Source organism: Schistocerca nitens, chromosome 6 (genome assembly GCF_023898315.1).
Source record: "Schistocerca nitens isolate TAMUIC-IGC-003100 chromosome 6, iqSchNite1.1, whole genome shotgun sequence".
NCBI lineage: Eukaryota > Metazoa > Arthropoda > Insecta > Orthoptera > Acrididae > Schistocerca > Schistocerca nitens.
This window is the reverse complement of record NC_064619.1, coordinates 575,089,367-575,212,823: the sequence shown is the minus strand read 5'-3', so window position 1 is coordinate 575,212,823 and position 123,457 is coordinate 575,089,367. Positions and strand designations below refer to the sequence as shown.

The 123,457-nt window shown below is 39.7% G+C and overlaps 1 protein-coding gene across 1 annotated transcript; it reads right to left on the bottom strand.

Annotated features, from left to right (window-relative positions):
• Positions 1-17,633: 17,633 nt before the first annotated feature.
• LOC126262798 (leukotriene A-4 hydrolase) lies at positions 17,634-122,364 on the bottom strand. Its single transcript, XM_049959623.1, has 13 exons — positions 121,982-122,364; positions 119,024-119,139; positions 114,011-114,150; positions 92,845-92,956; positions 91,508-91,576; positions 90,588-90,815; positions 80,787-80,927; positions 68,174-68,380; positions 58,302-58,446; positions 42,715-42,886; positions 42,356-42,589; positions 32,458-32,562; positions 17,634-17,878 (listed from the first exon to the last, which is right to left on the bottom strand). Exons 1-13 carry the CDS (start codon positions 122,031-122,033, stop codon positions 17,761-17,763), a joined length of 1,839 nt encoding a protein of 612 aa, XP_049815580.1. The 5' UTR covers positions 122,034-122,364; the 3' UTR covers positions 17,634-17,760.
• Positions 122,365-123,457: the final 1,093 nt, after the last annotated feature.

Here is a 123,457-nt window from a genome sequence, read left to right as displayed (position 1 = left end):
CGAGAGGCAACTGGAACATCCAGTTGCTGAACATGCTGCCCAACACAGAATGTTTCACTTCGATGACTGCTTCACAGCCTGCACCATCTATATTCTTCCCACCAACACCAGCATTTTTGAATTGGGCATGTGGAAACTCTCCCTGCAATCCATTCTAAAGTTCCCATATTCCCCCTGGTCTCAACCTTTGCTAGTCCCTGTCTTTCACCCCTTCCCTGCCATCACTCCAGCACTACACAGCGTTCTATTGCACCAATGCACTTCACTCCCTGCTCCTCATCCCCAAAACCTCCCGACTGCACCTAGCAGTCCTGCTACCCTGCCCCCACCACATCCCTGCACACTCCTGCAAGCCGCACTAATTTCTGTTCCATAAGTTGAAAATGCTGTGTACTTCACTGAACCGTTCTGACATGTGCTGTGCTCTGAGGTTCACCAGTAGAGTTTTAGCTGAAATGTGTGCCATGAGATAAAGACGTGTGACTGCATCTGATACTTCACAACATTGTTTCCATATGAGATCCACACAAGCAGTAAATATATTCACAGCTGTTCTCTGTAGATTATGTTATGTATTATTATTATTATTATTATTATTATTATTAAACCAAGTCATGTCTGTGCACGGTAGGGATGTCGTCTTGTAGCAACCTCCATTCATTGTTACTACATCATCGCACATTTCCGAATTTACAAAGTGCTGTGTCCACTGTTAGCTGTGGTACACAGTTAGCCACATGCCAGGCAATTTCTGTGGCCAGGGGAGATGCAATAATTTATCCTCATGCTCACAAGGCCAGTCCTGGATGATGGGAGCTGTGTGAACACAGCATTACCGTTGGGGAACAAATATTGTACCATAGGATGGAGCTGATCAGCCAGAGTTACCTAATCCTTGACATTAACATGATATTGCAGGGTAATCATTGAGCCCATAGAATACCATGATGTAGCTGCCCAAAACAGCATCAAACCATACCATGTTTCACTACTGGGGTTGTAAAATTGGCCTCAGGGTCGAAACAATGCAAAACAAGACTCATCCGACAAAATCACATTTTTCCATCACTCCATAGTCCATGTTTTGTAGCTTCGGCACCATGTTTTCTTGTTACAGGCATTTTGCATCACTGATGAGTGGTTTTGGAATTGCAGCTTGCCCTGTAATTCCCTGCTTATGGATCTCCCTCTGTGTTGTTTTGATGCTGACAGGGTTTGCGATTGCAACATTCAGTTCTGCAGTGACTTTTGCGCCTGCTGTCTTCTTTTTTTTGCCACTGCCCTCTTCAGTGACCGTCTTTTACGATCACTAAACACACACTTTTGTCCGCATTGTGACATAGTGGATGGTGGTTTGCTGCTTTCCCTGTCTGTGGTATGAATCTTTGTTACAGTGCTTTTGGAAATACCGAACTCTTCAGCTATTTTGGTTATGGAAGCACCCACCATACAAGCACCAACAATTTGCCCGTGTTTGAATTCACTTAGCTTCGACGTAATGCTCTCACAACTACACAGAATACTATTTTGCCAATGACTTGGCACTTCCAACATATTGAGAACATTTGGGCTTGGCTAGCATCTGTATTTATGTTCAAGCATGCATTTCTCGTGTTTCTCGTGGTGTTTCTGTTTTTTTGTCCAACCTCTGTGCGTATGATATGTTTCCACCACATAACTTACAAACAGTCCATTACAATTGCCAGTAGCTACATTTGCTGCCACAAAGGGCACTGACACGAGGATCAATTTCCTGTATTCAAGAATAGACAATGAACATTCTTCCGTCATTCATGGATAAAAGCAGCCGCACAGCTTCACTTGACCCACTGTCGCAGACACCAGTTCCAGTTACCTACAGTTATAGCAACAGCTATCAACAGGTGATCACAGGAAAGTACACGTTGAGTGTCAAACTGTTTATCATCATTCAAGCCTGATTGATTAGTTAGCCAACATTCACCAAGTTTGGTTTTACCACAGCACAACAACTGTTAATCAGTGTAAAGTGAGTATTTTGTACCTTCTTCCAATAAATGATTGTTCTTTGTTACTTATGCTATTGCTCACATTGTTTGTTTTTAGTTTGCTATCACAGTGTGATAAGTCTAGTTGAAAGTGTGCAAACAAGCCACGTAACTACAGCAACTATTTTTCTGCGGTAGGAGTTCACCTCCAGCAACGTTTTAAGTTAGCACCAAACTTATTTGGTGGACACAACATAAAGCAATGTAATGAACTAACTATTTTGGAGTATTTGTGTGTTTCAAAGTTATTAGTTGTTATTGTTGTTCTACATATTACAAATTACGCCTGCATCAGTTCTTCTTGTTGAAATTGAGCATTCTTCTTGATGGAATTGAGCATTCGCCATGAGACTCTGACTGCACTGTTAAAGATGTTGAAGTGCTTTTAGCTGTCATAGCCAGATGAATAATTGAAGAAACAAGTTCTGTTCCTCAAGATAGTGATTCTGTGGATGGAATGAGAGGTTGTTTTAGAATGTACAAGATACTCTCATTGAATTGTTCGTAGAAATGATGCAAGACAATTCTTTACATCCTACACAATGGGAAGTACAAGCCTAATCATTCTAGAACTGGAAAATTCTCTGACATAAACATGGTAATAACCACATATACTACTCTCATACCTGATCATATTGGTCATCAGATGAAGGACTTACAATGAATTACATCGCAAATGTAATATTGTTTTTAACAATATTGTGTTGGAAAATGAGAACTGTTCATCATTTCTGCAAAATTCACTCATTCTTACACGTCTTGTATGCCATTCCAGGGCCACAGCAGCATAAAACAATATTTCTTTCCTTTCTCACTGGCGAATCAAAGCTTGGACTCAGGCTGCAAGTGGTTATATGCACAGGTTTGAAATAGATCAGAGTGCAAATTGTGGTAGACAACAAAGGTTTTGGAGCATCTGCTGACATGGTGCTTTGGCTTTGTGTTGTCATCAAGCACAATGATCACACAGTATTCCTTGATAAAATCGTAGGGGACTTACGACCACAGCAGTTGAGTCCCATAGTGCTCAGAGCCATTTGAACCATTTGATAAAATCGTACCTGTGTTCCACTGCTCACAGAACTCGAGAAAAGAAGAAATTTACAGATCAGAGATATGCAGAGTTAATTGCCTTAGAGGTGCTCAGCTGTTACTTTCTTTAGATAAGGATATTAGAACAGTGGAAGCCCCACTTGACGAAAAAATTACCATCATCAATGAACACACTCTCATTACCAGGTGTCAAGTTGTGTGCTGAAGCAAGGACAAGAAAGTTAGCAATGTACTACAGCCTTTTTCTGACTTTTACTACAATAGATCCATGTTAAGTGTTTAGATTATGGATCAGAGCCTGGCTCTATAATCCCATTGGAGCTATAACATGATGTGGTATTGTGCATTTTATTGTTGACACTGTTGTGAACTGTCGGCATCTGTATTGTCTGGGAAAGATAATTGTCTGCTAGACTATGGCTTCAGTTGCTAGAAGCCTTATACATATATGGAGGCATGAACTGATAAGACTCACTGTCTACACCACTGTGGAAGAAAAAGACTCCCTGTTTCCAAAGCATTACTGTGTGTTGGGAACAACTGGCCAAAAATTTTAGAGATGCAAGAAACAAATACATGCCATGAAACATGTGAAAGATTGAACTAAATGCACTTGCACAAAATGCAAGGAGCCTCTATGCTCCAACTCATTTGCAAGTTTCTCGCCAAATGATTTACCCAAGCAAACTGGTGATGGGAAATGCGATGTCCATATCTGTGAATTTTTTGTAAATTAAAAAAATAGAAGTAAGTGCACTTTTGTGTAATAGTAACTGTTTTGTTGTGTAAAATTAATTTCAATCACTTTTACTCATTATAATTCAGGGAGAAGGAAAATTCACATGAGAAAACTATAAAGTTATGAGACAGAATGGCTGGTCAGAGCTTATCTTCAGGAAGCAAAATTCTCGATATTACCAACAGACACGCACACAAAAGTACAAGGTTGTAGCCTAGCTTTTAGAACTATTAGGTCCTTCCTAGGGGAGGGAAGAGGGATAGGTTGTGGGATGTTAGAAAAAGAGGGCATCCCACTCAGAATCCTGGATAAGATGGAGGGACCCACCTGTTCACCTGTTGCAAGGACGAGGGGAGACAAAGATGGGGGAGGCATTACAGAGAGAAGAAAAAAAAATATATATATATATATAGGAGATGGTCAAAGATAATACACTGGTAAGCACTGTGCTAGCTTCAGTTACAAGATGAAGACAGAGTGAGAAGTAAAGATGGAGTAAGAGGAACTGTGTTTGCACACAATAATTTGTTTAATCATGTTTTTACAGTCCTTACAAGATATTACATAGAGGGCTGTAGTATATTCTTAGTGTTTTAGTATAAGAGTACTGTGTCAAGAGCCATAGTCTTTGACTTAGCATGTACTAACAGTTGAGCCTGATCTTCCAGTATTTTTTGTTGTTACACAAATTTGCTGGTGGCCAGGGCATCATCGTGTCATGCCAACAATGCTTGCACTAATGAGTGAGCAATCATTAGTGGCCTTGGAGTGACTGAATTAACTTTTTGGGGAAAGTGTCTTGGAAGACAGACACATCAAATTAAAGTGGGAAGTATTTAAGCAGTTGTATTGAGGGGTACATTTATTTAATATACACAAAGATTAATGAGGAAATGTTAATTTGGCTGTGTTTTGTGTTGAGCAGAAGTGGCTATCAACTTAAGTGATTCATGTGAATACCCATTGTTGGCACAGACACCGGCACATGGAATAATTTATAGGCGAGGTTACTGTACTTTAAGTATATTTGTACTAAACCATCATGAATGGACTATGGCTTCTCTGGAATAAATGGACCTTGATTTGTGAATTGTATCAGTGTGTTTGAGGAGGACATAGGTGTGTTCGCTTGTTTGAAGTTTAATAAACTAAGTAAATTGACCCAGTCTTTTGTTGCAGAGGATTCTTGTCATCACTGATTATTAATTTTGTGTGACAGTTGATTACAGATATGTCACGAACAATTAGGTACATGGTTTATCATCAGTTACTGGGCTTCATTGCTTGTAAGTTGTCTTCCTTAAATGTCTATTTGTAAATACTAGATACAAAGTAACTTAAGTAGAATTCTTGAGGGAGAGCTTACATTAGCTTAATATTAGTACTTTGCACTTTGTAAGTAGGCTTCAGCAGAGTAGTTGGTGTTTATCTTCAAGGACGTGGCACTTTAACATTTCCATGGTTCTCCCTTCTCTTGTAAGTCAAACAAACCTATGACCTCAATAGGAAACATTCTTCACAAGCAACACAGATGTTTATAACTGAAGACAGCAATGCATGGATGAATCTCCATGTCATTTATACAGCAGTGATTGTCAAATGGCTGATAATGAAAATCTGGAGAGCACAATTTTGGACCCCCAAAATATTAGCACATATGTTATCAGGAGATAAAAGTATGTGAGGTAACAAGTTTTAATTTATAACTGGTGTTCTAATTGTAAATATAGTTTCTGTAGGAAGCTGTGACTGTGTGCCTTCCACACTGTCTGCCCTTAGTGCCAGAAATCTGGCACATCTGCTGCAATGCGCGTGGCTGGCATGTCCTTTCAGTGAAGTTTCATGTGAACAGAAAATTCTGTTGGGTAACATATCATGACTAATAACTGTAAACATGCTTTTGAGTTTTGGAAGGGAGGAGTGTAGCTTTGAAAAGTCTTCACTTGTTTTATATTCAGAAGCCTACATAATCTTCATCCAGGGCCCTCACCTTGGCAGAGGAAGTCCCAAGCAAAGAAATGGAACTAAGACTGCCAGGTCATAAAATAGTATAATGCATACTGTATCGGAAGATGAACTGGTTTTGAACCTTTCTGTACATTCACCTCCTTCGGGGTGCCTTGCCATGATTTGTGCTGAAACATGGCAAGTCCTCTCCTCAGATTGGGCCATTGTTATATTTCTTTGACAGTGCACTTTAGGGTTTGATTGCCGTGTGCAGCAATAGTCTGCAAAGTTTGACAATGTCAAAGGTCTCTCTCTCTCTCTCTCTCTCTCTCTCTCTCTCTCTCTCTCTCTATCTCTCGTACTTGCACCATGTACGCAGATCCCTCTCCCTATCCAGGAGATCTATTGAGTGCACTCTCTCTCTTTCACTGTGTTTGTGTGTACTATGAATTTCATTATTTTACCAAAAGAACATGCAGGTGCCGACTAAGCACATCTCCTACCCCTAAATATTCTATAAAAGAGGAAACACTCCACACTGTATGTCAAGAAGGAATTTAGGTATATGGTTTCAATAGCCAACAGTGAAAATGTAACTGGGATGAAATAAATGTTTGTTAACTATGTCGACCACACTGATAACAAAAACGACAATGAGAAACTCGAATCATCTCGTTTCCAAGTTAAAGGGGTGGGGGGTGCATTTAATTATAATTTATTAGCATTCATTGTCATATAGGCTTTGAAATCCCGCTAATGGTAGACAGAGTGATGAAGTATGTGTATTTTGTCACTATTTGTAGCCTGGGCTCGTAGCAACAAGGGGAAGAGGAAGTGAGGAGCAGAGCATATTTCATTTAAGTGTAGTTCCAGTCTGTTACAAGCTGTGTTGCATTTGTGGGCTGGAAGAAAATTGTATTGTATATTTATTAGTCCTATGAATCATACACTGTACAGGGGTACATAATGATATAGGAATAGTAAAATAATTTGCAATAAAGTTTAACAGAAAAAACTGTTGTATGGTTTTCAGTATATAGCAATATACTGAAGTGTAGGTAGTGCGTGTGGTCATTGTAATTCCTGTGCTTCAATATTCCTCATAAATGCATTAAGAGTGCTGACAATTTTTGCTAAATTTGTGAGCAGTCTACATTGAAATTGGAAAGAAGGCCAATAATACCATATACTAAGAAGGCATACAGACTGTACTTTGGTTGTGAAATTGGGGACCAATACAAGCCTTGGGCTCCTTATGTATTAGATTAGATTTATTTTCATTCCAATTGATCCGTAGTGAGGAGGTCCTCCAGGATGTAGAACATGTCAGAAAAACATTAATATATGACAAATATTTACAACTCAAACAAATAAGGTAATGTACTATTCCACATGTCCCAAGTGGAATGATTGTCTTTTTTTAATGAATACTATATAAAAGAATCATTTTACAAACACTAATGCACTAAATTTAAAATAAAGAGTTTTTTTATTTATAAGGTAATAAACATGTAATAGAACTACTAAATCCTTATTTACAATGAACACATTACTGCACTGAAATGGTGCGCGCGCGCACACACACACACACACACACACACACACACACACACACACACAAAAAAAAAAATCAGTTGGGTCTACTGAGAAATTCATCAATGGAGTAGGAGTTGGCCACCAATAAATCCTTTAGGCTTCTCTTAAACTGAATTTCATTTGTTGTTAAGCTTTTTATGGCTGCTGGCAAGTTATTGAAAGTGTGTGTTCCTGAATAATGAACACCTTTTTGTACAAGAGTAAATGACTTTAAATCCTACAGGGCTTATCTTTAGATGACAAGAAAATGGAGGGATGGCATGTAACAGACTAGTTGAAGATTGTTGGAAACAGAATACCAGGCTTTTTGCTTAACAAAAGGAAATGTTGGTGCTGAATTCTTTCTGGGGCATCTCACACAGGAAGTTCAGGATCTGACAGCAAAAAACACCACAAACCTGGTTACAGTTCTTGTCGGCATGACCTCACAACTTCAAGTAATGTTACGAATAAATCTTTTAAAGCTCATCAATGACAGCTTAACAGTGCGAGTCTTCTTGGAAAAGGCCATGCCTATTCTCCAGGAGAAAGGGGGGGGGGGGGGGGGAGAGGGAGGAGGGGGGAGTTACAGAATAGTCAGCAAGTCAGCATCCCAGCTTGGCCAGTGGATTCGTACTAACTGGGACAGAATCTCAAGTGAATCTGCCGGGTGGTAATAAAGACGAGCTACTCATGAAGGTCCAGTATGGGCTATAATTCTCATGTTGTTGTGGTCTTCAGTCCAGAGACTGGTTTGATGCAGCTCTCCATGCTACTCTCATCCTGTGCAAGCTACTTCATCTCCAAGTAACTACTGCACCCTGCATCCTTCTTAATCTGCTTAGTGTATTCATCTCTTGGTCTCCCTCTATGATTTTTACCCTCCACGCTGCCCTCCAATACTAACTTGGTGATCCCTTGATGCCTCAGAACATGCCATACCAACCGATCACTTCTTCTAGTCAAGTTGTGCCACAAATTCCTCTTCTCCCCAATTCTCTTGATTAAGTTCTCATTAGTCTACCCATCTAATTTTCAGCATGTTTCTCTAGCACCACATTTTGAAAGCTTCTATTATCTTCTTGTCTAAACTACTTATTGTCCATGTTTCACATCCATACATGGCTACACTCCATGCAAATACTTTTGTAAAAGATTTCCTGACTCTTAAATCTATACTCGATGTTAATAAATTTCTCTTCTTCAGAAACGCTTTTCTTGCCCATTGCCAGTCTACATTTTATATCCTCTGTACATCGACCATCATCAGTTATTTTGCCCCCTAAATAGCAAAACTCACCTACTACTTTAAGTGCCTCATTTAATAATCTAATTCCCTCAGCATCACCTGATTTAATTCGACTACATTCCATTATCCTCGTTTTGCTTTTGTTGATGTTCATCTTATATCCTCCTTTGAAGACACTGTCCATTCCGTTAACTGCTCCAGGTCCTTTGCTGTCTCTTGAGAGAATTAAAATGTCGTCAGCAAAGCTCAAAGATTTTATTTGTTCTCCATGGATTTTAATTCCTACTCCAAATTTTTCTTTTGCTTCCTTTACTGCTTGCTCAATATATAGATTGAATAACATTGGGGATAGGGTTGTAGCCTGTCTCGCTCCCTTCCCAACCACTGCTTCCCTTTCATGCCCCTCAACTCTTATAACTGCCATCTGGTTTCTGTACAAGCTGTAAATAGCCTTTCGATCCCTGTATTTTATCCCTGCCGCCCTCAGAATTTGAAAGAGAGTATTCCAGTCAACATTGTCAAAAGCTTTCTCTAAGTCTACTCAATACTGCTCATGTGTTCAAACATTTCTACGGAATCCAAACTGATCTTCCCCAAGGTCGGCTTCTACCAGTTTTTCCATTCGTCTGTAAAGAATTTGTGTCAGTATATTGCAGCCATGAAACTTGATAGCTCAGTAATTTTCACACTTATCAACACCTGATTTCTTTGGGATTGGAATTATTATATTCTTCTTGAAGTCTAAGGGTATTTCGCCTGTCTCATACATCTTGCTCACCAGATGGTAGAGTTTTGTCAGGGCTGGCTCTCCCAAGGCTATCAGTAGTTCTAATGGAATGTTGTCTACTCCCGGGGCCTTGTTTTGACTTAGGTCTTGTCAAATTCTTCATGCAGTATCATATCTCCCATTTCATCTTCACCTACGTCCTCTTCCATGTCTAGAATATTGCCCTTGAGTACATCGCCCTTGTGCAGGCCCTCCATATACTCCTTCCACCTTTCTGCTTTCTCTTCTTTGCTTAGAACTGGTTTTCCATCTGTGCTCTTGATATTCATACAAGTGGTACTCTTTTCTCCAAAGATCTCTTTAATTTTCCTGTAGGCAGTACCTATCTTGCCCCTAGTGATATATGCCTCTACATCCTTATATTCGTCCTCTAGCCATCCTTGCGTAGCCATTTTGCACTTCGTGTCAATGCCTGCTTCATTCACTGCATTTTTATATTTTCTCCTTTCATCAATTAAATTCATTACCTCTTCTGTTACCCAAGGAATTCTACTAGCCCTAGTTTTTTTACCTTCTTGAACCTCTGTTGCCTTCACTATTTCATTTCTCAATGCTACCCATTCTTCTTCTACTGTATTTCTTTCCCCCGTTCCCTACTGCTCTCCCTGAAACTCTCTACAACCTGTGGTTCTTTCAGTTTATCCCAATCCCATCTTCTTAAATTCACACTTTTTTGCAGTTTTTCAGTTTTAATCTACAGTTCGTAACCAATAGATTGTGGTCAGAATCCACATCTGACACTGGAAATTTCTTACAATTTAAAACCTAGTTCCTAAATCTCTGCCTTACCATTATATAATCTATCTTAAACCTTCCAGTGTCTCCAGGCCTCGTCCATATATATATCATAAGGCAGCGAATCTTGTTAGATATGCTAATGCATTAATGTCGAATTTGTTTATGCTGGAAAAAAAAAATTAGTTCCAATTTTGGCCACCAGATGCAAATGTGGCACTGTGAATGCAACAAAGGCATACAGAAATGTTTCTAGCATAGTGAGTTAGGAACAGGACTTGGGCAGAAAAGATCAAACAAGTAAGAAAGGCATAATGTTGATTTTATTATTAGCTACTGTTTACATGATTTGTTGAAAATGAATGCTGAAGACATTGACAACATGCTGCAATCTTGAAACAATGATCAACAATTGCTCGCCACAGTTCTGGTGGAACCTGAGTAACCTGTTTATGTATATTGGCCTTCAAATATGGTAGAGACCGAATGCGTCCTCAGTAAATGCATTCTTTTAGATACCACCAGAGTCAAGAGTCACTTGGATTCAGATCAGGTGATCTTGCAGGCGATGCATCTGGAAAACCTATAGAGAGAACACGTTCATGGAAGGGTGCATTAAGCAGATCTTTCCCTGGGCAAGCGGCATGAGTTGTTGCCCCATCTTTCATGAAAACAGTGGTTTTCCACATAGTTCGACTCTTTCAAAGCAGATATCACATGCCTTACAAGGAGGTCTCAATAAGATGCAGACGTCATGGTACACCCGACTTGCCCTACGGGTCTGTGCCAGAAACCGAAGAGCAAATTCAGAAAGTTGCTGCAGATCGTGAGGTTTCAATTGCTGCACTGTCTGGATCTTCTATGTGTACCAGTGTAAAACAGACTCCAAAAGTTTCCATACCATGGGAAGACAATTCTCGTGACACTGCAAGAGCACTAGCATTACTTGGTGCATATGCCGCATGATCAGTTACAGGAACAGCAACCTCGTCAATAACTACAACTGGTATAGGACACCTTCCTCTTCCAGGTGCCATATCAAGCTCATTGGTGTTTTTGAATTTCATTATTATCTTCTTTAAACCATTTAATGACATTGGGTCTCTCCTCAGACTTTTCAGTCTGCAATACTCTTTTATTGGAGCACTTTAATTGCTGCCGTTCATATAAATCAGTTTCACTAAGAGCGCACGGTCTCTCCTCTTGATAGCCATACTGTTCACTCACGTCACGGCTTGTAAAATGACAGCGTGGGTGCCATACTGTCATAGAAACAGTGTACAGCGACAAAACTGAAACTAATTTGTTTCTGGCGTAAATTGGTTCCACATTAACACATTAGCATATCTACCAAGTTTCACTGCCATACGATAATTACATCCCACATTGGACCTCAATGAGTGGCTGCGCTTTAATTATAACCACCCAGTATTATGAAAGGATTCAAAGAGTGCTGCTTATCCCTCGGGAGATACATCCTGTCGGAGGAGAGTCAGGAAGGAAGAAATGCCAGTAGGCTTACAAATGAAATAATGATACCGATGATGATGATGATGATGATGATGATGATGATAGTGATAGTGATACCATAGATGATTGGCTTAGATAGTATGCAAGGATGAAAACTGAGGTAAACTATTTCTTTTTGTTTATTTTATTCATTCCTGTATTACCAAAAAGTAGACAATGGCATAAATTCGGAATACGAGGTGCATTTAAGTTCTAAGGCCTCCAATTTTTTTTTCTCCGGACTGGAAAGAGATAGAAACATGCGCATTGTTTTAAAATGAGGCTGCGTTCATTGTCAATAAGTCCCAGAGATGGCAGCACCGTACGGCAGATGGAATTTTACCGCCAGCGGCGAGAATGAGAACTGTTTTAAATATTTAAAATGGCGACGTTTTCCTTACTTGAACAGCGTGCAATCATTCGTTTTCTGAATTTGCGTGTTGTGAAACCAATTGAAATTCATCGACAGTTGAAGGAGACATGTGGTGATGGAGTTACGGATGTGTTGAAAGTGCTTTCGTGGGTGCGACAGTTTAATGAAGGCAGAACATCGTGTGACAACAAACTGAAACAACCTTGGGCTCGCACAAGCCGGTCTGACGACACGATTGAGAAAGTGTAGAGAATTGTTTTGGGGGATCGCCGAATGACTGTTGAAAAGATCGCCTCCAGAGTTGGCATTTGTGTGGGTTCTGTGCACACAATCCTTCATGACGACCTGAAAATGCGAAAAGTGTCATCCAGGTGGGTGCCACGAATGCTGACGGACGACCACATGGCTGCCCGTGTGGCATGTTGCCAAGCAATATTGACGCGCAACGACAGCATGAATGGGACTTTCTTTTCGTCGGTTGTGACAATGGGTGAGACGTGGATGCCATTTTTCAATCCAGAAACAAAGCACCAGTCAGCTCAATGGAAGCACACAGATTCACCGCCACCAAAAAAATTTCGGGTAACCACCAGTGCTGAAAAAATGATGGTGTCCATGTTCTGGGACAGCGAGGGCGTAATCCTTATCCATTGCGTTCCAAAGGGCACTACGGTAACAGGTGCATCCTACGAAAATGTTTTGAAGAACAAATTCCTTCCTGCACTGCAACAAAAACGTCCGGGAAGGGCTGCGCGTGTGCTGTTTCACCATGACAACGCACCCGCACATCAAGCTAATGTTACGCAACAGTTTCTTCGTGATAACAACTTTGAAGTGATTCCTCATGCTCCCTACTCACCTGACCTGGCTCCTAGTGACTTTTGGGTTTTTCCAACAATGAAAGACACTCTCCGTGGCCCCACATTCACCAGCCATGCTGCTATTGCCTCAGCGATTTTCCAGTGGTCAAAACAGACTCCTAAAGAAGCCTTCGCCGCTGCCATGGAATCATGGCGTCAGCGTTGTGAAAAATGTGTACGTCTGCAGGGCAATTACATTGAGAAGTAACGCCAGTTTCATCGATTTCGGGTGAGTAGTTAATTAGAAAAAATATCGGAGGCCTTAGAACTTGAATGCACCTCGTAAGTATAATTAACTTTTTCTAAGCAGACACTTTATACCAATAAAAAAAATTTGTAATTTTGACTGCCCAGAATATGTTAAAAATAAAAGTTTTACATGGAAAAAGCGGATTGACTTGTATTCAGAATCATCTTACACTTGGTTGAATTGGTATATCTGTCATTGTAGTGCAAAGCTCGTGATGAGAGTTGGTCCTCTGAACTGATTAAAACTCTGTTCCGGGAATAAAATACTTTGATCTTAGCCACCATTCCCATTTGCTATTGCATTATGTTGCCAAACTCTTATTGGGAACATTACCAAGGGGAACAAATGAAATACTTATATCAGTAACTTTAGGTATCCTTCATAGTACTATCCAAAACTAGCTACATACAATTACTTCACTGTTACTTCAACTACTATTACTCCTGATTATTTGTGCATCTAAAAAACAAGATGTGCAATAGTTTTCTCTGGCAAACAGCACTAAACAACCCACCACGTGACAATAACTGCCATTTCCATTGTTTACACGACAGCCACATAATGACAGAGCACCATTTCCATTGTTATCAGCCAGCCTGTTCTGTGTAAATCGAAAACATGCTCAGTTTTCTGATGTTAATTGGAGTGTGTCAACAAAGCAATTTAAAAGAAACACGTGTTGACATTAAAAATTGCAATTATTTGAAATGTCTGAGAACGGGAAAACTACTGCAAAACTAAGTGCTGGTTTTGGTACAGGAATGCAGACTATTTGGGGCACTAAAAGTATAAGAAGAAAATACAGGATTTTGTTAGGAAATGCAATTCTAGTTCTGGACCACCAGCATAAAAAAGCATGAAGAGATCAACATTTGATGAATTAGATGCTGTTCTCTGCAATGGCTTCAGCAAAAATAAGCAGAAGGTGTCACTGATTCAGGCGCAATGTTTGCCAAAAAAGTTAATTTTTTTTTCATGCCATTCCAGGGTTAGAAGGAGAATTTAATACCTCATCTGGATGGCTAATCAGATTCGCAAACTTACTGTGCAAGGACAGCAGCTTAGTTCAAATGTTGTGGCAGTTGATTCTGGAAAGAGTTCCACAAATTTCTAGAAGAAAATTCCACAGCAGACCAAATTTATAACAGAGACAAAAGTTGTCTGTATTGGAAACGTGTACCAACCAGAACACTTGCTTGCAAGAGCGAAGTTCTTGCTCCTGGATATAAGTCATTTAAAGAAAGCATTACAATTTTGTGCACCACTAATGCTACTGGGAACCACAAAGTGAAACTACTAGTGATTGGAGAGTCAAGAAAACCAAGAGCATTCAAGGATATTATAGCTAAGAATCTCCCTGCGTATTACTACAACCAAAAAAGGAGCAGAAATGGATAGTGAAATTTTAAAAACTGGTTCCACTCACATTTTGTATCACAAGTTCAGTGGTTTCCAGAAGAGAAAGGATTGCCACAGAATGCTGTTCTATTGTTGATAATATCCCTTCACATCCCATTGAGAAGATTCTCGTCTCTGATAATGGTCTCATCATAACTAAGTTGTTACCTCCTAATGTGATTGCCATTATACAGCCAATGGAACAAAGCACAATTGCATCACTAAAACACCACTGCCAGGCTGATTTACAGATAATGCTGGCTAATGAGGATGATTTGGTGGTATTCTGGAAAAAGTTGAGTTCTAGATGTCATATTCAAGATTTCTGATGCCTGGCATGAAGTCAACACTCGTTCAATCATGTAGAAAATTCTTCCAGCTATAGAAGAAAGTGATTTTCCAGGTTTCAGTGATGAAGAAATAATAGCTGCACGAACTATTAATCTGGCAATGATTTCGAAGGTGTCAATGAAGAAAACTTGAATGAGTGGCTGAAGATAGACACGTGAACCTTCCTAGTACATGAGTGATGCCAAAATTGTGACTGCTGCTTCTTGACAAAACAAATAAGAAGAGTGACCTTGTCAGTCACTAAACTGCATTGCAATGTGTTGACACACTTATAGATTATAAGACCCAGAGGGAGTTTCAGAACAGTGACATTATTGCTGCAAGCAAAATTAATGCTGTGCAAAATAAATGTTAACTTCTCTGAGAAGCAGACCAGCATCACAGACTATCTTAAGAAATAAGCCAGTCTGCAGTACCTATGTGCAAAACTTCATAAACTTTTGAACAAAGAATACATGTAAGAAAATATCTTGACGATTTATGCTTATCAATTATTTGTGCATCTTCTGCCCTACATTCCCTGAATAATTGGTAGTATACTGTAAATCTTAATAATATTATATCAAATCACCTGACTAGGTTTAAAACAATTCTTACTGGAAGTCTGTACACTTCTATCATGTATGTTTCAAAGCTCATTACTGAAGTACAACACTTAAAGAATTGTTCAGTGCATTATGGTACTCTTTTCGATTTAGGGTATACTAACTTGTATCCTTCTAGGTGAATCAGTGTAATTTCTGTGACTTCCAAATAATGTTCTATGATGGAATGATCATCCATAGAAAAACCTTTATATTTTTCAGTTTCCTGTAATAATATCAGAAGCTTATCCTCCTTATTTAATAGGTTTCTTATGTTTTAAGTCCAAATGCATCACAATTGTTACCTTTGTGCATTCCAAGCTGTTGTTTCTTTGTTTCTCCACTGAGTTTCTTCCATTGCATTATTGCTATGCAAAATCTCTCTTTTTCTTAAGCTGTTAGGCTCATGAAGGCTTGGAATTATTAGAAATGGCAGGAATTAAACACCTAGTGCTCTTATTACATGGAAATTATTTGTGCAAAAACCACTTACTGCAAACACTGAGATGCAGGTCTTGCCGTATGTGGTACGGTAACTCTTGAAGCTCTAGATTTACACGTTCAACAGAACACTTCATTTTAGGCTTGTCTTATTGTCCTAAGAGTGATACAATTTCTTCACATACCAAGCAAGGTAGCACAGGAGTTAGCACACTGACCTCGAATTTGGGAGGACGATGGTTAAACCCATGTCCAGCCATCCAGATTTAGGTTTTCCATAATTTCCCTAAATTGCTCTAGGCAAATGCCAGAATGGCTCCTTTGAAATGGCATGACCCAATTCATTCCCCATTCTTGACACAATCCGAGCTTGTGCTCCATTTCTAATGACCTCAATGGAGACGGGATGTTAAACCCAGTCTTCCTTTCCTTTAATTTCTTCTCATTACTGTGAATAGCAATTCACAGTGATGTTCATACAATGAGGGCTTTCACGACTGGATGTCATGGTTCTGTTGAGTCTTCTGGGTTATACGGCTGTGGTTGAAAAAACTTTATGGTTCTTGATGTTTTGTCCATAGCTGCACTGGACATCTTTGAAAGTGCTCCCTGTGACAATGAGTCTTGGTGACTGATTAAAAAAGCACCTCTTAGTGATGTGCCTCATGTCATACTCAGTTGTAAAATTGAGGTTACAGTGCAAACTATTACTGTACTGCCTCGGCTGCTGCCTCCCCCCTCCCCCTCCTTTCCCTTTTCCTTTTTCCTCTACACATTACTACATGATATTCTTAACTGAGGTCTTTTCCCAGAGAATCTAAATCATAGGAGACATTGCTGAGCCCTGCACTTCACTTAAGCATATGTGGTACTTCTTTACTAGTTCTGACATACCCGTCTCTCGGCTACTTGCTAGCAAGAAGACCTTCATTATCTTTTTAATGTTCTGACTACTATTAGCCTTAACTTGCACTTTTTTTGTTTTGTTTCCTGAACTCCTTGTTGCCTACATACTTTTGCCAATACTCTCCAGAGCACTGCTGCTGCTGCTGCTGCTGAAGACAACTACACTAAAGCTACCAAAGTTGGCAGTATCTCTAAACATCTTTCTGGATTTGACAGTCTTGACCCACAGTTCAGTCATCTACCCTGTTCCTAAACTTACTGCCACATCTTGGTTGTTTTAATTCTTTCTGTGCTGCTGCCAGATTAGCTTTGAGTTTCAGGAAGGACAATAGGAAACTGTGCTGGCTCATTTCTGATTATTATAAGTTATGTGCACATTTTCGCTGAAAAAAGCTTTCTGAAATGGCATGTAATGATTATAAAGAATTTGAGCACAAAATTATATTTATAGGTGGCCTATATCAAATATGTGAAACATTATAATGAAGAATCAGTATTCACTTGACTTACATTTATTAGAGATATATTCTTGCTCTGGGATGCTTGTAAATGCAAAATGTGGCTGCAGCTTTAAATGTAAGGGCCCAAAACATTCAGTGCATTTTCTTCTGTCACATAAAAATATCTTCACAGATTAACGCTCTTCTCCTTTTCATACTGTCAGAATACTGATTAGTTTCATTCTTTTCCAAAACTCGCCTTCAAAATTATTTTATTGGTCTCAGATGCTGTGTCTGATGAATCAGGTGCACCAGCTACTTTAGATCATCATGATTTTTAAAAATAAATTTATATCTCTTTAAGTGACAAGCAACCTTACTTTACTTTATAATGTGGACATGAAAGATTTTTTGTTGTTACTTTTTTTTATTTATTATATGTAGTCAAATCCACTGTCAGAGTGGTTTACAGATTTTAATATACTGAACAGGTATTAAAATGCTCCAAAGTAGTACCCAAACATTTTGTTATTAGTTCAGTTGAGATGGAGATCTTTGCCAACTGTATAAGCAGAGACATACATCATGCTGGAAGCATGTGCTTTATATGATGAGATGGCTGCTTCCCTGGCTTCATCCCATGCATATAACTCCCTGAAACAAATTTTTTCCATTAGTCACTAAAAATTGCTGTTGAATAAGGAAAATATTACTACTTGCAATGTCATTCAACCAGTGGTGGATACAGAAAAATCTCAAGGAATGGGCACTCAAGATATCTTGAGCTACCTTTACCTTTACTCTAATAAAAAATAATCAAGTCACATGCAAAGTTTAAGAAAATTTTATTTAAAGTTACTATATACATATACAAGACAATGCCATCTTATGATATAAAAAGGTTGCAGTTGTGGTTCTCTTCCTTAAATGATGAGTTCTATGCACCTGTTCTTCAGTCTTAATATTTCTGCTTCTGAATGTAAACTAGCTTCCTATTCGGCGAATAGTCCGTATTTATAATGCTGCGTATCGAAGGTTTTCTGTACAAGAAAACGATAGAATATTCGTGACTTTTCTCGAACAAATTCCACACAGAATAACGTATCGAGATCACTAGAATGGCTGTGACTTTTCTCGTAGATATGTGTTAGCTGTCTATGTGCCAGACAGAAACATGTAAAATACAATGACGCAGACACACATTGCTACATAGGAAAGTACAACTACTCGATAACTCGATTCAGTCAAGTCAACTGACAAAAGAAACAAACAAATAGCATGCGGGTGGCACGGATGGCAATGTGGACTGCCCTGTAAGGAGGGGGCTAATTATTCACAGGAATATGCCATATGCTACATCTTTCTATACATGATTAAATTTCTCCCACAGTAGACTTGACAGCTCATTGTGGAGGCGATAAACTTGAGTAACAAACTATCACAGCCCCCCCTCCCTGAGCTGACAATTTCTCATAAAGTATGATCCTAAGCAGAATCAAATTTTCTGTTATGTGAATATAATTCTTGGTTTTAGCTAAACTCCTTGTTGAAGAGAGATTGCAACAAGGCTTACCACTGGCAGGTAAACAAAGTTGTTTGATTTCAATCCTTGAAGTGTTTGAATGTCCCAAACCGAGAAAACAGATCCCACAGAGAGCTCTTGGGCACATTCACTTTTCTCCATATCTTATTGCTCACCAAAGTTCCTTCAACTGTCATTCTGATTTTGCTGTATTTGTGAAACCCCAAATTTTTCAAACAGACTTGAAGACTAGCAATCTCACAACTGACATGACCAGACTTCATAAAGTCACTGAGAAATCACTAAATGGCAAAGCAACAAATTTAGTTGTGGGACAGCAACGAATTAAACATTTCAAGGCCAAAACAAAATGCATGACTTCCACAAGTTTTCCCATCCTGATATACCGCCAGATGATGAACTAACCCCTAACATGTGTCACTGATGACCTCTTCGAGACCTGATTTAGTACCTTGAGGTCACTGTAAAAAGCACTTCTGAGCCCACTAAAGTAATACATCAGCTGTGAAAGTATCCTAGACTTGGAAAAAAACACACAATATGTTTGGCAACTCTGTGACTGTCTATTTACTTTCTTGATGGCACAGGATTGATTTGAAATTTTCTTGTCATTTTCACTGAATAATCATAGTGATTTGCACTTAAGTTGGATATCTGGTTATCAAAAAATGGTTTAGAGTCCAGGAAGGTTGTTCTATGCAGAAACTACAGCTAATCTCATCTTTTACAGTGCAAATTATGTCTTAGCTGATACTGGGGCAATGAGGGGGAGACAAATGCCCTGGTTGTTTGGTATCTGTATGATACTCTGGTTGCATTGTAAAGCAAAGGGTGCATCAATTTTTGCTTCCAATCTCAATGGAGAGAAGCTTTTTACTACTTCTGTGACAGATCTCTAGGCAGCCAGTTTGAAAATCAATAAGGAAATGTTAAGAAAACTCTGTAATTAAGCTTCTCACCACCTTCACTACCCAATTAGGGGCTAAGAGTAAAATGTACTGAATGCTTGACAATTTCTACTTTTTCTGCTTCTGCTGGGATAATTTTAATGTTTTGTGAAAACTAAATTGTGGCACAATCATTAGTTAACTGGGTTTCTTTACCCATCCAACTGCCACATTTCCATACTACTTGAGTAGCACACAGACATACAGCATTTTGAAGTCCAGAGAGTGTAATGTCTTAATAATTTGTGAAGATTTAGGCACACGTGCCTTACAGATACTCTGTGTTACATTAAAATAGACTTCCATTTTAAAGCCATCATGGAAAGTTGTAATTCAGTTATATTAATGCAGAATATATTTTTATAGGCATTTTCCATTATTTTATTGAACACATCAGTAAACATAGGTGAGAAATTAATCATCAAAAATATATTCCCTCACATACTTGACAATGCCTAGGCAGTTTATCAGTTACACAATTGTAGAAAGCGACTGGTTTGGAGTTAACAACGTTGTCAAGCCAGGTCTAAAGTGCATTTTCGTTCAACAAGAAATTTGATAAGAAGCGATAAAGATAAATATTTGGGGCCACCAGATCAGAAAAATAAGTGCAAGGAGGGATGACTTCCCAAACAAGTTCCTGCACAGCTTCTTTTGTCAAATCAGTAGAGCGAGAGGCGTGATATCGTGCAGCAGCAACAGTTGATGCAATTTTCTTGGTAGTTTTTCTTAGACCACGACTGAAAGGCATCTCAGTTACTGGCAACAAATGCCAACTGCAATGAATAGCAATTCAGAGTACACAATATCCTTTTTGTGCCACTAGATGCAGCATATTTTCTGTTCGTACTGCCCTAAGCTTGAGGCGAGATCTTTTGTTAGGGCTCTGCTGTTAATTTCTCCTAATGAAGTTAACATAAAGGCATCACAATTTATCATCAGCATCTGTTGCTATGAATTATACTATGCAGCACTCCCGCACCCAACTTCTGAATCTTGTCCAATGAATAAAAATGTTGCACAAAGGTTAAATGAGAACACTCCTCCTTGAAATGAGAAAATGATTTTCTGATGTGACATCTGTGATAACGATCAACCCAACTATGGCACACATTTTTAACTACCGCTGCTGCCTTTATCCCTATATTACATCCAAAGTGCACACTGCGTAATAAATTTTAGCCCTCTTCCACTTGAGACTCTATTTTATGATGCTTAAACAACATTCATAAGATTCAAATATGCAAAATTCAATATGTAACTGCAAGACAAGTACTAGACCTTCAAGTAAGAAATGACAATTTATAAATACACTCACAGTGAGCTATGAACCAACAAGCCAAAAATAAAAATCACGAACTTATACATCAACCCAATTCTGTTTCAGGTAACTTTCAACGGTGATGGTAGTTAACAGACTTAAGTATTCTTCATAACATATGCTACATGAGCAAACTCCACACCGATGTGCTGCTGCACGGTGTTCACTCTGGTATATCAAAGTTACTTTGTGCAGAAAATCAAATCGCAATAATAAAAAAATTTAGTGCCCAAAGTGTGATGTGTTGTGATCATCTGGGTGGATGCTGGCTGGAGTCTGGTGGTCATTGGGCAGTGGTCTGTGATTGCTGCATTAAAAGGAAGGCCTATTCAGTTCTGATCTCAAACTCTTTTGCAGAAATGTTTCTGGAAGCTTTTGCTATGCTGGTGGGTTAAAAAGTGAAGCAAATTATGTTTGAGGTCCCATCGTCTAACAGACAACGAGTTAATGCAGTTTAAAAAACAAAGGATGAAGTGGACTCAAACTTGCAACTTTGCATAGTCTGTCAGTAAACTCTTGAGCGAGAAGTGCTCTTGGTCAGGGAAGTGGCTTTCCTGGAAGAACCCTGCAAATGCGCTACAGACACACCCAAAATCAGTTGCTCATCTCCTGGCCAGAAGAGTAGTGCAGCTTGTGGTCATTTATGTTGTTCTGTTATCAGTGTTAATTCAGTTTGTATATTTTGTGATATACTTATTCAGAAATGATAGATAAGCATACTACATCATACGAAAATGGGCACAATACAAAGAAGAGGTCTTTTCAGAGTAAAAAGCTTTCACTTGTCTCTGTAATAAGAGCTTGTGCTAAAGAGTTAACACAAAAAGAACTATTGGCTAATATTAACAATCCCAGTCAGAAGGCTGCAATTCATACAAAAGTCAGTCTTGCCAAGAACAAGCACTAAGAATTTTGGAATTTTATAGTCACCTTAAGTGAATGACTCAGCCTCATCTCTGTGGTAGCTTGTCAGTAAGCTATGAATCAAAAACTGTCCTTTCCTAATACATGTTCCTTCAACAGCTAACCCACCATACGAAAAAGGTTTTGAGTTATTCAGAATGCTATGAAGTTATATACATAACAGCAATACTAACTTAACAATGCTCAGGACAAGGCACTAATTACTTTTGAGACAAAGCATTGAGTATGAAAGGTATGTAAATTATATATAACTATTTGCTTATATTATCAAACTGTGGCCTCTGAGACTAGGTGGTCACACTCCTCTTGGCCACAGATTGGTAGTGATACTGCAAAATGCAGCAACTAAATATTATACTGGTGTCCCTTCTAATGTAAATAACAAGTAAAGTCCTGGAGGAATGATTGGAGGGATGGACATCCTTGAGCAGTTAATAAGCATAACAGACAAAAAATTAGTCATTCTCAGGAAACATCATGCTAATACCACATAACACTGCCTTAGTTCAGCAAAGAAGATTGTCTACAAGTTTCTTCAGTTACACAGTATCCAGCTGAAGACACTGGTGATTAGATCCCACAGAGGTACTAAATTGTGAGGATGACTACTGTGTTCCACCTGCTATTCCAAATAGTCCCACACCTTTCTATGCGATTAAGAGCAGGTGATTAAATAGGCCACTCAAGCTCTGTTAGGCTGCCTGAGTGTCTGTCAAAGCAGAAATATATGAGTGTGGCCCTGTGAACATGGCTGTTGTCATCTTTGAATATGATAGTGTCCACAGCATACTCATCGTGGAGATGTAGAAGAAAATGCAACACCTGATCACCAAGAATGTTGTAATAAGCAATCTGGTTCATGTTCACTTGAATGAGTCAAGCCAAGTCATAATACGAACAACAAATTCAAAACATCACATCACCACCTCTGGCCTAAACTACATGCTTCACACACTGCAAGTTAAATACCTCGTAGGGCCTTTGGTGCACTCATCCTTTCATGAGGCACTCGATTCCAAATGTCAACTGCATGCAGCTCCCTTTTCAATGTTCCCTTGGACATTGATCGAGATGAACTTGTGTTTGCTAAGAACAGTACTTCCTGTCGGGTTTGAAACTGATTGTCATTTAAGAGCGATGGCATTCATCTTCAACCATGTTGGTTAGGATCATAGTACAATCACTGTTGCCGTGCCACATTCCATTGCTGAGTTGTACAACATACATCGTAGGCACATAGGACATCCTGTGTTGATACACCAACAAATTGGGCATCTTCATTCTCAATGTGGTATGGGAGGTCCAAAGGCAATAGCACTTCTCTGTCATTCTGGGGTGCCTCCATGTCAGCCTAATTTGCTGTGCTGATTCTACACATCAGCTGGGACAAACACACTACTTCACTGCCATGACTTACATCAAAGGTGGAAGTCATGTGATTGCCCAACATATGATGACACATGCCTCGGTTTCCGCACATGCACAGTCTTACACATACCCACAATTTTAGAATTCTACACCTGGCATAATCAGGTGATCACTAAGGTCTTTAATCCACTCAAGATACAGTTAGCTGTGGATTTTCATGCTGACACGTGACATGCACCCACCCCAAGTACTCGATTTTGACCAGAAAGTTTTGCATATAATACAGTATAAAGCCATGAAGGGTTGTCGGTATAGGAAGTGCCTGCTGAATTGTTGCACATCACACCAATTTCATTCAAGCATTCTAGCAATATCATGAGATGAAAAACATTGAATATCTTCCTCATAGTGGTCACCCCTAGCAAACAACAACAACAACAACAACAATAACAACAACAACAATCAATGACTGCTACATACAAATTAGTCTTCATATATATGCAGAGAATCCACCAGAACTGTGTGCTGTTGATGCTGACAGGATATGCACACGTCTCCACTTTGTCAACACAAAGAGTACGGCAGAAGTGAATCGACGATAGTTGTTCTGCGTGCATTTTGAACCAAGTACAGAGTTCAACCTCCCGATAAGTGGTGTATCACACATTAGTAGGATGTGAATAAGGGCACAAAGGAACATCTCAAATGGAACCTGGGTCAATGGCAATGGGTTCTCTTCATTGAAGAGTACAGGATTTGTATGACACCCGACAATCATTATAGAAGATTGTGGAGGCAGCAGTGTATCAGTTCACATCTCAGGCATGCAATCCTGTGGATCCAGCAGAGGGAAGGGTGAATCACCATCTTTTAAGACAATAATGCACAGTCCCACCAAGTGCACCTTCTGAACACCTTCCTTCAGGAGCCAAGAATCAACTAAATGGAAAAGCCTGTGCAGTGTCTACTGAGGTGAACCTGATTGAGCTTACTTGGTACCAAATGAAACTTGCTATTGCATTGTCACAGGAACTTTCCCCACACACTGGCTGGCCACGGGGGACTTCCGTAGAAGAGTGGAATAGGGCTGAGCAGCATCTTAACCACCTTTTGGACAGTAAGCCATGAAGGATGCTTGAGGTAGAAAAACACTGTACTGAATGTTACCCATCAGCAGATTTTGATTTCAGTCATTTGCATTTTCTACATGACTGGATTTATTTTGGTTATTGTTTTGCTTTATTTCATAGTAAAATTATTGTTTGTTTCATTCTATTCCCTTTGAATCTATGGCCAGGTGTCTTTGCAGATATGCAAGTTGCACAAAATTAATCGAACAACTGTGGATACCTTAACCTATTTATGCGAAATGTATTACATTTATTTACGTTCAAGGTCATCTGCCAATACCTGTTGCAGTCATCAACAGTCTTCAAGTCTTCCCGCAATTCACTAGATTCTTCTGGTGTTTCTTCTTTCCTACAGTCAAATGCATTGTCTGTGAACAGCCTCACAGAGTTTTTGATGTGATCCACTAGATCATATATACAGGGTGATTCAAAAAGAATACCACAACTTTGAAAATCGGAAAAGGAGAGCTACGCTCTTTCTGCTGTCGATTGAAGGAAGCTCTGAAGTTTCATTTGGTCACTAGGAGCACTGTTGGCCGCATAACTTTAATATCTTTTGTCAGCACAAAGAGTACGGCAGAAGTGAATCGACGATAGTTGTTCTGTGTGCATTTCGAACCAAGTACAGAGTTCAACCTCCCGATAAGTGGTGTATCACACATTAGTATAAACAATTCACAAAGAAAGGATGTTTGTGCAAAGGGAAAAGTTCCAGACGGCCATGCAAGAGTGAAGAAAAGTTTGGCCGCATTCAGGAAGCATTTGTTTGCAGTCCAGGAAAATCAACCTGCTCAGCCAGCAGAGAGCTGCAAATTCTGCAACCGACCTTTTGGAGAGTCCTAAGGAAAAGGTTGGTAATGAAACCTTATCTACAATTGGTTCAAGCCCTTTCCAAAGCTGATAAGGTGAAAAGAATTGAGTTCTGCAAATTTGTCCTTGAGCAAATGCAAACAGGTGACCAGTTTATTTCAAAGCTAGTGTTTAGCTATGAAGCAACATTTCACACAACAGAGAACGTCAATGGGCACAGTGTCTGTATATGTGGCACTGGCCATTTCAGCCAATAAAGCTTTTGGTCCTTTCTTCTTCGAAGGTGCATCTGTAATTGGGCAAACCTATCTGGAAATGTTGCAGAACTGGCTGTTCCCTCAACTCGAAGAAGAAGCACGTCAATTAGTATTCCAGCAGGATGAGGCACCAACCCACTGGCACTTATCAGCCCATGCCTGTCTGAATGAAAGGTACCCACAGCCATGGATCAGCCACCAGGCAGCTTGTGACAGAACATTCATCACTGGCCTCTAAGAAACCCTGACCTCATCCCCTATAACTTTTTTATATGGGGGGTACGTTAAAGATATGATGTTTCAACCATCTCTTCCAGTTAACATTAAGAAACAGAAACAAGGAATAACTGCAGCTATCCAAACTGTTATGCCGGGGTACAGAATGTGTGGAATGAGTTCGGGTATCGGGCTGATGTCACTAGAGTGTCTTGAGAGGGCCATACTGAACATTTATGAACTTGTTTTCTACTGAAAGAAACTCTGTTAAGTACTCATCATATTGGTTAATTAGCCAAGGTTTCATCATGTTTCTTTGATTAAATGCAGATTTTCAAAGTTGTGGTATTCTTTTTCTACAATAATAACACTGTAACAACCCCTCAGGTTACTTCTGAAATTACCTTTATATTTGCTGACTGTCTTGTTAAGAGTGTGTACAGTTCCACCTGCTAGGAAGGCAAAAATCCAGTCACAAATCTGATCTGATAGTTGGTAAGCCCTTATTTTGTTCACTAAACAACAGTGTGGAAGTGCGTAAAATGCTTCCCATGAACCATGGACCTTGCCGTTGGTGGGGAGGCTTGCGTGCCTCAGCGATACACATGGCCGTACCGTAGGTGCAACCACAAGGGATGGGTATCTGTTGAGAAGCCAGACAAACATGTGGTTCCTGAAGAGGGGCAGCAGCCTTTTCAGTAGTTGCAGGGGCAACAGTCTGGATGATTGACTGATCTGGCCTAGTAACACTAACCAAAATGGCCTTGCTGTGCTGGTACTGCGAACGGCTGAAAGCAAGGGGAAACTACAGCCGTAATTTTCCCCGAGGGCGTGCAACTTTACTGTATGGTTAAATGATGGTGGCGTCCTCTTGGGTAAAATATTCCAGAGGTAAAATAGTCCCCCATTCAGATCTCCGGGCGGGGACTACTCAGGAGGACGTCATTATCAGGAGAAAGAAAACTAGCGTTCTACGGATCGGAGCGCGGAATGTCAGATCCCTTAATCGGGTAGGTAGGTTAGAAAATTTAAAAAGGGAAATGGATAGGTTAAAGTTAGATATAATGGGAATTAGTGAAGTTCAGTGGCAGGAGGAACAAGACTTTTGGTCAGATGAATACAGGGTTATAAATACAAAATCAAATAGGGATAATGCAGGAGTAGGTTAAATAATGAATAAAAAAATAGGAGTGCGGGTAAGCTACTACAAACAGCATAGTGAAAGCATTATTGTGGCCAAGATAGACACGAAGCCTGCAGCTACTATAGTAGTACAAGTTTATATGCCAACTAGCTCTGCAGATGCCGAAGAAATTGATGAAATGTATGATGAGATAAAAGAAATTATTCAGGTAGTGAAGGGAGACGAAAATTTAATAGTCATGGGTGACTGGAATTTGAGAGTAGGAAAAGGGAGAGAAGAAACATAGTAGGTGAATATGGATTGGGAGTAAAAAATGAAGGAGGAAGCCATCTGGTAGAATTTTGCACAGAGCATAAATTAATCATAGCTAACACTTGGTTCAAGAATCATGAAAGAAGGTTGTATACATGGAAGAACCCTGGTGATACTAAAAGGTATCAGACAGATTATATAATGGTAAGACAGAGATTTAGGAACCAGGTTTTAAATTGTAAGACATTTCCAGGGGCAGATGTGGACTCTGACCTTAATTTATTAGTTATGAACTGTAGACTAAAACTGAAGAAACTGCAAAAAGGTGGGAAATTAAGGAGATGGGACCTGGATAAACTAAAAGAACCAGAGGTTGTACAGAGTTTCAGGGAGAGTATAAGGGAACAATTGACAGGAATGGGGGAAAGAAATACAGTGGAAGAAGAATGGGTAGCTCTGAGGGATGAAGTAGTGAAGGCAGCAGAGGATCAAGTAGGTAAAAGGTGAGGGCTAGTAGAAATCCTTGGGGTAAGATAGATACTACCTACAGGAAAATTAAAGAGACCTTTGGAGAAAAGAGAACCACTTGTATGAATATCAAGAGCTCAGATGGAAACCCAGTTCTAAGCAAAGAAGGGAAAGCAGAAAGGTGGAAGGAGTCTATAGAGGGTCTAGACAAGGACAATGTACTTGAGGACAATAGTGTGGAAATGGAAGAGGATGTAGATGAAGATGAAATGGGAGGTACAATACTGCGTGAAGAGTTCGACAGAGCACTGAAAGACCTGAGTCGAAACAAGGCCCCAGAACATTCCATTAGAACTACTGACGGCCTTGGGAGAGCCAGTCATGACAAAACTCTACCATCTGGTGAGCAAGATGTATGAGACAGGCGAAATACCCTCAGACTTCAAGAATAATATAATAATTCCAATCCCAAAGAAGGCAGGTGTTGACAGATGTGAAAATTACCAAATTATCAGTTTAATAAGTCACAGCTGCAAAACACTAACGCGAATTCTTTACAGACGAATGGAAAAATTTGTAGAAGCCAACCTCGGGGAAGATCAGTTTGGATTCCGTAGAAATGTTGGAACACGTGAGGCAATACTGACCTTACGCCTTGTTGTTGTTGTTGTTGTTGTTGTGGTCTTCAGTCCTGAGACTGGTTTGATGCAGCTCTCCATGCTACTCTATCCTGTGCAAGCTTCTTCATCTTCCAGTACTTACTGCAACCTACATCCTTCTGAGTCTGCTTAGTGTATTCATCTCTTGGTCTCCCTCTACGATTTTTACCCTCCACGCTGCCCTCCAATGCTAAATTTGTGATCCCTTGACGCCTCAGAACATGCCCTACCAACCGGTCCCTTCTTCTTGTCAAGGTGTGCCACAAACTCCTCTTCTCCCCTGTTCTATTCAATACCCCCCTCATTAGTTACATGATCTACCCATCTAATCTTCAGCATTCTTCTGTAGCATCAAATTTCGAAAGCTTCTATTCTCTTCTTGTCCAAACTATTTATCGTCCATGTTTCACTTCCATACATGGCTACACTCCGTACAAATACTTTCAGAAACGACTTCCTGACACATAAATCTATACTCGATGTTAACAAATTTCTCTTCTTCAGCAACGCTTTCCTTGTCATTGCCAGTCTACATTTTGTAGCCTCTCTACTTCGACCATCATCAGTTATTTTGCTCCCCAAATAGCAAAGCTCCTTTACTACTTTAAATGTCTCATTTCCTAATCTAATTCCCTCAGCATCACCTGACTTAATTCGACTACATTCCATTATCCTTGTTTTGCTTTTGTTGATGTTCATCTTATATCCTCCTTTCAAGACACTGTCCATTCCGTTCAACTGCTCTTCCAAGTCCTTTGCTGTCTCTGACAGACTTACAATGTCATCAGCGAACCTCAGGGTTTTTATTTCTTCTCCATGGATTTTAATACCTACTCTGAATTTTTCTTTTGTTTCCTTTACTGCTTGCTCAATATACAGACTGAATAACATCGGGGAGAGGCTACAACCCTGTCTTACTCCCTTCCCAACCACTGCTTCCCTTACATGTCCCTCGACTCTTATAACTGCCATCTGGTTTCTGTACAAATTGTAAATAGCCTTTCGCTCCCTGTATTTTACCCCTGCCACCTTTAGAATTTGAAAGAGAGTATTCCAGTTAACATTGACAAAAGCTTTCTCTAAGTCTACAAATGCTAGAAACGTAGGTTTGCCTTTCCTTAATCTTTCTTCTAAGATAAGTCGTAAGGTCAGTATTGCCTCACGTGTTCCATTGTTTCTACGGAATCCAAACTGATCTTCCCCGAGGTCGGCTTCTACTAGTTTTTCCATTCGTCTGTAAAGAATTCGTGTTAGTATTTTGCAGCTGTGGCTTATTAAACTGATTGTTCAGTAATTCTCACATCTGTCAACACCTGCTTTCTTTGGGATTGGAATTATTATATTCTTCTTGAAGTCTGAGGGTATTTCGCCTGTTTCATACATCTTGCTCACCAGATGGTAGAGTTTTGTCAGGACTGGCTCTCCCAAGGCCGTCAGTAGTTCCAATGGAATGTTGTCTACTCCGGGGGCCTTGTTTCGACTCAGGTCTTTCAGTGCTCTGTCAAACTCTTCACGCTGTATCGTATCTCCCATTTAATCTTCATCTACATCCTCTTCCATTTCCATAATATTGTCCTCAAGTACATCGCCCTTGTATAGACCCTCTATATACTCCTTCCACCTTTCTGCTTTCCCTTCTTTGCTTAGAACTGGGTTTCCATCTGAGCTCTTGATGTTCATACAAGTGGTTCTCTTATCTCCAAAGGTCTCTTTAATTTTCCTGTAGGCAGTATCTATCTTACCCCTAGTGAGATAAGCCTCTACATCCTTACATTTGTCCTCTAGCCATCCCTGCTTAGCCATTTTGCACTTCCTGTCGATCTCATTTTTGAGACGTTTGTATTCCTTTTTGCCTGCTTCATTTACTGCATTTTTATATTTTCTCCTTTCATCAATTAAATTCAATATTTCTTCTGTTACCCAAGGATTTCTACTAGCCCTCGTCTTTTTACCTACTTTACGCCTTATCTTAGAAGAAAGATTAAGGAAAGGCAAACCTACATTTCTAGCATTTGTAGACATAGAGAAAGCTTTTGACAATGTTGACTGGAATGCTCTCTTTCAAATTCTATAGGTGGCAGGGATAAAATACAGGGAGTGAAATGCTATTTACAACTTGTACAGAAACCAGATGGCAGTTATATGAGCTGAGGGACATGAAAGGGAAGCAGTGGTTGGGAAGGGAGTGAGACAGGGTTGTAGCCTCTCCCCGATGTCATACAATCTGTATATTGAGCAAGCAGTAAAGGAAACAAAAGAAAAATTCGGAGTAGGTATTAAAATCCATGGAGAAGAAATAAAAACCCTGAGGTTCGCTGATGACATTGTAAGTCTGTCAGAGACAGCAAAGGACTTGGAAGAGCAGTTGAACGGAATGGACAGTGTCTTGAAAGGAGGATATAAGATGAACATCAACAAAAGCAAAACAAGGATAATGGAATGTAGTCGAATTAAGTCAGGTGATGCTGAGGGAATTAGATTAGGAAATGAGACATTTAAAGTAGTGAAGGAGCTTTGCTATTTGGGGAGCAAAATAACTGATGATGGTCGAAGTAGAGAAGCTACAAAATGTAGACTGGCAATGACAAGGAAAGCGTTTCTGAAGAAGAGGAATTTGTTAAGATCGAGTATAGATTTAAGCGTCAGGAAGTCGTTTCTGAAAGTATTTGTATGGAGTGTAGCCATGTATGGAAGTGAAACATGGACGATAAATAGTTTGGACAAGAAGAGAATAGAAGCTTTCGAAATGTGATGCTACAGAAGAATGCTGAAGATTAGATGGGTGGATCACGTAACTAATGAGGAGGTATTGAATAGAACAGGGGAGAAGAGGAGTTTGTGGCACACCTTGACAAGAAGAAGGGACCGGTTGGTAGGGCATGTTCTGAGGCGTCAAGGGATCACAAATTTAGCATTGGAGGGCAGCGTGGAGGGTAAAAATCGTAGAGGGAGACCAAGAGATGAATACACTAAGCAGACTCAGAAGGATGTAGGTTGCAGTAAGAACTGGAAGATGAAGAAGCTTGCACAGGATAGAGTAGCATGGAGAGCTGCATCAAACCAGTCTCAGGACTGAAGACAACAACAACAACAACAACAACAACAACAACAACAACAAGTGAAGAAACATGACATCCACATGGGAGCTCTTGTCTACTCACTTGGGATTTCACGGATGAATTGAGTGAGCTGTGTACCACAAGATCTCTGTTTACAGCACCCATGTTGAGTTTCATAGAGCAGCTTCCTGTTCTTAAAAAATATCATACTGCAAGAGTTAAACGTGTTCCATAACTCCTTGGAAACAACAATGACCAGCACTTTTTCCAATTGCTTGGTATCCTTCTTTGCTATGACAACAAGCTGTTAGAAGGGGAGCAATGTCTTCCATGCCATCTCTGTAAAATCTCGCAGGTATCTCATCCAGTCCAGATGCCTTTTCACTATTGAGCAAATTTAATTGATTTTCTATTCCGCAATCATTTGCCTCAATATCTGCCACTTCGGCATTTGTAGGATGAGTGAGGGGTGAAATCATATTACTATCTTCAGAAGTGAAATAATTTTGGAAGTCTGAATTCAGTATTTTGGTCTTTTCTCTGTCATCTTCTGTTTTGGTACCTGTACGGTCACTGAGCAACAGAATCGATTTCAAACAGGTACTGACTTTACGTGCAAAGAAATCTTAGGATATTTAGTTATACTGCTTTTAAAAAGTTTGCTTTCAAAGTCACCAAATGCTTCACACATATCTTCATCATGTTTGATTGTGGCTATTTAGACACTCTGCAGTTTGTTTCCTGTCACTCTTGCTAAACAAGCTTTTGATAAAACAGTACAAGGTGTTCAATTTCAAAGGGCATGATGGGTCAGTTGAAGGTAAGAAGTGTTGAGAGCCCCTTGAGTACACACTTCAGCCAAGATAACTTTCTAATGGCTGTGTACTGACTACAGTATATGCTTTCAGCTAGAAACAGTTTTTAGTACTGCCAGGGTCCATTCTTTTAATTTAACAAATACAGTTTTTATCCTAAAATTGCCACATTTTTCTGTGTATCGACACTGTTGGAACCACAAAAATGTTAATCTGTTCATTAATGACAACAATAATTATATTATTTTCCCCGCAAATAATAAGATATGTAGGTTGTTTGGGAAACATGACTAACACGAGAGGAGAATAAGAGCACATACCTGTAAATTGGTCGCACAAATTTCATACGTCCTTGTTCTGTCACGAAGTCCAAGGCATGCTGAATTTGTTCCTTCCACTTTCCTCTAATGCACAAACGTAGCCATCTTTAAAACAAGAACACATGCAGATCAGATGCAATCTCTCTTTCCTAATGACTTGCTGTTACAGAATACTGTACATTTAGCAAATACGACTGATCCTCAAAGTGTACTAAGCATGCAGAATATATCATTTATGAATCTGTGTGTATTTTATTATGACAATGGAAATTATAGAATGGAAAAAAAACTTACAAAAATGTTGCAAACAGTCACATAGTTCAGATGAATTACAAGTAGCACAAGGGTACAAAGAAGAATCAGCAGACAGGTGTGTGTGTGTGTGTGTGTGTGTGTGTGTGTGTGTGTGTGTGTGTTTGTTTTTGATATTTATATTAAAAGAAAGAATACATAGTCACAATATCGAAATCAAATATCATGACATTTGTTTGTCTTTAAGTGATGTCTGCTATTAGATGTCAATGGATGTACAGCATCACTTTGCAATGGTTAGAATGTGGCATAACAGAGTCAAAATAAAAAAGACCTTTTGGTTTTCTGATAGTTTTTCATAGAGTATTGCCTCAGTGGCTAGCAGTAGCAGCAGTGAAGAATTGGTCAAACAGAGTTACATTAGCAACTATCATCACTAAGGAACTCTATGTATGCTCAATAGAGGAAACTCTAATATGGCATTAAAAAGGGGTAGGAGAGTGAGAGTGAGAGTGAGTGGGAGTGGGGTGAAGATGTTGGGAGGAGGGAGACAAAGGTGACATCATTATAGACGGAACTTGAGCTTTGGTTGAGGAAGGAAATGAGCCTATGTTACTTACAAAGGAACCATCCTACCATTTAGTTTAAACTTTAAGCACTTCAGGCAAACCACCAAAAACTTAAATCTGGATAGATGGACTGGGCTTTGATTTGCCGTCATGGTGAATGTGAGTCCAATGTCTTATCATTGTGCTACCCCTACTGTCCTACTCTCTTCTCCTCATCCTCCTGTGAAAACTAAGAGCAAAGGAAAGCAATACCGTATTTACTCGAATCTAAGCCGCACCTGAAAAATGAGACTCGAAATCAAGGGAAAACAAATTTCCCGAATCTAAGCCGCACCTGAAATTTGAGACTTGAAATTCAAGGGGAGAGAAAAGTTGTAGGCCGCACCTCCAAATCAAAACATAGTTGGTCCACTGTAATATGAGAAACAATTTAGGTCAAATGAATGACGATACAGCTACAGTAGTTTGGTTTGAGTCGTAAGCTTAGCAGTTAAGCTTTACCAGGTAGCCACTGCTATGCATCAGGCGCTCCGTCTGTATTTATAGAGGTACCCTTCCTTTTTCATGTGTTTCGTCTGGTTTGAATTGATTGCTTATTTTTCTTTGATCTGATAAGTGCCGTTCTCTTTGTTATAGGTGTTTACGTCACTCTAAGCTGAAAATGCATTACTGTACTGTGTCATCCATTGTTTGTCGCGTTCTGATATTGAGTGTTCACGACCTGTCGCCGCTCGTGGCATGACTTGCTTTTGTGCATGCTACTGCCGTTTACAATTAAAAAAAGAGAGGAATTCTCTCATTAGCAAAACAAATGGCAAGAGACTGCCATTTGTTGTTACTTACACTGGTGCTTTCTTTGATAATGATCAACAAGAACCAAATAATAGACTGCGTATGATAGAAGATGTTTTGAACGAGAGTATAGCGAAAATTTTTCTCCATTTGAAAATCTTTGCAGACGCCTCTTTAGTACATTACATTCTGCACAGAAATTAGAGTCATCTTAGATTTAAAAATCTAGTCAATTGTCGTGCTTCATTTCTGACTATATCACTATTAGGCATAAGAATAATACGAATATAAACATGACATAATATGTATATTCTTCTGCGTTTGCTGTTGTCTCACTCTAGTTTCGTAGTTTATTACGCAGACAGGATTTAAATGAGATAGCAGCAAACACAAAGGAATACATGGCAAAATGTTTATATTCGTATTATTCTTATGGTAAAGAGAATACTGCATGTGATTCACTATTCATAAAAGTTCCTATTAGCAACCATCTCTTCTCACAGGTGGGAAAAAATTCAGAACATAGAGTTGGCCTTATTGACAATTCCCAAACAGTCTTGCCAGTCGGATTTTCGTAGTACATTGAAATGCTGCTACATTCGAAGATGAACAATACGGAATTTGCATTTACTTCGTTGGATAATGTATGAAAATGCAGTGGTCGAAACTCGGGGCGGAGGAAAAAAGCTTGTCTTCCACCTTTTTTTAAATTTATTTACTGACGCAGAGTTTTTGGCGCCAGTATTTATTTTTGTGCCTGCAAAGCATGCCTGTGTAGCGCTACATATATTCGACGGCAGAAGTTAGTTGTGGCGGCACCTACCAACATTTTTCAGAACTTCCGCTTACTTTGCACTCGATTCTAAGCCACAGGCGGTTTTTTGGATTACAAAAACCGTAAAAAAAAGTGCGGCTTAGATTCGAGTAAATAAGGTATATGTTAAGAGGAAATAAACTGTTAACAACAAGGAAGATACAAATTTCCAGCTAGGAGTATGGATTGGGTTGCCCCTTAGTTATCAACTACAAAATATTTGAATGCAGAAACCCCAATTTTTTTGCCTATTAATTTAACACTGACATACAAAAACCTGTTGGAGATCTGAGCAGGGACATGTTCAAATTTGTTGAATGTACTCCACTCAGACCTGACACTGATAGCTGTTACAGGGCAGTATATTCTTTTTGCTTGGAAATCATTATAGTGAATCATGTCACATGACTGATAGAATGCCAAGAAAAGCGCTCTTAATAGGGATTATGGAATGCCAAATATCTTGTCACAATTTGTCATAAATTCAAAAAGTTCTTGTTGTTTTGTTTTAGAAAATAATGGAAGTGAAACTATCAATGAAGGTGTGAATCATTACATTAAATTTTTTAAGGAGGAGCAAGCAAAATTTACAAAATTATCGCTTGCTTTCTGTAAAACAAACTTACTGACTTGGATTTAGAATGGAAGCAATCAAAGAACAATGTTCTTGCATGATATGAGAAGGAGCTGACAAACAAATTGAATAATTTATTTCAAATCATATAAGCCAATGCTCTACAAACTATCAAACATATGGGACAGTCTTCTTACTGTGACAAAGAATATCAGGAAGAATAGGCTTTATTTTCCATATAGATAGAAGACTCAGCAAAAATAAGAATATAAAAGAAGAGAGAAGATATGAGAAATAATAAATGCGAGCATCTAGTTCAACTGCATCACATAATTCAAGTTGGTATCTAACAATCCAGAAACAAGACTTTTCACTTCAGATGAATGCAGTAGGACAGAACTTTTGTCTAAATTTGCTGCTTCATGTCAGAAAGCTGGGAAACAAGGTATTGAAGATTTTATTACTGCAGAACTAATATCTATGTTAGAGAGATAGCTGATTTTCAATCGGCTCTATTTATATCCTTTAGGCTGGGCAGAAGTGCTTGGTTACAAATTTGATCATCTCCTTTCAATAATTTCATCATCAGATTTGAAAGAAGACATGAAATGAGCATGCTGAAGCTATTAAATCAACTTTTAAAAACAATACTCTTACAATTCTGACCATTCATTGTTACAATTAATCATTGCATTACACATTAGGAAATCAAGGGAAAAAGTCTTTCTAGTAATTGTTTCATTCAGAGAGAGAAAGCAGCTCACTGATACTCAAAAATTTGCTTTTGTAAACAGCAAGCACAAGTTGTCTGGATTGCATTTACAAGGTACGGAAAGTAGAAAAAGGTAAAGAATTAATGAACACAGGTAGAAAGTATAAGCATTCTTAAATAGCATGAAAAATCAGTTCTGAAGCAAAGAAATACCCCTACAAAGTGAAAGGGCGATACACCAAACACATTGCATTGCAATATTGATGTATGAAGTATGAAGCAGAGAAGTGAGAAATGAAGAAAGGACAACAGTAAAATATAAGTGAGTTAAATGAAATTTCTAAGAAACAGCATAGCAACCCAAACAGTGCAATTAGAAACACACAAATCAAAGAAACATTAAACCCTTGCTGTAAAGGTTTAGAAAGCAATACTGACATGGGACAGGAATGTTTAGACAATGGGCACACAAAGGCTGCAGAACATAACATGTGAATTGACAATATAAGGCAGAAAGCTTGAAGAAAGATAAAAAAAATAAGGTGCTGAAGGAGGAAAGATTAGGGGTTAACAGCCTGCTGATGACTATGTTATTAGAGAGGATTACAGGCTCAAAATTTGGAGAAGGATAGCAGATGTTCCATTTCCAAGTTTGCCTTAAGGGATTTCAGGAAATTACAGTATACCTAAATCTGGATGATCAGACAGCAATTTGAGTTGCCGTTCTCTTGAATATACGTCCAGTTTTTCATCATTTACAAATTAGATTGACAAAGTGTATTTGAAAGCAAAATATTCCAGATCATTAATAGCCCTCATATGCCCCTTTTCAAACAGCTGAAAGAAATGCAGAAAACAGTGCTAATGTTGTTCATCATAGAAGGAAGCATTATAATGCTTCTGAAATTGAAAACATGCTTGAATTTTATTTTAATGAACTACGAAAATAACTTTCATGAAGTGATGACCATGAAATCACACAGCTCCGTCTGTTATATTTCTTGGACCAAAGATGAGAAAAAGTTAAAAATCACATCTTGGTGCAAAGTATCAGAGAAAGCTAATGGCAAGAGCAACTTACTGCCTAAAAATAGTCTCTATAATGGATCCTTTATGAAAATAGGAATGGCTGAACCAATTTCAAAGCAGGATTCACATTTCATTACAATGACAGGTATTAAATACGGGGCAAATGTTGCCAACAAAAAATGTACACAACAGGCTATGATAAAAGTCAATCTGTTACCACAATCTTTATTTCATATGCACACCCATTGGCTCACAACCACACTGTCACCTTGTGCTAAGTCTGTCCCCAAAAACAAACATTTTAGTGTGGCAGGGGATTGGGTGGCAGGGTGGGGAAGATGAGAACATTAAGAAACAAGAGCTCTTGGGTAATGCAGCTATCGAAGCATGTAATCAGGATCTGATGTTTTTGAAATTTTTGTTATTGTATGAAGTGAAAGATGTAGCATTGTGTACAACACTAGATTTGAATAACAAAATACACCATAAAGGAGCAAAAATAAGTAACACTTTAATGACATTAACAGCAACCTCGTACTTTAAAAACTTCAGTTTTACAGGAGAGTGAGAAAAAAATCGTCTTTATCTTGATATAGATGATGAAATTATTGTCTTCGTACACTTCATTAATAACATATTAGATGAAACAATGCGAAAATTAATTTCAAGCCATATATTAAATAAAAATTGACATACGATGTTGGTGTATGAACAAACTGACATACAAGGTTGCAGTTCAGACCACTGACTTAATATTTAAATGCTACACTGATGATCACAGATCAGTGTTATCCAAACAGGATGAATTTTCATTTCAGAGTATTTATGACTTAACACCTTTATTCTGTTCACTTTGCACATATATTCCAAATTTACAATACTGCAAGCACAGTCGTTTGTAATTTATGCAAAATGTAGGACAGGCAGCTTCCTGGGTACGGTGGGAATCTCTTGCAATGTTCAGCAGCCAACAAGCAGTTGGTGCCCTGTGTGTTTTGTTATGTACTGTGTTGTGGTTATGCTTTAAGATGACTTATGTGCAAATGATGTCTGTTGACTCCAATGAAAGTACATTGAAATGTATAGATGATTACAGACAAAGAGGGGCACATGCCTCGCAGTCCCCTCCTCCCCCTTGAATCTGAAGTACAGTGTTTTCATTAATATATTGAGTGGATAGCCCTCAGTTCTCTGGTATATAATAAGTTTTTTTGTGTTAACTACAAAATTTAGTTCTTGCACTGTAAGATTTCTTGAGACTGACCAACTCGTTTACATAAAAAATGGGGATTTTAAAATCTTGCAGTGCAGCCTCCTGGAAAAAAATTCTGTGCACCCCCACAGGAGGCAGCATCCACTTGTTTGCAATGTCCGGTTTCACTCGATTCACCCTTTTCCTGAGCTTTTCAAGGACAGGACATCTTTGTAAAACACTTGGTTGACAGTTTGTCCTGGAGGAACAAATTTTTTATGTGCAATACCCCTACTGTCAAAAAAGGAAATTGGCTTTGTTTTGACCTTTGATTTGCTCACTTGAGCTTTTTTCGGTTGAGGAGATGTCTCAGTGTGCCACTCCTCACTTTGCCACTTTGTCTCAGGATCATATTCAAAAATCCAGGGCTCATCACCAGTGATCACACAGTTGAACCATTTGTGGTTACTGGCAGTCTTCTCAAGAAGATCAACACACATTTCTTCAACTGTCTTTCTGCTCAGTTGTGAGGTTTTTCTGCATTATTTTGGCACAAACCTTTCTCAGGTGCAAAACTTCAGTCATAATTTGGTGTACGGTGAAAGTATTTATGTTTAACAGGTTACCTGCCATCCTTATTGTTAAATTTTGGTCTGATCTCATAAGACCATGCACGTGTTCGACACTTTCATTGGTTTTTTAAGTCGACTGCCTCCATGATCAAGGTTCATCTTCAATGCATTCTCAGCCTTCCAAACATGATTTGTGCCAGAAAAAACTTGTGCCCTTGATAAGGAATTCTTCCCATTGGGCTGTTTCTACTTTTCGAAAATCACACTCGTGGATTCCCCAAGTTTAGCACAAAATCTGGTGGCATAATGTTGCTCTAAATCCCACTATTCCAGTTCTGTACCACACAACAAAAACACAACTTCATTAATGGCACTCTCAAAAATCAAGTGATGGCTATACAGAGCTGACTCGGACTGAGTGTCTGGAAGGCATAAACACACGGGTCTACACCAGTAGAACAACACAGCGTTGCCCAGCTGCTCACAGTACTGTCAGGCTCATTACTTTTCTGTCGTACCCTGTATTGCCTAGAGGTAAAAACTCAAAAGTTTCTCAAGCAGAAATGCAAAATCTTCCTATGATGTCCTTCTGAAATTTGCAAACAAAGTGCTCCTACCACTTTGTATTTGTAACATATAATACCTTTGTCAGGTGAGACTTGTAGACTCTGAGGAAGAGCAGCCACAAAATATTATATAATAAATTATGTTTATCAGTAATGGATTACAGAATTTAAATTAAATACTTTGCAGCAGATTTAAATGATGGCAGTCATCATTTTTGGAACTGTTGATTGCACCTTGAAATACCACTTATAGTCGAGATAGTTTAAGAGGATCCCTAACAGCTCACAACACTGTTGCCAGCTTTCAGCTGTGAAGCAGTAATGGCTGCAGGCAGAAACAGTAGCCATCTATAGAGCTGTGACAACAGAGAGAATACCATAGAGATGTTTACAAAATTACATTACTCTATTGCTTGAGGTGGGCCTGCAAAGCTGCCACTCCCTGCCCATTGCTGCTGTCAGAGATCAATGTACGTCGACTCAACTACAGCTCCACATAGCGGACATTAGGATCGTGGCTTCTGCGGGGTACAGAGCTCTTATGGTTCTCCAGTAGGCAGTTCATTCAGCCTAAGGGTGCCTAACCAACCTTTCACATTTTGTTGTTTACAATGAAATGGAATCCACAGAGTGAGTGAACCTCAGTTATCTAATCCCTCGGTATCTCTATTATGCTTTCATGCATCACTGACCAATGTTTAATATAATAATTTAGATTGTTTGAAGATAGTTTTTCATTTCCAGCATTGGCAACTCTATCCACTTTAGGAATCGAATGCTAAGTTTGTAATTGTCTCGCTAGAGTGACTAGAACACAGTAACATAAGTGGGACTGTCTAGCAAGAGTTTCACAGCTGATTAGAGGAAATGAGCATGTGAAACATGTCCCATTACCTTTAGATGCTAATAATTTCCTTGGTTGTTGACAACATTTGAGGGATAAAGTGTTTTATTTTTCCTCGTTTGTTGACAAGGTTTGAGAGATAAAGTGTGTTATTAGCAAGGTTCTTTTTATGAGCGTATTGTGCCTGAGTTCTTGCGTGTTGTATTTTATTTTCTTACAAATACCTGTAGCACTCCACAAGTCTGGAAACAACACAATGCTAATTCAGAGTGCAATTTATTAGGCAAAAATTCGGAACATGAACTTACGGTGGAAGCGAAGGAACTTGGTGCACCCTGACCTGATCTGAACATCAAATGGTTGAAATGGCTCTGAGCACTATGGGACTTAACATCTATGGTCATCAGTCCCCTAGAACTTAGAACTACTTAAACCTATCTAACCTAAGGACATCACACAACACCCAGTCATCACGAGGCAGAGAAAATCCCTGACCCCGGCGGGAATCGAACCCGGGCGTGGGATCTGAACATCAATCAAGAACAGATACAGGGAAGAATAAGTACATAATTTCAACAGAGCAATGTACTTGCATGATAACACATTTAGGCATAGTTATCATGCTTCCTGACATTTTAATGCAACAAACCGTAATAAAAATGACTAGCTTGACGAGATCTTTAATGCAGTGTAGCACTTGAGGTACCTAATTACATAATGTACAAGTATGAATAAACAAAAAAACATGGTAGGTTAGCTTTGTAAATGTTTAAAACAGTTTGTCGGCTTCTGGGCTTGCTTCTGTCAGCCAATTAGAAAATCACTATCTCATTGCACAAACTAATAAATGCTATGGATTGAACTCTCACAAAAAATATTAAATGTCTCAAGCACAGGATCAAAAACATGAAAAACATTAAGCTAATATACTACAGTAAAGATGGCTCCAAAATGCATAATTTTTTAGTACAGTTTGTTGTGATAAAGTGTTGGGAAATGTGACGTTGGCAGCTAAATATGTCATGTACAGATCTTCCTTGGAGATCACTTTTGGTGTTATTTGTAGCTGATTATGAAAAGGAAATGAGATACAGACTGTAAAATTTTTAGAGAGTCCTGGCACCATACTTCCAATCGAAAAATGGTACAGCCTTCTCCAGTACAGAAACTACAAGTTGCACCTGGCCTCTGTTACTTAAATACTGTTTTACTTGTAGTAGCCTTTGTTTTTTTCTAATTGTCACCTTTCATCACACTAAACACAGCACAAATTGTCAAACAAAGAAGTGGATCCATAGCAGACTGCTTGTAGAATGAGGCAATTGGTGTACACATGAGTGAGTATAAGTACAGTACATTCTTGGCCCAACATTTGTACACGCACTTATATTCCTGAGCACCTATGCTGGATACAAGGAAAGAGGCATCATGTGGACATACATAGATTTCATGGCTATGTAGTGTATTCTGTCACTGACATGTTGTCTTCTTTTCTACATACTGCTGTTCTATTCCATGAATGAAATGTAATGCTTCCGATTTAATTTCAGTGTGCATAAGAGTATTTCATTAAAAATGTAAAACTACATTTAGAAGAAGTTGTTCTTAGTGTTGACAGATCCACAGAACACCATTTTGCAAACTGCTCATGTCTGATGTCAATAGCATATAAGATGTCCAGATACAATACATTATCTAAGCCCTGAAAACTGATGAGAAACTGAAAAGCAGTCAACTGAGTAACGAGTTGAATAGATAAGACTAAATCGCAACTTGAAGTGTCATCCCTTTTCTCACACCTCACACTGGACAAGGAATCTTGTAAATTGCAGATAGAGAGAAGAAAAACATGAAAGTGGGGAATTAATGTAATGACTACAGCAACAGTAGCAACAAAACCCAATATATGAAGAAAAATCAAATGAAAACAGAAAAGTGTGGTTCAAACCAATTTGTATGTGTGCATCTTTACTGAAACTTACCTAAATCGAATCTCTGAATTTTTTACCGAATTAAGCTTATAAATTTTTTCCATAGTCTTGAGTTTTTCAAGAGATAATGGTTTCTCTTCTAACAGCTGAGCCAGAAATTCTTTCACTTGCAAGGAACTCAGATTTTTAAGGTCTGTAGCAGAGAATGGACAAGATTCAGTTTCTGACCACTTCACCCATTTCTTGCAAAGGTCAGTACATGTTTCCTCCAGTGAAGTTTTGTAACTGCAAAAACAGAAACACCAGGGTTGTAACTGGACTTAACATACCACCAGCTCATGTAAAAAATAAACACCATTTATAAATAGAAAGTATATACATATTTTGTTTGGTAATTTTTCTGTACTTACTCGGGTATGACTGGTGGCATTCCTGGCTTCTTTAACCATGTGTCCCAATCAACTTTCTTCAGATCCTCATTTTGAGCAAAGTATTCATACAAAAATTCCTTGAAATCATCTGTTCCAATTGACTTGTATTTGAATTTCTCAAGGTATGCTCTTAGAAATGGATCAAATTTCTCTGAAACATGCAGTTGTTTGAAGATACTAATAGTACCCAATAAATCCACCATAACAGAAACATAAATATTGCAAGTTGCTGGCTTCTCAATATTTATATGCCAAAGGCCTCATTCTCAGGAAACAGAGGAAGAGAAAGGACTACTATTGCAAAACTCTGGATCGAGACAGCCCCAGTTCTTGATCCCACTTGTTATGACCATAACTTGAGTTCTTTGGTTGCTCTGGGAGATGGTTAATTGGAACTACAACATATGAGATATTAGTTTACTTTATTACATGAATGATAAAAAGATTTACTTAACTTGATACAATCCTTCCCCTCACTTGACACATACAATTACAACTCTTCTCTTTAGTACAATGTTCATCATTTTACAAAATTACATTTCCGTCTGAGACTAGACTAACTCTTTAGTCTTTCTTGATAATGTTGACTGCTTCAGCTGAGGTAATGAAGTGGGGGAGAGTGCTTCCCAGCTTGGCTCTTTATTGACCTCGAGGCATGGTGCCTTATATTGCTCCTGTCTAGAGCCTGTGTATTGGGAGAATGACTCATATGTGCAGAGTGACAAGTGGTGTGAAGTGGGTTCAGTCAAGTACGTAGTTCTAATATTCATCTGCTAGAGGTCAGCAGTGGTAAGGACTAAACAGAAAAAAACCAATGTATATGTAGTTAAGAATTTTGACCACCAGAGTCCAGGAGTGCACAGAGACCTAAAGAAACAGGTCAAGAGAATGTTTTTGTGAATTGTTCTGTTTATTTCTTGAAGGCTTATTTATTTATTTATGTTTGTACACTTTTGTGTGTGCTTTAGTAGTGTGAACGATGTGTGGTCTACAGTAAATATGTATATCATTGTTCTACTGATGAACACTGTATGAACTAGTGTGAGAAAGTTTTAAGATAGTGTGAATGCAGACGACGGGGAATTTTTTATTATAGTATGCTAAGTAAGTCTATGGTAAAAGGAAAGGTTATTCGAGTGCAAATGAAAATAGTTAATAATGTAACAAAATATCAGAATGAAACTTCCTGGCAGATTAAAACTGTGTGCCCGACCGAGACTCGAACTCTGGACCTTTGCCTTTCGCGGGCAAGTGCTCTACAATCTGAGCTACCGAAGCACGACTCACGCCCGGTTCTCACAGCTTTACTTCTGCCAGTATCTCATCTCCTACCTTCCAAACTTTACAGAAGCTCTTCTGCGAACCTTGCAGAACTAGCACTCCTGAAAGAAAGGATACTGCGGAGACATGGCTTAGCCACAGCCTGGGGGATGTTTCCAGAATGAGATTTTTCACTCTGCAGCGGTGTGTGCGCTGATATGAAACTTCCTGGCAGATTAAAACTGTGTGCCCGACTGAGGAGACGAGATACTGGCAGAAGTAAAGCTGTGAGGACCGGGTGTGAGTCGTGCTTCGGTAGCTCAGATGGTAGAGCACTTGCCCACGAAAGGCAAAGGTCCCGAGTTCGAGTCTCGGTCGGGCACACAGTTTTAATCTGCCAGGAAGTTTCATATCAGCGCACACACCGCTGCAGAGTGAAAAATCTCATTCTGGAAACATCCCCCAGGCTGTGGCTAAGCCATGTCTCCGCAGTATCCTTTCTTTCAGGAGTGCTAGTTCTGCAAGGTTCGCAGAAGAGCTTCTGTAAAGTTTGGAAGGTAGGAGACGAGATACTGGCAGAAGTAAAGCTGTGAGGACCGGGCGTGAGTCGTGCTTCGGTAGCTCAGATGGTAGAGCACTTGCCCGCGAAAGGCAAAGGTCCCGAGTTCGAGTCTTGGTCGGGCACACAGTTTTAATCCGCCAGGAAGTTTCATATCAGCGCACACTCCGCTGCAGAGTGAAAATCTCATTCTGAAAATATCAGAATGTTAAATATTTATTTCGGTAAAAAGTACAGTTCAAAACTGTGTTATTTGTTGATTCATTAGGCATGAAAAGCATGTACAAACACTGGAAAATAATGTTTTACTATTGGCCATAAAGAATACTGACCAAGAACAGAGTATTCTTTGTGCATCTTTTCTCTTGGAGAAAGAGAATGCTTACAGCAGTCTAAGGGGGTTGGAGCCCAGCCTTTCAATGGTATGGTTGTATGTAGTATGATCTCCAAATGAAGTTACAATTTGCCAGTCTTAGTTGTGCTACATGTTTCAAAAGTGTTTTAAAGTGAAGGAATATTTATTTCAGTGTGTTTTCTAGAAAGTATGGATAATTTTAAATAATTTTGTGTATGAGAAAAGATAGTAATTCCACTTGGCATATAGAGCTGATTGGTGACTACAAAATTGAGTGCGTTAGAAACCAATGAACATAATAGTATGGCAAGCATTTTCATTTGAGAACAATCTGTGCTTAGTAGCTGTTCAGATTTTGGAAAATACGTTACCATAGACTTGCTAACATGAACGAAAGGGTTTGTGCATGACTGTGTTAAGATCAGCACAGGCTTGGCAATGAATGTGTACATCTCTAGGTTCAGAATATACCAAAGTTTTGCTAGTATTTCCACCTTTCATTCAAAATTAAGACCTCTGCCCTATTCATAGAATAGTTATGTTGTATGCAGCCTGGTGTGAGCTGCAGTATGGTAGGTTTCTGCTCAGCTTTCCTACCAGCGATCTGCTGCAAAGAGTACACAGGTAGGTGCAGGTAATGGACGAACGAAACCGCACCGCTGCAACCTTCACACGAGGGTGCTGCTGCACTGAGAGAGAGAATAGCCTCTCCCATTTGTCACTGTGGATTGCAGTGAGATATTGCTCAAATCTGTGGCATCAATGTGTTTTGCTTACTGTGGTGTGGCACCGCAATTTTTGGATGATACCACAATTACAGCCACTAGCATAATTGTTGTGATTTCTTTTTATGTTATGCTTTGTTCGTCTGTACTGATATTTTATTTTTTGTTTTCCTCAACTGAGTATTTGATGCTAACAGTGGAAGTGAGCAATAAAGTGATCAAGCCATTACAATCTTGCAAAGCAAAATATGCACTGCATTTTAATTGAAAAAGTGTGAACATGTTCAATACTGGATTGCACATCTGTCTGCATTGTAGCCATATTGCTTGTAGGGGTAATGCTGAACCAACCTAATTACCATTTTCCAAACCTAGTTGACAATCACTTTGTTTATTCTGAACCAGGTATAAGAAACTGAATTAGCATTATAGAGAGGGGTGAGGTTTTGTAAGGCAGGTGGAAACTGTACACCAATTGCATGAATTGTAGCAGAATCTCTGTCTGCTAAAACATTGCCCGCAAAAGGCAAGACCTAGTTATATATTTGAGTCCCACTTCAGAACACAGTTTTAACTTGTCAAAAGAGTTAATATTTTCCATATAGAAAGAGTCTCACATGGGAAATGCATGCATTATGCATTTTGCAAATTGATGCATACACTTACAAAAGGAACAGGTCAGGACAAATTGTAATTTGAGAACTGAAATCTGCAAGAAACTTCATGTAGAAACTAAGAAAAATTGACTGGCAGTCAATAGTGACTGGATAAAAAGCTGGTTAAGATATCAGATTATGACTATGCCAAACTCTTCATCTCCGTAAAATTTTACAAGTACTTAGTACACTAACAGTCTATTATCCAACAATGGTTATTACTTCAGAGAGAGGACAGTCAACTGTTTAAAGAAACATTCTTTTTAGTGGGTATTTACTTAAGTGAATATAGGTGGAGCAACAGGAAAATAATGCAAGTAATTCTTAAAAGGATAAGTAGGGAGTACATAATGCCAATATAATACAAAAGTGTGATTTTTAAAAAATCTAGAAAGTGCAGGAAAAGGGAAACTGTGCTTGAACTGGTGAAAAATGAGGAAAATAGACATTACCGAAAGGATGATCAAATATAAAGATGGTTAGTGTCACCAGAAGGGAAGCTGGCATCTACAGTTATGTTCAGTATAAGGAATAAAGGAAGACTGGTGAACATTGCAGAGTTCAGAACTATTCAAAATCACATAATTAGCAAAAATGGATATAGATTGCTGTCACACACAAAATATGGCATCTCATCCTCAGTCCATTCATTCTTATTCAGCTCTACACAATAGTTACACAAATGTAAGATATTTAACTACTTCTACGTACTGACCAGTACCTAAGTTCATTAATTTCCAGAGGCCACTTCACATGTGTATTACCTGTAGCACGATCAAACTGGATGTATGGGGCAGATTTTGTATCGAATATAAAGTACAATACGGATGTGATGACTACTGATTGAAAGGGTGAGAGGAGCAGTTATTAATTATATGTTACTGAAGATTAAAGAAACCAAGCAGGGTAGATAACAATCTCCAATCCAGATTTACCCCATGCAGATGTTAGTAACCATAAGGCAATAATCTTGGTGCATTACTTTAGGAGGAATAAATATGGCCAGGTTGCTCACCAACCCATACTGTAGACAATGTAATGAGTCAAATTATATCAGCTTCTGGATTAAATATATTACAGGGACACAAATAGTTCCCCCTAAATAACAGTAGTTACTGAAGACTTGTAATCTTTCTTGGCATGTGAACAGCATGCAAGCTGGTTATGTTGTTTCCAGGCTGTTACATCCAGACTTAGGCTGGGACTGCAATGAGTGCAATTCTGTCAAGGTTTGGTGTTCCAATGTTGAGTTTTACCACTGATAACATATTTCAGCAAATTCTCTGGGCTCTGACAGGCAAGCATACCAGAAACCCTGCTTCCATGTGCAAGTTCCTGGTATAGTGGCCTAGATGAAAGGATATTGGGAGTAACATACTGAAGAAGCTCTGGTGATGTCTTATGGCCATGGGTACACAAGTTGCTACACAAAGTTTTGTTAAGTAGACAGTAGCATGAACCTTAGAAACACCACACCTTTTGACAGTTCTGTGTTTAACTACAAGTGCAGAACTTTAGAATATGAAGCTATATTACTGGAGTGTGGAGGAGTTAAATGATAACAAATAGAATATAATAAGGTTTCCAGAAATGTACAGAAAAAGGTGAAGAAAAATAGTATTTAAAATCAGACATGACAAAGAAACAGAGCTGGGAGGAAATTTCAGTGCAACCATTGTTGGAAATGAGAATATTAAAAACAGCTTTGAAGAAATCTCAGGCAGAATAGCGATACTTCTTGTAAAAATATCCAAAGCAATTTCCATGGGAATAATTCAAGTCTATGCACTCATATGCTGATGAGGAGTTAAAAGACTGCTCTCAAGAGCTATAGAGACTGATAAACGACAAAAAAATCTCACTACAAAACTTAAAAACACATCAACAACAACATAGGAACTGGAGTTGGAAAAACCAAGTGAAATTAAAATGAGGTATTCTATCAAATAAACTGTTCCAGATGTGACAATCTTGAACCAATTTTAAATTGCAATTGATCAGAGACTCATAAGACGCAGAGTGAAAATGAATAAAAAGCTAGAAATAAACAGACTCACCACGCAGGAAGTCAGATAATGTATTTAAGAATAGGGGGTTATGCTAGATCAAATTAAGAAATAGATTCATCATTGTAGAAACTGGACGTTACACAAACATTCATGAAATAGGGAATGATTTAACAAAGGCACTTAGCAAAACTGACAAAGATGTTGCAGATATATGAAGAAAGGAAAGGAAGAAAAACAAGCAAAATAACATTTCAAATGGAACACAGGAACTATCAAAGAGAAGGTGAGAATTTGAAGCAGTCAATAATGGTAACACAACAGAATATTCTGAATCAAACAGAACTATTCAGATACATGTTAGACAGGATACGAAAATAAATGATGAAAACCTAATTATAAAAACAACTTTAAAGCAATAACATTATGAAGGATACAAAACAGAAACTTATGCTAGGCTGACATGCCATTTCAACAGCTAAGACAGCACAAGAACTATCAACACAGAGAATATCGTACAGACACTAAATGATCTCTTTAAATGTTTTTGTAATTCAAAAGACGAGTCAGAAATACAAGCAGTTACTAATAAAAATGATCACTGCCCAGAAGTACTGCAAGATTACGTTCACCAGTATGTAGCCTTTCAAGATATGAAGAAAGGAATGACACTTGGAGATCGTCTTTCTGTAGAAATGATTACAGCATGTTGAAAAGCAACACAAAAGAAACTTGCAAAACTGTTTGGAGAATGCCAGAGGAGGAAGACAGTTCACCATAACTGGAACAGTCCTGTAATTATTCTTCCTCACAAGACAAGCAACATACAAGACATATACAACTACAGACCTTTTCAATTCCTACCCTGTTCACCTTTCATGTCAGCTGCCTGCCCTATCAGCAAGTTGTACACATTTTTCTGGCTGCTCAGTTTTTGCTCTGTTGTATTAGTGTGTGTCTTACTACATTTCACCATGCCTGAGGTACAACAGGATGATCGGACTATAGGACACAATCAGAGGCAAACTTCGCCACCTACAAAATAACAGCTATAGAGCGTAATGCATACTTTTTATCCACCATGGTTTTTGACATGTATTACCTCTATGTCAAATTATGTGCCAAAATTGTTCCCGAGGAAGTCAAATACAGGGCGACAATTATTGAACTACATGAAAAAAATGTTAATTATTTACACACTAAAGTGTGTACACACTTTATTCAACATGTAAATATCACTACAGATATTCAGACATATTACATGTTTGACATGGCTCCCATCATTGGCAATGATGTGGCATAGATGAATAGTGAAATTCTGCAGGACCCACCGAAGCACCGGAACATCGATGCCATAGATGAGCTCCTGAATGGCTGTTTTCAGCCCAGCAATGGTCTTGGAGTTATTGCTGTACACCTTGTCTTTAATACAGCCCCTCAAAAAGGAGTCACATGTGTTCAGATCCAGAGAATATCGCGGCCAATTGGGACCTATACCAGTGGCCTCTGGGTACTCCAGAGTCAGAATGCATCCCCAAAGGGCTCCTCCAGGACATCAAACAATCTCCCACCTCGATCGGGTTGAGGTCCATCCTGCATGAAACACATCTTGTCGAACTCAGGGTCACTTTGGAAAATGAGGATGAAAGCATCTTCCAAAATTTTCACGTACCATTTGGTAGTCACTATGGCATCACAGAATATCGCATCAATTATTCCGCGACTGGACATTGCACACCATAGTCACCCGTTGAGGGTGAAGGGACTTCTCGAACACAAAATGCAGATTCTCAGTCCTCCAAATGCTCCCATTTTGCTTATTGACGAAACCATCGAAATGAAAGTGGGCTTTATTGCTAAACCAAACAATGCATGTGCATACCAATCCCATCATGCCCCACAGCCAGCCGTGCAGTTTGAACATCCTAACACAAACTGTCCAGAAGATTTGATGATTTTATTTCATATAATTCAATAATTGTCACCTTGTGAAACTGTTGGACGATCATTTTTATAGTCAAATCCATGTAGCAGCTGAATGGTTTAAATTCTTTTGTCTGGAGTAGCATCCTCTTCAGTCAGTCAGTGGATAGCAGAACTGAGCAGTCTCAACAGGTATTGTAAGTTTCAGTGTTCATTTGGAATTAACTACAATGAAGTCATGTTGCATGATGTTATCACTCAAAATGTATCAGATACACGCATTCGTACAGCAATTCTAATATGGTCTGACCCTGATTTAAACGAAGTTCTGTATATAGCAGAGTTTCAGACAGCTGTGGACTCGACAGAGGTTGATTTTGAGTCTCCATGTGTTTCTTTTGTTCGTAGTGCACCAGACACTCAGTATCGTGTACAGAATACCATTCAAATAATTAAGAATAGAGCTCAGACAAATAATAATAACAGCAGACATAAAAACATTCAGTCTCATGGCACACAGTGTGTGTTACAACACTCTGAGGCCTGATCGGAAAGATTGTCCTTGTTGTAAAGGTAACTGCTTTCAATGTTGATGTGAAGGTCACATTCAGTCATCATGCTTACGCAGCAAGCAAGGGCAGGGCGATAGCCACTGTTGTGCTAGTGCATGGCGACAGCAACTACACTGTTAAGAAGTGTACACAGTATGGGCCACCCCACTCACTCAGGTGCGAGCCAAACCAAGTACTTCCACTTTGCGGAAATCTTCCATTGTGATACCCCAACAGTCGAATAAACTTTTTGTTCATTTAACAGTGGAACAAAAGAAAATTAACTTACAGCTGGACTCTGGTGCTTCTGTTTCCATGATAAATAAAGACACTTATGACAGAATCATCAGCCCATCGCTACAGCAGCCTACTTCAGTCCTTGGCATGTGGAGTTTGCCGGCAACTTTTCAAGGTGTGACAAAGTGTTATCATTTCCTGCACTCAATTCTAAAAGCAAGCAAACATTTTTGCATCAGATTTATTTGATTTATTCAATTTGTGCATTCAAAACAACGTGTTTACAACTAAAGCACATGTAACTGTGAAGGACAACCCACAGCCGCGATTTTTTCGTGCATGACAGCCCCAATGAATTATGTGTGCAAGTTGCTCAGGAATTGTGAAGATGGCAAGATATCAATGTTATCCAACCCATTTCTACAAGCCAATGGGCATCACCCTTGGTCATTCTGAAGAAGCCTTCAGCTCTTTACGTTTGTGTGTTGACTTGAAGGCACCAGTAAAGCCACGAAGAGTAATGGATTCTTTTCCTCTTTTACGTCCAGAGGAATTGATGGACAGACTGGGACAGGGCACATACTTTTCGGAAATAGAATTGCAAGAGGCATATGTACAATTACCACTGCATGAGCAGTCTACGCAATATATTGCGATAAACATTCACTTATGTTTGTTCCAGTATTAAAGACTACCGTTTGGAAGTCTTCACCTCCTGCAACTTTTCAAAGCTTCCTACAACAGTTAATGTAGTAACACGATTCATGTTTTCCGTCGCACTTCGCCTAGTGTAGACCGGGAACTGTCTGCTAGCATGCCCAATGTGAACTGGCTGGGCACGGCCCATGCTGCCTGAGTTGTTGTTCCACCGGCATAGGGCGCGGCCAAATTCTCGCATGCCGAATACCGAAGTGCCTACAAAAAGCCTGAAGGTCTGTGAAATAAACTGAGGTCCATTGTCCAATACCAGGGTGACTGGCAGACCTTCCACAGAAAAGATTTTTGCTAGTGCCTGGATTGCAACTTCTGAAGTGGTTGAGGAGCAGTGAGCCACATATGGGAATCGGGAATAAGCATCAATGACAATGAGCCAAAAGCCATTGAGAAACGGGCCCACAAAATCTATGTGAACACGTTCCCATGCCTGGGTTGCCGGCGGCCATGAAGAGAACGCCGACCTGGGAGACGCCTGTTGGCTCGCACACTGGGAGGAGGCGGCCACTAAGTTCTCAGTACACATGTCTGTGATCCAAGGTTTTAGTACGGGAAACACCCCAGTGCTCCTCATGTAGTAACGTGAGGACCTCCTTTCGCAAACTTGCAGGAACAACCACGCGAGGAGCTGTATCATCGGTAGCCAGAAGGAGAACTCCTTCCAAGACCGAGAGGTGGTCTCGTAGAACAAAATAACTATGAAGAGGATCCAAGGCCCGACCTGGAGGTCGGGACGACCACCCCATTGAATGAGGCGAACTACTTGCCGGAGAACCGGGTCAGCTGCCGTTTCCCTCGCGACTCGAGAACTAGTGATTGGGAAGCCATCAACCGCTTGGTGGGACGCCACATCCAAATGAAAACATATAATCTCCTCCCGATCGAACTTAGGATCTGGGCCCAACGCAGGCCCACGGACCTGAATTTTAGAAAGAGGGTTCGAATGTTGTGCAAGTGGTCCTCCATGCTGCCACCTGTAACAATTATGTCGTCCAGATAATTAATACAATGAGGGATTGTCGACGTGACGAGCTCAAGATAACGCTGAAATATCGCCGGGGCACTGGATATTCCAAAGGCCAACTGCTGGTATTGGTAAAGGCCAAAAGGGGTGTTGACAACCGCCAGCCGTTTGGAGTCCTCATCAAGTGGTATCTGATTATAAGCCTCCAAAAGATCGATTTTCGAAAAATATTGGCCTCCCGCCACGGCGGAGAACAATTCATCAGAATGAAGCAAGGGATAGGTGTCCACCACCAATTGCGAATTAATGGTGGCCTTGAAATCGCCACAAAGGCATAATTTTCCCGAGGGTTTCATGACAATCATGAGGGGAGAAGCCCACTCACTAGAAGAAATGGGAAGAACGACCCCAAGGGCTGTCAGCCGGTCTAGCTCTGCTTTTACCTGAGGGCAGAGAGCCAAGGAGATCTGCCTCGCGCGTAGAAAACGCGGGCGAGCCGACGCCTTCAACGTTAAGTGAGCTTCAAAGTCCGAAACACGCCCCAGACCCTCCTCAAAGATATCCTGAAAGTCAGAGATCAAAGATTCCAATGATTGATAGGGAACGTCTTTGGAGACCAACTGTATGGTGTCTAAGATAGAAAAACCGAAAGCTTGAAAGGCATCCAATCCAAAAAGGTTAGCGGAGCTCACATCATTGACAACAATAAAAGTAAGAGGCCAAGTGACTGATATGTAAGTAACGTCGGTAGTGAATTGACCCAGTAGGGGAATGAACTGTTTACCATAACAAAGTAGACGCTGGTAAACTGGCGCCAATGGGGGTGACCCAAGGTTGGAGTAAATTTGTGCATTCAAGAAGGAGACCGCTGCGCCCGTATCTACTTGCAGTTGTAATCGGCGCGACCGAACCGACACCTCAATAGAGTTTGTGTGCTAATGCGTCAGGAGCCTGACCCGATGAAACTTCCTGAATGTCAACATCAATGTCCTCCGTACCTGCTTCCTTCGATTCATTTGAGGCTGAGCGGCAAACTTTAACAATGTGTCCTTTTTTATTACATTTGCGACAAACGGCCCAACACTGGGGGCACTCTGACCGATCATGATGTATATAGCACAACGCACAGGACAGTAACAGGGGCCGGCGGCTGTAACTCTGTTTACGCGCCGTGCGGGAGCGGCTGTAACGGCCAGATTGTACCGTCGTTCACCCGGACCCAGTGGACGCAGCCGCGCCGCCCTGAACCACCGCGACGTCGCACCACGCTTCCAACTGTTGACCTGTGGCGTGAGAGACTTCATACGATTGAGCAATGGATAGGACTTCCTCAAGGGAAGGGTCTTCCAACTGCAGGGCCCATTGCTGGAACTCCCTATCAGGGGCCGAAACGAACAATGACGTCGCGCACCATAACGTGGGCATACGACTCACACGACTGCTCCGTGACAAAATGATACTTGCGACAGACTGTGCAGCGTAGCGGCCCACGCCTGGTAAGACTGATGGGGCTGTTTCTTGCATTGATAGAACTCGACCCTAGCCGCCACAACATGCGTGCGGCGGCGATAATATGAAAACAGCAATGAACACAATGCGTCAAAAGACAAGGACGAGGGTTCCAGCAATGGCGCTAGCTGCCGCAAAAGTTGATACAGCAAGGGAGATATCCAAGACAAGAAAAGAGCACAACATATCTCTGCATCGGCAACATGAAACGCCTGGAAGTGCTGCCGAAGGTGATGTTCATATGTGTCCCAATCCTCCGCCATCTCGTCATACGGGGGAAAGGGAGGAGGGAACGGCGCTGCAGCAGACTGCGTGGAGAGCAATGCCGGAAGCACTTGTTTCATGGTTGCCATGAGCTTCATCTGCTGCTCAACCAAAACCCGCACTAAATCCTCCATGCTGCGAAACCGGAACAACGACGCAACACGCAAAAGAACGCCCCTATTCATCGCCAATTGTGTAGTAACACGATTCACGTTTCCGCCGCACTTCACCTAGTGTAGACCGGGAACTGTCTGCTAGCATGCCCGATGTGAATTGGCTGGGCATGGCCTGTGCTGCCTGAAATGTTGTTCCGCCGGCAGAGGGCGCGGCCGAATTCTCACGTGCCCTCTGGTTGCGGGACTTTACTTGCGGCAACTACTGTCCATGACGCGCCGTGCCGATGTGCGCCTCCTGCGATCTTTCTAGTGGCTACTGCAGTTAACACCAATCATTCGTTCTTGTGCAAACTATTTAGACAATATTATCATCGCAGGTCATGCACATGCTGAACATTTAGCAAATTTAGACAGCCTGTTTCACGTCCTTTCTGATGCTTAAATGCAACACAGTGTCCTCTTCCAGGAAAAATGGAACCCACTTATGTATTACGTAATAAATGCACAGGGTACATATCCTACTACTTTGCATTTGACTGTAATTAGAGATCTTCTGGCATCCCGTAACACTAGGGAGTTCCAATCAGTCATGGGGAAGCCTACCTATTATATCAAATTTATTCCAAATGCCACACAAATTGCTGTTCCGCGTAACCAAATACGCAGGAAAAACGTTTCTTTTTGTGGTCCAAAGAACACCAGTACGAATTTCAGCAACTGAATGATGCCTTGTTAATTCATTGATGTTTGACTGATTTTGACACAGCTGTTGCTGCTGTGTTAGCTGTGGATGCATCTTCTTATAGGATCAGGGCTGTGCTCTCCTATAGGATTGGTTCTTCTGAGAGACCTATTGCTTTTGCCTTGAAAGCTCTTAACAAAGCACAATGTAACTACAGTCACCTTGAAAAAGAGGCTTTCAACATTATCTAAGATGTTATCAAATTCTACCAGTATTTTCTGACAGATCACTGGCCTATGACAGCCTTGTTCAACACTGCCATCCTGTCCCACATCGGGCAGTGCAAAAATTGCAACCTTGGGCTCTGGTATTGTCTGATTATTGGTATGAGTTGTTGTACAAGCCCATTGTCCTACATTTGAACAATGACATGTTGTCTCGGTTGCAAGTCCATCCCAACACATTATTTGACTGATATAAGGAATCATGTTTTCAAATCGATTGGATTTTGAATGTCTTCAAAAATTTTCTCTCGATTTTCAGTGTGCTGCCGCAGCAACTTCTGACAGCTTTTCAGGGTTTTTGTAATATGAGGGCTGTGGGTGGCCACACAGTTTGAAAGAATTTCCCACCCAGTAGCACAGCACTAGTTTTCGCATTGTCATGCACTTTCTGCATGATCAGGTGTTCTGGTGTTGCACACAGAGAACGATGATGCACATGTTGTGATTCCTCAATTCCTACAGCAGGAAGTCTTGTCTTCATTGCATCAGGGTCATTGGGGCACAGTTCACGTAAAGCAACACGCCCACTATCATTACACTTGGCAGGGAATGGATGGCCAGAATGAACATGACCTTTCGTTGCAAAGTTTGTGCAGAAAATCTGTCAGCTCTGCTCTAACGATTTTTGAATGGCCACATCCTTTTGAACTGTGGCAACGCCTTCATATAGACTTCACGGGTCCATGCTGGAACACATGAGTGTTGTTAGTGGTAGATGCTTACAGTAAGTTTCTTTTTGTTGTCCCATGACATCCATCACTACTGTGAGTACGGTACTGGCTTTGTATTCTATTTTTTGTCTTGGGGGTCTTCCTAAGGTCATTGTATCTGACAATAGACCACAGTTCACATCAGCTGATTTCTAACAGTTTTGTGCCACCAGTGGTATATACCATGAGAGCACAGCATCTTTTCACCCACAGTCAAATGGAGCTCAACGGTTCATTCGAATGTTCAAAAGTCACAGAAGAATTGTTACATGGTCAAAGGCACCATACCCTGTTGCATCTGTGGCCACCACGGAAACTAATCACTGCACAAAGTCGGACAAAGTTTCAGGCGCAAGATGAAGTCTTTTACAAAGTCTGTGGAAAGAAACAGCTCATCTTATGTCATCCACAGTTTTGGTGGGCTACTGTCATGCCACTAAAACCAGCTGCACCACTTATACAAATATGTCAGTGCTTCTGCCGCAGAATAGTTGTCCATGCACTCAGCACATCGCTGAGGTCTTCATCTGCTGTTTCACCCATCCATCCGACAGTATCTTCCACTGCGGCGCCCAAGGAGATCGCTGCCTCGTTGCCAACACAGTCCTGCCGATGACATCACTAACACCGGCAGCCCCCCAGCTGCCCAAACTGATGTCTGTGGACAAGCCACCTCCAGAAGGTCTTCACACCACTCCAGAAGATCCACTTGCTGTCAAGCCAAAGACAGCATCTGCATCTCCAGATGCAGGCAAGCACCTTGCGACATGTTTTTCGGCCAGTGTTTCCAGTCGCCCATGCAGTAGATACTGGGGTGCAAGCAGAGAGGTGCCACTGACTGCAGTTACCCTCCTTGTCTCCGCATCTGTGCCTGCATTAAGTCCTCCACCTGCAGTCATCACATGTGAACGCCCTACAAGATGACAATGCAGAGGTTTTGAAGGAAGAAATTTGGTATCATCCAAAGATGTGCCAAACCACTGCTGGCAATTTGCATCAACACCACAGACATTAACAATGTCTCCCTGCAATCTCCAATGACAAATGGGAGAGGCTAACGAAGACACACCTCCTCTCTCACCACAGCAGCATTCTCTTGTGGAGGTCACTATAGGCAGAACTTGGATGCAGTCTACCCCTGTTTATGACAGCTGAAGCAGTCAGCATCAAGGAGTACGACTGAAGCATTATTCAAGTCCCAGATGTAAATGACTTTGTGAATGTTGAATGTTGTACTTCAAGAGAATAGTTGTAATTGTATGAATCAAGTGATGCTTTAATAATCCATAACAGTAGTAAATCATCAAACACACCTGTGGCAAAAGATCTTATCAAGTTAAATAAATCATTTTATCCTTCATGTAATAAGTTAATTAGCTCTAATATTTCATATGTTGTAATTCTGATGAGCCATCTCCCACAGCAATTGAAGAATCTACAGTTACGGCCAGAAGACTGTAGTTTCGTCAGGTCATATCAGTAACTCTCATCCAGAACTGTGTATGGTAGCCAGGATCTGAGGTAGTACTAAAATGACTAAGGTGAACGGAACAGAATGTGCAACCAAGCTCATTCCCTGGTTTGTTGTTGTAATTGTTGCTGTCCTATAAACAATTTCCTGTCAATCACTTTATTACTCTGAAACAAGTATACCTTGGGATGTTGCACAAATAAGGTGCAATGAAAATCTGGCACTTGTATTTTTATTTATTTTTTATCATATATGGTCCAAATGCTCCCCTTTCCCATCTGTAAGTTGTCAAAACTGCAGACACTATTTACCTAAGATAACAAATGAAACTTATTTCATGCCAATGGGTAAGTTCTTTCCTTCATCTGAAATAGTTACATTTTTGCCAAAGCCAGGAATGATATGGAACGCTAATCCACAAATAATTATTTCTCAAATGTGTGTTTGTGATTAACTTAAATTAGCATTTTTGGTGTGCTGAATAATACATAACAGGTGCATTCACAATACTTGCAATATTTAATGTCCAAAAAATTCAGAAACATTACTGTACAGTCAACTGATTTATACTTCAACTCACCAGGGCCACCAGCTAGTTCCTCCAAGTAGTATAAAAATGTATGACCTTTCTCATAAGGAACAACTGAGAATGAGTCATCAGGGCTCACAGATCTTAAATCTGGCACGAGACAAGTCATCGGGTCGTTCTGGCCTCGGGTATTTATCTGTTGGTTAATGAATGGTATTACAAATTTTAAACAGACAAGGTAGCTGTATAAATACACATAACAGCAAGTGCTGCCAGCAGAGATAGAAGGATAAACCATTAAAAAAAATAGCAGACAACACTGTTGCTTAAATACGAGTGCCACATTTTAAGTTTTTACAAACAACCACTAGATGGTGCTACTGAGAAGACATCATTATTGTTTTAAAATTTGTGATTTGTTGTTATTAAAAATGGCACCTTGGAAATTAGCCAAGTAGTTTGTTTACAGCGAGTGTTTAAAGAAACAGTTTTACGAAAAATTCAGTTTTTTGTTTATACTTTCACTGGATGATGTTTTACAATTTTTGTACAGGCCTAACATAACAACAATCCTCCATTCCTTTTGTTCAACTTTTTGTAATAAATTACGTTCAGGAAAGAAAGTTTTTTTTATTGGTTTGCATAATTTTGTCATCGTGGTGCCACCATAAGCAATGAATTTCAAGAAGTCCAACCAAAACTGGTTATTAAAAAAGTAAGTGTGTGTGTGTGTGTGTGTGTGTGTGTGTGCAGTTTGGGTCCACACTGTAGATTTTTTTTGGAAATGACAGGATAAAATCATAACAAGTGTTTAGTATTAACATGTAATTTAATTATCAAGCTCTTGAACATAGTGCTTACACAGAGTAATATTAAGGTTACAAAACAGATAAATCCCAAGTTTATCGCATGTAGCAAGGGTTTGTGGTCACTAAGTAACACCTGTACACTTCACACTGCATCGAAGTAAGTGTCTAGTGAAGGTCATATTGATTTTGATTTGCTGAGTGGTGTAGGGGCAGGAATCATCATGGCCTCGCCGATGTGACTACGTGCCACTCTTCAATGATTATCTATCTATGTATCTCTGGTGGGTTGCTCAATAACATCACAGTCTACCATAGAACCCTCCATCGATGTCGACGCATGATGTGTCAGCCGATGACAGGACAATATTAGGTGGTTGCAATGCACACCTGTCTGGTGCTGTCATGTTGCCATCTACAACTATAATACCATGATTTTTTGTTTTGCTTTCTAATGATTGCTTGTACATAATCTGTGGACTTTTGGATTGTCCACAGCCTCCTTATGCCTGATGGGCCAGCAATGTAATTGCTCTGTGCCATATTTTTATTTTCTTTTTTTGCCATAGCTGTCACACTCACTTGACACTGCAATTCTTAGGCCCTTCAGATTCCTTTTGATGCAAGTTTTCCTTTGACTTGGGTTTCCTATAACTGCAAGCATATTTATGGTCATAAGGGATAACACAATTAATTATTTTATAATTTTTAATTTAGCACCTATTTTCACCTGTATTCCAGTGAATATTTTTACTGCCCCTCTTTGGGGCCTCATTGTACTCTGCAGCTCTTCACAATGACACCCCAAACAGTGCCCTAATTAGGCGCATTTCCACACTACACCACTTTACAACTTTACACAGAGTTTATTAACAACAATTGTGTGCAAGTGCCTACATTGGCCCAATGATGTCACAGGCAATACAAATACTGCACAACAAACTGGTACAGGCACATCTTAACCATTGCTGGCTCACTTACTGCTTATGCAGTATTAGTCCTGTTGTTATTAGCAATTTGAATCTAATGTTTGTTTGTCACACAAGAAAGTTCAACCGACAAACAGATGTTTTCATATATAACATGAGAAGAGGATTGTTACGGGACTTACTGTGAGACAGAGGCATCTCCGGCAAAGCAAAGATTGCAATACATTCAACATCACATGACCATTTAGCTGTGAAAAGGACCTGTCCCCGCTAGATTCTGCACAAATTGACCCAAGCTCAAAAGCAAGCTTATGTCAATCAGTGTAAGGAAACAATCAAAAATTGGAGTGAGGAAATGCAAAATCTGTATACGACATAAAAACACGGGACAAAATGGGACTATATCTGCACGAGTCGGAACCTGAGCAACAGTTAACTGGGCATTCTGAGATGAATTGAAATTGACCAAAGTGATTCATTTGCTAAGCACTGTTGAGAAAATGACCACCTATTTCTTTGGTTAGTCTGGATAAGTCAGAATCATTGCTTTAGGAGATTTAAGAAGTGTTACTGCTGAAAATTGGATACAATTTGTTTACTGTGGAGTCATCAGTGAAATAAGGGAAAACAACCAAAACTCACACATCATTCCTCATTGTAACACTGCCAACTGTCACATAGCATGTCCAACAATTGATAATTCAATAGAGAGAAACACTAAATTAATGTCTCACTGCACAGATTCTCTGAATTTACTGCCTAACAAATTCATTTTTATTATTTCCATAAAAAAAATCTACGGAGTTTTTCCTCACCTCAAGAAATTGGTGAGTCCCAAAACCACACTTTTGAGGTACCACCATCACCACCATGGAAAATATGTTCCAAGGACAGGCTCGAATGAGTGCATGTGTGTATAAATTTTAAAGGTGAATTATTTGAGAAATAATAAAAACTTTTTGTGCCAAAAACTTTTTTTGTGAATTGGTTTTGTCAACGCCTAGATGGTAGTCCTCATACAAAGAATCAATGTCAAATTCTATTCACCTTATACGGAAGTCTTGGACTTCATTAATGGATAATAAAGCGGACAATAAATGTGAATTGGACAACGTAATATTGGACAATAAATGTAATATTTTATGTGGTTATTTCTCAAAAAATCTGCCACGAAATCAAAAAAAGTGGGGGCACCTTTTCGAACAGTTACTTTCAGTGGAAGAAAGAGCAACAAATGGGTTTCTGCCTACAGTCAAGCATTTGGAAATGGCTGGAGAGGTTACACAGATTTAGAAGCCTTACCTTGGTAGGAATCACCACCCAAATTACAAAAACTTTGCATCAACTTGTGTGAACGTAAATCTTTTCAGAGAGATGAACAGCTTACACAACTGTGAGATGTTCGTACACCAGTTCTGGAACAATAAGTTCTACACAATATTGAGACTAACCCCAGTACCTTAGCACATGGCCTGCCAGAATGGAGTGAATCAAAGGATGAAAACTGATATTATCCCTGTCACTTACACTACATTAGTGATTATCGGCAGTGGATTTTCCTCCATGGGATAGGTTTTGTTGCTGGTTGTTGCAACAGATCATTATCACTGTTGCAACAGGTCATTGTCATTATGGGACAACTGTTGACAGTACTCTTCACTGATATAACAGTCTCTGGTAAAGATGGCGTCACAAAGTTACACAATAACATATTTGGGCTACAGAAAGTTCTCAGGAAAAGAATGAAGCAATTAACAATGTGATTTGTGAATGTGTGCTTTGCAGCCTATGATGGCCACATTGAACATCTTTTGTAACGTGGAAGAAATTAATACCATATAATGTAATGTTACAATACTAAATGCTTTATTGGAGATACACCATCAATTTCTGGACATATGTTGATATGAATGTTTTTTGTTCATGTTCTTCTAGGAATCAACTCCTGAAGTTTGTTCCCAATGGTTGCCAGAAGAATGGAAACACCACAATGAATATGACCAATAGTGTATTGCACTATCTTCAGCACGTCATTCACTAGCATTTTATAGCACAACAAACGGATAAAGTTTGTGACCAGTTTCCAGAGGAATTTAATACCACTCATGATACAATCAGAAAATGAAGCAAAATGAATCTATACTGGATTCTCTGTCCTAAAATCAATCATGCTTGATATACATTTGAAGAGATTGGTATGATTAAGTGAGATGTTGAAATCATCTGACATTCATCAAACTGAATGTTAAGAGAGCTAGCAGCGTGAACTTGGGACTTGACAATTGGAAGTCGCACTTGACTATCTAAAATGTGGCATAAGTCCTATCTGCAGTTTGCCCATTTAGAATATGAATAAATAAATGGAAAGCCATAAAAGTATCTAGGGATGCAAATCCCGCTGATATGTGTTGTTCAGGTCACACAGTAAACAGTGTTGCAGTTGCCAGCACCCACTTGTGTCTGCGTGGTCATGCGTCCACATGACACTGTCCCTATATTCGTTCACTGATGGGTACTTACGTCGTTGCTCAGCCCCTCGACGGCCAGTTTGGCACCGGGCTCCAGACCAACTGCCAGCTGCCCTTGAGTATGCATTGTGAATCACAACGCCTGCTCCTTCGACTATCCATGAGACAGTGCGATCTCATGCCTTCACCCAGATCACACCCACTGGACTCTTGTCAGTCATTCCGGAAGGCCCCACTCCACTGCACCTGCTCCTTGGCTGCCTATGGGTCGTGGCCTCACTAGACTGTATTACTACACATCCCTAGCATCTCACAGCTCATCACCACTACCAACAATTGTGGACTTTGTCATAGCGGGCACTTGCACTTCATCATCACAGACGGACATTTCTGTTCTTATTGCAACACACGCATATTAATCACAGCCTTGATACGCCACTTGGTCAAGGTTACTTCAATAAAATGATCACTGACAAAAATAAAACGCAGGTAATGGTACACAGTCAAATTAAATCAGCCAAAATTGCAGGAATTGGATTCGGAAATGAAACACTACTATTAGTTGATGAGTTTCACTATTTGGACAACAAAATAACTGATGGCCAAAGTAAAGAGAATATAAAATACGGGCTGGCTATAGTAAGAAAAGCATTTCTGAAAAAGAAATTTAAGTGTATGGAAGTCTTTCCTGAAGGTATTTGTCTGGAATGTAGCCTTGCATAGAAGTGAAATAAGGACAATAAGTAGTTCAGATAAGAAGAGAATAGAAGCTTTTAAAATGTGGTGGTGCAGGAGAATGCTGGTGATTAAATGGGTACATCAAATAACTTATGAGGAGATATTGAAATGCATTGGGGAAAAAAGAAATTTATGGCACATCTTGACTAAAAGCAGGGATCAGCTGATAGGATACATCTTTAGGCATCAAGCAATCACCAGTCTGGCAATGGTGCAGACTGCAGGGGGTAAAAATATTAGAGAATTATGATGGGATGAATATGGCAAGGAGCTTCAAATGGATGTAAGTTGCAGTAGATATTCAGAGATGAAGAGGCTCGCACAGGATAGATTAGGACGAAGAACTGAATCAAAGATCACAACAGCAACTACAGTGGTCTTAAGGCTGTATGTTGAAATTCCAGTTATCTCCATGTAAGACAAGTTTGGGGTCATGGCTTTCTACAGAATACAGCTCTCATGGGCTTCAAAGAGGCTCAAATAGCTGAGCCTAAGAGAGGTGTACCAACGTCTACAAGATTTTCACATTCCATTAATTACAAGGAAGAGAAATTGAAAAAGTGGCTGAACCTACGCTCTTGAAATCCTGTTTCCGTATTTCTCTATTATGCTTCATTATCTCCATCTTTTGAAAATACTTTAATCTAGTCATGCACTTAATGTTTTAAAATTTTGAAAAAATTATTGTGTTTAATGAATTAGTCTATGAGATTTAATAATTGTTTACATTTTTCAGTTAAACATAACCCAAAAACTTAAGTCTTCACAAGCCCCTGTCTGCCACCTACCATCCCTTTCCTTACTCCCACAACAGCACTACAAACACCTTCTATCCCACCAACTCTCCTACCAGTCTTTTCCCCTTCCCCAGTTCTCTCCTCTTCCCCTCCATTTCCTCCCTTGTGCCCCCCCCCCCCTCCCCCTTCTCGCCCAGCAAAGTCTCCCAACACTGCACCTAGCAGCCCTATCCCGTTCTCACCACGCTCCTGTATGCTTCCACTGGCAGTGCAGCATCATCCCCCACCAATACCCCACTATCCCTCCCCTTCCCTGCCCCATGCCTCCTCCTTAACCCCACCACCCATTCCACCAGATTGCTACTCACACCAGATGCAGTCGCAATCGAGCTCTAATTCACAGAGTAAGTGGCCATGTGCGTGGTAACTGTGTGTTTTTCCTATTTCAGAGAAAGCTTAAATGTTTAGCAGTCTCCTTCATTGTGCCTGTCTACGACTTACCTCCTCTACGTTGAGAGCAGCAATCTATACTTCTCATACTGTAGTTTTCCATCCTGGACTCTCCATTTTTTAATAAGCAAAGATAAGTTAGTTATGTAGGTGCCCATACCATAGCAACTAGACTGAAAGAATGGATGACTGCAGATCAGAAAGCGACTGGGTGACAATTTGGGACTGTATGGAAGCCAGAATTGTGGGGTACTGGAGATTGTTTATGGCTGTGGTTGGGCTTGAATGGGAATGCTGCGACTGGGATGTTAAAAAGAAGAGCCAGAATATGTTTCCTCGCTAGAAGGGGTGGGGCTTGGGAGGGTTGTTGGGGCTACTGTTTTGGATGATTGTTGTGGAAGCAGATGAGAGGACTACGTTTGGAGGTATTCGAGCAATAGGGTGGACACCTTCCCCAGGTTGTGTTATGTGTTTCATTCACGTTTGCAGCTGGTTTCTAGAAAATTATTCAGTGTGCTAACAGATTTAAGAAAAGAAAGATGGAGGATTTTGAATAGTGACACCTGCTGTTTGGCAGTGGTGGTTCGTAGAAGCAATGTATGTGGAAGATAGATTGGTGCCAGAGGTGGGAAGTCTTAAGACTTTTAGGACCAATACCGCAGGTTAAGCAAGTGTGAAGTAAAAGTTTGTGGGACTGTTATATGGCTATGGCAATTGCACATTAACACAAATGATGTTAGTATTGAGATAAATGGTTAAGGAACATGAGATAAATGGGAAAACAGCGGTAACACTGTGAAGAGGAAGACGAGTAGACCAAATTTAAGAGCAGTGCTGTACTTGAGCAAAACTCAAGCAGTTTGAGCAGTTGACTTATCAGCTTACAAAATCTAGCAACTTCTGTTGGTATTATTTCCAAGATGTGTCATAGCATTGTTAATATATTATGGATTCTAATAATAAAAATAACTGTGAAACACTTACTACAGTATCTCATATTGTGTAGGTCATATGTAAACAATGCCACTAATAAATAAATAAATAATCACAATCATGATTCAACCTAATTCAAGGTTTAGCTTGTTTTGCAATGTACTGATGCTTGTTGATATTATATCCACAATGGGTCTTGCCACTGTTATTTATTCTCAGATCACAGTTACTGTCTATGTAATATGATGTATTTTGTTTATTAGGAATTTAATTTCCAATTAATTGTTTCATCTGAATGATATCATCTTGTTTTAAAGCTCATTAAACACCGGTTTCTTTTTTTACTCATTATTCTAATATGTGAAATACTTATCTGCAACTCATTTGGTAAATTATTACAATCTCTAATACTCAAACAACACACTGTATTGTGTTCACATTCAAGTAATATTTTTGAAGGACTATACTTTTGCCTTTGACTGATAGCTTGCCATAAAAAAAATCACCACATATGATTACTTACAGTACCCATAAATACTGTATGAGGACCCTTATTGTAAATTGGTTCAGATAGAACATTAGATTGTGTGGTGGGGAGGATTTATTACCATTCCCACCTGTGTTTCACTAAACTGTCAAATTTCCAGCATAGCTGTAACTTGTTCTTGAGACAATTTTTTTAGTTTCTCACAATCATTTACTCTAGAAATGCATGAGTCTAATTTCACTGATTGTTTGAGCAGTACTCAAGACTACTGAGCTCCGTGACGTACCGTATTTACTCGAATCTAAGCCGCACTTTTTTTCCGGTTTTTGTAATCCAAAAAACCGCCTGCGGCTTAGAATCGAGTGCAAAGGAAGCGGAAGTTCGGAAAAATGTTGGTAGGTGCCGCCACAACTAACTTCTGCCGTCGAATACATGTAGCGCTGCACAGGCATGCTTTGTAGGCACAAAGATAAATACTGGCGCCAAAACTTCTGCATCAGTAAATAAATTAAAAAAAAAAAAAGAAAGGTGGGAGACGAGCTTTTTTTCTCCGCCCCGAGTTTCGACCACTGCATTTGCTGCTATCTCATTATATCCTGTCTGCCTAATAAACTACTAAACTAGAGTGAGACAACAGCAAACGCGGAAGAATATACGTATCGTGTCATGTTTATATTTGTATTATTCTTGTGCCTAATAGTGATACAGTCAGAAATGAAGCACAGCAACTGACTAGATTTTTAAATCTAAGATGACTAATTTCTGTGCAGAATTTGATGTACTAAAAAAGCGGCCACAAAGATTTTCAAACGGAGAAAAATTTTCTCCTAACTCTCGTTCAGAACATGTTCTATCATACGCACTCTATTATTTAGTTCTTGTTGATCATTATCAAAGAAAGCAGCAGTGTAAGTAACAACAAATATCAGTCTCTTGCCATCGTTTCGCTAATGAGACGATTCCTCTCTCTCTCTCTCTCTCTCTTTTTTTTTTTTTTTTAATTTTAAGTGGTGGTAGTGCGCACAAAAGCAAGCCATGCCGCGAGCGGCGACAGGCCATAAACACGCACTATCAGAATGCGACAAACAATGCATGACAGTACAGTAATGCATTTTCAGCTTAGAGTGACGTAAACACCTATAACAAAGAAAACGGCACTTATCAGATCAAAGCAAAATAAGTAATCGATTCAAATCAGACGAAGCACGTCAAAAAGGAAGGGTATCCGTATAAATACGTACGGAGCGCCTGACGCATAGCAATGGCTACCTGGTAAAGCTTAACTGCTAAGCTTACGACTCGAACCAAACTACTGTAGCTGTATCGTCATTCATTCGACCTAAATTGTGTCTCATATTACAATGTACCAACTTTGTTTCGATTTGGAGGTGCGGCCTAAAACTTTTCTCTCTCCTTGAATTTCGAATCTCAAATTTCAGGTGCGGCTTACATTCGAGAAATTTTTTTTCCTTTATTTCGAGTCTCATTTTTCAGGTGCGGCTTAGATTCGAGTGCGGCTTAGATTCGAGTAAATACGGTATCTGGAAATCTCAAGCTCATTTGAACACAAGTATCGTTTGCCCAGCACTATTTAAGAGTCCCTGAATCTACGTGAATTTGTCACCGGGAGACATGAAAAACGTAAAGGCCAGTAAAATAATTTCACAAAAAACCATAGTCACTGAATACCCTGTAACCTATCTTCCCACCACCCCATCCTTAAACTCCAAACTGATCACTCCTCAGCCCTTACTGATCTTGTACTTGACCTATAAGTTGCCTCTGCAAACCCCCACTCCTGACATCTCCTGTCACTATTCAATATCCTGCTCCTTTCTTCTCCTGGATCTGCTAGCATGTTCAATGAGAGAAATGATGACATCCAGCTTCTCCATTTCACAGAAGATATATAACATATTTAATAGGATTGATGCTTCATATATCAATGGGTCTCATGCAAAGCAGCAGCACAAAACTTGTGCTGAGGCAATGATACTACTTTGGCATGTTGGCCACAATCACTTGTAACATTTTTGCGCAAATCTGAAATTACACTTGGACAGACTGGAAACTTCACAAGAACATGCTGTCTATCACAGGTAAACAAAATAAAAAAGCTAAAAAATACATCTGTGCAAAATAAATCAGTCATCTACAAGATGCTGAATACTCTAAAATAAGTGATTCCAGAACCACATTCCTACAGCATTCGCATGCTATGACCACTATTACTCATAATATCCTAACCCGAATTAAAAATTTAAATTGTGACTTTCAACAATAAGTGCATTATTACTTCATCATACATTAAAAATAAAATATGACAGGAAATTTTATAAAACTTGTAGAAATGGTGAGTACATATCCAGACTTACCGCATCTCTGAGATCTTTAAGTCCACAGAAAGCAGAAAACTTCCGTTGGTCTGGATGAATCAAACGTGCAAGTATTTTGCGCTCAACAAACATAGTAAATCCTTCATTTAACCAAAAATGTTCAAAATTTTTGTTTGTGACAAGATTTCCTGTCCAGCTATGACTAATTTCATGTGCTACAACATCAGCTAGTGATCGATCTCCTGCCTGGGAACAAACAAGGTAACACACAAGAAATCTCAGTGCCCAAACATATAACTTACACATATTTCATAATAACATTAGGCAGGCTCTCAATTTTGTTAGGGAAAAGGTGCAAGAGACACTGAAGAAAGCCACAAGAAATATGGAAAACACCAAGTAAACCCTATCAACAGTAAAACGTTAAAGACATTGATTGCAAAGAGTGATTTATAGAATCCATTACATTTCATCCCGTCCTGGGATTTTAATTAAATTGACAGGTTTCATAAGGATCTCCACGTAAATCTTGCTTGTCTGTTGTTAATAATTTTGACAAATCTTTGATGCTATGTTCAGTTCCTGTGAAGGTCGCCCTTCTGAGACACACAACAAAAAAATGTAGAAAACATACGTACAACAGAATATGAACTACTGAAATCCACATAAAGAGTACCATTCTCGCACCCACAATCATAATAGATTACACAATGTACCAAAATCTTTCACAGCAAAGAAATGTGTATTAAAATCATGATATCAGCCAATATATAATTAAGCATAGCTGTTAGTAGAATTCAGATATTAAATATTCCCAACCTTGAATTGTTTGCTTATAGTGTCATTTCATCTGTCATTCCTTGCACGGGCCAAGGAAAACAGTTCACTAATTGATATATTCATTCACATATCATGTTCCACAAATCCCATCATAAAGGAAAGCCTTCAGGAAAATGCAATGAGTCATTAATAGGATGAAGCAACCACTGCTGGCTTCTTTTGCAAAATACACCAACAACAAATTACGAAGAGTGTTAATCTAGCCACTGTGATAATTACAGAAACTATTTCTACATTATTGCATGTGTGTCTATGTACACTCAGAGAAAAGAACAGCTACTTCTTTTCCTTAAAAAAAAACACAGAGACAAACACAGTGCTCCTCCTCTTATACTGCTCCTCTGCTGCTTTTATCCAATACTTCACACAAACCATGTATGTTACTTTACACAGACCACTAGCAGATGTCTGTATACTGCCAAAGTGAAGATCTGCTTAACAGGAACATTTGAATCATGAGGAATTTATCCCTGAGTCCAAAAATACTTATAAGTTCTAGGGCTGGCTAATGAGATATTCTTTTGATTGGTTTCTGAATAACTATGGATTTTCAGTTTCCTATCTGATGTGTATCAGCTCCCCTTTTGCACTGGATTTTTAAACTCAGTTCTTAAACCTAGAACCTTAAGAATGATGTCACTTGTTCACCTCTGCTAATTTGAAACACATCTGATGATTCTAGGAATATACTACAATCCCCAACATACTGCTCACATAAGGATGGTGAGGATATGATTGTTGCAAGCACAGAGGCATTCAAACAATCATTCTTCCCAAGCTCCTTACGTGTATGGAACAGGAAGAAAGCCTAACGTTGCATGTTGATCGAACCTATCAGTACCAAATGCCTGTGTCTGAATTGTTTCGATGTGTTCCTTTAATCTGATCTGGTACAGATCCAAAACAATCAAGCAGTAGTCAAGAATAGGTCACACCAGCATCTTATATGCAGTCCAGATGAACCCTATTTCCCTAGAATTCTCCCAATAAACTGAAGATGACCATTCAGCTTTCCTATCACTATCCTCACATGCTCGTTCTATTTCATATCACTTTTCAATGTTATGCCCAGATATCTAAATGACGTAACTGTGTCAAGCAGGACACTACTAATGCTGCATCTGAACATTACAGGTTTGTTTTTCCTACTCATCTGCATTAACTTACATTTCTCTACATTTAGAGCTATCTGCCATTCATCACACCAACTAGAAATTTTTCTAAGTCATCTTGTATTCTCCTGAAGTCACTCAACTTCGACACCTTACCATACACCACAGGAACATCAGCAAACAACAGCAGATTGCTGCCCACCCTGTCTGCCAGATCATTTATGTATATACAGAATAACAGTGGTTCTATTATATTTCCCTGGAGCACTCCAGACAATACCCTTTTCTCTGATGAACTCTCGCTGTTGAGGACAAAATACTGGCCTCCCTTTCTTAAGAAGTCTTCAAGCCACTCACATGCTAGTGCTTGTATACTTTGAGCATAGATCTTTTCACAGATGTGTGAATTTCTACTTACCTTTGCTTGTCATCAATTGTGTGTTCTCTTTTGAACCGTGAGTGCAACTGCCTCTGCTTCCTCATCAGTTTCTGAATCTTGATATTAAACCATGGTGGGTCTTTTCTGTCATTAATCCACTTACTAGGCACATAATTCTGCAGACCATGATTTACAATCTGCTTAAACTGTGCCCATAATTCCTCTATGTCCATCTTACTGGAACTACGTGATGTCATTTCACTGTTTAAGTGAGATGTTAACAACTGTTTATCTGCTCTTTCTAGCAGAAACACTCTCCTAGCCTTCTTAACTGGTTTACTAACCTTTGTAATCAAAGTTGCAATCACGACATCATGATCGCTAATCCCTGTTTCCATACTGATGTTGTCAATAGGGTCCAATCTATTTGTAGCTACAAGGTCTAAGATATTTCCACTGCATGTGGGCTGTAGAACTAGCTCCTTAAGAATGTTTTCAAAAAATGTGTTGAAAAGGACTTCTTATGACTGTCTGTCCTACCCTCTCCAATGAATCCATAGACATCCCAGTTTATATTTGGTAGATTAAAGTTGCTTCCAACTAGTAATGGATGATCTGGATACGCAGTACTGATCATAGACATTCTTTGAATGACTCTAGAGCTGTCATAGCAGAATTGGGTGGCTGGTGAAAGCATCCAACAATTAACTCGGTTTCATCTAGACCTGTTATACGTAACCAGATAGTTTCACTGTCACATTCAGCTTCATCCTCAACAGTGACAATATTTTTGTCCACTGCAATGAAAACTCCCTCTCCTATAGCCTCTAATCTGTCTTTCTGATATATGTCCCATGGCTCACTAAATATCTCAGAGCTTTCCATTAATAACTGGTACAATGGAATGTACCCTCTGCCATGCATCTTAAAGTGGTTTGCAGAGTATAGCTGTAGATGTAGATCTCTTCTACTGAACAAGTGCCCATAGCTCTTAAGATATGCATTTTAGAGCCCTTGTTTAATAGACATATTTTTCTTGTTTTGGTCCATAGTACCACCTCTTCTGATTCACCCTTTATACTGGCACATAGCTTTTTGAGCCCCTAGGTCCCCGAAGAGGCTTCTGCAAGGTGTTCAGTTACAAACACCTGAAGATTAAATGCATTTTAGAGCTGCATTGGCTCGACAGATGTTACCATGGTATTAAAATATCAAGATTTGTGATTAGCAGTACATGATGAATATGGTAGACAACAGCATGACATAAACCACTTAGGATAAGTTTCTTTTATTTCTGGCAATGATCACAAAACTAATGCTCCTTGTCTACTGGCTTCGGTCAGCAATGACCATCTTCAGATCTGAGCAAAACATGGGAAATCAAATACAACTAGCGCACAGTTTATATCTTAAAGCAATAAAATATGCCATAATGATTAGATATGACAACATGTGCTTAAATTATGAGAATCAATGCCTGTTTCACAACATTTCCTCATATAATGAAGCCATAGTGACACCACCATATTTAAAATATGGTGTAAACTACACCACAGAGCCAGCAGAATCATCCTGTTAACAATGCTCTAAACAAAGTGAGGTACAGTTATCACAAAATATGTTTGTGTTATAGGCGCACTATAAATTGCTATTGTAAGATTATTCAGATTCATTAATTTTATAATTTGCAAAATGCAATAAAATGAAAAATACAACAGGTAAAATACGTAGTGGATATGTACAGTGTTTTAAGTATTACAGTGATAATATATAACAAATTAAAAGAGGAATAAAATTAAATTTTAAAACTGTTAAAAAGGAAAAGTGACAATATGAGATGCTAACACACTTTTGCGGTGATTTTGGATGAAAAATATAACAACATAGACAAGAATAAACTTACGGAGCTCTTAATAATATGATTGATAAAGTAACTAGGGAAAGGAGCCAAATGGAACAAACAAAAGACCGAAGTAAGTAATTAGTACCATCTGTTTGTGCAGCCAAAAGAATACAGCGTAGGCAAGAAATGGTCAGAGGAACTAAACCATCAGATGGCCTCTCATAGCTCCCCAACATGCCGTGCCAAGAAAAGGACAATAAAACATTGTACTTTACATAAACAGATAATGAACCATCAACACAAGAGTAATGCGATCAGTGCAAGAAGATGAAACAATTTTTTGTGCGCTCTATACTAGGTAACAACGGGGCAAGGTACAAATACTACAGGTGTTCAATAATTAATGTAAAACATTATCAAATAAAGCAAAGTAGGTGTTGGGTACAAAATCAGCTCAGCTTCATCAAACATATTTAAAATATAGAATACTGGGTCGCAGTGCCAGCAGAATCCTCCTGACGCCTGTGCAAAAGTGCTCGATGGGCAATGTGATTTTTTACCAATTGCCTACTTTGCTTTATTTGACAATGTTTTAGATAATGTTTTACATTAATTACTGAACACCTCTCATATGTATATCTTGTCCTGTTGTTACCTATAATGCATCACATATTTGTTTCATCTTTTTGCACGGATTGCATTACTCTAATGTCTGATGGTCCCTTTTCTGTTTATGTCCTGTATTTTACTGACTATATAATCTTATTAATTGACTGGTGCAATCTTTTTCTTGGTACGGCATGTCAGAAGGTACAAGAGACCCTCTGGCAGTTAACATCCTCTGACTATTTCTTGCATATACTGCACTCTGGCAGCTATGCCAATGCCAATTACTTGCTTCAGTCTTTTGTTTCATCCATCTGGCACCTTTCCCTAGTTATTGTATCAATCATATTATTATGTTCACTCCAAAAGCTAGTTCTTGTCTATGTTGTAATATTTTTTAGCAAACTCACTGCTAGTGTATTTCAGAACCACATTTTGTCACTTTTCCCTTTTAACAGTTTTAAAATTTAACTTTATGCCTCTTTTAATTTGTTACATTTTATCACTGTTAAACGTATGCACCTTACAAACCCACTATATATTTAACGTACTGTATTTTTCATTTTATTGCATTTTGCACACTTATAAAATAAACAAATATGAATAAGCTTACAATAGGAACATCTAACATGCCTATGACACAAATATATTCTGTGGCTACTGTATCTCACTTTGTTCTGAACAGTAGCACTATTAACAGGATGACTATGCCAGCACTGTGGCCTACTTTACACCATAGTTTAAATATGTGCAATTAAGCTAAGCTGATTTTATGTATATTTATTGACAATGCCACTATGGCTTCATTATTTAGAATACTTTGTACAATAGGTATGCCTAATCATATTTAAAGCATGTATTCACATCTATGAAAGTAGTACTTTTAATTATGGCATATTTTATTCCATTAAGGTGTAAACTAGTAGTATCTGATTTCCCATGTTTTGCACAGATCTGAAGATGGTTATTGCTGACTGAAACCAGTAGTCTAAGAACCAAACATTTTGGGATGGAAATAAAAGAAATTTATTCTACACTTCCTGGATCACTGTTTTAAGCCATGACTATGTCGCAGCTTGTGAGACATGACATTTTTGGCATTGAGGCACGAACAGGGACTTACCGTGCACAGACAGTGGGAAATGGCATGTAGTTGGCAGACGTCGAGCCCTGAACTAACATTACATAGTAAAACAGAGGTTTCCTGGAAGGTGTTTCTCTTTATGTTTGTTTAACTTAGAGTGATGACAATGCCTAATTGTACTGTGGAATTTATGAATTTGGGTAAGCAGTTGGGAATTTACACATGCATTCTGGGTTAGTTTTAACTCTGATTTCAAGTCGATTAAATAACTTGTGTAAAACTGGATAGGGAATAGAAGATTTTTTTTTCTTTATTTTCCAGCTTCACTGAATACTGATAATGCTAACTACATCTCAAAAGTATGCCACAATACAAAAACTAATAACTCAAATGAAATTTGTATATTTTAGGCAGTTCTGAGGTAATATTGATTTATATTCTACTTGGTAGGTATGGTGAAACCTATGTGGTAGTTAACAACTACAGTAGAACCCACATTACAAATGCCTAATATAAATATGCCAAAAAAAATTCTGGCATAATAATTTAGTAGTAAAGTAGGCATCTCACTGAGTTGTGGAAACACTGATTTGTCAACATGCACACAAAAAAGGATGAAAAAATGAATGAAATGAATATGTTCAGCCAGCACTATGTAGCTGCACAGGTGTATACGAGGGTGTGCGCATATGTATTGAGCCCTAGCTTGTTAAAGTATTATTAGTTCCGAAAGCTAGGAAGTATATCACCTTTATATTTGTCTATCAGCAGTACTACATACTTTACCTACCAAATGTAAGCACTGACCAGTAATACTGTCTCATAATTTATTAATTTCCTCAATTAAATTTTCCTTTGATACTATCACGAATAACAACATTTTAGCAGACATCATATGGGAAATTGCGGGGACTGAGAGTTTATACTAATGGAGGCAAGTTCAGATGGGTGGTTGGATGAAAGGGGAAGTTGTAAAGTAAGTTCTATCGCTGCAGTGTGGTACAACTCAGCACCAGCTTCAAAGATTGTGCTATCAGTAACACTCAGAGTGGTGCCTACCAAAGGTAAAAAGTGTTGAGTACTTTCATTTCTCTGTAAGCTTTTTTATGCATTCTGATCAGCTGAGGAGTTTATATGTACCTTCTAATATCTGTATATTGATTTGCTCTATTTCTTATTCCATTCTCCTGACCATACTGTATCTCATCCAGTGGATGTCTCAGCACATTCGTGATTGTTAACTATGATTATGAATTTTGTTCAATCTTGGAATAATTTCCTTTAGATCTTCAGGATTTCTGTGAGCCACTTCTTGTCAGATCTTCACTGATAAAGCTCAGTTCAAAATTTTCTTTCTATACAAGTGACCATAAAATTGTAATTCCTATTCCCTGATTTCATCAGTGATTTTTTCTTCAACTTGACTGAATTCCTTTGACACTTCTCAATCATTTTGGTCAAAGCATTTTCCTCAGAATTTTGTTTTTTGATTTGAGATTTGCCACCTGTTATCATAGTTTCTGATGTTAAAGTGCTATCGTTTTAACAACTGCTATAATGTAAATTTGTCTTCTGTTGTAGAGATGTTTTATTCCATCTATTCCAAGAGGGATTGTATGCTCTTATTTTTTCCATTCTTTCTTTGTAAGCTTCCCAAGACCTGACAGTTCAATAATCTTAATTATAATAAATTTTGTCAGCATTTCTTTTCATTTATATGCTGATGCATTGTTGAGCTCTAATGGTTTCTAGCTGGTCGAAAGTCACATAGGTCAATGAAAAATTAATACAATGATAAAGAGGCAGGGGTATTAGTGGAATATAGGCAAGATGATGATGATGATGATGATGATAATGGTAATGATAATCAATGATCAAGAATGTTCTGGTAAATATAGTGGAGACAAAAAAGTGTAAAAAAATGACTTAACAGGAGCAAGGGTAAGCTAAAATAAGAGTAGTTTAATAATTCAAAGCTCATTTATTTTGTAACAAATACTATTACTCCCACAATGGCAATTTAAAACTATCATTTTGGAGGCAACTAGCCGAACGATGTGGCCGAGCAGTTCTAGGCACTTCAGTACGGAACTGCGCTGCTACTGCAGTCGCAGGTTCCAATCCTGCCTCGGGCATGGATGTGTGTGTTGTCCTTAGGTTAGTTAGGTTTAAGTAGTTCTAAGTTCTAGGGGACTGATGATCTCAGATGTAAAGTCCCATAGTGCTTAGAGCCATATGAACCATTTGGAGGCAACTAATTGTTGGCACTGTGTATAATCTGCTGGTGCCAGGAAAAGGGAGTTTGCTATTATTTGAAATGATTATAAGAAGCTATATCACAGGTCATCGATTAAGGTTACACTATAATCTGACAAATTCAGTTACCTCACTCATGGTAGTCATGATTCACTTCTACAAAACTGTTTTTACATTACGTAAGAGATAGGAAGTCTTTCACGACTAGTACCAGTGATCCGCTTTGAGGTACTTCTTTCTGTTCATATTTTCATCTTCACTTATTTCGGCTTGTGCATCATAAGCCATACCCAGGTTATACTGCATCAGTCCTACTTTCAATGGTTTCAAGGTTAGGGCGGATACGGGGTGTCCAGTAAAGGCGTCCCTGATTTCAAAATCAAATATCTGGAAAACTAAGATCAAAAGACAAGTACAATGAAAGGTACATTATTGTGAAATCTCTAAAAATTTTATACGGAAGTTTCAAAAAAGTTCAAAAAGCTGCCAAAAGATGGCACTGTACACTGTGCAGTTCGTACAGTATCAGCATGCATAATCAAACTCATCCTCTGCAAACAGTTTTTGCAGTAATTATTGCAGTTCTTTTGTAAATGTCCACCATTCACAGTATGGAGATGGTGCAAACCAACAATGTAATTTGTCATCACATCCTATAGTATCTCAATGGAAATGGATTCAGGTGCCACATAGATTGCTGATTCACACTCGTAGGACACTACAAGATGACTCCTATAGATAGTGCCATTCAAGGGGTCCCATAAAAAGAGTCAGATCAGCCAACTACAGAGGGCAATCCATGCCTGCATCAGTAAATTTGCAATAATCCAATGCAATGATGATATTCTCAGAGTATTCATCAAGAAAATGAAACACCTGTACAGTGCAATGTGGTCTGGCCCATCTTCCATGAAACACACGATGGGTTGTCAATCCTCCTACACTAGTTGTGAGGCAATAAACTGTTCCAAAACTACAACATAATGTCCACTAGTGATTGCTTCTCATATCAGAAAATAGTCAATACTGCAGCCCAAACAGTAAATTTGGGAGGATGCAGTGGTTTTGCTTCAAACAAATGGGGATTTTTGGATCCCAAAATTGCCAGTTTTGTTTATTCATGACTCCATTCATGTGGAAGTGTGCTTGATTCTTGACTGAGATACAGACAACATCAAATCCTTCATTACAAATCATTGTGACAACCTGGTTTGCAAAGTCCACCCTCTGTCACACAACTAGTGCAGATATGACCTGGTGGCTTAGCAATCTGAATGGAAATGTGTAGGCTGTGTCTCGGTTTTTTCTGCATGCTGGAATGCTTCAAACTAGTCTGCTGCAATTCTTCAGAAGAATTCCAGAAATGGTGGTAACATTTTCAGGCTTAAATACAGTTTGACTGGGGCTAACATTCCCCACTAGATCATTAGCCACACTGCCTATCTATTGGAATTTGGTGAGGAGTTTGCAAATGGTTTTCACACTGAACATTTTTGGAATATTAAATTGTGTTTGAAAATTGTGCCTTCCTGTCATACGACTGTGTTCTAATATGTGGTATTCCAGTACCAGAAAAACACATTGTTCAATGGAATATATGATTTCAACCTCTTCTTTTGGTATGCTAACCTCCTTTGACATTCAACAGCGAAACTGATAGTTCTGAGCAGCTATTTGTAGGCGTTACATACTTCAATTACAGTGCCATCTGTTACCAGCTTTTCGAACTATTTTGAAACTCATGTATAAAATTTGTATAGCTTTCACAATAAACATACCATTGTTCAACTCATCTTTTAATCTTAGTTTTAGAGATATTTAATTTTGAAACCAGGGACTCCTTCGCTGGACACCCTGTATATGACCACTCAAGACTGCCCAGCATTGCACAGTTGCGGAAAAGAAGTCATAAACTTTTTCACAAAACCAAAGAGTGAAGTTGAGTATTCTGACACCTTAGCAGCAACATTCACACCTGGATTTAGGGAATGACTCCTGCAGGGAACACAAAATGCCTTAGGATTTATATCTAAAATCTGATTTTGCATTAGAACTGTTATTGTAGTCTTGCTCTTAATGTACTCAAGAGGTACATTCATTTTTTCTAACTGCTTCAAGACAGCCTCTGTAAGCCCAGTACCAGATCTATCTAGTCCATATACAAAATATAGAAAATTTTTATACCACAAGTGTCAGTAACAGTAGAGTTCATATGCTCAACACAGAGATATCTCATTTACAGTCCAAAATTATACTACAATATTTAGCAGTTTTCAATAAAGGCAATATTTTGTTTTCAATTTTGCATATTTTTCCCCAGATAATGATGAGATTTATTTTCACCACATGCCATTCTCTATATATGTTTGCCTAGAACCGAATCAAATTTTCTGACTAATTCGACCAACTTTAAGAAATTCCCATTGTTGTGAGCAAACAGTTTGTTTCTCTTAAAGGAAGACACAAATCTAGCTAAAAATGATAACTGATATAAGGTGTTTAATTACACCTTTCCAAGGCTAGGTATCCACATTTAATATCTGCAGAGTTCCTGCATAGACAGCATTGCAAGATTTTAATATTCTGGAGAGCTCCACCCACTTTTGCCACAATTCTGGGTGCACTTGGGACCAACCCTGGCTAGCTAATGTCTCAGAAATATGCCAGCAGCTGCTGTAACCACCTGAAGTGAGTACAGTAATAATATAGTGTTTGAAAACAAAAAAGTCTGTACTTTTGTAATAAACTAACCATTTTCTCTGAACAATTTCACCACTGCACAAACTATAATTGTAATTTTTTGATGTCAAGTGATGGTTACAATCTGCCAAATTCAGTTATTTGTTCTGGAGGAGATCTTTTGACTAAGGTTGTTCTCATAAAATTGTCTACTTCTTCCGGCCATTGTTCGGGACCTGAATCAACTACTTCCTAAACTGAGCTGGAACAGTTTTTATTCATTAGAGAGCTTGAACCAATCTCATTTACCCTAAGACACTGAGGGTACATCTTCACCTACCAAATGATTATGCTGCATTTATGCATGGATCAACTTGGTCAGCATCTTTTTTAAAGTGAAAAAACTTATCTAATGAAAATATCAATTTTTTATCTACTTTTCTCCTTCAGCTCATCTTTTCCTACACTGACTGCCTGAGGGGAGCTTCCTAACATCAAACATCGTAAGAATTTATGACATGCACAATATAGCCTACTGAAACATGTCACGTCGCAGTGAGAAAGGCTTTTCACATTAAAACATTAACCCCTGACCACCATCAGCTGAACTGCAAGTATTAACTTTTAACACAATCATTTCTGTCATCTTTCCCAAACAACATACAAGGGAATGATAAGACCAACAACAGAATCTTCTGCATGTACATCATAGTTGTTCAAAGTTAATACACAAAATAAAGTTTATGGTAAATTAAATATGTTTCTAACCGGCATAGCACATACAGACCTATATCAGCTACAAAACAACAGTTCAATCACTTTATCACACTTCACTCACCACTTAGCAAAAAAAAATGACCACTGTACAAAGGAACTGCCAACCACAGAGCCGCATATCCACTGTCCACACAGCAGGGTTAGGTTCTTTCCCACATGTACTGGGTACCAATTTGCATGCGCCTTCATGCGACAGAGCTACTACTATAGGTGTTTAAGTTTGCTGTAGAGGACCTGTTAGGCAATCATATGTTGGCATTTATCTTTATTTCTTTATTATAAAGTTTTTCGCTTCTGTGGGGGCTGTCAATCTGATGCAGGTGCATTTCAAGTGTTCTGCTGGCACATGCCAGAAACTGAGTTGGCAACACTACTACTAGGTAGGTTTGCTATCTTGGAAGACACATCCAAGGGGAACAGCTCCAGAACTTGATTTGTCATTTGTTTCACACTGCTGTAGATAATTTCCAGAAAGACACTTGATTTTATGAATGATTTATATTTCCAACTCATTATCACACTTCTTCATTTATGGAAAACTTTCATTGTCTTGTTTAATTCGTCCTTTTGGAATCATATTAAAATTAAAGATTTTTCTGCCCCCTCAAAACCTTGCCACCTTGGGTGACAGCACAGTCTTCACCCCAACCCCCCCATAGCCCCTTCCTGGAGCAAGCCCAGCCAAAGTGACAGGAATTTCCTCTCTCTCCAACATGGCAGCTACACATTATTCAACTACTGAACAATGTACACATTTCATGTTGCTTGGCACTAACCATTTCCAGATAGTGTTCTTATGCTTGTGATTTTTACTACATTTACATTTTTATTTCACTGCCTTTTTCATTTTCTTGTTCCAACCAGAAAGTAATTTTAAAGAATCTGCACTTGTCAGTCCTCCAATCAAAAGCAAAGTTACATACATAGTTTTTGACTGAAAACTTGAGATAGCAGTTTCTTGTTACCACAAACAGTACCATTAAGAACTCATTGAATAATGATAGTATGTTCCTATTATTATCTTACAATACCTTTTACCATTACAGTTAGACATAAAAATTGTTTCTACAAATTACCAGCACTGTTGGTGTTACAAATGTGAGGCAAGGGTTCTCCATACCTCCAAAGGGAAAGGATGGAGGTAGCACAAGAAGATCATAAACTCCCCATACATACTCCCCACAGATATCTTCTGCAATGGACAGCATTTTCTCAGTCTGAAAATAAAAACTAGGAATTATTTAAGAAAACAGAACTCTCTTAATCATAAGCAAGCATAGAATTAGCAAATATATTTGCATCTGATTTCCCTGATGATGTTGATCAATATGGTACGTACAAAAATGATCAAGAAGTAAAACCAGATTGCATCCATAACCTTAAATCTTTTGTAACATGAAAGTAAATGATTTTAATTCAGCTTTTGCTCCACATTCACAACTTCTCTTTCTGGAGCTTGTTTTTATGATGGTGCGCCCATGCAATCCACTATGGCAGCATTTGTATCTGGTGCCAGTAGCGGCTGGGAGAAGCAAGAGCACCACTGTCACTCTCAGCCAGTGTCTCAGCCGGTAAATACAAACGAGTCAGGCTGCTGTCAATGGGGCCTTGTCCGCTTGTATCTTCTCCACCGTATGCAAATGTTCTCAATCCAGACTAGCTCTGTGCCAGTGCGCATTCAGCTGTCAGTGATAGTACTCTGTACATGGACAGTTAATAGTTGTATTAATTTTTTGCTAACTTTGTCATTATTCGGCATGCAGTTACCAGCTGACATAATTTTTGGGTATGTAATGGTTGTCAACAAAGAGCGTAGATTTAGCAGTTTTGGTGACGAGGTAGCTCGTTCTGTGCATGTCTTTTGCGAGTGAAATGGATCTGGTGTTGGTTCAGTTTCAACAACAGCAGCAACAACCCAAAAAACAACAGCAGCAGTTAGATTTGTTTTGTCGATAATTTACAAATTTTCTGGGAGCAACTGCCCCTGCCCCCACCCACTGCCACCTGCATGCCCCACCCCCCAACCTTCTGCACTGCTCCAAAAACCAGAGGAAGATTGGGACACATACACATGACATCTGCAACTGCATTTCAGGTACAGGATCCATTGTTAGATTTTTTTTTAACTTGCCCCATTGAAAGACCCACAATGTGTGACTTACTTAATACTTATCACATAATGCAAATCCATGTGGTGGTTTCCCACATGGATTTCCACCAGTGGCAAAAGTAACCAGGCCAGTCCTACTAAGCATGGGTTGTCAGTCTCTGTGGGTTAAGTAGGAAATGTAAATCTGTGTGTGCTCACCGCCAGTACGCCTCTGCCGATTCCTTAATTCACATCATTGTTGTTCATACTGCCCCAGACAGAAAGCTCCGTTGGGAAGCGTTTAAAAGATCCAACAGTTGAGTACGTTTTGGGAATCACTAGGGCCTTCAAAGAGCCTCAAGCTGCGTCTGAACAATTTGAGTATGTCATGGCCATACAGTCAGTGTGCTCCTTGGAACCACATCAGCGGCATTCCCTGATGTTCTCAATTTTTTCCTCTAATTCATTCAAGCTGCAATCAGACATTGCTGTTTTCTGCTGCAGTTTCCTGTTATGTTCTGATTGTTTCCGAGTACTCTCCCGGCACTGCTGCCCACACAGGTGCACCATGTGTGCTGCTTCCCATAAGCAAGGCCATGTCATCACAGTCTGTCAAGCTCCCTGTGTAGCTAGGCCTCAGATTTGGTTGTGCAGGTCACAGAAATGCAAAATGCATACTATTATGCCAGTCCATAGCTGCAAGCTCAACGTCCCCAGAAACATTGCGCAGTTGATTCAATAACAAATGTTACATTTCCAGATCAACAATGGGTCCTCTGTGTCCCTTGTGAACCTGGAAACATATTACCATCTGGGTCGACCTGCTCTCTCCTCCGCAAATTGTCATTTGGTTGGTTATGGAAACCAGCCTGTCCCTGTTCAAGGAGAGTTCATGATCAACATCGAATATCACCTCGTGATGAGGGAGATCAAGTTTTTAGCAGTAGACAGTGTAAGGTTGGAGAACATTTTTGCTCTCAATTCATTCACAGTCTTTGGGTTTCAGATTCAAAATGAGGTACATCTTGTTTTCAACTCTCTTCCATTCAAGGAACTCTAACTCCTCTGCCATGAGTTTGGTCCCATTTTTGACAGGTTTGGGGACAGTAAAAGATTTTGAGGCACACATCATCCTCAAATTGAAAGCCATACCTAAATTTTGTTGTGCTTAGCCTCTCCCCTTCACACTGAGATCGGCATTCAAGGAGGAACTTGACAGGTTGCAGTGTCTGGGTATCATTGAACCGGTCACCTTTAGCCAATGGGAGACACCACTTGTTGTCATTTGCAAACCTTCAGGGGCACTTCATTTGTGTGGAGATTTCAAAAACAACATTAACACTTAGTTGGTAGCAGATTCTTATCCAATTCTGTGGACTGATGAAGTTCTCACGAAACTGGAGGGTAGTGAATGTTTCTCAAAAATTGATTACATGGAGGTATATCTATAGCTTTGTCTGGATTGCACTTCCCAACAGATTATGTTTATCAACACCCGGTTCAGGTTATACTGTTGGATGTGCTCACCTTTTGGCATCGCCAATGGCCTCCCCACCTCCTTTTTTCAGTGGTTCTTAGAACAGTTAAAATGCAATGTCTCCTGTTGTACAAACTATCTAGATGACATCATCATCACAGAGTCCTCATGACAGGAACATCTTGACAACCTTCAGACTCTATTCACTAAACTGCAAGAAGCAGGCCTTAAGTGCAACCTGTGGAAGTCAGTTTTTCCAGGCACAAGTAGAATATGTGGGCCATTTTCTTTCAAAGGATAGCATCCATCTTACACTGCATCATCAAGCCGCTATTCCCAACCTTCCTAAGCTGCACAATCTGAAAGAACTCCAAACATTTTTGGGAAAAGTCAGTTACCATTCAAAACTTATTCCCATTGCAGCAAATGTCATTCATCCTCAAACAACTACGGAAAAAAGGTGTTCCTTTTGTTTAGTCAGTGGACTTAGACAAGGCATTTGCCCATGTCCAATCTTTGCTAATGTCTCAAATCTTTACACCAGGCAAATAGCTGGTTCTCGCCACCAACGCTTCCCAGTATGGATGTGGGGCAGCTTCGTCACACAGGGAAGCTGATGGGTCTGAACAAACTCTGGCATATGCCTCAAAGACACTGACAGCTGCTCAATGCAATTATTCACAAACAGAAAATAAAGTGACAATGATCATCTACGCAGTCCACAAGTTTCACATTTTCCTCTATGTAAATGAATTCTACCTCATTATCAACCATAAACCACTTGTGGCGCTTTTTGGCCCCCGTCCTCCAGACAGGCCAGCACACAGAATTTTGCTGTGAGCTTTATTTTTGAGCGCATATCAGTATAAGATTCATTATCATCCAATGGAGATGCACTGTTGCATTTACCCATTGGTCCTGACCCAGAATTTCACAAAAGAGAATGTGTGTGTTTCCAAATCAATGATCATGTGCAGTAGGCGCTGGATAGCCCCCAGTCACAGTGTAGAGAAAGCCTCTCGGCAAGATCCATTTCTCTGTCAGATGTCTCATTTTGTGTCAAAAGTTGGCCCAAACAGCTACCTGCTAAGGAGTCAGGCCCACTCCACAACTGTTTCGTTCTTTGTAATTGGCTAGCAGTGATTGATGAAACACTCCTCCTTAGTAGGGATTTGGATGAAGTCTGCATTGTCACCCTCCTGGTCCTCTGGTCTCAGGTTCTTGCACTTCTCCACTGAGGTGTGCTCCCTGCCGCCGTTGGATAAGCAGCTGCAGCAGCAAGTCGTATACTCCTAGCTCACTCATTTCTTACATAGTTTAATTCTTAATTTCTTTGCGTGTTTTTGGTACTTGCATTGTTTGATACATAAATTTCGGGCGTATTATAGTATTTGAGAGTAGTAGCATCGCGTTTTAGTACCTGAATAGTGTAAATTCGCGTAGTCATTTGTCTTCTGTTTTTGTTTTGAACGGCCAGTGTCGGTTGGTCAGTCAGTGTGCTCCCTGCCGCCGTTGGATAAGCAGCTGCAGCAGCAAGTCGTATACTCCTAGCTCACTCATTTCTTACATAGTTTAATTCTTAATTTCTTTGCGTGTTTTTGGTACTTGCATTGTTTGATACATAAATTTCGGGCGTATTATAGTATTTGAGAGTTGTAGCATCGCGTTTTAGTACCTGAATAGTGTAAAATCGCGTAGTCTCCTTCCGCTGTCGAGCAGTGTGTCAGCAGTACGCAAGTAGCAGCATTACTGCATTTACTAGGCAATCTTGTATTTTAATAACCGTTTAAATTTTGTCGATTTGTTTGCGCTCTCTGTAGATTAGTTTAGACGTTCTTTGCAAAACAGTTTTTAGCATGGATAGGGACTGCAACTGCTGTGTTCGGATGCAGGCTGAGTTGGCATCCCTTCGCTCCCAGCTTCAGGCAGTGTTGGATTCGGTCACACAGCTTGAGGCTGTTGCCAATGGGCATCACTGTGGGGGTCCGGATGGGGGTTTGTCGGGGACGGCCAGCTTGTCCCACGCATCCCCCGATCAGACTACGACTGTGGTTGCCCGGGATACTGCCCGCATTGAGGCTGATCCCTCACCTGTGGTAGAGTGGGAGGTCGTCTCAAGGTGTGGCAGGGGGCGAAAGACATTCCGGAGGGCTGAACGGAAGGCCTCTCCAGTTTGTCTGACGAACCGGTTTCAGGCTCTGTCTCAGGCTGATACTGATCTTCGGCCTGACATGGCTGCTTGTCCTGTTCCAGAGGTTGCCCCTCAGTCTGCAAGATCCAGGCGGTCGCAGAGGGTGGGCTTACTGGTAGTTGGGAGCTCCAACGTCAGGCGTGTAATGGGGCCCCTTAGGGAAATGGCAGCAAGAGAGGGGAAGAAAACCTATGTGCACTCCGTGTGCATACCGGGGGGAGTCATTCCAGATGTGGAAAGGGTCCTTCCGGATGCCATGAAGGGTACAGGGTGCACCCATCTGCAGGTGGTCGCTCATGTCGGCACCAATAATGTGTGTCGCTATGGATCGGAGGAAATCCTCTCTGGCTTCCGGCGGCTATCTGATTTGGTAAAGACATCTGCAGCATCGTCGACAGGACTGACTGCGGACCTTTGGTACAGAGCCGAGTGGAGGGTCTGAATCAGAGGCTGAGACGGTTCTGCAACCATGTAGGCTGCAGATTCCTCGACTTGCGCCATAGGGTGGTGGGGTTTTGGGTTCCGCTGGATAGGTCAGGAGTCCACTACACGCAACAAGTGGCTACACGGGTAGCAGGGGTTGTGTGGCGTGGGCTGGGCGGTTTTTTAGGTTAGATGGCCTTGGGCAAGTACAGAAAGGACAACAGCCTCAACGGGTGCGGGGCAAAGTCAGGACATGCGGGGACCAAGCAGCAATCGGTATTGTAATTGTCAACTGTCGAAGCTGTGTTGGTAAAGCACCGGAACTTCAAGCGCTGATAGAAAGCACCGAAGCTGAAATCGTTATAGGTACAGAAAGCTGGCTTAAGCCAGAGATAAATTCTGCCGAAATTTTTACAAAGGTACAGACGGTGTTTAGGAAGGATAGATTGCATGCAACCGGTGGTGGTGTGTTCGTCGCTGTTAGTAGTAGTTTATCCTGTAGTGAAGTAGAAGTGGATAGTTCCTGTGAATTATTATGGGTGGAGGTTACACTCAACAACCGAGCTAGGTTAATAATTGGCTCCTTTTACCGACCTCCCGACTCAGCAGCGTTAGTGGCAGAACAACTGAGAGAAAATTTGGAATACATTTCACATAAATTTCCTCAGCATGTTATAGTCTTAGGTGGAGATTTCAATTTACCAGATATAGACTGGGACACTCAGATGTTTAGGACGGGTGGTAGGGACAGAGCATCGAGTGACATTATACTGAGTGCACTATCCGAAAATTACCTCGAGCAATTAAACAGAGAACCGACATGTGGAGATAACATCTTTGACCTACTGATAACAAACAGACCCGAACTTTTCGACTCTGTAAGTGCAGAACAGGGAATCAGTGATCATAAGGCCGTTGCAGCATCCCTGAATATGGAAGTTAATAGGAATATAAAAAAAGGGAGGAAGGTTTATCTGTTTAGCAAGAGTAATAGAAGGCAGATTTCAGACTACCTAACAGATCAAAACGAAAATTTCTGTTCCGACACTGACAATGTTGAGTGTTTATGGAAAAAGTTCAAGGAAATCGTAAAATGCGTTTTAGACAGGCACGTGCCGAGTAAAACTGTGAGGGACGGGAAAAACCCACCGTGGTACAACAATGAAGTTAGGAAACTACTGCGAAAGCAAAGAGAACTTCACTCCAAGTTTAAACGCAGCCAAAACCTCTCAGACAAACAGAAGCTAAGCGATGTCAAAGTTAGCATAAGGAGGGCTATTCGAGAAGCGTTCAGTGAATTCGAAAGTAAAATTCTATGTACCGACTTGACAGAAAATCCTAGGAAGTTCTGGTCTTACGTTAAATCAGTAAGTGGCTCGAAACAGCATATCCAGACACTCCGGGATGATGATGGCATTGAAACAGAGGATGACACGCGTAAAGCTGAAATACTAAACACCTTTTTCCAAAGCTGTTTCACAGAGGAAGACCGCACTGCAATTCCTTCTCTAAATCCTCGCACAAACGAAAAAATGGCTGACATCGAAATAAGTGTCCAAGGAATAGAAAAGCAACTGGAATCACTCAACAGAGGAAAGTCCACTGGACCTGACGGGATACCAATTCGATTCTACACAGAGTACGCGAAAGAACTTGCCCCCCTTCTAACAGCCGTGTACCGCAAGTCTCTAGAGGAACGGAGGGTTCCAAATGATTGGAAAAGAGCACAGGTAGCCCCAGTCTTCAAGAAGGGTCATCGAGCAGATGCGCAAAACTATAGACCTATATCTCTGACGTCGATCTGTTCTAGATTTTTGGAACATGTTTTTTGCTCGAGTATCATGTCGTTTTTGGAAACCCAGAATCTACTATGTAGGAATCAGCATGGATTCCAGAAGCAGCGATCGTGTGAGACCCAACTCGCTTTATTTGTTCATGAGACCCAGAAAATATTAGATACAGGCTCAGGCTCCCAGGTGGACACTATTTTTCTTGACTTCCGGAAGGCGTTCGATACAGTTCCGCACTGTCGCCTGATAAACAAAGTAAGAGCCTACGGAATATCAGACCAGCTGTGTGGCTGGATTGACGAGTTTTTAGCAAACAGAACACAGCATGTTGTTATCAATGGAGAGACGTCTACAGACGTTAAAGTAACATCTGGCGTGCCACAGGGGAGTGTTATGGGACCATTGCTTTTCACAATATATATAAATGACCTAGTAGATAGTGTCGGAAGTTCCATGCGGCTTTTCGCGGATGATGCTGTAGTATACAGAGAAGTTGCAGCATTAGAAAATTGTAGCGAAATGCAGGAAGATCTGCAGTGGATAGGCACTTGGTGCAGGGAGTGGCAACTGTCCCTTAACATAGACAAATGTAATGTATAGCGAATACATAGAAAGAAGGATCCTTTATTGTATGATTATATGATAGCGGAACAAACACTGGTAGCAGTTACTTCTGTAAAATATCTGGGAGTATGCGTGCGGAACGATTTGAAGTGGAATGATCATATAAAATTAATTGTTGGTAAGGTGGGTACCAGGTTGAGATTCATTGGGAGAGTGCTTAGAAAATGTAGTCCATCAACAAAGGAGGTGGCTTACAAAACACTCGTTCGACCTATACTTGAGTATTGCTCATCAGTGTGGGATCCGTACCAGATCGGGTTGACGGAGGAGATAGAGAAGATCCAAAGAAGAGCGGCGCATTTCATCACAGGGTTGTTTGGTAACCGTGATAGCGTTACGGAGATGTTTAATAAACTCAAGTGGCAGACTCTGCAAGAGAGGCGCTCTGCATCGCGGTGTAGCTTGCTCGCCAGGTTTCGAGAGAGTGCGTTTCTGGATGAGGTATCGAATATATTGCTTCCCCCTACTTATACCTCCCGAGGAGATCACGAATGTAAAATTAGAGAGATTAGAGCGCGCACGGAGGCTTTCAGACAGTCATTCTTCCCGCGAACCATACGCGACTGGAACAGGAAAGGGAGGTAATGACAGTGGCACGTAAAGTGCCCTCCGCCACACACCGTTGGGTGGCTTGCGGAGTATAAATGTAGATGTAGATGTAGGTCACTTGAGCATAACCAGCATGAAAATGCTAGCTAAGCATTTTGCCCACTGGCTCTGCATTGATTCAGCAGTTGAGAAGCTTGTCTGCAGGTGCAAACAGTGTGCTGAGGCAGCCCCCCCCCCCCTCCCTCCCTCCCATGAACTTTTGCTCCAGGGCCCACCCCCCATCAGCTGTGGCACCGTGTCCACACAGATTTTGTGTGTGCTTTCAGTTATTCCATGTGGTTAGTGATGGTGGATGCCCTGCCAAATGACCCACTTGTCACACATACCCCAGCAAAAGCTACTGCGGAGACTCTAAAGTGATGTTTGCGATCGAAGGATTGCCACAGATGATCATCTCCGATAAAGACCCACAGTTTGAATCAGTGTTGTTCCGCAGTTTCTGCATGCAGAACTGTATTACTCACCTTACGTCTGCACCATTTCACCCCAATCGAATCGTGAGGTGTAATGTACGGTGCTTACATTCAAGATGCAACTAGCAAAATGATTGGCAGACTCGCCTTCAGATATGGCAGTGCCTATGATTCTAGGCAGACACAGGACCACCCAGCTGATAGGCCATAGCCCAGTGGAGCTCCTCCGTGGCTGACAAACCCAGACACCCCTATATTTTCTCTGTCCTGCACCACAGCCTTACCCTTCACAATATGTTAGGGGGAATCCAGTATGGGCGTGTACCTTCAGTTGGTGGCCGGGATGGGCACTGGCTACCGTTTGGGAGAAGTAAGGCCAGTTGAATATTCACTGTGAATATCAGTGGGGCATCACACTCCTACCATCAGTCAGCTGCAGCTGCAGCAGACCTGTCAGAGGGCCTCCTGCACACGCTGCCCCCTCCTAGGGGCCAGACGCCATGGAGGCCTCCCTCCTTCGCTGGATGTAAACCCTCAATCCATGTCAGACAGTGACTGCCTGGATGCCACCCACTCATCAGATCAACAGCCAGGCATCCCCCTGTCGTTACTGCCTGATGAGCCAATGGAAGCCAATGCTGTCACCGTACAACAGCAAATGTGATGTTGCCATCACTGCTGTCAGGTCACCTGGGTGGATCGGGTGGCTTCCTCACCGATACTGACCTTCCACCAGCATGATCTGGCTGGCACGGTCGTCCTTTTTCACGCGCCATCGCCAAAGGCACTGGCTCTGCGGAAGAGAGGAGGGACATGGCAGCAAGCTGCACAATGCCACTGCAGCATTTGTATCTAGTGCCAGTGGTGGCCTAGCAAAGCAAGTACGCTACAGTCGCCTGCAGCTAGCCCACCAGCTGGCAAATACAAATACATCGTGCCGCTGCCAGCAGGGCCTCAACCAATTGCATCTTCTTCACTGTATGCAAAAATTCTTCAGTCAGGCCAGGTCTACGCTGGTGTGCATTCAGCTGCCAGTGATAGGAGTCTGAACTTGGACAGTTAATAGTCATGTTAATATTTTGCTAAAACTGTCAACATCTGGCATGCATTTATCATCCGACATAATTTTTGTGTATGTAGTGATTGTCAGCAATAAGTGTAGATATAACAGTGTTGTACACTAAATTGCAAATCACACACGTACACCCTACAGTATTTTGTGCTGTGAATAAAGAACAACTCTGCAATTTCACAAATATACCTCAGCAAATTCGTAGGCTGCTTGGTCTACAAACTCTTTCTCACTCCACACTTGGCACCTGGGACTCAGTCGATGGGACGCCAGTGCTCCGACAGCAATAGCAAACAGATATGAAGGTATAGGCACATTCTGACGAAATTTATGAAGTTTTAATCCTTTACCAACAAGAGATGGTTCTCCTTCTCTCACAGCACTCATCAACACAACCAAGTCTTCAGGAGCACGTATCTGTGAAGTAAAGAACATATACACATATTGGCACTGAAAAACCACAGATGTTTTAAGGCATGTAACATTAATTTCAGAAGACTCTACAAATGAATATTGCGCCTTCAATCAAAGTGTGAATGCAAACTTCACAATGGCGCATTAGAACCTACTAAGTTTGGTGACAAGGAGGTCCCAATTGTAGTTTTCTACACATTATTATGGATATGAAAATTGCCCTTAATATTACAATTGCAATACATGTCTGCAACAAAGTAGTCAAGCTTGAACTTATATTAACTTCAATCAGGAACTGTTATCATTTGGTTCTATGGACTAATGGATAATTTAATCTGTTGTTAGAGAATGCTAATTTTGCATTCAATAAATGTATGCCGTCGCTAAAGTGAGGGTCACAATATTTTAATTTTCCTCAGTATCCATGATGATGGTATATTTAATTGAGCACACAACAGTCAGATCTTTAGAGCCCATACATTAATTGTGTGAAAGAAATGTGGTTAACAAAGACAAGATGAAAATTTCAACAAAAATTAAAATACACCTCACTACAAAATAGAACATATATAGATACACACACACACACACACACACACACACACACGAACACACACACACACACACACACACACACACACACACACACACACGAGAGAGAGAGAGAGAGAGAGAGAGAGAGAGAGAATTTTTACCTGAGCAGAATATGTAACTTTAACCGCTGGAGAGTCCTGGCATGGAATCACTGAACGGCAGTGAATTGCCTGAAATTTAAAGAAAAGTCAGTACTTTTAGCTGCTTCATGAAATACAGATTAAGACTGATTAGAGCAGAAGAGCTGATCAGTAGGAAAAAATGGTAACAGTATTTTCAAATGTACCTACTAAAGCATTAAAAGCTGGAGTTACTGCCATTGAAACACACATTTTCAGTCCACTTTCAGTTAATATTTTACTAATATTACAACTTAATCTAATGTGAATTAATATACAGTGTGGTCAGAACAGCCTGAAAAGCTTGTAAGGGAGTTGCAGGGTAGGTTGTGCTGAGAAATAATTGTTAAGAAAAAAATTTGATACATTGTTCGAGTTCCGTTTTAACTAGCATTAAAGTAAGGCAATCAGGCCACTGTATATACAAATTCAAGCAATTGCATGTGCTGAAATGGAGTAATGCACAAACAACTGTAAGTCTGTGAGTTACCATTTGTTGAGAGGCTTATTACCATTTAAAATGTGCCTTTTTCGGATGTGCCAAATTTAAGCTAGGTGAGCAAAAGCTTCTTTTGCCTGATTCAACGATACCAAACGAAGAACACGATTAGTGACACTTGTCTCTGGCAGGCTGCTCAAATTTGCACCTGCAATGATATGATTCGCTAACTTCAATGCTAATTAAATCACAAAAGGCGCAATGCATCAAATTGTTTTCTCAATAATTATTTCTCAGCACAACCTATCCTGCAACACCCTTATAAGCTTTTCAGGCTGTTTTTACCACACTGTAGTTAAAAATTATCTATTTTTGTAAACTGGACAGTATGTTCTTCATATACACATTAATCAAAGGTTTACTTGTAAAACTAATTTCTTCGTAGATAATTTATCTAATTTTGTGCTTTAAAATTATTCTCTTATCCAGTCCTTTCTCACTATTTACCATGTTTGCTATACTGTTTATCACATCTGCATTTTAAGTTAAATCTTCACAAATTCACTCTGCCATATACTGTCCTTAATACTTTCTGTAACCACAGCTCACAATTCCATAGCAAAACATTGTACATCACCATTCATCATTCCATGTATTTCATTTTGCATCAGATTGGAAGTTTTCACCTCCACAGAACAAATCTCGTGAAGGTGTGAAGTGGCTTTTTTCTTTAATTTAGGGTAATTTTTCTTTTGTTTCTGTTAAATGATAATTATCTTACTTTAAGTACACAAAATTAATAAGATAAAAATTACATAATGTTTCTGGCATTTTGAACATACTATCATGATGTGTGTGTTCATACTGGTGTTGTCATTACCTGGCACTGACTGAAAAGATATGGGTGCTTTCCACCTGCTGTCTGTTGAGGTGAGAGCCACTGGAGTGCACTAGCACTTGGAGATGTTTCATACTCTATTTTCACAATCACACTGAAACAGAAAAAGATAATCTCTGACCAGAACTTACGCAGCATTTTTCTCAAATGTGTGAAAATAATACAATAATAATACTGAAACTATTGAATCAAAAAATGCACTTTCAAGAGAATACACAAATAATTCTTCTAAAATCATTAAATAACACATTCACAGTTGCAAATACCATTTACAGCTATTGATATACACCGATGGTATAAAACAGCCTTAATTTTCCTGCAAACAAGCGAACATGCAACATGGTAAGTACAAACCAGTTAATTCTTCTACCCCCACCTCCTACTCAAACAAACTCAAATATAAATTTCACAAGAACCTCTTTGTATTACATTGATTTGGTTTTGAGAAAAGCTGTGACTGTACTGAGCAATGTACTGGATAATTTCAGGCTAGAATATATTATTATTTTCATATCATACTGTTCTATGACAAAATGGTGTCTTCATTCTGTTTATGGTACTATACCACAGTTTAATTTTTGCTGTGACCAACTGTTCTGCTAACCAACATAACTTTCAGAATACACACATACATAAAGGAACTCCCAGAGATTGGAACAAGTTTTAGTATGATTGTATGGATTTAGATCCATAACTAATACAAGATGTTTGTAGTGCATACATTGATTAAAAGTCAATTTATTGGACAAGAAATAAGGAGATATATCACATTTCATATTGTCCTTAACTGAGATTTCCACAAATTTACAGTGTTTTCCTTTCACTCAAAATGAACAGACTTATTTCAGACTCAGGTAGCTGTTTCATTTGAGCTCTATTACTGCAGTTTTCTGGAAGTTCAATGACATTCATTGATGTGCAGACTACAAGGACATTCTTAAAGATGTCTCACCGGCAAAACCACTTTTGTTAAGAGTGTGAAGAACAGTATTTTATGGCATTATCATGAATCAAAAATACAAAAGGATCTTAAAACTCTGTTCCCCCTGTTGCCAATTGCTTTATGCTGCTACTAGTATGTGTATGTGTGAAGTGCGCCAAGTGTAATGTTGCATACATGTGTACTCAAATTGCCCGCCAAAAGTATCAGTGCAGACCGGCCAATAGAGACCACCAGTAGGAAGCATACACACAGCGCAGCCTTCGCTGCACTATCTACTGCACGGAGCAGTGCTGACTGAATCTCTTGTTGTTATTCTAGTTTGTATCAAGCACATCAGTGTCCTGGGTCTCGTGAAGTCCCAGGAGGCTTATTGTTCAGACATTATGAATAAAGCCATACTTGTGTGACTTGGATCAGCTTTGTGTATTACGTAGTTACTACATAATTGGCGACGAGGATGGGATGGTTTCTGCAAGTGCAATCTTTACATCTATATCTACATGGATACTCTGCAAATTACATTTAAGTGCCTGGCAGAGGGTTGATCGAACCATCTTCACAATTCCCTATTATTCCAATCTCGCAAAGCACGTGGGAAGGGCGAACACCTCTATCTTTCCATATGAGCTCTGATTTCCCTTATTTTATCATAGTGATCATTTCTCCCTATGTAGATCGGAATCAACAAAATATTTTCACATTTGGAGGAGAAAGTTGTTGATTGGAATTTTGTGAGAAGATTCCATCGCAACAAACAATGCCTTTCTTTTAATGATACCCAGCCCAAAACCTGTATCATTTCAGTGACACTCTCTCCCATATTTCACGATACTGTAATACAAAACGTGCTGCCCTTCTTTGAACTTTTTCTATGTACTCCATCAGTCCTATCTGGTAAGGATCCCACACTGCACAGCAGTGGATCTGTTACATTTTCTAAGTGTCCTGCTAATAAAATGCAGGTTTGGTTTCATCAGATTTATCCATTACAGATGTGGTGCTGCTGGCCCTGATTGAACAGTTTACTTCGGCTGTGACCACTCTGTTGGCTTCCATTAACAGACAGGGTACCGCTCTATCAGTCCATCCACCCGCTTTTCCTCCATATGAAGGTTCAGTGAGGATTGAGAAGCTTAAGAAAAAAAGACTCAAGACAGCATTTATTGGCTTTCAGTGTAAGACTCGAATTTGTACCAAGCCTTCTTCCTCTCGTGGATTCCACCTGAGGCGTATCAATTACTGTGTCAGCTTGCTCCTTTTGTTAGAACCATCAGCTCTTATTTTTGATCACGAATGCAGTTTATTGTCCAACCACTATCGCAAATGAACCCATGTCATAGTGGCATGAGATGAATTCTACTGATGCTGCAAGAAACCAAACCGATCATACAGGGGCTGGGCAGCTGAACTTCACGGCCTTAGCCATAAGTGCCAGGTCATTACTGATGCCCAAATGACTCTTATGGAGACTCTATGGCATGCAATGCAGTTATCATTTAGCTCCAGACAAGGAAGTGCACCAGGATTTACTCCGTAAAAACACACTGTTAGCAGAAGTTTTGCAAATATCACAATATTTTGAAGTTTCTCGGGCAGCAGTTGACCAAATTACAGCATAGGACAATGTGGAAGTAGTGTCACAGGATGTGCCCTCTAGGATGATGTGTAGCTTACACAAGGAAGCAGCAGTGGTGGTGGTAAACGAGTGGGGCCGGCATCAAGATGATCAAGGCTGGGCCAAGCAACTGCAACTCCTGCAGTGCCAGTGTCAGCATCTTCTGTTTCTGTTTTGTCTTTATACAGGGTTATTACAAATGATTGAAGCGATTTCACAGCTCTACAATTACTTTATTATTTGAGATATTTTCACAATGCTTTGCACACACATACAAACACTCAAAAAGTCTTTTTAGGCATTCACAAATGTTCAATATGTGCCCCTTTAGTGATTCGGCAGACATCATGCCGATAATCAAGTTCCTCCCACACTCGGCGCAGCATGTCCCCATCAATGAGTTCGAAAGCATTGTTGATGCGAGCTCGCAGTTCTGGCACGTTTCTTGGTAGAGGAGATTTAAACACTGAATCTTTCACATAACCCCACAGAAAGAAATCGCATGGGGTTAAGTCGGGAGAGCGTGGAGGCCATGATATGAATTGCTGGTCATGATCTCCACCATGACCGATCCATCGGTTTTCCAATCTCCTGTTTAAGAAATGCCGAACATCATGGTGGAAGTGCGGTGGAGCACCATCCTGTTGAAAGATGAAGTTGGCGCTGTCGGTCTCCAGTTGTGGCATGAACCAATTTTCCAGCATGTCCAGATACACGTGCCCTGTAACGTTTTTTTTGCAGAAGAAAAAGGGGCCATAAACTTTAAACCGTGAGATTGCACAAAACACGTTAACTTTTGGTGAATTGCGAATTTGCTGCACGAATGCGTGAGGATTCTCTACCACCCAGATTCGCACATTGTGTCTGTTCACTTCACCATCAAGAAAAAATGTTGCTTCATCACTGAAAACAAGTTTCGCACTGAACGCATCCTCTTCCATGAGCTGTTGCAACCGCGCCGAAAATTCAAAGCGTTTGACTTTGTCATCGGTGTCAGGGCTTGTAGCAATTGTAAACGGTAAGGCTTCTGCTTTAGCCTTTTCCGTAACATTTTCCAAACCGTCGGCTGTGGTATGTTTAGCTCCCTGCTTGCTTTATTCGTCGACTTCCACGGTCTACGCGTGAAACTTGCCCGCACACGTTCAACCGTTTCTTCGCTCACTGCAGGCCGACCCGTTGATTTCCCCTTACAGAGGCATCCAGAAGCTTTAAACTGTGCATACCATCTCCGAATGGAGTTAGCAGTTGGTGGATCTTTGTTGAACTTCGTCCTGAAGTGTCGTTGCACTGTTATGACTGACTGATGTGAGTGCATTTCAAGCACGACATACGCTTTCTCGGCTCCTGTCGCCATTTTGTCTCACTGCGCTCTCAAGCGCTCTGGCGGCAGAAACCTGAAGTGCAACTTCAGCCGAACAAAACTTTATGAGTTTTTCTACGTATCTGTAGTGTGTCATGACCATATGTCAATGAATGGAGCTACAGTGAATTTATGAAATCACTTCAATCATTTGTAACAGCCCTGTATTTTGTCCACCATGAATGTTCGGCATGCCCTAAGCACTGGGCTACTTGTAATGCTTGCCAGAAGAAAGGCCACATGGCCTTTGTGTGTCATTCACCGAAGTTTGCCAAGGATATGGACATGGATATAAATTGTGTGGCTCCAATGTTTGTGACTTCCCCCAAGCTGTTTATTGAGTTAAATGTTTTATGCCATGTGCTCCAGCTACAGGTCAACACAGATGCTGCAGTGATGTTTTGAATTCTCAAACCTACGTGAGTTTAGGCTTGCTGCTGCTGGTCAGTTATAATTAAAGAACATTGGGCTGTTGGGACAATTTATGGTAGCTGCCTCTTACAAGTCAGTGTTCATTCCATTACATTTTTGGTGGTCTCTGATGCCAGTGTTGAGAACTTGTTCAGGATGGACGCATTTCCAGCATTGGGATTTTACATAACTCATGCAGTTCACCTTGTGTCTGATCAGGTACCATATTCTCAATTGGAAACACAATGTGTGAGAAGTTTTCAGACTTGTTTTTGGAAGGTACAGTGTGTGCTATGAATTTTTCTGATCATATTTCTTTGAAATCCACAGCTTGGCCTCATTTTTGTCATGCGCGTCCTACTCCTGTCGCCCTGAAAGGTCAAGTGAAACCAGCATTGGATGGACGTCAATCTCCAGGGGTGGTGCAACCTGTTGACTAGTGAATGGTCCTCTCCACTGCTTGTAGTTCAAAAGCCAACAGGGGAACTTTGCCTCTGGTGGCTTCACTACTACTGTCAACAAGCAGTAGAGCGTAGATACCAATCCTCTCCCACGCCAGGAGGAGCTGTTGGTGAAATTATTAGGTGGCCAGAACTTTTCTAAAACTGATTTGTCTGAAGTGTATCTGCAGGTTTCTGTGGACAAAGAGTGTCAGCATGTTCTGCTTCTGAGTACTACTTTTGGTCCCTATCAATATTTGTGCCTTCCTTTTGGTGTGGATAGTGCCCCTCCTATTTGCCAACCATTTTTAGAGCAACTGACTATGCATGTCCCGCACTGCATTAATTATCTGGATGATAATGTCATGGGCGCCAAACACTGCTGATCACTTGAGAAGTTTGAGCACTTTTTTTTCCATCTTACAGTCCACAAGCTTACAGTATAACCTTGTGAAATCTCAATTTTTTGTAATCTTGTGTTGTTTATCTGTGGTTCGAGGTTTTGTAGGATGGGATTCATCCTCTGCCAGAACCACATCTCTGCTGTCACATCTATGCCTCGCACTCATCCATGAAGGTGCTTCAGGCCTTCCTACAGAAGATTACCTACTACCATAAATTCATCCTGGGGGTAGCAACATTGACTCACCATTTGTGTGCCCTGTTATGCAAGAATGTTCCATTTTGCTCGAACCCAGATTGCTAATGTATTTTTCAAATGTTGAAATCCAAACTACTCTCAGCACCTCGTTTAGTTATGTTCTGTCTGGACCAGCAAATAATTTTGGTGACTGATGCCTCACAGTATGGCCTTGGAGTGGTCCAAGCACATCAATATGCAGACAGCTCTGAATAACCTGTTGCTTTCGCCTCTAAATCTTTCACTCTGGGGATACTTTCAAGTGGAAAAATGAGACTCTTGCCATAGGCTTTCAAGACATTCAAAGTTTTTTTTTTGGCTCCAAGTTTCATATTATTACTTACCATAAACCTTTGGTTTCCTTGTTTAACCCTCACATTTCCTTGCCTGACAATGCAGCACACCGCCAACGATGCTGAGTGCTGTTCTTGACTTGCTACAGTTATGAAATCCATTTTTGTCCTACATTTAAACATGCCAATGCGGATGCCTTGTCCCACCTACCTGTGGGTCCTGATCCCAACTCTGATCATGAAGAATTGCTTTGCTTCCATCATGATATTGAAACACAGGCTCCAGTCCAGGGTTTCTCAACTAGAAGCTCACGCATAGCAACTGCTGTTACCATCGACCCGGTTCTCCGTCAGGTGGTTCAGTTTGTTCAACAGGGCTGGCCAGGCAAACTGCTGGATCGGGCTTCAGACGCCCTGTGTAACTATGTTTCGTTCAGATATTGGCTCTCTGTTTTTCACACTGTTTTGCTGTTGTCCACAGAAGACCTCTTTCCTATAGTAGTCATTCCTTGCACAATATGGCACAAGGTTCTATGCCTTCTCCATTTTGTGTACTGAACTGCTAGCTAGGAGACATGTTTTTTGGCCAGGGATTCATGGCAAAACTGTCCTTTTTGTCACAGCTTGTGAGCAGTGTGTCTGACAACAGGCAGCTCCCATGGCGTCCCTGTCCCCCTGGCCTGCTTTACACCTGCCATGAGAATGCATTCACATAGATTTTGCAGGTCCCTTCTTGAATTCCTATTGGCTCTTGGTTGTGGATACATTTTCTTGGTTTCCTTACATCTCTGGTGGGCGCTGACGTCAGCTGAGGCCACAATTCATACGCTTTTGAGGGTATTTTCTATTGGGGGGTTGACTTGTACCTTAGTTTCCAATAATGGGCCCCAATTCATTTCTTACACCTTCAAATCGTTTTGTTCCCGTCACAGCATTCATTATATTATGGCTCTGCCATTCCACCACAGTCAAATGGTGAGGTGGAACAAGTAGTGTGTATGTTCAAGCCCCAAATAAAAAAGTTTCTTGTGGATTCGCTGCAAAACAATGTCCTCTGTTTTCTGAATACCTATCACATCACGCCTATCAGGAAATGGAGCCTGGTGGATTTGCTTCACAGCTGGCAGCCACGCACTCTCCTCCACCTTCTGCACCCTGTGCCGCACCTGCTGTGGTTGGGTTGGTCCGCCCACTTCATGCGATGACCGACAGCATGGGCACCAGAGTTTGGTCACTGGCCAAAGTGAATACCAGCCACTGTCATCCGCCACCACAGATGCTGTCTTTGTGACATCCATGCAGCCGAAGGGCTGGTAGCGCGCCACTTTGATCAGTTGTGTCTCCGCTCACTGCCAGAAGCTACTGGTTTTTAGGTGTGGCCTCCGTCCCCGCAGCCCACCCTGCTGCCCTTCACCTCGAGCTTTCCGTCACCTGCTGTGGATGCGTTCCCATCCCATTGGCTGCCTCCTCCACTGTGGCATCCTGGGGTTCCAGCTTCCCGGCACCTGGTACTGGTCCATCTCCCGCCTTGGGTCCATTGCTGCAACCTGTTGTACCAGTCGGGCAAACTCCACCAGCTCGCTCACTATCATCGCCTCAGCCATCATTGCCGGTGGATCCAGCCCCATCTCTTCTGCAGTGGGATCTGCCTGCTGATGATGATGAAGAAATGTCAATGGCACTCTCATCTCCGGTGATGCTGTCAGGCACTGCACGGGCCCATTATCCTCGAGCATGCCCACATTCCTGCACATTCTGGCCCTACGCTCCAATGTCCACCTGGCGCAGTGTCCCAACACCATTGTTGCCATCAGCTGTTGCTGCTCCATATTCAACTCTCATTGGGCTGCCGGCACCTCCTCCATCAGCTGGATGTCCACTTCGCATGAGGGAGAGGTGTGCTGTACCCTGCTACCAGTGCATGTGAGTGTGAAGTGTACCGAATGTAGTGTTGCCCCATGGGTGAATTCAAACCACCAGCCAACTGTATTAGCATGGACTGGCCACTAGAGTCCACTGGTGGGAAGCGTGCACACAGTATGGTCTCCACTGTGTCGTCTACATGCAGCCTGCATCTATAAATGCGCAGAGCAGTGCTGACTGAATCTCTTGTTGTTATTCTAGCATGTATCACTCAGATCAGTATTCTGGGTCTTGTGGAGTCCCATGAGGCTTATTGTTCAGAGGTTATGAATAAAGCCACATTTGAATGACTTGGATCGGTTTTGTATAGTACTCGGTTACTACTCCCATGTATGATATTCTCAATCTGTAAATTCAATGCCTTTAAATAAATAAATAAAATCTGTGGACACATCAATAGTGTATTATAATAATGGAAATTCTTGCATGGAGAAATAAGAATATAACAGAAATGCAACAACTCATGTGTAACAGATATGTGGTGCACGAAAACACACAACAGCATTCATACCAGCTTTTGAGCACTAGCTCTTTTTCTAGCAAAAGTACACTGTCACACGGGCAACCACACAACACCCAAATGCGCACTCCTGTGGCCATGGCAAATAATGTATTACATTTTTTCAATTGCATTTCTCATTAATGAAATCGGCTTTTTCTCGTTTTTCCCAGAAAATCTCACAAATGTAATGTTCTAAGGTGAATTGCCAGAACACGACAACAAATACCCACAATATGCTGACAAAAGACCAAGTTATCATCAGACATGCTGATGGACTGATGTCAGGGGCTGGAGCAGTCTCCCTTTACAGCTGAGGACATACAGAACCCCTGAATATTGCCACATCCATTTTGTTTGACATTTGCTTTTCAATTCTCATATTCTGGTTTAGGTTTCCACTGAATTTTTAAGTATTTGCCAGCATCTTCATTTCATCAGAATTCATGGATTGTCCCACCACTACACAGTGTTCTGTGACTGCCGACTTCATGATTATGCTAAATGTGTGTGTCAATGGTGTTTCATGCAGTGTTCGTCAAGGCTCTGATCATTTGGCCCATGTAAGGGATCCAGTAAACTCCTGGTTTGTGGTAGCTCAAAGCATCTTTTACATTGCCCAGAACTGATCTAATTTTGTTGGGCAGGCAAAAAATGCATCACAACTTACGCTTCTCCATTTGCAAGAAAGGCAGTGGCTCATGAGTTCTATGCCTCCTCATAGCCTGTGTCCCCAATGGCCAGATTGGAAGAAGTTGTTTGTCTGTATGATCATTGCTGCAGAATACTGCTTAGAGGTGTTTTGTGCATCTGATATAGTACGGGCCTTGGGTAACAGTGTCTTGAGAATATCATTTTTTCAGCATTGGTTTGGGGTGATGTTCAGCATGCAGATGCAGGTCCTTATGAGTGGGTTTGTGGTAATACCATGTCCCAGAATGTTATTCACATTCCTCTGACTAATCAATCCAGAAGAGGCAGTTTCTCTCATTTTCTCTTCTAGCATGAGAGCTATGTCGTAATGTCTTGAATTTAGCTGACATAGAAAATACCTTTTTTTGTCTTTCCCATTTTCCCCTGCGGCCAAATTGCAAACATTCCATCACTGTAATGAAAATAATATGTAGGCTTACATGTGGCAGATTTTGGTTTTTCTTCTTCGAAGTGCTCCATATATAGGTTTGCGAGCACATGAGAGTGGGGACTGGCGATCACTACACCATCACACTGTTCATAGAAGTATCCACCAGAGAGAATAGTCACAGAGGTAAGGATGTTCCTAAATAGGAAAGGAAACTATGTTGAGACAACATAAAATAAAAATCAGTTCTGACTTTCAAAACTAAAATAGTGTTTCCTCGGTAATCTTAGTGAAAATGCATAAAACAAACGGATCTGTAGTTGCAGTTCAAAATATATGACCTTCCTTGAATGCAGAAGCTGCATAGCTTTTTTAGCCCTTCCACAAAGTATCGCAGCATCACTAATGTCACAAGCAAGGCAAACTAAACTAATATTTTTAATAAGCTGACAGACGATCCATCGCTTTCTGCAAATTTAGAATTTTTTTATACTTAGGAATGTGGTGAATGAACATGTACACAAGACCTTGAACATACTAGCTCAAGTTAAAAGCTTGAGTTGTTCCTCAGAACACACAAGAACAATGAAACACACAATGTATATAGTTATAATAGAGGGAAACATTCCACGTAGGAAAAATATATCTAAAAACAAAGATGATGTGACTCACCAAATGAAAGTGCTGGCAGGTCGACAGACACACAAACAAACACAAACATACACACAGAATTCAAGCTTTCGCAACAAACTGTTGCCTCATCAGGAAAGAGGGAAGGAGAGGGAAAGACGAAAGGATGTGGATTTTAAGGGAGAGGGTAAGGAGTCATTCCAATCCCGGGAGCGGAAAGACTTACCTTAGGGGGAAAAAAGGACGGGTATACACTCGCGCGCACACACACACATATCCATCCACACATATACAGACACAAGCAGACATATTTAAAGACCTGTCTAAATATGTCTGCTTGTGTCTGTATATGTGTGGATGGATATGTGTGTGTGTGCGCGCGCGAGTGTATACCCGTCTTTCTGCTCCCGGGATTGGACTCCTTACCCTCTCCCTTAAAACCCACATCCTTTCGTCTTTCCCTCTCCTTCCCTCTTTCCTGATGAGGCAACAGTTTGTTGCGAAAGCTTGAATTCTGTGTGTATGTTTGTATTTGTTTGTGTGTCTGTCGACCTGCCAGCACTTTCATTTGGTAAGTCACATCATCTTTGTTTTTAGACACAAGGTATATATCTGTACATCCGAAGAAGGGGGGAGGAGTTGATAAGCTGAGCTACCATGTTGTTCAATTTTTTGCATATATGTGTATCCAGGGATTTTTCAAAGCAAGATCAAAGAAGTTAGCACCCTGTAAACTAGACTGACAGAAGAGAGTTACTCCAAGTCAATGAATCAGGTCACCTGGCAAATTGAGCCTGCCAATGAAAAGACAACATGACAGGAAATTCTGCATCCAAAGGGAAAAGAATGGAGGAAGAAGAACAACATAGAAACATTTCCCTGTTTTCATTAATTTGCATTTGCATTTCATTCCATCCCATCCCATATGCATGTCATATCCCAACTGCCAAGCATTTTACCACATTTTTGGTGTCCACTTTAGGTGCCAACAATGGCATAAACAGAACGTAATTTCCATGGAAATGGGATCGCATGACTTCATATGGGTGCCAAAATGTAATAAATTCAAATTTATAAAGCAAGGAAAAATTAGATTTATTATAATTATACACAAATCATCAAGCAAAGTTCTCAGTGTTAATTTGACTGGGCACAGATATGATTCGATAATTGGGCATGTAGGGTGGGGATTAACCACTTCATCTCACCACATAATGGAATCACCAGCAAGTAAGTGTGGGTGACTAGTGTGATATATCAGAGTAACATGGCAGTCTCCAGATGAGGCGGCATGACATTGTGTGACTTTTGATTGACAGTCTGCAGCTGTCATCTCCACATCTGTAGCATTGAGGGTGACACTCAGAGCAGCTTCACTGATTTCCCTCACTTCCTGCCTAAGAACACTCTATGTAAATCCAATGCAGCTCTATTGTTCTTGCCAGAGTGGCCATTCACTGGGTCCCAGTGCACATGGGGCATCTATTGCCTGCAGTGATTAGAAAGCTGAGGCAGAATGTCATATTTGGAAGTAAAGGTCAGGTGACAAGAACACACTCAGATGCTTAAAGATTCGAACATTGGACCATAAGAAAGACTACTCAACATGAAATGGAACAGAAGATATGACAAAGTGACAACAGATGTCAGGATGAATGTAGGGATCAGATTCAAAGTCTGAAAACTGAGCAGAAAATAGGTTGGCATGCCTTCAGAACACAAAACCACAATGCTCTGTGCAAAACAGCATGTGAATGACTTAGCAAGAAAATCCCTTGAAAGGATCTCCAGTGTGACTCTCAGAATCATCATAGAATAATCCAAAAGAATTCAACACGAACTCAGAATCATCTCCAAAAAGCTCCAAGTGAACTTGGTATGACCAGAAGCAAAACGAACTCAGAATATAGGCTTAAATCATCTCTCAATGAAGACTCAAAAACAACTCACAATGATTGAAAATTTCTGTGTGAACTCAGAATAACCAGAATCAGAATGAACTCAGGATGAAAGCTTAAATGAGCTAGCTGGAACTAAGAATCATCCTGACTGCCCATACTTGGCAGTTTAGTTCCTCTTCTGCCACTTTTGTCTTTCAGAGTGCTGAATTTCTTGTCATATTGTCTTGTTACTGGTGACCTCAGGTTGCAATGTCACCCAATGAATGATTGGCACAGGGTAGTCCCTCCCTGTCAGTTTTGGTCATAGGGTGCCAATCTTTCTGATCTTGCTTCAAAAAGTCGCTGGATGGCGGCTAATAGGGATTACAGGAATGCAGGCAGCATTCTCACACCATCGCTTGCTGTGGTGCCAGCCACTGTTTGTGGCCATTTCCTGAGTGACTTACAGGCCAGATTTTCTAGAGAAAACTGCTAAGAATGTCTCTGTGCTTTTCTCTTTATTGCTGAGGCCTAAGATGGCTGAGGCTTACCACCAGGCCTGTTTGTGAGAAGGTCTGGAAGCCCCTCTCTCGAGTGTCTCAGGTCCTCAGAGCTCAGTGGTGTCCCTCAGACATCTTTCATACTTTAAACAGGACACCCCTTTCTGAGTTAATCAAAAAAACTTGCAAAGCATGCCTGTCCATCTTCTGTAGTTTTTGGTAAAGTCACAATAACAGGGAGACGCTTAACTGAAATCCTTTTGTCCTGAGTGTCAGACTGCAAAGTATTACAGTATCCCCACTCTGCAAACCACTTTGAAGTACATGGCCAAGGGTACTTCCCATTGTATCATATTTTAGGATTTCTTCGCATTCTATTAGTGTACTGTGTGCAGGAAGAATGATTACTTAAATACCTCTATACACAGTGTTATTAGTCTAATCTTGTGTACATAATCTTCATGGGAGTGATACATAGTAGGCTTAGTATATTCCTAGGTTCCTTCAAACTTTGTAAGTAGCCTTTCACGTAATAGTTCTCTTCTGTTTTCAAGTGTCTGCCAATTCAGACATCGTAATGTAATTGGATTGGTAAAAACTCTACTCACCAAGCAGTGGTGGAAGAACACATATATAGAAGGTATTGCATATGTAATACATTTTATGTGTGTGTTCTCCTGTCACCACTTGGTGAGTTGATTTTTTTACCTAACCAATTACATTATATTTTCAAAAATTGATTATTTCAGTTCAGATATCATGTGTGTCAAAAGGCACTTAGTGACTCTTGGTTCTATCTTTCTTTGTATAAGTTTAATATCCCCTGTTAGTCCTATTTATTAAGGGCCTCACACACTTGAACAATATTCTAGAATGCATCACACAAGTGTTTTGTATGCGATCTTCTTTGCAGACTGACTTCATTTTCCCAGTATATTAGCAACGAACCACAGTCTACCACCTACATTACCTACAACTGAGCCAATGTAATCATTTTCTTCCATATTGCCACAAACTGTTGCACCCTTGTACTTGTATGAATTGACTGATTCCAGTTATGACACACTGATACTGTAGTCACAGAATACTACACTTTCACACAATAGAACATTTGGAATGGAATAACTATATGAATTAGGATGGATTACAACTCATCACATAGGGGAGGCACTGGGCAACAAACAGGCATATTTAAAAGAAGACTGTTGGAAAATGTCACCTTTCAGACAAAACCCTTCAACCCCCCCCCCCCACACACACACACACACACAGTGTTGTCTCTAACACTGTGTTGAGAAGCAATCTCAGCTGGAGTTGGTAGTGGAGGAACAGAAGGTTGTTCCAACATATTTATTGTTCCCGTAACCCCCTTGGCCTTGATCTCTGCTAGTTCTCCCACATGCCTCTATCCCCGTTCCAACTCTCACTCCAGCCTCACACACACCTTCTGTACCCCCAGATCACTTGCACAGTCCTTCCCCCTTCTCTACTACCCCCCCCCCCCCCACCCCTCTCCACTGCCCAGATCTCTTGACACTGAACTTAGCAGCCCACCATCCTATCCCCATCACATCTCTGCACACTCCTACAGACAATGTTACAGCACTTTCCCCCAACCCTTTTCCCTGCTATACCTCTCTCTCCCTTCTCCAGACCCCTCCTGTGCCTCCCATTACCCACTCAAACTGAGATTGCTACTCACTGCAGCAGCACCAAAGTGCCTGGGGACAACAGTGACCATGTATATGTGCAAATCTCTGTGTGTGTGTGTGTGTGTGTGTGTGTGTGTGTGTGTGTGTGTGTGTGTGTGTGTGCGCGCGCGTGCGCGCTTCATATAATGAAGAACTTTTGCCAAAAGCTGACACATTTTCAACAGTCTTCTTTCAAATGTGCCTGTGTATCACTCAACATCTATGTGGGGTGGAGCAATCTATCTATAACTTTGTGTTCTGGAAGAGCATATAGTTTTACATTGCAGAATATTTCAAACAAATCATCAATATTTGCTCCACTTTGAAAACTTATCAAGATCTGACTGGATATGTGCGCAGCTTTCTTCAGCGAATACAGTACTTCATTATAGACAACTGCTTCGGCTGCAAAAGTTCTGGTATTTCTTTTTAACATTGTCTGCCAGGTCATTAATATACACTATGAACAGTGGCTGAGTGACCGTAGAAGAATACAGGAAGACTTGACTGAATTTCTATTTGGTGTGATGAATGGTAGCAATGTTCGAATTAGTGTGAGTGGTATGCTGCATGACAGAATCATGTTAATTAAAGCTCTACATATAAGGTTACAAAGCGACATGAAAAGGAAAAAGCACATAATGTCAGTTATAAGGAAGATAAATGGTTTACTTCCGCTTACTGGGAGGTTCTAGGAAAGTGTACCTCAGCTATACAGGAGAGTGGTTTCAGATCACTTGCGGCATGCATCCTTGAGTACTGCTCGAGTGTTTGGGATCTCAACCAGACAAGATTAAACGAAGACATTGAAGCAATTCAGAGGCACACTGCCAGATTTGTTACCGGTAGGTTTGATCAACATGCTAGTATTATGGAAATCCTCCATGCACTCAAATGGGAATCTCTGGAGTTTTGAGAACCAGTATTTATGATACACGGCATAACGATTCTCCTGACACCGACATATATCTCACGTAAGGACCATGAAGAAAAGATACGAAAAATCATGGCTCATACAGAATAACACAGGCAAATGTTTTTCTCTTGTTCCATTTGTGAATACAACAGTAAAGGGAATGACTAGCAGAGGTACAAGGTACACCCTGTCATTCACCATATGGTGACACCCACAGTGTAAATGTAGAACTGCAAGGATCCCAACACACTTTCCTGCTGACCACCTAAAGTTACTTCTACTTCTGTCAACGACTCTCAATCCATAAATTTCAAATCATACCTCGTATGATTGTACTTTCCTTAAAAAGCATTGCTGAGGTATTGAGTCAAATGTTTTTCACAAGTCAAGAAATATTGCAGCTACCTGATTGCCTTGATCCATCACTTTCAGGCTGTCATGGGAGAAAAGCACATGTTGGGTGTTGCATGACTGATGTTTTTAGAATCCATACTTGTTAGCACGGAGGAAACCATTACGGTAGAGATTAATCATTAGGTTTCAGCGCAGAATATTTTCTACAGTAATACAACAGATGGATGTCAGTGATACTGGTAGATAGTTTTATGATTCACTGTGCTCTCTTCAAAGCACTGAGCATTTTTTTTTTTTTTTAAGAGTTTAGAGCATGTTTTGGTTAAAGGAGGAGATGTGGAGAGGTGATTGCTAAATCAGTTGAAAATTGTATTTTGAGTACGATAGGGATCCCTTTAGGGCCTTGATCTATGTACAAGTTTAGTGATTTCTTTTATTGATTGGCGACTCCATGTTGTCTTGTGCACAACGACCAGATAACAGGTATACTTGAAAAAAGAGACAGCATTGGTCGTATATATTTTGCAATAGTAAATATATATATATATATATATATATATATATATATATATATATATATATATATATATATATATATATATATACGACCAATGCTGTCTCTTTTTTCAAGTAGTAGTGATTTCTGCTGTTTCTCAACACCACTGACAGTACCATTCATCTTTGGAGTGATGTGAGAATTAAACTGGTGCAGTACACCTAAAGGAACATTTGAAAATGTAGCTTAGGCTTCGTTTTCTACTTATTGTGCAATAGTCAATCCCTGAGGAGACTAAAAGCACTTCATTATGCTCAACAGATAAGAAAAACTAGTAACATTAGCAAAACAGCCTGGCATATTGTAAACAAAGAATGTGAACATAGAGAAAAACCAGGCTGCAGCAACACTGCATTAGAAGAAAATGGAATACTGTTGCATGAACCAAAGTCTGTATGTGAGGCCTTCATTAAACATTTTAGTAAGGCATGCAGAGAAGAAAAAGATGAATCAGCCCTGAAAATAAACACAGTTAAAATGAGTAATTCATTTTTCCTAAGGAGTGTAACAGAGTTTGAGGTCATTAATATAATCTCAAAACTTGAAGTAAAATCATCTAGTGGCTGGGCTGGGATGAAATATCTTCCACACTACTTAAAGAATGCAAAAATTAGTTAATAAAACCAATAACACATCTAATTAACAATTCAATTGGCCATGGGACCTTTCCAGAGCTTTTAAAAATCATTGAGATACAACCAGTGTATAAAAAGGGGGCTATCACAGACATAAATAACTACTGGCAAATCTCTTTGACTTCAACACTTGGCAAGCTGCTTGAAAGAATAATTCATCAAATGGAATCCATCTGTAAATACAAACTATTGAATAAAACACAACATGCATTTCGAAAAGGACTATCTATAATAACAGCATTAGCAACTTTTTTCCTAGAACTCCTGAACAGGCTGGATGAAGGAAACAAAGTTATAGGGACTTTCCTAGATCTGTCTAAAGCATTCAATTCTGTGAATCATGCAGTACTGTTATCCAAGTTAGAAAATTATGGGATAAGAGGAGTAGCTCTAAAATTACTAAGTTCGTATCTCCGTGATAGAAGACAGTGCACAAAACTTAATTATAAGAATGAAAGTAAAACCCAAACAGTAAAGTCAGCATACACAACTCTCAATTGTGGAGTTCCCCAAGGAAGTATACTGGGACCATTCTTGTTTATAGTATATATTAATGATATAACACAGCCACAAAACTCCAAACTAGTGAACTATGCTGATGATACATCTTTTATTAGCTGGGGCTGTACAGAGGGAGCAGCATTCCAAAGCAACAAAGAGAACTTTGAAATGATCACAGTATATCTAACAGTGAATAAGCTTACACTGAATAAGGACAAGACTGTAGTAATAAAGCTCTTGCTACATTTTAATAATACTCATACTCAATCACTTTCTACAGTTGAAACATCTGACAAACATATGTTTTTAGGCATATTGATTGATGAACATCTCACTTGGAAAGAGCATATCAGCTCCACCTGTAAAAAGGTTTCTAGTAATATTTACCTACTACAAGATCTTGTAAATATAGTAGCTCCCCTTGTCCTTAAACAAGTGTATTATGGGTTAATACACTCACATCTGCAATATGGAATCGAGGTCTGGGGTGGGGCACCCACTGTCTATATGGATCGCGTTTTCAGGCCTCAAAAGAGAGCAATTAGGATAATTGCTAATATAAGCAAATGCAGGGACTATTTCAAAAATTATAAATTACTTACTGTTTACTCATTGTATGTATTTAAGACCATAATGTTTGTAAAAGAGAACGAGGAAAATAGTGTAAAGAACAGTAACACCCATAATTACAATACTCGAGCCAAAAGTGACTATCGTAGGATACGGACTAACAAGAAAGCTACAGACCACAGTCCATATGTAACTGGGAGACAATTCTATAATAAGTTGCCAAAAAATATAAAGCAACTCCAAGGCAATCTTTTCAAGGGCAAGTTGAAAATTTTGTTAATAGAAAGATTTTTATACTCATTAAAAGAATTCTGAGCTGCAGTACTGTTAGTTTATTCTTTTACATACTGCAGTATATTAGTGGTGGTATTGTTATAATTGGCTAACTGATGTATATAACCATTATATGTATGGAGTGATATATAATGTGCTAATGTGTTTATAACATTATTGCATGGAATGATATACAATGTGCAATGGTATCAGTTTCTACTGGCTACTTACATTCATTGCAATACATTCAGTTACTGCTCCAAGCACTGACAATATGCATGTCTTCCTGTATTTTTAATGACATTCTTAAATATGACCATCAAACAAAACTGTGTTTGCTACAAATGCTACCTGCAAGCTCAATTATAATCCATTCATTATAAGAATAAACCTGATATAAACAAACACAAATGCGATGATTGGTCAAAAGCCGTAGCACATATACACTGGTGTTGTTACGGTCTTGGAAGTAGCTCCTACTTACATATCTTATTACTAAGTTATGTTAAATGAAACTGTAAGATATTCAAACATGTAAACAGTCATCAAAATTTTTCTTAATCACACTTTAGCTAAGCAGTTTTTATTTCAAAAATCATGGACAGCCACAGCCTCTGTAGCATTGTGTTCTGATTGTCACGCTGTTAATTTGCAGTATGAAAATGGCTGAGGCTGCTTTCTGCTTCATAGTGATACACGCATGTGGAATATGGTTAAAAAGTGTCGAGAAACAGGCTGTTCTTAATGTTTCTCATAAATTTATGGAGATAACCGGCTTTGAAGTTTTCCACTGTTATATATACTGCAGTTAAGATACAAACGTTCGTTAAACAAATAGTACAGTCGGTATCATAATGGAATGTGAACCACATGCATGTATTCATGCGTTGGTTCATATCTCCCCAATAGCATTTTTTTTTCTCATTCAATTTGAAATACCTACATCTCGTAATTATAAACCTCATTTTTTATGAATAGTTCATGTCTTCTTGTTTCTAATTACATATTGGACTCTAAATTCCGGTTTCCATTCCAAATACAAATTCTTAATTATCGATGTTTTATGAAAGGCTGTTTATAAAAGTTGTTTAAATTAAGAAATCATAAAAATTTAATTTTGAAGGTAAAAATGAAAAACAAAATCCTCTATATTTGGACTATGTCCATCGTTTTATACCACAGAGGTAGATAAGTACCGTAGAAACATGAAAAAAACCGTTTTCAGAGCGTCGAGCACATCACACAAATGCTGCATTTTTACATTTTCTACTGTACCATTACAGTATGAACCCAACAGAACTGATTTGAAGCCAAGCTGCGAGATTTGGCCTGAAAAGTAACAAAGACTGTTAAGCTGCCAGATGTACTGGAACTAACATATGCAGCTTTTTCGTACGTCACTGGCAGGACTTAGAACAGCTTGTCATAAAAAAAGAAAAAATGCTGTGCCTGGTTGGCTTCGTAGATTCTGTTGTTGGCAGGCTCATTATCAATGTAGCAGGAGACACTTCCAGAACTGAAATGTATTTCTCAGATTCGAATAAGGAAGAAGCTAAGAGATTACCAGACAACTGACTGTAAGTAATACCTTCAGCGGCATCAATATTTAACTATATGGAGAAATCCCTCAATACTCTCTTACGTAACACACAGCTTATGCAAAAAAAAAATTACCCTGTGGTTCAGTCAGGAATTTTCATCATTCTCGTTTTTAATTACAACAGTACGTAAGCTAAAAACGATAACGCGTTGCGATTTTCGCTTAGTCGTCAAAAGAGCATATTGTGGGAGATTTGCAGTATATTATTTCATTCTGCTTAAAAATTAAATGACATTCGAAGCTGTATTGCTCCTCTGCTCGTCTCTTTTTACGTGTGAACTGCAGCTGGTCACGTCACTGCAGGCTAGCTATACCAGCTGACCGGCCAGTGCTGTCCAAGTTAAATGTGCCGGTAAGGCTGTTGCCCCGTAATATCGCTAAGACAATGTGCGTGTAATGCACAGCACAAAACGTACCCTTATTATTGTACTTGACAGTATTCGAGACAGCTTGGCTGCAGTCCCACATGAAACGGAAATCCAATGAGTTTCCAGCAAACTCGGAAGAATACATAGTGCAATGTTTACATCAGGTTTATTCTTATGATGAACGGATGATGATACATACATAGTGGAAAAGAAACAAGGGCACCCACGCAATATTTTGTATGGGCGAGGGAGGGCTAGATCTGGGAATATGGAGTATTATTTAATATTTTGGAAGATGAATGGCAACTTGTATGTAACAGTTCAAAAGTTCCCTTTTAAAAACCTGCATAATATGGACATTTTAATTATTCTCTTGGGGTGCCCTTGGCAATAACAGTATTCCCCCACATTCTTGACATGCTCCAAATACTACTTTTCGCTCTGATGATGTCTTCATGCTGCGTCAGTGCAGTGATGCAGCCCCCGAACCACAGGACACAGAAAAGGTAAGTATGTAACTTGCTGCTCTGCTGGTATGTTGCAGGTAGCAGCTGGAAACTGATTAGCCTGAGACAAACAAATAACAATTGCACTACAGGCTGTGTGACTCTACAATTTACAGTTACTTTTACATACAAAAACACATAAGAAATTTAAGAACCGAACTAAGAAAAATGCAAACAAATGTAAATATGTAACTTGTTCCGATGCTGTCCCAAAGGCAGCAGCTGGGGCCTGACTAGATTGAGATGAACGGTCACTGACCATTCAAGACAAATAAATGACAACTGTACTAGAAACCGTGTGAATCTACACTTTACAGTTACTAAAATGTGAGGTTACACCATGTAAATACAAAAACACACAAGAAATTTCATAGTTACACAAAGAAAAGAATCATAGAAATATTAACTTGCTACTTTGCTGGTGCATCATATGTGGCAGCTGGAACCTGGCTGCCTTTTTCATTATCAAGAATGATTGAAAATACAAAGTGAATTAACAGCAATTGTATATGCTTTTTGAATGCAACATTTGGAACCATCAGTAAAAATGGTGGTACAGTATTTAACCTCATATTATGCATGTTCAGTAGTGATTTACAGAACAGAGGAAGGCATAAGTTACTTATGAGATAGCACTGCAAAAATAACGGCTCCCACTTTTTTTCCCTTTACTCATACTGTTGAAAGTACAATGAAAAGTTTTTGTCTCAATCGACAATACATGAATATCATTCAGTATTATCAATAATTTTAATGCTTTTGGTGTAACGATTGTATAAGAACAGTAAATATAGTTATTCTTACTGCTTGTACGATAGCCAAATCCACAACTTGTTAGATATACTTTCCTCAATAGCTCACAAAGTTAAAATAAAGATCAAAATCAGTGGCCTCTCTCACACCAATTACCGCAGTTCCCACATAACCAAGTTTATAAATAAAAATAAAATACAATCCAATTACTTTTTGCCAAGTCTTGAAGGTAATTTTACTGTCAACTTGGATCCAAACACAGGGTCATCTTTGTCAATGGTGTAGTCGAGCTTAGTACCACTGTCCTTATCTGATATGTCCTTTATTTTAAGTTCTCTTGTGTCAAGAACCTGAAACAAGAAATTACAATTTTTGTCTCAGTTGACAATATATGGATATCATTCGGTAGAATTGAATACTTTAATGCTTTTTGTGTAATGATTGTATAAGAACAACAGTAAATACATTTATTCCACTTTTTTTTCTTCCCAAGTAGGTTTTAATTGACAAAGCAATTACCAATTATTGCTACAGGACTATAGGAAGAAGCAACCAAATATCACACTACTTCTACTACCTGTAAGCAAGATTTACTCCGATTACCAAATCTCTAAATATCCACATAAAAAAGTTTCATGATGTGATATTCTGAAAACCCATTATAAATGCACGTCATTCTAAATGTATTCATTTTTATAAGTATTTTTACAATTCAGAGATTCCTGACTTTGTACGATTTGAGAAGCTTGACTGTGTCTTCTCAGGTATGCCATTGTATCTTGTTTTGCAATTGGTCAAAGATGTAACTGAGAAAAAATGATTTTAATGGAGATTGTCAAAAACAACAGCTATGTAGATATAGAAGTGCATAATCAGAAAGTGCAAAACTAAATAAGATGCTTCCCACACACAAAACTGATAATTTTTTGTATTTGTAAGTGTCATCTTTTATTTAGCTCTTGTAATGGCTTTTACATGGACATATTAGTGATCCAAATATCTGATTCCTAACTGAAAAGTCCTATGTTCAATCTTGGTCTCTCTACAAGCTATTTTGAGCACCTATAGCTGCTACAGGGAAGGGTTCCACTCTCCAAACAGCAATGACAAAAAAAGAGCACAAGGGTGAAAGAGGTGCAAAGTGCCCTCTGTCCTTTGGGTACGGAACTGCCACTAAAAATGGAAGACCTGTCGAAGATCAATGACACGGGGTCTGAAGCAACACAAATTGGTGATAGTGACACTAAGGTCTTTTTTCTGGGCAACAACAGGTTAAATATTAATATTTTAATGTAGTCATAATCTTTATGTTTCATTATATTCATGTGAAGTGTTTTTGCTTTGTTCTGTGGAGCTGATGGGAATTATGACAATGTGGTATCATGTTTTTCCTTTGGAGATGGACCTTCACAGTTTTCAACAACTCTTTCCTTTAACCAATGACCAGCAACTATGAGAAGACAGCAACCACACGGTCAATACAACTAAAAGTCTTTATCAAACAATGGAAAGTCCAGACTGGAATAACAACAATACTATGAAAAAGATAGATTGCTACTCAGCATATAGAGATATAGTGGAGATGCTGAGTCACATACAGGACTGATACATACAGTCACATACAGGACTGAGTCACATGAAAGGACTGTTATACATTTTAGCTTTTGGCCAAAGACATTCTTCCAAAACAGAGAAAACGCACACACATGACCACTGTGTCCAGTTGCTGTGGCCAGAATAAGTGTGTGTTTTCGTTTGGAAGAGGGCCTTTTCATTTTGCCAGCCTATGACTCAACATTATATCTATATGCTGAGTAGCAGCCTATCATTTTCATAATATTGTCATTTATCATAAGGATCAAATAAAAATAATACCTGATCTTTGTAAAACACTCCATAATTTGATGCAAAGAAAATGTTACTAGTCTGTTTGCTGAAAGATGCAGTTCATGTTTCTACTGTACCGATACTAGTCAGTTACTGGCAGTAATTATCTATAAAGAGAACATGGAAAATAAACTGAGACGCAAGATGAATCTGCCAAAAAACTGAAAACAGTCCTACCGAAGCTCAATAAAAAGCAGAAAGGAACTCTGGTTAAAATGTATTATCTGAAATTTATGACATTTGTCATCCAAATATAATGTGTTACATGCAACTTATTGCAAAAAAGAAGTGGCAACAGTCTTAACTGTTGAATAGTTATGCAGTATTTAACATGAAAATAAATAAACCTGAGGGAAAGAAAGAATGCCAAATAACTTACACGGGCTTCAACAAAGGACTTCCCGGAAACAGCTACATATTATTTATTCAGATATGAGCTGTCATGGTACATGATGTCAAATTATGTCTGATTACGAAGAGCATGAGCACTTGGTAATGAGACTTATAATCTTGAAAGTAGTTGAGAGTAAATAAATAAATAAATAAATAAATAAATAAATAAAGCATAGCTTTCAAAGCTTTCTTTCCTGAAAAGTTATCAGCTAGGGACTCACAAAATTTTCTGTACAAATGGAGAAGACTGCGAAGTATTCAAGACAATTTTTTTTTTACAATCATGTTGTGATTCCCTGTGGCTTATAACATTGTTGTTTCTAGTAAAAATACTTATCTATTTTGCACTGCATAAATGAACATAATAAGAATGCACATATAACTTTTTAATGGCAATAATAACCAAATATAACCAAAAGACTAATTACTCCAACATGTATCTACAAATTTTATGCAGTTTACATTTCACTGTGTCCCTTACAGCAACGTATTACTCCCTCCCCAGAGAAAACGCTGAGATATTTCTTCAGGAAGTGCACTGCACATCCAGCATGACAGAACATATGGCTCATTGGGTTCACTGATGACACTCTGGAGTTTTGGTGGCTGGAACTGAATGTTATTTGGAGCTGGCACAGATGATCTGGAATCCACATTCTTCAGTAGGAAGGCTGGCTCGAGTCTGCCAATGGAGATCCTCTTCTGATCCTGAGACGTTTCAATATCAAGGTGTCTTTCAGCACGTGAATGTACCAGATATGGTATATTGTAGATTGGTTGTAGAGGGTTTTTCTCTGTGCACCATGTCTTACAAATAAACGTGAAGAGATCATGAGTTCATGATGGATGAAGACAGACTTTGTAGCATGATGTCGAACATTAATCAGTTTAAGCGACACCATGTGGCATTTCATGTTCAAAATGAAAGTTGGAATGTCACACTCCACAGGTGTAGGATTCAAGAAATCAGATGGAAGTCTAGTTGTCATGCGGTAACCCATTTCTACAAAGGTAATGTTATATTCTGGAATCACACTGGTGTCGAGACCCATTAAAATTGTTGATAAGTTATCAACACAGTCACTGAAGAAATAGGTAAAAGTATTCCCCAAGAAAGTCTGTTAACAAATTTTCAAGAACCAGCTTTAAATGATTACTCTAGGAATATACTACAACTCCCTGCTTATCACTCACATAGGGATTTTGAGGACAAGATTAGAATAATTACTGCATGCACAACAGCATTCAAACACTCATTTGTCCCACACTCTATACATGAATGGAATAGGAAGAAACCCTAATAACTGGTACAAAGGGATGCACCCTCTGCCATGCATCTCACAGTGGTTCGCAGAGTATAGATGTAGATACAACCGTTTTACACAATGTATCTGCAAAGAAACAAAAGTGATATCCAACATAAAAGGGGATGTTCACCATTTTCCATGCAAAACTGATGTCTAGCATACGCAAGGGGCAGCAGTAAATAGATTAATTTGTAAAATGAGCAGTCAAACTTTTCACTTTCTGGAATTACTCTGTTCTGCAGTCTGTGGGCTTGGCAAGTCTTTGCCAATCATGTAATAACCTATCCTTCCTAATCCCACCTCACCGCTTTAAATTAATGGAAGGAATGTTGTGCACCCAATGAAAATGTAAACTCTTGTGTGCAAAGTGGTGTTCTTTGAAAATAATTAAAAAACACAGGAAAGTTGGTGAATACTTAAACTACTACCAACAGAAGCATACAGAAGTAGATCACACCACCCCTCGCTTCAGAAACAACGGACACCTTCTTATGGGGTGGAGTGGGGTAGGACTTGACATGTTATTGAAGCCAAGCTGAGAGAGACCCATTGCTATCAGTAGCAAGGGCAGCAATTACAATGCATGATCTAAGAATTCATTTGGAATTCACTAACACATCCAGACTATATGCTAATTAATGAGATTGCAGATAAAATCTAATTATGGTTTATATACTGAAAGAGACATTCACATATACGAAAATGTGTTACCGTGTTACATATAGTTGGGATAGTTGAAAAGCAGTGCACTATCCTCTGTACAGTACTTTTCTCTCTCGTTGGTGATTGGCTTGTGCTGCCAAATTGTAATAATTTACCCCCACCATCCACCATAAGACTCTTGGATTTGTTTCATTCTTAGCAATAAACAAATTATTCCACATGTCTTTTCTATAATGCTGCACAGAACTGCAATGTTTTGCCTTTTGGCAAGTTGGAAGAATGCATTTACTGTAAAGTGCTTGACAGTTGCCAACAAGTTCATTGATTTTGATGAATGTTGTCATATTTTAAGGACACAGTTCAAGATCTACAAAACAGTTATGCACTAACACATCATCACAAATAATTCATTTATTAGTAATGCAAACAGTTTCTTAATTCCATAATGAATATCCACTCTGCAGCAGAGTGTGCACTGATTTGAAACTGAGAGTACAGGTTATGAGTCATACAGTTGTAGTTTACTTTCATCATGTAATGTAATTACTCCAGAAAAGGCACTATAATTCCATTAGTTATCTTCTCTGCTAAAACAAGTGACACAGACTGGGCAGAAATGACCCTACAATAAGTTTCTGAGTGGCTCCATGCTTTTGATATTACTTTAAAGCCTAGAAATGCCATGTGGTTTTGCATCTTAATATTTTATAATTAATTTGTATATTACTGTTGCACTCAAGATTCTAATCTTACAGTTATTTAGATTTTGCAATAGAATGTGGTGATCAATAACTGAAATATACCACAATATTTATTAATATTTCATTTCAAAAGGAAACAACTGCTGACTGTTGACTTGCCAGCTCTATGTGTATGCTGTGAATAATTAAGAAGGCCACAATCTCCTAAAATACATTTATAAAACATAGCAGTTAATAAAATTAATGAATAAATAAAGCAATTAATGACCAACCAGGAGATGAGCATCATCTTTCTTCTTCTCAGTGGTCAAGTTCACTTCTCCTATCAAGACTTTGCGTTCAAAATCAATAGTTAGTGAGACATCTAAATGAGAGACGGCAACTTCATCTGAAAAAAGGGGAAGTGAATAAATAAATATAGAAATACATAAATAAAAACTGACTTGACTGAGTTCTTGTTGAAGTGTTATAAATAAGTTTTGAGACAAGCAAAAAAGTAAATTTTACTGTGTAATAAACATAACTTAATTGAGTGATACCTAAGTCACTCCAACAAAGAATTATAAGTTAATGTCACGGCCATGTTCAGGGATGTCGTAATAGTGAGCTTGTGATTTATATTACCTAGTAACTACTTTATCAAGATACAGGGAGATTTGTGTAGTTATGTGTGACTTGTGCCAAAGATGCACAATATAACAGTGTTTTCAAATATAGATTAAAATTGCTTCTTCTTCAAAACTCCATTCACATAGAAATAAATTCGTATTTTATAGCTCTCTGTGAGACTGTTCAATTGACGCCTTCCACTTCATAACAGTTACCATCAATATGATCTACAGAACAACTAACTAAACTTTCAAAGCAAACAGAAACACCACTTATGGATTAGGCACCAGGCCTGTTTCAACTAGCCAACAGCTGCCTACAAGGCAGTGGCAGTACGAGGACGCGATCTATGATCATGGGACATGGGCAGTTTGCCAATCCCTCCAGCCATGACTGCCAGTAGATGAATCTTGATGGTGCAACTGCTGCTTTATTCAAGCAGTGTCCGATTCCACCCGTCTGCTTTGACACATGACATCATCAATATGGCTATTCTAAGCGTCTCCAATATGACTACATACACAGGGCAACGAACCCGAAAATACGTGTAAATAAGACAATAACATCTCTCTCCTATAACACAATCAAGCTAAAATGACAACTGTAGGAAAATGGGGGTTTTTGGGAGGGGATAAGTTAGTATAATAGTAAAAAAACACACCATGATCTCAAAAAACACAAAATGATGGAAAAAAAAATTACAAAATCTACAGGAATCTGACGATAGCTAAACACCAATGTGTAAAGCAAAAACTACGGAAATTGGAATCAGATATTTCCCTTGACCACAGCTGACATTACCAAAACACCAACACCTATGCAGAAAACTACAAAAATAGAATCGGTCATTTTCCTTTATCTATATAGGTTAACCATTGCAACTGATACGAAAAAAACAACACCTACAACTACGAAAAATCAAAACCAAAACACCTCACTCACTCCCTCTCTCTCTCTCTCTCTCTCTCTCTCTCTCTCTCTCTCACACACACACACACACACACACACACACACACACACACACACACACACACACACACCACATGCGCACACACAGAGGGCACCATCAAACACAACAAGACGACATCTACAAACACAACCAACTCATAAACTTTGGACCTTAATGATGTCACACGACACAAAACCCTTACGCCATGTGTCAAAGCAGACAGGTGGAATCGGACACTTCCGTTAACCCAATTGGTCTCACAAGGCTGAGTTGATTCCATTCCAGAACTCCTTACCTCAGAAAAAAATCTGACGGGGTACCACAAAATCAACCCCGGTCTTACCACACCAAAGGCTACAACACTAATCATTCATCTGCAGTTTAATTCTACGATTATAACAGTCACTTGTGACTTCTTTCATCTCCAGCCGTGATTTATTAATGTGATAAATTCCAAGTTGCACCATGTTTCGCAGTGCATGTAAAACTGTAGGTCCTCCTACATATTGCTGGGTACATTATTCTTTGCAAGTAACATGAAAAGCATGAAGCTGCAAGTCTTTGTCATGGAAGTGCTCCCAGGTATTCTACTGGAGTTAACTGAATTATTCACCAGGAAGACCAGACATAACACAAAGTGTTTTAGGAAATGCCAATCAACTTACCATTAGCAATCAACTGATCTAGATCACCTGTTCATTAGTAATATTGTTTATTTTGACTTAGGAGAAAGGGATATCTACACTCTTGCTGACGTTCATGTTCACACTGAGCAGGTTTTTAATGTTAGCTTTATATAGAGCACTGATAGTGCTGCAAGTTACAGAAATATTTAGTACGAAATACAGTCAGCACTAGATAAAAATAGCAGCTGAGTAACGTGGAATGTGATTTATTCATCTCATATATACAAATATAGTAAACATATCAAGATTTATAACAAAAAAATTTATTTAATTTACATACAAATAGTTTACATTTTATATACATTCCTGAGGTTACAAGCAAATCACCGAAAAAAACCTCGATCACCTAAAAAGGACCTTTAATGGAACTTACATAAATCTGAAGCAACACCAGTTTGAAAACTTGTACATAATACCAATGACTCTTCCCAAGCAGTCTGTTTCACGGCACCTAATAAAGACTCATGTTGATGTTCACAGTGCATCTGTCGGAATATTGTATGTGTGATATACAACTAGTTATAGAAAGTTGTGTTTGTGAAAAAAGTGTTTGAAGCACTCTAGGCAAAATGAAATGTCTACCGTTGCTATAACATTGCTGGTATAATACCCAATGGACGAAGCAATACAGTTATACGATTTTAACATTACGCCTACACTGCAAGAGGCATTGAATTTAAATCTGAGGTTGTGCTACGTGATGCTGCACTGTAGACACGTTAAACTAACAATACTTCGTATAAAAATAATGTCATGGTTCCAGTTAAACAAAAACAAAAAAAAATAGAAAAAATTGGCCGATCTAATATTTACGAGTAAAAATATACTTCACATCAACAAACCCGAAATATTTATTGCTAAAAACATAGGCATGAGCGTGTCATTTTATTCATATAATGAAGCAGTTCTTAAAATGTTGCTGTTGTACAGTTCTCTTCAGAGTATGGCTTATAGTAATTCATATTAAGGATGATATTCAAACCTACCGGGATTGGAGTAGGAATTAGGATCTCCCGAACTAAGTCCTTCCTTCGTCATTTTGGTTAAGCTGACGTTAAGTGTCAAATGGTATTTTCCTTTCTTCGTACAGCAACACCTATCATCAGCAGCCACAATTTAAGCCCCTTATCACATTTAAAGGTAACAACAGGTGTTGGCAACTACTGATACGCGTCTCGTATCTCATAGATTCCGTGATAAGAAACTTGTTTGTTTCTCCTGCAGTTTCCCACAGTCAACGGGCATGTGAGTTGCGATTATGTTCAAACCGCTTTCACAGCCACGGACGCATAGACGTGGTCTATGCAACAATGTCTCTGCGCAGATATCTGCGCAAAAGTCTGTGCATGCAATAGATCGCTGCAAATGTGATGTCAACACATGAACACACGTTGCAACTACTGCTCGCCCGCCATCTGTAGGCATAGAAACGAAATTCCAGTGGTAGGCGCCTACACTCAAAGTAACCTCAAAGCTTATGTCATTTATTCAGAAGTGGAGGCACTTATATAACGGTTTGTGTTCGCAACCTGTGTTGCAAAAATTATTATTCCCGAGTCAGAAACATCCAAATTTACAGTAGCCACACACACACACACACACACATATATATATATATATATATATATATATATATATATATATATATATATATACCAAGTACTTTACAACCTCGAAGGCGCTTGGCGTGGCTTGCAGGAGATAATTATTCGTGCAAGATGTAAGGTACAAAGGGCCCTGAAGCATGTGGCTTGTGGTTTGTCCTTGTCCACAATCACAGGACGTGTCTTCTGTTATGAAGCCCCATCTCTTCAGGTTGTCTCTGGATCATCCAACTCCTGATTGTAATCTGTTTAAAGATTTCCACACCAACCAGCTTTCATAGTGTCTAGGTGGTAGTTCTTCAGCTTCTGTCAACCATCCGCGCAGGTGAGGCGTCGACTTCTTCCATAACTCCACCTTTCCCTTCTCTGGTGAAATGGTGAGCTTCTTGGATGTCCTCAGGAAGCTCTTCTGCGAATTCAGCCATTGCTGTGGTGGATTATGTCCATTCTGTGGGTGGGCACTGTTCTATTCCACTTTCAGTCTCTCCTTGTTGGCATCCACTGCTCTGTGTACACCTGGTGGCGCTATTCCAGCCAGGTAGGAGAGCTTGTCGGTTAGGGTAGGTCTCAAGCAACCTGTGATCAACCTGAACGTTTCGTTGAGAGCAGTGTCTACCTGACTGGCATGTGATGACCTGTACCAGACTGGGAAAGCATATTCGGCACTAGAAAAGCACAGTGCCATTGTAGAAGAGTCCCATTGTGTCCCCACTAGTTTGTGAATTAGGTGGTTTCAAGCGGAGATTTTCATTTTGGTGTTCTTGCAGTGAGTTTTGAATGTAGAGTTCTATCGAGAGTGACTCCGAAGTATTTAGGAGCGTGATGATGCTGTGGTTGGATGCCTGACCATTCAACATG

Excerpts from the sequence above, each read along its gene's own strand:
- LOC126262798 (XM_049959623.1), bottom strand. The coding sequence starts at position 122,033 with ATGACGAAGGAAGGACTTAGTTCGGGAGATCCTAATTCCTACTCCAAT. Across the intron at positions 80,928-90,587 it reads CAGCCTACGAATTTGCTGAG|ACTGAGAAAATGCTGTCCAT; the intron begins GTATATTTGTGA and ends TTTTATTTTCAG. Across the intron at positions 42,590-42,714 it reads ATGCCACCAGTCATACCCGA|TTACAAAACTTCACTGGAGG; the intron begins GTAAGTACAGAA and ends CTGTTTTTGCAG.